Source organism: Dryobates pubescens, chromosome 3 (assembly GCF_014839835.1).
Source record: "Dryobates pubescens isolate bDryPub1 chromosome 3, bDryPub1.pri, whole genome shotgun sequence".
Taxonomy (NCBI): Eukaryota; Metazoa; Chordata; class Aves; order Piciformes; family Picidae; genus Dryobates; species Dryobates pubescens.
In genome coordinates, this window is record NC_071614.1 from 26,657,799 (window position 1) to 26,801,977 (window position 144,179).

Consider the following 144,179-nt stretch of genomic DNA (forward strand, 5'->3'; position numbering starts at 1 on the left):
CGGGGAAATTGTATGCCCTTGGGGGAAAAAATGCTGTGAGGCAGAGTGGGTTTTTATTTTTCTAAATATATTTGATGAAAGTTTGGTAAAAGTAATAAATGCAAAAAGGAAAATGAAAAATATAAAGAGGGAAACTACTAGGGTCACGTAGTGTGGACACGTCGTTCATTTTCCAGTTTTGCCCGCCCGTTTGCTGTAGGTCCAGAAACCGAAAAGCTGCCCTGCAGGAAGCGATGCGCAGCTCTTCGCAGCCCATCCTTTCACTGATGCCGCGGGGCGGGGGGAGTAGGGCTGCGGGTGCATGTGAGCCCGTCCCCGGAGCCCTGCCGCTGATGGGAAAAAGATTAGCGCGGCTTGCAAAGACACGGAGCAACATGATAGGGAAGATAACTCAGCGGAGTGTCTACCCCAGAATGATTTTTTTACTGAACTGCCGGCGTGTTGGCCTGACAGCCCCCCGGTTCTCTGGGATTAACATCAAGGCTCTGGCGCGGGAACGGTTCCAGACTGACCGGCGAGAGAGACAATAGACAAAGCTGGGCTCTTTCATCTCGGGGCTGCTGGGGCAGAGTCCTGACAGGTGATGGATGAGCAGAAACCGACACGACTTCCCTATGTCCTCCCCAGCACTACGCGGTTTATGGCCCGACACACTGCGCCCATTATCCCGCCCCTTGTCCTCAGCACTCCCGGGGCCTTCTCTCACCCGGGTCCGCTGTGCTCTCCGGCCGCCCCACTAGCCCCCACGGGCCCCCACCTGCCCCTCGCCAGTCCCTGGCCTCTGCCGGTGACGGAGCCGGCGGTGGGAGGCGCCGGCGGGGGCCGCTGCTGCGCTGAACCACTGAGTCCGGGGCAGGGGCCCGAGCAGGGCGCCCGCTGCACCGCACGGAGCGGACAGCCAGACGTGTACCCAGTGCCACAGCTTCAGCTGTGACTCGGAGTGGCAGACGCTCTCTGTTAACCTCTCTCCTTCCTAAAGAGATAAAAAAAAGGAATAAGGGAGAGAGACTTGCACTGGAAAAGAAAACAAAACCATCTTTAATGACAATAATGGTAAAATATATGCAAATATATACAAACCCAATATTGAACCTAATTCCCCTGGTGACAATTACATCACTCTCACCACTGATGCTGTGGCACAAGTCCCAGACTGGACTCAGCAGCAGATGGGAACCAGATTCAGGAGCTGGATTTTGGGACTGGATCAGGAACACATGGATTGAGATTGAAGGCAGAATGGTCAGAGCCCTCCATGGATGCAAGCCATTGAAGAAGAGAGCTTGATCCCTCAGATTCCCTGATTTATACCACTTATGATGCATATGGAAGAAATACTTAGTTGCGCAGTTTAGGGTCACCTGAACTGTCCACTTCTCCTTGCAGATGCAGCCTTTTTCTCTGCCCCCCAGTGCTCCATTCTTCACTGAACTGATTAAGTCAGCCTTTCACAAGTCTCAGATCAAGAGGGTTTTAGTCTGTGCTTATGGTGTTTTCCAAAAAGCTAAAAGCTGTCTCACCTGCTTGGCAGTTCTAGACTTTTGGCCTAGTTTCTTCTATATGAGGCAATATCTATTATAATTGCTTGTTTAGCTCTCCAGTGACACAAACATTTAACTCGGTGAGTCAATCATTGCCTCAAAACTGTTTAAAGTTGAAGATGTTCCAAGGTATCCAAAGTGCTCCTGAATATGTGCTTCAAACTCAAAATTACTAAGTAATTAAAACAAAACAAAACAAAGGCACACAAACAAACAAAGAAACAAAAAACCAGCCCACAAATCCAGCTTCAACATTCTGGAAGCACAGCATTAGTGCTACTTTGTGTGCTAAAAAAAGATCTCTGATTAGAAAGTAGGAAATTCCCTGCAGTTTAACTTGGATTTTTTCCACTCACTTTCTATTATATTTCAGATAATGAGACAAGAAGGATCATGAAGTATTAAGTACAAATATTATAAGAGAGATAACAGTGTAATTAATTTGGCTTGGGAGGGCATAATGACTGAATGAAGAATGAGTGATCTTTAAAAAGGGCTGATTTTAACAGAGGGTTATGTGTACAGAATTTGGAATACTGATATTTGTTGGTTTAACACAAGCATAGAAATACCACATCAGTGCCTCTTTTTATGCATCAGCATAAGTTTGTGCTTTCCCTGCAAGCGCAGTTATTGAGCATAGCTAATTTTGGAGGAGGGCCTTTTGTACATGCTTCAGAGAGAAATCATGGAGAGTGGACTAATGTTTGTCTTCATACATACATATGGTGCAGTAGGTACACCTGTGGGTGATGATTCAGAGACCTAAGAAGAGGCTTGGGGAAGCAAAGAGAAACTGTCTGAGCTTGATCTTGATATACCTTGATTGATGTGCCTAGTACTCCCTATGTAACTAGTCAATACGCAACAACTACTGCTTCAGCAAAACACAGCAAAACTGATTAATACAGAGTTTTTTGAGTCCCCACCAGACAATTTGATACATTCAGACTTCAGGTGAGCAATGCAGAATGCATACCATTACACTGAATAATAATGTTATGATGCTGAAGAAGCAAGTGTTAATATAAATGACAACTAGATGGACTGGAAAAGCAACAAGATAGAAGGCTGAGGTTGAAGGGTAAAGAGGTAAACCTGATTATCAGCTTTTGGACTGCTTTGCATCTTAAGACCGGAAATTTCCTGACCTCACAAAACACAGACTTGTTCTTACTAATTTCATTAAGCACTTCATATTGCTGATGAACAGATTTTATTTAGATTTTGTCAGCACATAAAGAGGTAATTTTAAAAGCAGTGAAGTAAAGTCACTTTATGCAGTGATGCTGCTATTTTATATTACAGGCATTTGGATTTGATACAATGCTAGACCTTCAAAAAAGTTCAAGCTCTGGTTGGCATTGCATACCAAATGTGACTCTTCTCATTGAGTAATCCAGCTGCAAGCCATATGGGTTTATCTAAAACAAAGCAAAGCAAAACAAAACAAATCATAACACACCCCCCACCCCAATTCCTTTATTTCTGTAATTTGCAATAGATTACTTCAGACTGATGATAAAGTTTGTGGCCATTCTCAACTAGCTGCTGGCATTTCCACCCCGCTGCTTGATGAATTTGGTTGCTGCAAGCACTCTCTTCTACTCAGTTTAAGGCATGAACTGGTGGTATTTAAGAAGATTTTTTTTTTGTTATACTTTGCAAAAAGTAGGAGTGGTTCTAATCTAATTCATAAATGGTTTAAACATTTTGTGTGTTACTGTGATTAGTGAATAGTTTTGAGACCCAGGTGAAGTTCTCTAATCGTTACTTTACAAGTTCTGTCCTGCATCCCCTTTAACTTGCTCACTTCCTGGGGCTGCGATTTCTGCATTCCTGAGAGCAGCTTTAATAAGGCCGTAGGGGTGGTGGAGCACAATTATTTGCAAGCACATAAGTTTTGCTTTCAAATCACAGGTGATCTTGACATTTCATAGGAGACATAACTTCCACTTGTGTAAAGCTGCTAGATTCGGAACAGAAAATTTGACTTGGATGAGTGAATAACACTGAACAGAAATTAGAGGAATACCTCTCACTGCTGTGACTCAGAGAGGCACTGCTGGGCAAGTTTGAAAACTTAAATTAAAATTAAAAAGCTGCTTGCTTTGTCATACATCTGTTTCTGATTATTTTAATGAGACTATTCACATAGGGGAGCAGTGCAACATTTATCTCATTTTCTGAGGAACACTACTGTATTATATAACATTGTGCCATTAAATGTTCAGCAACCTGCACTGATAACAGTTAGCTGTGTCACAATATTTATTTTAAATTGCCCTGATAGTATGTTTCCATAAAACACAGTGCCTGATCTTTCTACACATGGTCCCTGTCCATGTGTTGAAACTTCAGCTTGTTCTCTACTGTTCTTACTAATGAAAAACATTGCTATGAGCACTTTTCTATACACATATATTGATTTTGGATCACTGAGATTTCCTTATGCAATTGCAATTCTCTGTTAAATATTTACATAGAATAAACCAGGTTGGAAGTGACCTTCAAGATCATCACGTCCAACCCATCAACCAATCCAACCCACCTAAACAACTAAACCACACCTTCAATGATGGCGACTCTACCACCTCCCCAAGCAGCCCATTCCAATGGGCACTCACTCTCTCTGTATAGAACTTCTTCCTAACATCCAGCCTAAACCTCCCCTGGCGCAGCCTGAGACTGTGTCCTCTTCTTCTGGTACTGGCTGCCTGGGAGAACCTCCCTTCAGGTAGTTGTAGAGAGTAATAAGGTCACCCCTGAGTCTCCTCTTCTCCAGGCTAAGCAACCCCAGCTCCCTCAGTCTCTCCTCATAGGGCTTGTGTTCCAAACCCCTCACCAACTTCGTTGCGCTTCTCTGGACTCGTTCCAGCAAGTCAACATCCTTCCTAAACTGAGGGGCCCAGGACTGGACACAGTACTCGAGGTGCAGCCTAACCAGTGCAGTGTACAGGGGCACAATGACCTCCCTGCTCCTCCTGGCCACACTGTTCCTGATGCAGGCCAGGATGCCATTTGCCCTCTTGGCTGCCTGGGCACACCGCAGGCTCATGTTCAGCCTACCATTGACCAGCACCCCCAGGTCCCTCTCTACCAGGGTATACAGTACAAAATATGGAAAACATCTTTATCTCATGATGAAACCAGCTTCCATCAGGTTTTGTCAGAAATATTCCCAAGAAAGCTTTCACAGTTCTGCAAGAAATTATCCTGCATCATGGTAATAAGGCAGAATTAGTTCAGGTTCTTGCTGATAACAGAAACTTTCTCAATTGTTTCACCTATCAGACTCTCACACTTGGAAATTGTTAAAACTGCAAGGAACAAGAAAGTCAACATAGGGAAAAGTGGAGAGAATTTTCCTTCCTCCAATTACTCTTTGCATGTGGGGATGATCATTCTAAACTGGATCCCAGCTCAGTTGAATTGCCTTCAGTGGAGCACCCATCAATGCACAGATTCAGTTTGGTTTTCTGTGAATTCTGATCTTTTACAGGACTTCTGAATTATGGTTTATTACACAACATTGGAACAGCAGGATTTTAAAAAGGAAGATTATTTTATTTTCAAATGACTTTTTAAGTAAGATGCTGCACACCAGTGTGCTTTAGTAACTGATGTTTGCAGGCTGGTGTTCAGCTGCTGGAGGGAAAATGGGCTTTTGGGTTTGTTTGTTTGTTTGCTTAGGGTTTTGTTCGTTCATTTGTAGTTTTTTGGTTTGGTTTGTTTGATTGATATCCCCCCCCCCCCCCCCCCCCCCCCCACTTCCTATTTGACTTGCTACAGCTTTGGTCAGTTTGATACAAATGTTTTCTTAAGGTGAATATGGAGGCAAGTTACATCTTTTTGTGATTGCTGGGAAATCAGGGAAGATCATAGAATCAATAAAGTTGGAAAAGACCTCAGAGATCATCAAGTCCAACCTATCACCTAACACCTCATGACTAACTAAAGCATGGCTTCAAGTGCCATGTCCAATCCTTTTTTGAACACCTCTAGGGATGGTGACTCAACCACCTCCCTGGGCAGCACATTCCAATGACCGGTATCTCTTTCTGTGAAGAACTTTCTCCTCACCTCGAGGAGCCACTTCCCCTGGCGCAGCTTGAGATTGTGTCCTTCTGGTGCTGGTTGCTGAACCTTTTACCACCATATCTTGCTTACTGTGGTAAAGAGCATTGCAACAACAAAAAAAAAAAAGGGTATACTAAAGCTCTGACTAGCATTACATAACAATTAATTTGGCCTTTTCCTAGTCATAGGGTCTGTACTAAATAGAGTCAAAGTCTAAAGTAAAAACATTAACTCATAATCCTTGGATTTAAGAAGTTGTGTGGCCCAAGAGGAAGTGGATCTGTAGAGCAGAACTGTTGGTGATGAGGTTGTGATGCCCCCCGTATATTTATTGTGGAGGTCTTATTTAAAGCCAGATCCATTCTGGTGCCATGGACTAGACACTCATTAGCATCTAGAGCTGTGAAGTGAACTTCTGGAGTATATCTCCTAGTTTAATATCAGGGAAAAGGAGTTGTTTCATGTGCTCCAAGACAGCTTCACCACTTGGACAACAGAATTGCTTCAAAAACTCCATTCCCCTGATCTAAATTAGGAAATTAATGCAGATACTCCAAATTGTATAGTTCAATTCTTACCATGGGGCCTTGTATATATGGATACAAACTCTGCTATGTCACTTACCCTCACCTTAGATCCAGCTGTGGGCTATTTTGTTTGCAAAATAAAACAGCCACAACTGTTCTGCCCCCACCACACACATCTCATTTGCAAGAAAAGAGGTGGCAAATGCAACTCACATTTCCTCAATTTAATCTGCAGATTGGATATGAAAGAAGTGGGAAATGTGTGTCTGATGACCTCAGGCTATATCTATGCTTGAAAATAAAACATGCTGAAGATCACAGCTTGGCTCACATCCATATACATAGGCTGTCTTCCATGCAAAACCAGGGTCTCCTCAGGTAAAAGCCTTGCTTTCAAGTAGGGGAGCTGCATGTCTCCCTTACCCACTTCTTGCCCTTTTTTTCCCCCCCTCTCTTTTTATTTTCTTCTTACTCTAATTTCTAATTTGAGAATTGAGTAATAATAAAAAAGTATATCACAGCCAGATAAAACTTATCCTTTTCTCTTAAGGGAAAAAAAAAAAAGGCTTAAAAAAAAAAAAGGCACTCTAGAGCCAATACAGCTCTTTGCAATCATAATAGCAAAACTTCCAGAAGGAGAAGAGCCTTGTTGTACACCATAGCAAAGAGTGTGGAATAGGACAGGATGATGAAATGGTATTTCTGTTTGCAAACTCAGTGTGGTGTACTCATCCCTTATTTGACTGTTCTTACTCTGAGTGTGCAAGCTCCTCCTTAAGTCTGCAGGACCTAACACTTGACCTCAGAGACCAAAGCATCTGAATCCTCCAGCTTTGCACAAAATTAATACAACTCAAGTCCGTCCTGTACAGTTTGCAAATTGCTCTGATTTCCGTGGATGCTCTAAAATTGCACATCTGATACTTAGCCATTTCCGGAGCATTAATTCCAGAGGCACTCATGAAGATGCTGCTGCTGATGCCCAGGGGTCCTAGTCATCATTGGTTGTAGTATTGGCAGTTCCACAAGTGCTATCATAAAAATTGCCTTTTATCCTCAGCTCACACCAAAATCTTCTCCATCTTCTGCTCCTTTTGACATTTCTAAGATCCTGAATTTCTATATTGACAACATAGTTAAATGGGGTTCAGGTGTAAACTGCCAGTATTTTGCCTCAGAATGCCATGCTTGGTAAGGTCACTTGGATATATAACCAGTGCTATTTATTAGGTAGAGCTATTCTAATTTCTGCCAATTCAGGATGTGGTTGCATATGTCAATGTGATGCCCATCCTCAAGAAGGGCCACATGGAGGAACCAGGAAACTACAGGTCTGTCAGCCTGACCTCAGTGCCAGGGAAAATTACAGAGCAGATGATCTTGGGGGCAATCATTGCGAACCTGAGGGATGGCCAAGGGATCAGGCCCAGCCAACATGGATTTAGGAAGGGCAGGTCCTTCCTGACCAACCTGATCTCCTTCTATGATCAGGTGACCCACCTGGTGGATGTGAGGAAGGCTGTGGATGTAGTCTACCTGGACTTCAGCAAGGCCTTTGACACCGTCCCCCACAGCAAGCTCCTGGCCAAGCTGTCAGCCCATGGCTTGGACAGCAGCACTCTGTGCTGGGTTAGGAACTGGCTGGAGGGGCAAGCCCAGAGAGTGGCGGTGAATGGTGCCACATCCAGCTGGCAGCCAGTCACTAGTGGTGTTTCCCAGGGATCAGTTCTTGGCTCCATCATGTCCAATATCTTTATTGATGATCTGGATGAGGGGATTGAATCCATCATCATTAAATTTGCATATTACACCAAGTTGGGAGCAGGTGTTGATCTGTTAGAGGGTAGAAGGGCTCTCCAGAGGGACCTTGACACCCTGGACAGAGGGGCAGAGTCCAACATGATGGCATTTAACAAGTCCAAGTGCTGGGTGCTGCACTTTGGCCATAACAACCCCATGCAGCACTATAAGCTGGGGTCAGAGTGGCTGGAGAGTAGCCAGGTAGAAAGGGACCTTGGGGTACTGATTGACAGCTAGCTGAAAATGAGCCAGCAGTGTGCCCAGGTGGCCAAGAGGGCCAATGGCATCCTGGCCTGCATCAGGAATAGTGTGGCCAGCAGGAGCAGGGAAGTCATTGTGCCCCTGTACTCTGCATTGGTTAGGCCACATCTTGAGTACTGTGTCCAGTTCTGGGCCTCTGGACCCCTCAATTTAAGAAGGACATTGAGACACTTGAACATGTCCAGAGAAGGCAACAAGGCTGGGGAAAGGCCTCGAGCACAAGCCATATGAGTAGAGGCTAAGGGAGCTGGGGTTGTTTAGCCTGCAGAAGAGGAGGCTCAGGAGAGACCGTATTGCTGTCTGCAGCTATCTGAAGGGAGGTTGTAGCCAGGAGGGGGTTGGTCTCTTCTCCCAGACAACCAGCACCAGAACAAGAGGGGACAGTCTGAAACTGCACCAGGGAAGTTTAGGCTCGAGGTGAGGAGAAAGTTCTCCACAGAGCAAGCTGCTAGCTGTTGGAATGGGCTGCCCAGGGAGATGGTTGAGTCACCATCCTTGGAGGTGTTCTAGAGGCGATTGGACTTGGCACTTGGGGCCATAGTTTAGTACTCATGACATCTTGGATGACAGGTTGGACATGATGATCTTTGAGGTCTTTTCCAACCTGATTGATTCTGTGATTCTATGATTCTATATACTGTCAAGAAAAAGTTCCTAAAAATTAGACATTGTGTCCTTGAAGACTGATGAGAAAAAAATATTCCTTGAATTTGGTATAGACAATTTCTTGATTTAAAATCTTTGCATCTATAGAACTTCTGTCCATGGACACTCTAAAATTGCACATCCAATACTTATCCATATCAGGAGCATTAATTCCAGAGAGGAGTGAAGATTTAAGAACTGCCACTTTAGTCTAACATCTGGATGTTCAGGGGGGAAGTATTTATTTTAAATTTATTTGTCTAGTAGAGGTCTTACAGGGTATCAGTTTTGCATGAATATGGTTGTACAGACAAACCCAAAAGCCCTCCAAACCTAAAAATTCATGTTAAATCAAAAGAATTCACTTAAATTTATCTCATAAAGGAAAACCATACTTAGAGTCATCAGTAGTTCATCGTCAGAAGGAAGGTGTGTATGAAAAGACTGCAAAGGCCTGTCCTAATGCCTTCAATATATTTACAAATGTATTTATAAAAGTCATGGACCACAGGCTACAGAATATTTTCATTTATTTGTAGATAACACTAATGTGGGAAGGACTAAGAATGAAAGAAAAACCAAAACCCAAGACCCAGGTACAGCTCGCTACTGAAAAATGGCCCTCTTTTCTCCAGGCCTGCCTTTCTCACAGACAGTCATTCCTGTAGCAGCTGCAAATAACGTGACCCAAAACTCCTTGAAAGAATTAGTCTTCAACTGCATATTGTAGAGTGCAAAGTGACATGGCACCTACTCAGAATGAGAAATAGGGTGGGAATGCATGAACAGAACTGGGGGCAGGTAGAGGAGATGCCCTTTTCATCTACAGACATTGTAGAGGGACCCTACAATTGCACCCCAATGATACAGTGAATGCCAGAAATAGAGTGCAAATAATCTTGACAAATAGGAGGTTCCCTTAAAATAGGAGCAAGTAATATAAATAGTCATTGTAGGTGGGTTGTAAGATCACTGTTCCCTCTTTGAAGTATATTATACTTCCAATTCTGATCCTGTGCCTCTGTGCTACCTATGTGAATTTTGGGTTGCCTTTCCAGTTTGGTTATGATGAAGTATTATGGCAAACCAGAGAGAAGGCTGTTACACAAGTCAGTGAGCTGATACTCAACCTGCTGCCAATGGTTACTGTAGATAACATCTGTAGTGACCCTTGTGTCTTAGAATTGTTTCACCTACAGCCTCCAGTTTCTGCCTTTTCAAACAAGGCAGGAGGAAAAAACAGCACAACAAAATCTGCTCTCAAAAGCAAAAATCACAACCTAAATAATACATTTAGAAGACTTAATTTCTCTCATGTTGTATATCCACAGTTAAACCCAACAATGAGGCCTTTCTCAGTTTTCAAGTAGTCCTTACTCAGGTGGAAAACTTGTGGAAAGCTTCAGCTCATCAGAGACCTCATCTGTCTTCTCTAGATGTCATTCTCTCTTATAGTTAGGCTTTGTATTAATTTGCTTTTATAGACAGGCATCCTAAAGATGTATCTGTGCCTGTCTGTACTCAACAGAGTACAAGGCCTAAGTGGTTTCCTATATTGCTCTTATTACCTTCCTACTGTGGATGGAGCAATATTATATATAGTTAACATGAGATTTCATGTCTGAGGCTTTTACCATAGGGATAATATTTTTTTCCCCTGTAATATTTATATTAAAGTGCCAGCTTTTGTTTGTTTGGGTTGTGGTTGGTGGGGTTTTTTGTTTTGTTTTTTAAGAATTACCTTCTTATGTAATTGATGGAATGGAATTACACTAGAGTATAAATAATATATAACAGAAGAGACTCAGGCTCCTAAGCCATGTTTACACATGTGCCTGCATGAGCAAACTCTTTTCTGAGCCACACATACATCATGCTCCATGGTGTATGGTTTGAATAAAGCTGTATTGTTGCCTCTTCCAACTCACTTAGAGACTTCTTGTGGTTTTGCTGCTTCCCTTCCCCCCCCCCCCCCCTTATACACAGCCCGTTTTTATCTTTTTATTCTTACAGCTGCTGTGTCCCGCTTCCTTCTCTGGCGTCTTCAGTATGTAGATCAGCAGTCTCTTAAACCAACCTGCAGTCTCCAGGAATGCCCCACTATATAAACCTCAGCCAGGGATCAGGAGCTTCACTAAACACATCCTGAAACTCTTGAGTTTTGGCAACAAAGTGAACTGCAAGGTGGGGAAGTCAATTGCTTAGCATTTAGCTTTTGTCAGCAGCAACTCACACACTCCTGGTTTTACTCTACAGGAGTATAAAAAACACCCAAAGAGAACACAAAAGGTGTAATACTGGATTTAAGTTTGCCTCCAAAACATTGTGCTTATCAGTTTATGCTGAAAAGAGAGAAAAGACTTTTCTTGCCCAGGTAAGATTAAGATGCAATGGAACGGAGAGAAAGAATGGTTCCCAAAATTCAGCTGTTGTCTGACACATATGGCTGTTCAATCCATCATTGTAATGTTTGGGTTTGTTGTTGTTCTTTTCTTGACTATCTGTTTATTGATCTTATTGCTCTCTACAACTACCTGAAGGGAGATTGTAGACAGGCAGGGGCTGGTCTCTTCACCCAGGCAACCAGCACCAGAACAAGTGGACACAGTCTCAAGCTGCACCAGGGGAAGTTTAGACTTGATGTTAGGAAGAAATTCTTCATAGAGTGATTGCCCATTGGAATGTGCTGCCCGGGGGGGTGGTGGAGTCGCCATCATTGGAGGCGTTCAGGAGGAGACTTGATGGGGTGCTTGATTGCGTGGTTTAGTTGATTAGGTGGTGTTGGATGACAGTTTGGATGTGATGATCTTGAAGGTCTCTTCCAACCTCATCTGGTCTATTCTATTCATATAGCAGGAAAGGGAGAGTAACATTTTACCCACATTCAAGTATGCTGTACTTCACCTTTTCTCCAATTCAATTAATTCTAATTCATGGATTTAGCAAACCATTTTTGTAGCTAAAGGGCACTCAAATAAGGAAGAAAACCAAATGCAATCTCTGACTCCAGTGTATTCATACAAGACCTGTTAACCCACTGATAAAATGATCTAGTCTTACATAATTATGCCTGTTATATGAACTGATAAACAAAGGTCAAAAAAAGTGCTTTCCTAGTGAGAGCCAAGACAAGGCTATTTTTATCCATTAATTTCTACTTAAGCTTTAAAAATGTTATTGTCAGAATGTTAGCATTTTGCCTTAATGTTCACGAACTTCAGTCAGGGTAAAATTTTAAGGTGTTTCAGCTGGGGATGAAGTTACTCATATTTTAGACTGCATGGCAGAGTTTGTAATTCGTCAGCTGGCTACAGTTTTATATGACATCAATTAATAAAATTTTTTATTTTCCCTAATACAAATGAGAGTATTTTGGTGTTTGTTTAAAGGAATAACTACAAAAAAAGGTATAATGTAATAATTAAAAAAAAAAAGAACATTTTTGGTTTGGTTTGTTTTATTTTTTCACTCACTCAGTATCTCTGTCTTCTTGAACTGCAGTTATCTGGAGTAAGCTTCAAGGTCAATCTTGAAAAGGTCTACTCTGGCCAGTGGGCTGACTGGCACATTCTGGCTACAACCACACCCTTAATATTTCTCAGCCCCATACAGGTGTACAGCTGGAGTATTTGTCTTCAAGAAAGGGTCTTTATTCATACTGTAACAGATTTAGCTAGACTACTCTTATTTGGCTACTTACAGGTGCTGTGGGCTAGTATCAAAAGCCTCACGGAAGCAAATTACTTCATATTGCTGCCTCTTCTGTGCTGCTTCTTCCTATTAAGGGAACTACACTGATTTGACATGGTCTAAGATGGTCTGTTATCTAACTGGGCTGTTATTTTCATATCCCTTCCTGATTTTTAGTGACAGACACTTGCTGTACCTGCCTTCCAGAAGTAACCACCTAGAATTTAAGGAGCCCCAGCCAGCACTTGTGGAGTGATATTGGAATAGTCATCAATCATTACCCTAACAACCGGGGGGCCACCAGGCCCCCCGGCCTTTGTTGTCACCACCACCATCACCCAGTGCACACCATGAGCACTCACCGGTGATGAGAGGAGGATCCTCCAGCCCAGAAGGGCTCAGCTTAGGGCTTCTGCCTTTCCTGGTGGGGATTAAATAGGGGAGTGGGTGGGGAGGGCAAAGTGGCCACACCTGGGGTAGGAGGAGACTCCAATAGAGCCCAGGTGCTCTGGGTTTGAGGGGAAAAAGGAGTAAAATGGGGCAGGTGGAGTGGCAAAGGGGCAGATATGGGAAAGGAGAGGTGGTGGGGAAAGGATGGGGTTTTCAAATAACTTGATTTTCCATACATCTTTCATAATGTACAACTGCAGTTCCTGGTTTGCTTTGCCTCCATGCAAAAAGAACAAACCCATCAGAATACAGAAGCACAGTGGTGGCTAGTACAATGACATCTTTCCATCATTACCATTTTGCTTGGTGGGAAAATCTGTGCTTTGCAGATCAAGAAAACAAGTTTTAATAAAACAAAAAAGTTCTGCAAGAGTGAATTTTTTTCCCTGGATACCAGCAGACAACACCAGGGTGACTGAGGGACTGGAGCACTGCTCTAAGAGGAGGGGATGAGAGCCCTGGGGCTTTTTAGTTTGGACAGGAAAAGACTGAGAGGGGATTTAATAAATGTTTATAAATATCTGAGGGACGGGGGACAGGCTCTGCTCAGTTACCCCCTGGGATAGGACAAGGGGCAATGGATATCAGCTCCAGCACAGGAGGTTCCACCTCCACATGAGAAGGAACGTCTTGTGAGGGTCACAGAGCAACTGGAGCATAGGTTGTGGAGTCTCGCTTCTCTGGAGACTTTCAGGACCCATTTGGATGTGTTCATGTGTGACCTGTGCTGGATTCTATGGTTCTGCTCTGGCAGGGGGGTTGGACTTGATGATCTTCAAAGGTCCCTTCCAACCCCTAACATCCTGTGATCCTGTGAATTAGAGTTTGTGCAAATACCTGATGATGAAGCTCATCACACCCAGCCTACTGCAAAACAGTGAATTTACCTAAGGCTGGGCACTGAAGCATGAACTCAGTATTTAAGAGTAACTGTAGCAGCTTGTCTCCTACTTGCTATTGGATAACAGTGAAGAAACACTGGTGAATGGACTGATCAGTAGGTAACACTGCAAGCTTTTCTGTTTCTAGGGTGGTTGTTCTCTGTTAGTGCTATGGGCCAGTATTATTCCTTTCTCAGTCCATTTAAATGCTTCTACATCTTTAGTATTTTATGTTGAAAAAGATGCTTTCTCTAAAAACATGCCCACTAATGTCAGTCTAGGGTAACTTTACTAAGTCAGTGCAGCAGTACCTATAGGAGACAATTTATCTTTTAAAGTATTCCCAAGAGCTGAATTACTATGCAATACCTCTTGATTTCAGTGCCTAGTTCTAGAGTCTTTTGTGGATCCTAAACATTTCCAGGTCCTCCTGTCCACAGTTGTTTGTATTCGCCTCTCACATTCTGATTTCACTGTTTAAAGGGCAAGGAAATGGAAAGACCTTGGAGTCTACAATATCAAACAGCAGAGTGACCTCAAAGGAGAACATATTTCATTAAAAAGAAAAAAGTTTCCTTGCAAATCCAGCTTGTTTTACCCACCCAGATCTGTCTTTCTGCTGTCTCTGTGGTAACACATGTTTTATATGAATCTATATTAAGATTAATTTCAACCTACAAATAACTAGATACAGCTATGCAGTAGGAGGGAATTCCTACAAGATGATGTAAAGCTTTTTAAGCAGTAAAATTAAAAATAGCACATAAAACCTGACCAGTAGATTTGGATCTGAACCAAGGCAACACATTTGGGAAACATTATCAAGTTTATCAGGGGTAACATATCACAGACAATCTGCTTCTGTTTATATGCCATTTATTATTAATTTTTGACATTTCCCTTTTTTCTTCAACCTTTTTTTACCCCGAGCAAATATATGTTAGACTGAAGTGAAATATGAGATAACAGACCAGTCTTTTCATTTTCTTTCCCTATAAGACAAAACCAGATCTGAGCAGAAGTAAAAAGATATCCAAAATCTATGCAATATAAGTACATTTAAAAAAATGTTGCCAGGGTAGCACTAGTAATAAAGAAAAAATCTCTCACAATTAAAACCAAGGAAAATTAAAATGCCTAATAAGATTTAACTAAGGGCCAAATTCTGTCCTTTCTTACACTGTCTTGCATTTCATGCATAATTAGCACATTAAAGACTTCTGTCTCTCATGCAAGAAGCCATATCTGTAATAACCCCACTATTTTTTTAATGTCTAGCACACCTATATTAATAGTGTTATGCCAGCACAGACTTTTTTGTCTATGGTTGTCAGAATGTTTGCTGGTCAAAACAGATTGTAGTGACCAAGTCCAACTCAGGAAAAAATACAAACAAGAAAAGTGAATTCAGCGATTCAATGATTCAGTCCCTCAACTTTATTCAGACAAATTCTCACTCATATCAACGCAATAATCTTTAAATGAGAGTGAGCTATGACTTTACTTGCTTTTGTCCCATTTTTGAAAGCAAGGTAACCATAAAAAGTCAGTTTAAACCTGGTCCAAAGTCAGCCAAGATTCATGCAGTCCTTCCACTGAATGCAGGTCAGTTGACACTCAATTTAAATTTAAATTCTTTTATGTTAGTTGTTTGCCCATCACTAGTTTGCAATTTTCTTCAGTGGATCCAAATGCAAAATATCAATGTCTTTGAAAGCTGTTAGTGAACAATGGTTTGATCTGGTGCTGCAATGTCTGAGTCAAATGTTCATTGGTCATTGCTTGGATGAGCAAAACATTTGCAGATCTTTCCTCTATGCACTCTAGAATCTACACTTAGACCCCATCCTATCAGCAAACACTCCTTGTATCTCAAAGACAGCAAACATAATAAGGGGCATGAAATGGTGAAGCTGTTTATTTTAAGATGTCAGCAACCCCTGAGAATAATATATATGTTATTTAATGTTTTATTATTTTTATTAAATAGAATTAACCAGATTGGAAAAGACCTTTGAGATTGAGTCCAACCTATCATCCAATGCTATCTAATCAACTGAACCATGGCACCAAGCGCCCCATCCAGTCTCTTCCTAAACACCTCCAGTGATGGTGACTCCACCACCTCCCTGGACAGCCCATTCCAATGGCCAATCACTCCTTCTGTGAAGAACTTCCTCCTAATGTCCAGCCTAAACCTCCCCTAGCAGTTCCATTTTTGTTAAGTATAGGACTTTTTTAGAACATAGAATAGAATAGAATAGAATAGAATAGAATAGAATAGAATAGAATAGAATAGAATAGAATAGAATAGAATAGACCAGGTTGGAAGAGACCTTCAAGATCATCACGTCCAACCCATCAACCTATCCAACACCACCTAAACAACTAACCCATGGAACCAAGCACCCCATCGAGTCTCCTCCTGAAAACCTTCAATGACAGTGACTCCACCACCTCCCCAGGCAGCCCATTCCAATGGGCAATCACTCTCTCTGTATAGAACTTCCTCCTCACATCCAACCTAAACCTCCCCTGGTGCAGCCTGAGACTGTGTCCTCTTGTTCTGGTACTGGCTGCCTGGGAGAAGAGACCATCATCCGTCTGTCTACAACCTCCCTTCAGGTAGTTGTAGAGAGTGATAAGGTCACCCCTGAGTCTCCTTTTCTCCAAGCTAAGCAATCCCAGCTCCCTCAGCCTCTCCTCATAGGGCTTGTGTTCCAAACATGTGATAGAACAGCTGTTGGTGATGCTTTCTTTGAGTACCTGCTAAATATTTCCAGTTGAGTAATTATGGCAATAAAGATGACTGTTGAAGGTTCTTGTAATTACAATGTACAGAGAGTTTGTAGTTTCACACAGAGATATTACTAAGGAAAATTGGGTAACTCTCCAGTACTGTGGCAGAGCAGAAAACTTTTAAGTTTTGTCAAAGGCAAGGCAACAAGTCATAAAACATGGAATTTAGAAGACATTTATTAGAACTGGATGCAGATAGAAAGACCAGAGAGAGCAAGTCAAAAGGAGTTCCTAGTAACCCAGTAAGGCTGAACTGCTGAACCCTGTTGTGGAAATTAGCGTTGCTGGTGATGCTGTCAGGCAGCTGAGTGCTACTAGGCAGTTGATTTACTAAGAAAAATGTTACAACTTGTAAGAACAAAGAAGTTTTATTTGGTGGTTGTTTTTTTGTTTGGTTTTGTTTGCATTCAGCTTGGCAATTTGAAGGCAAATATAAACTAAATGAGAATGAATAAAAGTCGTGTATTTTCTCTTCCTGCTTGTGTTGCCTCTCTTTTGCAGAAATTCAGCACAGGTTAGCAGTAAACCCTGCTCAAAGCAAAAAACTTTCAGATCCTGGAAACACTCAAACACTTAATTGCCTCTCCTGAGGATCAGTGTAAGAGTTGGCATTTCACCCAAGGTAATCCAGGATCTCCATAGTTCACAGTGGAGAGATAAGAGGCATTCCTAGGGTTGGTTCAGTCCACCCCGACATTTGAGCTGAAGAAAGAATCAGTGTATTTAGGTATCTGTTTCTCCACACTCTTCAGAGGTCCTTATTTGCTACCTCAGGTAAAGCCCACCAGAGTGTTCCAAGTGGTGCCCTTTGCAATGCCAAATGAAAAATAAGGTTGTAACACCTGCCACCTGCATTTTCAGAAAGCCTGCAGCAGGGAAGACCCAAAATCTGTGCTTCAAACAGAATGCCAGGTTAAGATGAACAAAATTGTGAAAGAATTCATCTGCTTCAAATGGAAGCAAAAATTGATTTTCTAATTTTGAAGAGATGACCAAAAAATATTAAATAATGCCATTAAAACAAAGGTGAGAGGATATTCTTTCAGCAGCTTTGAGGCCAGTGTTCTCACCATGAATTATTTCCTGCCTTCAAGATCAGGTATGTAAATGACCCATCACTGCAAAGTCTACAATGCTGTTTTTTATTCTAATGCTTTTTGACCCATGAAATCAATAAAAGATGTCTCAGAGAATTCTTCCAGCAGGATTTTCTAATACACTTGTAATACAATTGAATGAATATCCCCAGAGAGATGAACTTTCCAAAGACACACAAAACCCCAGAGTGACTTTCCACATGTAGCTAACCCCTGCAATTTTGCTGGCCTTTTGTTTTACAACCAAATGGCATCACTACTACCTGGCATGAAAAGATGAAAAGTATCTGAATTAAATTGAAGCCTGTTCTTCTCCAAGCTGAAAACCACAAATGTTTGCTTGTTAGTCTTTACTGGCTGATTTTTGTTAAAGATAGCATTTCAAATTGTTCTTGGGTTCAGCAAGGACAGATTTATTTGTTTTTGGTAATTTCTAAAGAATGAAAGAACTGAGGAATCACAAACTTTCCAACACGAACAGTAATCAGGAGCTTGGACACCTGGCCTGTATCAGGAACAGTGTGGCCAGCAGGAGCAGGGAGGTCATTCTCCCCCTGTACTCAGCACTGGTTAGGCTACACCTTGAGTCCTGTGTCGTTCTGGGCCCCTCAGTTTAGGAAAGATGTGGATTTGCTGTCCAGAGGAGAGCAATAAAGCTAGTGAGGGGTTTGGAGCACAAGCCCTATGAAGAGAGGCTGAGGGAGCTGGGCTTGCTTAGCCTGGAGGAGGCTCAGGGGAGACCTTATTAAGCTCTAGAACTACCTGAAGGGACATTGTAGACAGGTGGGGTCTGGTCTCTTCTCCCAGGCAACCAGCACCAGAACAAGAGGACACAGTCTCAAGCTGCATCAGGAGAAGCTTAGGCTGGATGTTAGGAAGAAATTCTTCATAGAGAGAGTGATTTGCCATTGGAATGGGCTGCCTAGGGAAGCAGCTGAGTCACCATCACTGGAGGTGTTTAGGAGACTTGATGGGGTGCTTGGTGCCATGGTTTAGTTGATTAGATAGTGTTGGATGATAGGTTGGACTTGATGATCTCAAAGGTCTCTTCCAACATGGTTTATTCTATTCCATTCTAACGCTGCCAAAATTGTTCTGTCTTTTCTCAGCTTAGCTACACCATGACTCATGATTCACACTACTTGCACAATCAGGCAATACCTATCATAGTAAAGCCTTAGTTTCTATTTAGATAACACATATAATAAGGAAGACTACTTATACTTGATCGCAAAATAATCTTGTCTCAGAAGTACTAATTTTCAACAAAATAATGTTAACTAATTTTCAGAGAGCGTGCATTTGAGTACTTTTGATGGTTTTATTTAAGCCACACTGAACTGTATTATTTAAAAATCTGGCCAATTACATAATGAAGGACAAGAAAAAATAATAATATTGGTCTTATTTGCATATCTCAATTAAAGTAATTGCAGTTGTACAACATATAATCAGAATAGTGGGTCTCAATGTGAATGTGAAACCACTGAGCAAAAGGAATCCTCATTAGCTTTCTAAGCTTTCAAATTTAATAAAGCAAATATCACTTTGACAGGCTGCGTACAACGAAAGTGGCATTCACCCTGTAGTCTTAAAACACAGCTGCAAAGAATTGGCTAAGCCAATGGTTACAAACATTTTGCTGTATAATGGGTATTACAAATGTGTACCTGAGTATGCATAATCCAAAACTGATCAGAACAAATATGTACATTTGATCTATGACAGAAATCTCCAAGAAGTTCTTTAATCAAGTTGACGAGATAACACAATTTTCTTTCTCCAAATTAAAAAGAATAAAAAAATAAAAAATATATACCAGGTTCAGTTTCATATTGATAAATTCAGTACCTCAGTAACTAGGACCATGAACATCTGTATGGTGCAGTTCACCAAGATACCTAATTCAAGTCCACTGTATGAAATCTTCTTTGGGAAGGTTTCTTTAAGCCTTTGAGGTCTGTGGATGGATGTCATTTAAGTGTAAATTTAATAGCTAAACTGGCAATAATGAATCACAGGCTTCTTTGCAATACAAGAAAAAAAGGAATGAAAAAGGAAGGGAGAAAGAGGGAGGGAGAAAGAAAGAGGGAGGGAGAAAGAAAGCAGGAGAACAAGAAAGGGAAGTGGGAGAACGACAAAGAGAAGAATCACAGAATCAAAGAATGTTAGTGGCTGGAAGGGACCTTGAAAGATCATCTAGTCCAACCCTCCTGCCAGAGTAGGATCACCTATACCAGATCATACAGGAACACATCCAGGCTGGTCTTGCATATCTCCAGAGAGGGAGATTCCACACGCCCCCTCGGCAGCTTGTTCCAGTGTTCTGTCACCCTCAAGAGTGAAATAATTTTTCCTTATCTTTACATTGAACCTCCTATGCCTCAAATTCCAAGAAAATAAGAAGAAAAGAGACAGGAAATGGATTTTAGCATTCTCTTTTTTTCAGCTACCTGAAATTAAATCAAGCACAAAAGATCATGGAACTAACGTATTTCACTGTCAGACATTTCTTTATTAAGAGTTGATGAAGACACAAATAGAAAGTGCATAAATAATTCTAGCAGAAAAAAAATCAAATCATATAAACCCACAGCATTTAGTTTAGAAAAATAACCTGAAATTGTCAAATACTATCAAAACCCCAGTATAAGATCACTTTTTCTAAGATGCTTCTCTGAAACATTAACAAAATGAGCTTTACTCCTCATGTCTCTGAATTCACTAAGACCCTCTTTACCCTCTTTACAAGGGGAGAAGGAAGATGGAGGCTGCATACAGGGGAGCTAAGGTGAGTGACCTCAAGTTTGCTCACACACTGCTTTACATTACTTGGTAAAGCCAAGCATCAAAAAGCAGAGGTTGCAGCCTGAGGTGGGCCCTTAGGTAGGAAATGGAGTGGAAACAGGATCTGCACAATGCTGTGCTGCTGCCACAGAAAGGGAAGTAAGGTTAGTAAGAGCCCTTAAGCTCCCTCATACCATGGCATCCTAAAATTGTCTGTAAAGAGACAAGTTTCTTCATTTTGCCTAGAATCTTTTCCTGGTGAAAGCCCTTCAGAAGCTCCCTATCCAGATTATATCTGATTCTCAGATGCTGGCATGTCACACAGGACAGTTTCTGAACAGCACAGAGATTGCATCCATATCAAGTTTCATGCTTGGTCCTCTCTTCATTAGAGAAGATCTAAATTAGTTGAGGGTGATCATATTTTTTCTTCCAGCTTCTTTTGTGTGTTTATCGAAGACAAACTCTTCCACTATTTTCAAGGCAGTAAAAGCGTAGCTGTTTGACACATCACTAACATCCATGGAAAATTCCATTAAATCCTAGGATTTCACTGAAGTGGGTGCAGAACCAAAATGAGCACGAGGAGTTGCAATATCGAATTTGATCCAAGCCACATACAAATATACTAACCTTTAAGTTCTGTTAACAACGTGAGAACGTCAAGAGGTATGTCAGGCTCATATCCATCTAGTATTTAATTGCCAACAGCCCAAATATCCAGGACAAGAGTTATATTAATTCCAGCTGGACCTCAAAGTAAGATCTGTTGAAAAGTCATGATGTATCTTTCTCTTAACCTAGGGATTAGCATTTGGCTGGTTTACTTTTTAACTATATACTTATTGATTTTCTGTAACACCTACTGCACTGTTCATTTTAGGTTTAATTTCAAAGCAGTCAGGCGCAAGAGATCGCTGCAAGATTATCATGTTATGTCATTGATCTGCACTAGCAGAAGACTCAGTTTGCTCAGTAATGAGCAATGTAGGTCAAAGGCCATGACTGAGAAAAGACAGATGGTATCATTTACACCTGTGTCAGTCAGAAACCGCTCTATTAAAATCAATTGAGTTACATTTGTCTCAAATCAGTGTGAAAGAAAATTCTGTGTTTGCAGAATTTGGATTATGTGGTAGTCAGGAATTCACCTTTATTAGTCTGCATCAGGAAGCATTACAGACTACCAAGTTCAAATACTAGCTCTGATATATTGGCTTTTTAACTACATGGAGTTTTATTCTCTTATTGCTAAATCAAATTTATGTTACTGTTTCAGCTCATTGGCTTCCACTGTAATTCCAGTCTGTAAGTTTGTACTAGAGAATTCATTTGAGGTAAGAGAACAGCAATTAGCATCCTAATTTTTACAGAAGGGAAAAAAACACACCCCCACCTCTTCCAACTATTTGCAAGATTTTATATTTCTTGACTTTCGATATTCACAGAATCATGCACTTCCAATAGTTCTAGAACATGTACTTTTGAAAGCATACTCCTGGCTTAATTGGGATTAATTTGGCTTCATTTGGGATTTTTAATTTGGCTTGCTCAGTGATCTGGTTGCAGTAACTGCATGGGATACAGCCCTGGAGAGAAGAGGAGCCCAGGACAGGTGGCTACTCATGGTTTGTGTGGTTGGATGCTTTGCTGGCTAAAAAACTGGCTGGATGGCTGGGCCCAAGGATCCCTAATGGGATGCACCACAAATGCTGAGAGAGCAGGCCGATGTCACTGAAGGCTTGTTTATCTTCGCATTAGCAAGGCTTTTGCCATGGTCTCCTATTTCATCCTTACAGACAAACTACAGGAGATAAACAGACAATGAGGTATACTGAGAACTGTCTGAACTGCCAGACTCAAAGGGGTTGTAATTAGCAACAAGAAATTTATCTATCAGTCATTCATCACCAGTGGTGTACCCCTGTGGTTGATACTGGGACCAATACCATTTAACCATCTTCATTAGTGACTCAGAGGGTGGGACAGAATGCACCCTCAGGAATTTTGCAGAAGATACAAAACTGGGAGTAGTTGTTGATACACCATATGGCTGTGCTGCTGTTCAGAGGGACCTTGACAGACTGAGAATTAGACAGACAAGAATCTGTACTGCTTTTTGCCAACCCCAGATGTGTTATAAAGGAATGATGCAGTATTTCCCAGAAGTGTATCCACCTAATTGGCACTGTACTTACTTTAGGAATATATTGGTTCTATTAAAGTTCACAAAAGTAAATGGGGGAGGAGGAAGGCAGATCATTTCATATGTCCTACTTTGTTTAATTCATAGTAAATACAAGAATGCAAGTCATTTTACATACTACTTACATGTTACTTCCAGTTAAAAATCAACTGAAATACAACACAGAAAGCAACTTAGAGAAGACTTTTTGTTGCTTTTAAAATATTAGTAGACATGGAAAACAGATTAGTTTGAGTAATGTGGTCTATCACATGACAGTAAATATTATCTTACTAACTATCCTTTGTGACAGCCACTTAGTAGCAGCAGAAAGCTTGTTAGTCATGAATTAAGTTTCAAATACATTCCTTTGCAGCAGCAAATTCTAGTCTTTCAAATTCATACTAGCTTAAAATAATATTTTCTTACAGCAGAAAATAAGCAGATTTTTAGGGCCACTCTGATGAAAAGTAGTCACGCTCATTCACGCACATTCTGAAATGCTGCCATTTGGAGGTTTAAATACTCATCATACTACAAACATGCACTCTCACATACTGATGAGCCCCTGATAAAATGCAGGTCAACAACTTTGACCATCAGTCTGTATAGTTGTTCTTCCAAGTGCAATTCATTTGCACGTATCTTGAAACTAAATCAGTCATCCTCTGGTGACCTTACTGATTATAAGTGCAACCTGAGGTGGCCACCGTAGCCTAGGATGACTAATATGAAGTTATAAAAGTCATAGAAGCGATTCATGCTCTCTACTCTAAAAAGCAGTATTGATAAATTCCCCTGGTCATGATGACAGACAAGTGCCAAGAAACTCGGAAATTGTTTAAGTGATATAAGAAGTTACATTGTCATAAAAGAAAAACATTTGAAATACTTTTTAAACCAACTATAATCTGGATACATAAAAGTAAACCTACTATCTCAGATCCTAAACTTGAAACAAAGCATTTCTCAACCTGTTTATGTTGCCTCTGAAAGCTTGCTGTACCAAACATTTTATTATTTCAAACAAACTTGCATACAAAAACATCAAAGCAGGCAAAGAAATTCAGTGACTTTGGCAAACAGCACATGACAACTCGCAGATGTTTTATGGTTTACATTTTTATTATACAAGTGACAAATAGCTTTCCTCTGGGCTACTTAAAGACTTCACTGTTTGACAGATAATGGCAGGTAAGCATGTCTTAACTTCAGTTCCCAAAGCTCAGCAGAATGACCTGTCATCCACCTGGATTTACCTAACTGCAAGTGACTAAGAACAAAGCAGGATTTTCCCTAATATACATCTTTAAATGTCCCCCCATTAAAAATGGAGCTTGTAAACAGTGGATTTACTGCTGTGAAAAAGCAGTGTCATCACTGCTTCCAGGAAAAAAAAAAAAAGAAAGATTAAAAAACCCCTAGTGTGATTTCTATTTCTGCCCCTGACAACAACAAAGTGATTCACTGCTACAGCTGCGGATGTGCGACATGAATGCTGGAGCTGTGCTGCTGTTCAGTATCACAACACATAGAACACTAGTGCCTCTGGATTCTAAGTAGGCTTGAGAAACTTCATCATCTCTAAGGCAATCCCTACTCCAAAGAAATATATTAATACTGTTTGAGGACTTGAGTTCAGTGACTCAATTTGTCAAGCACAGCCGAGTTTCAGCAAACCAAATGCATCTTAAGGTAAAGTTTTTAGAAGTGATATGCACGAAAATTCCAGTGAGAGCACACAAACCCTGGTTTATATACACAGGAGTAAGCAAATACAAATCTGAATCTGTGCACAAGCACTGGAGTTTTCACACATACATGCAAGCAAATCAAACACATTTTCAGAACGTGACCTCTGCAAGAATATGTACAGCAACTGCAGACCACCCAGAAGACACACTTAACAAAGCATGAGCACTTTGCTGCTTTTGGCAAAGTATTTGTATTCCATTTACTGGAAAAATTTACTGGAAAGAAAGAACAAACAACTCAGTAAGGAACTCAGCTCCTTGAAACATCAATCAAATCTCAAAACCCGAGGAAGAGCAGTCATTTGATATATTTTTCTGTGTTGACTCTGAATCATCTAATGAATAATATTACCAAGGAACTTAATTGAGTGCCTAAGAACAGCTCAGCTCCTAAAATTTATTTTTATCATCCCTAGTTTGATGAATCCAATTTGACACCAGGGAAGTTTGCTGATACAGAATAATGGTCTGCTTTATACCAGTTTATAGCAGAAAAAAAAAATTGCTAAGTGGAGCTGTCTGAGAAAGAACATTCATCGTGATATATTGAGACTTACAAACCCTTTCTAGTTAAGTCAAAGCATTTTGTATTTTCCCTTTCCTTTCTAAACCTAATAAAATTATACAGGATTTTCAAAATCGAGCAATGGTCTTAAAACACATTTCCTTTTTATTTATACTGAATCTGAAAGAGAGTATCAGATTCCCAGTTGTTGAGAAGTACAGGTTATACCTAAATCAAAAAGGTAAAATGACCACTCTGCTATATGCTTTTGGATGTCAGCCAGAATACAATCCTTAATTAGGTGTATCTTTGCTTATTACAGGAAAGACAAAGTATTTTATGACCGTGATGAACATACAGGTACTTTCCTGCTCATACAAGTTTGAGGAGATGCTAAAACTAACTGAAAATTTGAGCACACGCTCTTTAAACATAGCCAATTAATTACACTCTCTCTTATATTAACTTTCTCCTCCTTTAAAGTTCCTTTCCTGTGGTATCTTTGAGTTTTCAGTTTAATGTCCATCTTGTCTTCACCATTGCTTATTTTTCCAACAGAGAAGGCGTTTAAGGTTTAGGATGTACAGATAATCTGTAGTTGTTGAAAGCAAGTAAAAAAGTATTTTAAAAGTCAGAAGATAAAGGCTAGCATCAAAACTTAGGCTGCACTATATAAAGTCAGTCAGGTTATGAAGAGATTCATATATCGTAGCAATATGAAGAAAATGGTTATGTAAATACACACAAGTATTAACATCAAACTGTATTAAATTATGTAAACATACACATCTGTGATCAATACAAACATCTACTCGTCTCAGGATACTACTGCAGCATAGCTCGAATTTGTTTTGAAGTAGATTCATCATTCAGGTGTTTTGTAGTGAACCTAGAAATTACAAGTTAAGACAATATTTTGTTAAACGGACAGGACTTCAACTGTTAATAGTCTGGTGTTCTTTATCTTCTAAATACCTCTTGCAATAAATTGTTCCCTGTTAGTAAGTGGATAATTGTGGCTGAATGCTGGCTAAATCCTGTTTGCCCTCTGACTATGACAGTGTCACAGTTTTGGGTGGAAATGATCTCTTTCTTTCACAGTTAAAAGCCTCAAAAGAAGTAGTATCATGGAAAGACGTATGAAATAAAGTAAATACTAAAAGGACTTAGAAGTCCATACTGAATTTTTTGTAAGTCTAACTTCCAGCAGCTTTCTTAAGGGAGAACTGTGTTTCTTACTACGTTTCTTTCCATTTCAGCCCATTCTCCACTATTTATGTTTGTAGTTAAACGACCACATAAGCTCAAAACACACCTGATACCTGCAGGATCTAACGCCACATAATTTTAATTCAAAAGACATGATAAACAAGTATAGAGGTGGTTATGGCTACAGTTCTCACTCTATCCAAGTGTTCAACAGCTACACAACATAACACAGCTCTGAAAAAAACCTTATGCTTACTCTTACACTTACCTTACACTCCCTTCCCAGCTTCAGAGAAGCATCAGACCATAGTGTCTCGCTTCTCAAGACAGCAACATAAACACTTAGCTACAGGAACACAATTTAGGTTGCTGTTGTCTTGAAGCTATACAGTAAAATACAAAACTCCCAGTCTCATTAAAAGGGAAAGAAAGAAGGAAACTATCAAATATTTAAGAAACAGAAATCTGTCCCTTGCTGAGGTATTTTATGTAACACATCTAAGGTTAGATATATAGATTACCTTTGATGGATGGACCATTCAGTGGATAAAGAACTGGGTCCACGTTCAAGTGGAGGCCAGTGACAAAGTGGAGTTCCTCAGGGATCAGTACTGGGACCAGTCTTGTTCAGCATCTTCACTGGCAACATGAACAGTGGCATTGAGTGCACCCTCAGCAGGTTTGCTGACAACACCAAGCTGTGTGGTACAGCAGACTTGCTGGAGGGAAGGGATGCCATCCAGAGGGACCCTGACAGACTGGAGAGCTGGGCCCATAATAACCTCATGAGGTTCAACAAGACCAAGTGCAAGGTCCTGCATCAGGGGTAATCCCAAGCACCAATATAGACTGGGCAGAGATCGAGAGCAGCCCTGAAGAAAAGGACTTGGGGGTGCTGGTGGATGAGAAGCTCAACATGAGCCACCAGTGTGCACTTGCAGCCCAGAAAGCCAATCACATCCTGGACTGCATCAAGAGAAGTATAGCCAGTAGGTCAAGTGAGGTGATTCTTCCCATCTACTCCACTCTGGTGAGACCCCACCTGGAGTACTGTGTCCAGTTCTGGAGTCCCTATTACAGGAAGGATTTGAAGCGTGCTGGAGCGTGTCCAGAGAAGGGCCACGAGGATGGTCAGAGGGCTAGAGCACCTCTCCTATGAGGACAGACTGAGGGAGTTGGGGCTGTTCAGTCTGGAGAAGAGAAGGCTCAGAGGAGACCTTATTGTGGCCTTTCAGTATCTTAAGGGGGCCTACAAGAAAGCTGGTGAGGGACTTTTTAGGGTGTCAGGTAGTGATAGGACTAGGGGGAATGGAACAAAACTGGAAATGGGTAGATTCAGATTGCATGTTAGGAAGAAGTTGCTCCCCATGAGGGTGGTGAAGACACTAGAACAGGTTGCCCAGGGAGGTGGTAGAAGCCTCATCCCTGGAGGTTTTTAAGGCCAGGCCAGATGTGGCTCTGAGCAGCCTGATCTAGTGTGAGGGGTACTTGCCCGTGGCAGGGTGGTTGAAACTAGATGATCCTTGAGGTCCCTTCCAACCCCAACAATTCTATGATTCTATGATGGCTAAGTTTTGGGTGATCAAATGAACCTTAAGTGTCTCTGAAGAACAACATTAAAACTTCCATTATTTCTAGTCATTGCTTGCCAAAGTGAAATGGAATTTTAAAAAATGTGTATTACTTAAGAAAACCTCAGGTGATAAAGGCAAAGCTGAAGGGACAATCTTCTTAATAAATCCACTTTCTAAGATGATTGGGAGAAAAACAAAGATGAATTTGTTAAGGCTGAATTAAACATTTATTCCACACATACCTGAGAGCATTCAGAAGACCTTCCACAGTGTCAGGCGGTTGCTCCTTTAGAACTTTTATGCATCCTTTCATCTGGGAACAGAAGCATGCCACTATTGAACAATAATATATGAATTGCAGAGAAAGCAGAGGTAGAATTTATCCAACCCACTATACAGACTCCCTGTCTAGGCAATAAATAAGGAATTGCTCTAACCTATTCAGAATAATTTCACATGTAATAAATTGTGCTCCAGAAGGACCTATTTTGTCTCACTGCTATGAAGACATCTAGTAGCTATCCAGAAATTAGTCTAGATTAATTGCATCTTATTTTAAATGGCACATAGAGACATAGTAGTGTCAAGTTCAAGCTTCTAATTTTCCAAGTCACGTTACAGTGCTAAATCTACATGCCTGTATTTTCTTTGCAGCTGAAAGAGCATGTCTGCCTTATCATGGAAGTGGATGATGAAACACTTAACTGAAGCCAAGGTCCATGTATTTGCTAATAAAAATTAATACAAAAATGTAGCTCGGCCTCCTGCACAATCACCAGCCTAACAGTCACTAATCACTGTTCAGCTGGCTCATTTCTACCTGGAAGGTAAAACTAGCTTTGCAAATAGCAGATCAGATGAAATTGCCAGGGTAGCAGCATATGTTTTGAAGTGACACAGCTACTTTTCCTGAACTAGAGAAACTCAAGAGTACATTCGTATCACTCATTACAACTTTACATGCCCCATCAGATCAGAAGAACTCAAACCATTCTTTTCTGTTTTCACTAGAATCAGAATCCCTAAAACAATCAAAATCAGAACAGGTGTCAGCACATCTAAGATACAAAGATACAATCATCAAAGAGGAAGGAAAGTTTAATATGCTCCACTGTCTCTGAAATTCTCTTGAAATGGTGCCCAAGAAGCTTTGGCAAAAAGCAGTTGACTTTCACAGTACCACAAACTCATCATCTGAAATATGAGAAGTTTTTCTTTTATTACAGAGCAGAATCACTTGTTAGGCAAATTAAGATTTGGAATCATGTACTCATTTTTAAAAACTGAGTCAATACATCTACTCCCTCCCATTTACATCTAGCTAAATTTCCTGCAGGGCCTTAGCATAAATGTGAGGAAGAAAGTACACACATTGTATATTTGGTCCTTATCAAAATTTTACTTGTGTTGTCTCTGTATGCAAAAGACTGAATTAGCAGTCAGGAAGTCTGCATTCAGTTCCCAGGGTCTATCTGCTGCATGACCTTGAGCAAATCAATTCACCTCTTTGTGACATATCTTTCCCTTTGTAAAACAGAGTCAAAGAGGAGAGTAAAATACTGCTATCTGCAGATGAAAAATGCTAATGAAAACTCAATGTCATGGAGCCAAGTAATATCTATTTTTTTCTTTCCTTTTGAAGTAGGCTCTCTTGTAAAGGGAATGACTTAGCATCTTTTTTCCTCGATTACAGTTTATTTCTGCTGAAAGATGTGCCTTACAGTATTTAGGTTTATAAAGATGTAGCAAAAATAGGAGTGCTTTTTTGTGCATGCTGGCACTATCTCAGATGAAAATAATAATGTTGATTTCCCTGTGATTACTCATGCCAGTGCTAACAGAGAATGCTCATTACCAACATTACAAAAAACCCACTTCTGTTCAGCTACTTCAGATTTCAAACAAAGCAGAGACAATGTTGAATATCTGCTTATTTACAACTGGTAGGGATAAACATGTTAGCATAAACATGGTTACTAAAACATTATGACCATAGAACTTATCCCAGGGTATATATAATATGAATCTATCTTAGTGTAACCATACAGTTGTCAGGAAAGCAGAGCAAAGACATATCCTTACTTGAATTTTAACAAGCTGATGCATTGAAGTACACAGGTGAAGGCAAGTTCTAAATTTTGTCATTCAAAAATAATTACAATTATTTATACAAAGTCATGAGCTTGTGCTGAAAAAAAAAAGCTGCAGACTAATATTCTAAAACCTACAGAGTATTAAAGTAAAGTCAGCCTTACATCAATCTTTGACGTCTTTGAGAAAGCTCCCACAGGATGAACGTGATCGTACAGAATAATAACTCCCACCATTACTCGCATGCAGAACATAAGTGTCTCCTCACTGGTGAATCTACTTCTATACTCTCTGGAAAACAGAACAAAAAAACCCCAAACTGGTCTTGTTACTGGACAATTTTGCAAACTAGACTCGGAGAGCACAAGAACTGAACTAAAATTGTACTTTAAGGTTGAAGATGCATCTAAGTAAGACTGATCTTTAAAGGTTAATTTAGAAAAACAGTTAGAAAGCACATAGAGATATCTAAACTCTTCTCAATACCCCTTCATAGGTCAAATCCTCACTTCAGCAAAACATCTATGATGATGGCTTCACAGAAGACTTTGACAGTTCATGAATAGACTAGACTAGAATAAACCAGTATGATGGAGGAAAACATACCGGAATTCAACTGGGAAAGAATGTTTACCCCAGGTGGCTACTTAAATTACAATAAAAATTCTTCCATACAAGCGAAAAAAAGACTTAAGGTAAAACTTACGGTGTTTCCAACATGACTTTACATACACTAGCCATAGTACTTAGACAGTCCGTTGTATTTTCAATTGGTAATGTTTTGTTCTAGAAGGGTTAAAAACAGCCAATGTTCAGTAAATTGTCTTGTAAAATTAAAGTCATGAATGTCTGTGTTAGATCTTTTCTCCCCCAATTACCTACTTCTGATACAAAATGTGTAGTTGCATTACTGAGTGTTTTCAGCATTGGTGTAGCTTCTGCATAGAAGAGGGACATCCTATTGGCCATTTCATTGTTTACTTCATTCTCTATGTCTAGCTGAGGAAAACATGAGAAAAAAACCAGTCAAATTCTTTAAAATCTTCCCAGCAACAAGAAAAAGATACAGTGCATGCTCGTGTCAGCAAGTAGATTGCTTCATGAATAGTTCCACTCTAATCAGTTCATCCGGACTGCTAGTTAACTCTCCATGTGAAGGAGAGAAGAGAACATGACAGCTACCAAATCAAAAGAAAAAGCATTACCACAAATGGTATAAATGCACACTGACAAACATCTCAGTGTGAGCAACAGATCACAGTTCATTTACTTACATGCATGTTGTTTATTCTGTTGCGACTTATTGTTCGCCTGTAATAACTGAAGTCATTCTGAATTGCTGGGTTTCTCATCTTTGAGGAAGACAAGTAGGAAATGATCAGTTTGGGTTAAAAATACATGGGCAAAAAAATCAGGTTGTATTAAAAGGCTTTATTAACCTTAAGTTCATCAAAACGAAGAGTAAAATGTAAGATTTCTGCAAACTCTTTTGCTAGAGCCTGTTCCCGTTCCAGGTGCTGAGTTGGAGTATAAGGTGGACACGTCAAGGACTCCAATAAGCTTTGCAGGGCTTTCTCTGAACAAAAATCAGAAGCACAAGTTCTATTCAGTCCATGTTATGATGAAGTTTTAGGTAAGTATCTAAATATACTTTGTTTGAAGCTAAGGAACCCTCCAGAATGGTTTTTCTTACCATTCTAAGTTGAGAAACATAAATCAAAGACAACTGCCTCTTCAGGCTGTCTGCCATTTTCTCTTAATTTTGTATCACTGAGCACTTTCCTCTTTTTATCACACTTTATCTGGGTTCCTTATCAAAAATTCCAGCATTTTTTTTTTGCATTCAGATATTAAATCCTTTCATCTTCCCCAATTAGCCATCAGCTCAGTCTAGTAATTAATCTGGCATCTCTGTTACTAAAAGCGTACTCTTAGGCACTGATAGCAATGTAATTCAGTTCCTGTGGCTACAATTCCTAGCATAACTAACACATTCCCTCCCACTTCATACATGTATTTCTGCACACTGGTTCTCTTCCAGAGTCCAAATTCAAGGAGTAATTACATAATTTTTTAGGGTTTGTAAGGATGACAAATTCCAGTGTAAAGGATGCCCAAGTTTAGATTTTCACCCTGTGAGAGTTTATTGATACCTTTCTCCCCGTTATCTCTGGTTTTAAAAAGTCTCAAAATATTATTGGTCTATCATTCCTTTTAAAACTCTGAAGGACTGAAACTACAAAGAAAATAAACTGCATTAGTACAATATGGACCAGTGAAATGTAGAGGAGTGGAAGGCACATGAGAAAAAAAATTATACAGTTTTACTCTTTGCTGGTACTCTATTTAGATATTTCAGTGCTTTGTTTTTTTAATTACGATTAAAAACATGCCTTGATAAATGCAACTGCAGGTGATTCTGCTGATATCAAATAGAAAGAATAGTAAAGTTTGTAGAAAAAGAAACTTCCTATTTCTTTATATATAAAATAGCCTAATAAACAGAAATACTAGAACAGGGCTCACCTAATCTGAGTGAAAACTCATAAAAGCGTTTCAGTCTTACAACCAGAGGACATACTGAATTCCATGCTTTTTCTTGCAACTGGATATCGTTGGGATTTTGTATTGCCTGAAATGAAAATATTACTGTAAAGAACTGTGATATATGAATAATAAACAAAAGGTAATTTGACACTTTTTCACATTATTTCAGAAAGCACATACTGCAAAACATAGACCAATTATGAGAAATCAGTAAATCCAAAACTACCATATTCTCCACCTCACATAGCACAAATGACTTAAAATTACTCATCGAATGCACCACTAACATAAATGTTTTAATGTGTTCTCCAGGGAGAAAAACTATTGTAGAAGAATCAGATAAGACCTGATGTCACATATCTATGACAAGTAGTCATCCAAAAGGTCTTTTTTTTTTTTAAAGGCTTTGATGCTTTCAAAATCTTTAACGTATTCAGGTTCTTAAGTAACCAACAGGTTACACTAAGAATAACTGTGAAGCTGATACAGGAAAAGGTTTGGTCAGCTGAGAAAAATTTTAAGTTACAATTCAGAATTATACTTTGGGACCAGTTTCATAGAATAAGATGCCTGTAAAGTGGATGTGAGGTTATAATTTATTGAGGTTTATAATTTATTGTGGTTCATTATTTCACTTATACAGAAGAACAAATAATTTCAACTTTTAATTAGTGTATTTCTGGTATGTAAGTGTTGTATTTCTTTCATTCCTCACCTTTGAATTCTACTATGATATATATGAAATGGTGTTTCTTAAAGTGAAAAATAATTACCAATACTAAGAGTAAACCTGAAAGAAGTTCCAACAGCCATCATTTAATGATTTCACATTATGGCTTTATATTCAGCATTGCACATAACCTGCAATATATTTCCTAAATACAATTTTAACAAAGAATTTCAGAGAATGTGCCTAGATACCTAACAGAAGTAAGAACACACTGAGTTTGGTTTGACTTTGCTTCCAAAGAACTGTAAATAACTTTTAACATACATCTCTTATTTCTTGTCCAGCTCCTTTGTAAGCCTGAAGGTCTGTAAGCATACTTTCAGAGTCCTGTAAAACTGCACTGATCTGATTCCATACCTCCCTTTCTCCATCTGTGGGCTGTGCGTCTAAGAAACAGAAAAGCAAAATGCACAAAGTCAAAAAGCAGCTGAAATACAAATGTCAAGATTACTCAAGTTCTACTTAACAACATTATATCCATTTTGACTATGTGCAACTCCATTCTGAAGTGGTTTTTTTTTTTAACAATTATACAATTACACTGCACTGCCATTCTGCTAACATTCAAGTTTCTGCTTTGTATAGCAAGGAAAGAAAAACAGTAGTTTTGTACACTCTTGACTCTTGTCAAAATGCAGCTTTCTGAAGCGAAGCAGTATCATAAAGCAATGGTAATAGAAAATAGGATAAGGCATCAGTTCTTTAATAAAAAAGTCCCTCTCATGAGCTCCACAGCTCAATTACAAAGAATTCACAGATTCATAGATTGCATTGGGTTGGAAAGCTCGCTTTTCTTGCAGCTTGGGGATAAAATCAGGCCTTTCAAAGGATGGAGCAGTGGGAGATTACACCACTCTGGCTTTCCTCCACACCGCCTTAACCAGGGCAATTTATGTCTCATTTTGTAAAACACAGATACAGTACTGTTAAAACCAAAATAAACACTTTTCTTATGTATGCAAAGAGATCATTCCTGCTACTAAAATAAATCCATCTCTGTCAATGATCAGTTTTCAGGGTGGGAGTGGGAGTGACCTTTATTATTTGGAGACATGACATTTGGACGAAGATCAATTTTCCCATTCAAATCCCATCCAATGGGATTTTCACAGTAGCGCGACATAAGGGATTGATTCTATCCCTAGAACACTGACATGTTAGACAAGGTAGAGATCTTCTGCCTTCTTTTTAACGCATAAAGATGACTGCCACTGACAAAAAAATGGATGACCTATACAAAGAATTCTAGTCAGTATTTGTAGAAACAATCCCGGTAGATTTCTACAGGCATGGGGGTTTTTTTGTCCCTCCCCTAAATTTGTATTAGCTTGCAAAGATAGAATTTTAATTTTTGTGGAAGAGAAAAAATACTTTGAAGGTGAATCTTAGGGACTACTTGTTTGAATTAAAAGCAATGAGATACCTCCAGCTCAAAACTTGCTGATTAGGAAAAGCCACTGTACTCATCTCTGTATTAACAGACAAGAAATATTAAAAACAGTTTTTCTATTTAGTCTCCTCACTCACCTTCAGAAATGAAACACAGTTTTCCACCGATACATCAGTGTGAGATTCATTTACCCACCCTCTATTAGAAGGAATGTGGTTGTAGTCTACCTTACCCTAGTAAGGCTTTTGACACTGTCTCCTATAACATTCTTGTGAGTAACCTCAGAAAGTGTGGGATAGAAGAACTGACAGCAAGATGGATTAGGAACTGGTTACACAATAGACCAAAGAGTGGTGATCAATGGTGCCAAGTCCAGATGGAGATCTGTAACTAGTGGGGTCCCCCAGGGACCAGTGCTAGGTCTGGTCCTGTTCAACATCTTCATCAATGACATTGATAAGGGGACAGAGCATCTGCTCAGCAAGTTTGCCAATGATACTAAGCTGGGAGGCTTGGCTGATACAGCTGAAGGCTACTCAGCAAGACTTAAGACTGGAGAGCTGGGCAAAGAGGAATCTGATGAGGTTCAACAGGATAAGTGCAGAGTCCTGCATCTGGGAAGGAAGAATAAACTGCACCAGTAGAGGTTAGGAGGTGATCTGCTTGAGAGAAGTCCCATGGAGAAGGACCTGGGAGTCCTGGTGGATAACAAGCTATCCACCGGTCAGCAATGTGCCCTTGTGGACAAGAAGGCTAATGGAATCCTGGGGTACATTAAGAGCAGTGTGTCCAGCAGATTAAGGGAGGTTCTCCTCCCCCTCTACTCTGCCCTTGTGAGGCCACTTCTTCACTGTCACAGAGCACTGGAATAGGCTCCCCTCTCCTTCTCTGGAGACTTTCAAGACCCATCTGGATGTGTTCCTTTGTGACATGTACTAGACTCTATGGTCCTGATCTGGCAGGCGAGTTGGACTCTATGCTCTTATCATAGAATCATAGAATCAACAAGGTTGAAAAAGACCTCAAAGATCATCAAGTCCCTTCCAAGCCCTAACATCCTGTGTGAGCCTGTGAAATAAACTGTTTCACCTTGAAGAGTATGGAAAGAGCAGGCATACTCTCCACGACATTTCAGATTAGGATAATTTAAGTGTCTCAAGTTACCTACGGACCATGTACAAATGAGATATAAATGGTTGAGCTTTATATGTCTGTTCCTCTGAAGAAATTGATATTAAAATCCTTCTTATATTCCCGTATCACCATGAGTCCCATGAGACATGCAAGTGCAACAAAATGTGGGCCCACTGCTGAATCAGGTGGGTGACAGAGGATGTAGAGAAGGTGGAGTTACAGAATACTTTGCTTCAGTCTTTACTGCTAAGGCTGGACCTCAGTCCCCAGAGGGGACCTTACCATTTTATTATTCTGTAATTCCTTTCATTCTAGAAGTTTTCCCTATCTTGTTTAAAAGACAGAACAAGTGAAAGTAAAAATAAGCTGGGCATTACTGAAAAAACATTACCCTTCAAAAAGTGAGGGAAAGTAGCACCAAAGGGAAGAACTATCCCAAAGAAAATCCCAGCTGGGCCATGGCAGCCACTGAATCAATCCAGTAGTCACATGAAGTTTGCAGTGTTTATTGAATGGTTCTTTCCCCAAGCTGCAAGAAATCTCAGGTATATGACGTTAAGTGGTCTGCCACGCTTCTGAAGGTAGTGGTAATCTTTCTAAACGCTTACACACCATAGAACAGAGTAGGAATAAGATAGAAGTCACCTATAAATCAAAATCTGTATTTTAATAGTTAAAAACAAAGTTAATTGAAGTAAATTTTTCAGTGAATACTACGGCACAAAAGAAAATAATTTATTAATACAATTCATGAATGTAAAATTTGCATGTTTGGGCCACCTGAAGCATGGGTTGGTAATAAGGTGTTTCCACCTTAATTTTTTATAATTTATTTGCTTTAACAAGTATTAGTCACTAATAGAAATGTAAACACTATGAACTGCTCACCACTTTAGACCTTAAAAATGGCCTTTTGTAACACTTGTATTGCTAGTCTCTCAAATATTCCAAATTAATTCTTTTGAAAGATAAGGGGAGGTTGAATAGTTGAAACCCATGAGCTTTCTGTAGAATCCCAGCACTTGGGGAAGTAAGGAATAGGAGGAAGACAGGTGGGTGGAAGAGGGAAAGAAAGGGAACGGAGAGGAAGAGTGCTGCAGAGGCTACAGAGCAACAAGCTTAGCTTGCATGTGCAGAAGCAGTTTAGATTTATGCTGAAAGTGTGTAGCTTAAAAGTAGGGAGGATGATTTCAGGCATTAAAAAAAACCCACATGCATCTTATTTATGAAATATGTTATGCAAAGAGATGTCCTGGTAAGAACATGGCCTTGTTTCAAAAGGAATTTTACATGAAGATCTTGTCAAAGTGGCCATCTCAAATACTACAAACACTTTGGAAAAAACCTTTGCATCTTGCTGTTGACAACAACAATAATAAATAACAACTAAAAAGAAGATTAATTTCTTTCTTTTGGCTTTTAATTTTTGAAATTTTGTTTTTCTATTCCAACAATAACCAAAGCTTGTTTCTCTGTTCTGAGTTAAAAAAAAATTAAAAAAAGAAAAAAAAAAAGAAAAAAAGCCATTCCTGAATCACAGTGTGGAATCACTTTCTCACTCCTTATCCCCACACCACCAGAGAACCAACACAACGTTAAGCAATGAGAGACCATTTATAAACACTGATTAATCCATACTGAATGCAAGCCCTCTCAATAATTAGTTACCATAATCACTGGACTTAACTGCATTTCAAGTGTGAGTTTTTAGAGCACTCATGATGAGCAGAGTAGGAAACACTTTCACCTCTCTTTGCCCAAATGTTTGCAATGTGAACCTTAAACTTGACAACTAATCCTCTACCAAATTAATTTAAGAGTCAGAAGAAGGTTAATACTTCTATGTACAGAGTCTACAAGGGAACCATCTAGAAAGCAAAAAATTTAGCTATGGAGAGAAATGTAATTCCATTGACTCCATCAGAAAAAAACCAACAGGATATGATAAATCATCCATTCCATGAATTAATGCTCTTTCACTAATGCTTTGGATGGGGCTTCAGACTTCCTTAAAAAAATTAAAAGGGGTGTGTGTGGGAAGCTAGACCCACTATAATCCATTTGTGGATATATTAATGTCTCAGGTGCATGGTGGGGTGCTAAGCTGGAATAATTATTTTCTTATAAACATATCTATTGTTAATTTCAAAATACCCCCTAACAGCACAAGGTACCTATCTCATTCTTCACCAAGTAAGCACTAGAAAACCCATAGAAACTGATATGTTGGTTAAGATCTTAGTACTCATAGGACAAGATTAAATATAAAAATACCAATACAAACCAAACTATAACAGTATCTCAGTAATTAATTTTTATGAAGAGTTAAAACAGTACCAAAAGATGCACTTCAAACCCACACACTTTCTTTATCTGAAATACACACCAAAAGGCACAGAATCGTATTCCACCCTCAAACTGATGACAGCTTAAGAGGATTTCCACTAAAGCTGGTCATTTTGCATTTCAGAGAATGTGGAATTCCATCTTTCAAGAAAACCCCCATCTGTACAGAAATTAAAAAAACAAAACAAACAAACAAAAAGCCCCCCAAAAAACCCAAACCCCTCCTGGCTTTGACAGCCTAACAAGCAAAACAGTACGTCTTACAGGCTCTGCTTTCAGCTTTTCTTATTCAGTCTGCTGTGGAAGGTGGCCAATAATTCATAGAATCATAGACTGGCCAAGGCTGGAAGGGACCTCCAAAGGTCATCATCTAGTCCAACTTCCTCAGTCAGCAGGGACATCCCCAACTAGACCAGGATGCCCAGGGCCTTGTCGAGCCTCACCCTGAGTATCTCCAGGGAAGGGGCTTCAACCTCCTCTCTAGGCAACTTGTCCAATGTTTCCACCACTCTCACAGTGAGGAGCTGCTTCCTGATACCCAATCTAAATCTGCCTTTCTCTAGGTTGAAGCCACTGTCCCTCATCCTATCACTGCAGGCCCTTGTAAACAGTCTTGCTCCTTCCTTGCTGTAGGCCCCCTTCAGGTACTGGAAAACTGCTATTAGGTCTTCCTGGAGCCTCCTCTTCTCCAGGCTGAACACCCCCAGCCTGTCCTCATAGCACAGCTGCTCCAACCCCCTGATCATTCTTGTGGCCCTCCTCTACACCCTCTCCATCAGGTCCATGTCCTTCCTATACTGAGGGCTCCAGACCTGTACACAGCACTCCAGGTGAGGTCTCACCAGAGCAAAGTGGTAGAATCACCTCTCTGGAGCTGCTGGCAATGCACCTTTGAATGCAGCCCAGGATGTCATTGGCTTTCTAGGCTGCAAGCACACACTGCCTGTTTGTGTCCAGCTTCTTATCCATCAGCACCCCCAATCCACAGGGCTGCTTTGTAACACCTCATCCTCCAGTCTGTAATAATAGAGAGGACTATTCCAAACCAGGTGCAGAACCTTGCACTTGCTCTTGTTGAACTTAATGAGGTTCACCTGGATCCACCTCTCCATCTTGTCCAGGTCCCTCCGCCATCCTGTCCCTCTGGTGTAGTGACAACACTACACAGCTTGGTGTCATCTGCAAACTTGCTGATGGAGCACTCAATCCCACTGTCTGTGTCATTAATAAAAATGTTAAACAGTACAGGTCCCAGTACAGACCCCTGAGGGACACCACTTGTCACTGCTCTCCATCTGGACTTCAAGCCACTGAGCACCACCCTCTGGACATGACCATTCAGACAACTCCTTATTCACTGAATAATCCACCCATCAAATCCGTATCTCTCCAACTCGGCGAGCACGATGTTGTGGGGGACCATGTCAAAGGCCTTGCAGGAGTCCAGATATATCACATCCATAGGTCACCCTTTATGTACTGACAGAGTCACTTTGTAGTAGAAAGCCAAGAGGTTAGTCAGGCAGGACCTGCCTCTAGTAAAGCCATGCTGGCTGTCTTGAATCACCTGCCTATCCTCTATGTGCCTTAGCATGGCATCTAAGAGGATCTGTTCCATGATCTTCCCAGGCATGGAGGTGAAGCTGACAGGTTGGTAGTTCCTAGGGTCCTACTTTCTACCCTTTCTAAAAATAGACATGATGATTCCTTTCTTCCAGTCCCCAGGGACCTCACCTGACTGTCAGGACTTCTCAAATATCATCAGCCAATTCCTTCAGGACTCTGATAAGCATTTCAAAAGGTCCTATGGACTTGCATATCTTCAGGTTCCTCTGCACCTTATCTTCACTTACAGTGGGAGGGACCATGTCACCCTGGTCTTCAACTTGTGGTCCATCAACAGCAGAGAAATGAGGAGAGGGGCTGCCAGTGAAGACTGAGGCAGAAAAGAATTGCAGGCTTCTGATTGTCTGTTGATACAAGTTTTCCACTGTTGCTCATCAGAAGGGGAATGCTTGCTTTAACCTTCTATTTCTGGTTAATGTACCCATAGAAGCCTTTCTTGGTTTTCTTTACATCCCTTGCCAAAGTTCAGTTCCAGCTGTGCCTTGGCCTTCCTGACCTCATCCCTACACAGTCAGGCAACATCAGCCACTGACAGCAAGTTAGAGAACAATACATATATTTTACTGTAAAAATAATTAAGTCCTATTTCTGGTTTGTCACTATGATGGTTTTTCCCATTCCAATCTGTGACAAAATTAGATTAAAACTAGTTTATGTCCTTAGAAAGGACAAAAGGCATTATAATTACAGTGAATTTTAGAGGGTATCACAGCTTGATTTACTCCATAAAATAAAAGGTATAGTATTAGGTAGAAACAAAACCCTACAAGGGATTTTTTAATTTCATCCTCTCTAAAAGGGCTAGAACAAAGTGAAGCACCCTAAATTGTTAATTCTTGCTACAGGCATGGTGCTGTGCCAGGGATATCAATGCTGGGGTTCATCTCCATGGTGCACATGGGAATGGACAGCCTCTCTCTTACTGAGCTGTAATTTCTTGCTTGGGGCACTCTGCAGTGTTGGAGACAAGAGCTGAAGCTCCTGCAGGCTGGATACAGATTACATCTCCAGTCTTGCCACCCATGAAGCGATGGATTAATTAATATCCCATTACACAAAAAAGTGGGCATTTAGTTGGCTGCCAGACATGTTCTAATAATAGGCACTTTTAATCATACAAGAACAAAGATAATTGAAAAATTCATGAATCATTATGGAGATGAAGCAGAGGAATCCTAGAAAACAAGTGTCCTTCCTTCTTAGGGGAACTGGGATTTTAAATTAGGATCAGGTAACAAGCCCACCTAGCTAAAAGAAGGAACCTGCTCAGGTTAAGCTTGGAGAGTTAGGACTGACAAAAGGTGAGGAGAGGATAGGCCTTATGGTGTCACTTAAGGACACCACTTCAATAACATATAAAATTTAGTGCTTTAGGTTTAAACCATTTTTTTTGTTACCTCAACCTCAAATTATTTCCAAGAATTCACATGAAATGATTTATTTATTTTGCCTGAACAAGGCCTTCTATGCACAACAGTAATTGGACAGTAGATTTTCTGGAAAACAGAGTACTCATAAACTGCTATGGAAACAACCTCAAGTACCCAGAATTCATTTACCTGTAACTACTTGAAATAATGTCAGCATCCACAGAACAAAATAGTTTCTTTGAACTGACAAAATTCATCCTATAGTCATGAAATTCTGATATTCAGACTTCTCATGACTTGGCCCATGCACTTACTCTTCCTAACACTATTTTCTAGTTGGGAGATAAAAAGGGATTAAGGTACTCCAAGTGATACATAATCCAATCCAATGAATAGCAGTTTGATTAAGAATACCCAAATCAAGATACAAGATTGGGGTTAAAAAAAGAAAATAAAAAGAGTAATTTGGCTAAATGTTTGAATTTCATCTCAGAGAAAAGGCTTTTTAACCTGCATAGGAGAACACTTCTCTGTATCACTTGCTGAAGTTACCACAGTTCACATCTGACTCAAAGATGGGTTTAATCAATCTACAAATTGCTGCTTCTGGCACAGATCCAGTATAACTCTAGAATGACTGCTGGAGAGCATACTGAACTGCTTCTGCTATACAATATTAATTGAAATTAATGCTGAATTCAAGCTTTTTCAAGTATGAAGACTCGGCTCCCATTGTGGAATGAGAATAATGTCAGTAAAAGAACTGCAATTGATGATATAAATAGCTACAGGGGACTGAGAAAAAAAGAGAGTTTATCTGAGACAATTTTTATTTTTGTAGCCTAAACGCTATTAAAAACCTCAAACCAACAACTGGAAGGTGACATTTTGAAACTTTTTTCTTTCGTGAGTCTTTCCCATTTTCAAGTATAGCACAAGCCAGAATTTGAAACAAGCAAACCCACAACTAGGCAAGAAAAATTTGTTTCTGTGTTCCTGCTTCTACCTTTCCATTTTTCAAGACCTCAAGTACTGCATAGGAGAGAGGTACTGGAGAGACAGTCTAAATATGAAAAAATCATGCTGGTAAAAAATATGTAAAAGTATTTGATGAAACGTAACTTGTAATTAAGTATATTCTAAAACAACAAAAAAGGGAAAAATCCATAATGGAATTTCTCAAAAGATCCAAGAGAAGACTGTCCTCCTCTTCCCTCCCCCCAGTCAAACCAGAATTCTGCTCTGGAGAACAGTAATTCACAAGAAAATAAATGAAATCTTGTTGCACAGAACAATTCATCCTTACCACACATTGTATTAACTAAGGATAATAAAAGAAAATAGTAAAGTAAGACCCTACTACACTGACCATGCTGTGTAGCTTTACGACTACCCCAAGATATCCAAATCTGTACAACTGCTTGCTATCCTCTTCTGCATTTCTGTTCCCATTCATGTGCCGCTCTTATGGCTCTTCCAACCATACCAGCATACCTATCACCCTGTCTAGAATGAAAGAGTACTTAGTAGGTGGGGCAGTTCTCTGCAAGTTCATTTTCCACATAGCTATCACTCGTGTTTGTACACTTCCATTCTAACGTAAGGGTATGGGACTAATAGATTATGGGACAAAGATTATGTGACTCCTTTGGAGCAGAACAGATTAGATTGACTCTCAAATCAAGCTAACACCTTAACGTTCTTTCCTCACTTTCTTCATATAAGCGCTTGTATTACTTTTGACCAGTATCAGTCCATAAAGCCTCTTGAGTTTTGAGGCACAGAGGGAAATGGTATCTGCTCTTCTCCTGCATAAGAGGAAGAAGGTTGCTTCTGTTTTTTTAAGCAATATTTGTGTAGCGCACTATACCCATAGCAGTAGGAAATATATCACACACCTGCCTTTCAGGTACAATACATACCAAATGAAGAGTGGCAAAAAACCACCCCATGGCATTATTCAAAACTCTGCAAACATTTCAAAAGTAGAGCTGACAGATTGGAGATTTCAGCTTATGGCTAATGGAAAAGTCCACAAAAACTAGAAATGAATTTGCTGATGCAAATAATAGGATAAACCAAACACATCAAGTCAACATAAGCCTTGAGCTGTAGTGATCACTTTCATCTACGAACTCAAACTGAAAACCACCCTGTAGCTAATAAATTGGCTTGATGATCACACTCAAAGTGTAATCGTTAATGGCTTGATGTCTAAAGTGACATGTCACACAAGTGACAAGTCATGCTCCTCAGGGATTGGTACTGGGACTGGTGCTATTTAACATCTGTGTCGGTGATGTGAACAGTGAGTGGGATTGAGTGCGCTCTCAGCAAGTGTGCCAATGACACCAAGCCGTGTGGTGTGGTCAGCATGCTGGAAGGAAGAGATGCCATCCAGAGGAACTTTGCTTGGCTTAAGAAGTGTGCCAGTGCCAACCTCATGAAGTTCAACAAAGCCAAATAGAAGGTCCTGCTCCTGTGTTGGGACAATCTCAAGCACAAATACAGGCTGGGTCTAGAGAATGGATAGAGAGCAGTCCTGAGGACAAAGATTCAGGGGTGATGGAGAAGGTCACATAGGCTTGCAGTCCAGAAAGCAAACCATATACTGGGCTACATCCAAAGAAGTGTGGCCAGCAGGTCAAGAAAGGTGATTCTCCCCCTCTACTCTCTCAGGAGACATTACCTGAAGAATTGTGTCCAGCTCTGAAGCCTCCAAGACAAGACAGGCGTGCAACTGTTAGAGCAGGTGCAAGAGAGCCACAAAGATGATGAGAAGGCTGGAGTAACTCTCCTATGAAGACAGGCTGAGAGAGTTGGTGTTGTTTTGCTTGGAGACAAGAAGGCTCTGGAGAGATCATAGAGCAGCCTTCTGGTATTTGAAGGGGGCCACCAGGATAGCTGGGGAAGGACGTTTATGAAGGCATGTAGTGATTGAATGAGAGGCAACAGCCTCAGCCAGGAAGAAGCTAGACTTAGATTTGACATTAGGAGAAATTCTTCACTATGAAGATGGTGAGGCAGTGGAACAAGTTGCTCAGAGAAGTAGAGGCTCCAACCCTGGAAGTGTTCAAGGCCACGATGGATGGGGCCTTGAGCAACCTAATCTAGTAGGAGGTGCCCTTACCCATGACAGGGAGGTTGGAACTAGATGATCTTTAAGGTCCCTTTCAACCCAAACCATTTCAACCCAAACCATTCTATGGTGATTTTAACCTCCTTCTCAGCAGCATCAAACTCAACTGAAATTTGGAGATGACAGTTTTATTCCTCTATCAGTAGATGTGTCTGTCTAGTGTGCTCATATGCTTGCACTGGTTAGTGCTTGCACTAACCACTGGTGACCTGCTGTGGGAGAAGGTGCTTCAGTTCTTGGCAATACAGTTTTGGAAAACAAAACAAAACAAAACCAAATCCAAACCCAATCTTCATGGTGAAGGCAATAAACCAGGAACTTTCCCCTTTCACCATCATCCTGCTCCACCAAGTCTTCCCACTGCCAGATCAACTGTTTCCTGCCATGTCTGAAGCTTGGGTCAGGAGTACTTTCTTACCATCCTGGACTTGACAGGGCTGATTAAACCTGGAAGCTCAGAGCAGCTGAAAACCTTCATAATAGCCACAAAGCACTACCAAGCTATCAAAATTTGATAGAAAAAAATTACATAGTGGCTTGGATAAAGGTTTGACTTTCAGCATTAAAATTCTGAGATGATATAGACAGAAGAGAAAAAAAGGATACATGATTTGCAGTACCTTCTCTAAACTCAAACTAACCTACCACCACTTTTTTCATCATTTAAAACTGATTCTTCATAAGGAGATTAAAAAAAATCTAGATAAAGAGATTAAGATATGTTCAAAGATAGTCATATATTCTAGCTGCCATCCAAGAAAGCATGTTTGAACAATTTAATGAAATGGAAGTATGTGCTCAAATGACTCACTGGACCAGTGCTTTACAGTGTGTACACAGTTACAGTCTCATATCACGTCATTAACTTTTTTCCCCCCAAAAAACAATTCAGAAATACATAGTTCAAGAGAACTGCTTCAAGGTGATAAAATATGGCTCTGATCACCCTGAAATTCTCTCTTAAACCATGCTTCCAAACAGAGCTATTTTAAAAGACTGACTTCTCTCAGAACTTTTTTGTTGGCTTTTAGGTTTTGTTGTTGTTGTTGTTAGAATAAAGGTATTAAGAGACAAAACATCACACCCTGTTAGCATTTTAAATAAAGAAAAAATCTCACATAAGTAGAGAGGCAAGATAAAACCCATATTTAAGGACCTGATGACCAGTTTTCAAGACAATGATGCCTAGAAGTACATGCAGGAAACCATAACCAGCAAAGTGAAGTAACTTTGAATTGGATATAGAAGTGATAAGGAAATTAGAATGCGAAACACTGCTTTGCAAATTGATAACCACGCAATTAAGAGAGATGCAATCAAGCACATACACTTTGACCACTTCACTACTTTTTAGAAACTATAATCATCCCAGTGAAATCATCACTGAACCAGGCAAAACTAGTGCCACTTGCACTTATATTTTTTCATATATGTGTGTATGTGTGTATATATATATATGCATATTAAATAATTTCCATTCAAGGAAGCAAGATATGTTTTTTAACCTTGATTTGTTAAAGAAAGCTGAGGTCAAGTCCATTCAAAAGTAAATTTAACAATGGCTCACAAATATTTTGAAACTAGTTCAAGGCAAAGTTTTAATTGTGTATCTATCTTTCTGCCCCCTTCTCTACTCAGAATGAAAGTAATTTTGTATGATTTTATAAATATCAAAAAGCTATGTTCAACTGAAGTGTAATTTGATTTGTTTGCAAATCCCTTTTGAATTGCTTTAGAAGCATAAGCGCATGCAGATTATTAGGAAATAATAAGCAAAGAAGGCAAGCCAGGCAAGAAGCTTTGCTCACTTTCAAAGTCAAGGAAAAAATTTGGCCCTTGATCAAGCTCTGTGCAAGTGAGAACTTTTAAAAGATTTCCCATTTGGTTCCTGAAAAATAGAAAAGGAAGAGAAGACAAAGAGTCCTGAGTGAAAAAATTCTTTTAGAGACAAGGACTTGGACAGATTGTTTGTGCTGGAAAATACACACTGCAAGCAATCAGATTTTAGAAGTTTTTTTTCCTCAGTTCACTGTTAAGTCAGGGAAAAGATTCTCTCATTGTTCTGTAATTGTTTGAACTTACTTTCAAAATCCAGGAAAAAATGTGGATAGTTTTCAATTTCCCTGGTAAGGACCTTAAGAAGATTACCCATCCCAGCAAACCTAGTAAATGCAACAAAATCGTAAACAGTTATATACAGAAACTTAAAATACTACAACTAAGGGCTTGACACAGTCTGCATCATTTATCAAACATTTTGGCAAGTTCTGGACAATGAGAAACATTTTGATGGTCAATTCTGTGAAATGTATGCATGGGAACAGTGTAAGACTTCCCATAGATACAGAAACAGTTCTATTCAATAAGTATGAATTTAAACATCAGTATAACATCATGGAGTACAAAGAGATGAGTTTGTTTACTTAGCCATAGAAATAGAGATAGAACTCTGTGTTTCTAAGATTACTGAATACCGTTCCAGAGGAAAAAATGAGGCCTTAATCCTTGTTTTGGATTCTTTAATACAAATCTATGTGATGCAATGAAAATAAGGAAAAAAATAACCTAATTGTTTCTAATCAGTAAGATTTTATAAAATATTACTATAAACATCTATCAGAAAGCAAGTCTAAAAAGCCTGCTCTTTTTAACTTTAAAAAAATGCATGTATATGTGTATACTTTGGGAAAGAAGTTTCAAACTCCAACTTTTTATGTTACTTCTGATCTTGGAAAAGCCTTTACATTTCAAGTTACGAAAGACTCCCAAAAGTGACAAATTTTCAAAATCCCAATTCTCTATTGAAGACAAGAAGAAAGGAGATTTGAAGGAAGGGTTTTTGCCCGTACTGTTCTTAGCAAGTTACATTATTCTAAAACTATGCAAAAGTACAGCTTTCTTGGGCAAACCTAAAACTTTTCCTCAGATGAACATCAGATGCAAGCCCCAAAGGCCATGGTTTAGGGTACTGAGAATATTTATCTCTAAGTCAAAAATCAGCTTTCAATCAGAGTTTTAAATCTAAAATGACATTTTTCTACATCCCTCCAGGCAGACGTATTTATCCTTGGATGTGTTTTTCATGGTTTAGTTTTTCTCTCTTCTGAGAGATTTTTTCAGTTTAACTCTTTTCCCACTCAAAGAAAGCAGACCACAAAAAATTATTCTAAGCATGTACATGGCTGATACTCCGTATGAGGAGAGACAGTTTTTCAAAATTTCTCTCAAGTGTTATTGAGGAAAAAGTATCCTCAATCCTAATTTCCATATGGGTATAAAAGATTTATTTCTATACCAAGAAAAACCAGGTAGGTAACATAAGGCTTGGAGATTTCAAAATAGTCATAGTCAATCCATAAAATGATATACATTTTATCAGCAATCCATTCTGAGCATGCAGTTTTGTACAGATAAGGTTTTTGCTAGCAAATGGTTTTGGTTTTCATTAAATATTTCCTCAAGATTTTCTCTCCAGAACCAATCCAATGAGCCGACTGTCAAGCCCTTTACAGTTAGCAACATCTTGCATACACAATATTGAAACATGAGGAAACATCCTCCATTATTCATCAAGTTACATCCATTCATATGCAGGAAAAAAAATGTTACGGCTTTACTTTCAGAACAAGATCTGCACTGTATGAACTGAGTCCGACTTTCTGATTAGCCTACAAGGGGAAAAAACACATAAACAAAGCAAAATGGATTGTATACAGCATTAAAACTTACATCTTCCAATAATTTAACGCTTTTATCACACTGGTATAACACTTTTTACCAGCATCAGATAAAAGGGATTAGACAATGTGCATACACTCATTTTCATAGCTTGACAAAAATAATGTTTAGTAATACTATCACAATCTAAATTACTGACAGTTTGGATTCTTCACTTTCAACTTTCTGAGACATATCTTACCTCATTGCCTTCAATCTTCACAGAGTATCCAACCATTTCTTCTACTGCCAAAGTTAGCACTGCATCCAGAACTGGTTTAGTTGATAGCATGATTTGCACAGCAAGGAAGCCTTTATGCCAAAAACCTGAGGATATGCTCCTTCATTTGCATTGAGTAGCTTGAGGTCATGTGCCCAAGCTCTGGTTTCTGATCGTTCTTACAGGAGAGCAGTATACAGCAGCTCTGGAGATTTCCATGTGTGAAACAAGAACCCTACCATAAACCTTATACCCATTTTCACAGGCAGCCTGCATTTTCCAATGATCTTGAAGGCAACGGTGTGACACAATCTAGTTCCAATGAAACTCAACTGAAAAATAGCAGTGTTCAACAATATCTAGATACGGTTCAGAAGATGGCTGCTGAAAATGCTTTACCTCTTTATGATTTGAAGTAATTTATGTTTCCATAACCAAACTGAAAGCAAGATCTAGTTCCAAGAAAATGTCACCTTAAACTATAGTTCATCATTTAACACTAAGCTTTTAACTCTGTATTAAAAGGCCACATCTTCTCTTAATGGAAGTGCTAATACACATAATTTCTTTCCCCAGACTGAATATTTTTTTTTTCTATATAGCTTGCTGCTTTACAGTATTTGGATCTTCCAAACGGTCTTTCCCTTAAAACCCTAATAATGTATTCCAAGCCTCAGGAACTGCAAGTGACTTCCAGGATTATTTTTATTGAGATTTCCACGAAACCAATGACATAAATTCTGAGTCGGTCAGTACATATACTCTGGTTGCAACAGAAATACAAACAGCTGATGTACAGAATCAAATCAGAGAGCTTTAATTAAGAGCCTAAAATTCCATTTCATTAAACTGCAAGGCATTTATTTACTGTTAAATCAGTTTAAGAGTTGAGATGAGATTCAAAATATTGCTGTTGCAGCACTCCTAACATGATAGCAGCTTCTCTTTAGTGTTTAAATCCCTTAAAATTCCAACTTTTAGCAGTATGTTTTAAAAATGTTATGTTAACATGACAGTTATGGTTGCATTTAAGTATTTTCTAAATCATTACAGCCTATCACAAGATATTACCTAAGTATAGAGAAGATGCTTTTGAAGCTATTGCTGACAGTTTAAAGCTCATTACTTGATTTTTGATGGTCAACATTTAATGAGTGGCACACAGACATAAATAAACTGTAAAAACAGTAATGAACAAGAAGGCACACTTGGCATTTTGCATTGTATACACCATTAGCCATGAGTATATTTAAAACTGTTGAGCTTTGAACAAAATCATACATAAACACACCACTTTGTCTCTAAAATTTGACATTCTACAGGTATTACCTAAGACAGGAAAATAAATTCCTTCTCCCTCATTAAACAAATCAGTTTATTTTTGAATTAGGTAAAATACTACCCCTCCCAAAATCAATTAAAATACACCCCATCAAACCTGCCATGGATTTTATATACATATCCTGAAAATATCATTTATTACATACTGAAATGGAAGTTTGAAAATGTATTAAATGTTCACAAGCTAAGTATTATCAGCTAAATACTGCATGACCAATGCTAAGTCTCACATTCTGTAACTCTTCCTTAAAATCTTTGTTTAAACACTGTTTTAAGGAATTACATAATTTTAACATGTGGAGTTTTGTATTATTTTTAAATGATAGCTATATTACTATATAAATTGCTAAAGGAGTACATGTTTATGCCTTCATCCTTTACATGACAAATTTAGTTACTATCAACTCAAACCCATCAGCACCACTAAATATTTAAACCTCTGTGAAATGCTATGTTAAATCCTCTGTTAAATGCTGTGTTAGTGAAAAAGCACAAGCTCACCAACTCAACCCTTTGCTGCTCATCAGTGTTCCTTTGCCAGATACTGTTTCCTAAATTGAACAGTTTACATAAACATAGTCTAAAAGGCTTTTGTCAAAATGAGCTGGATCAGCAAATAGCTACTGCTTAAACTCATTTAGATCATTCTAACAAAGCAGGGCTGGGACCTTCTCATAAGCAGCTCCATCTGGAGGTTCAGGAGAAGCAGAGGCTCCCAAGTTCAGAAGTTGCAATAAAAGATCAGGAATGCTAAAATTTAATGGCACATCTACATGAGTAGAGACAGGAATCCAGTTTGCAGTCTATACTATACTAAGCATTAATGCAGTGTAAGTTACCTTACTGCATGAGCAATTAACTATAGTTTCAGAAAAACCCACCAGCATCTGAACTCAAGATCCTGCCATGTTGAAAGCATAATTCCAAATTGTTGTGACATTCACCTAAAGAGTTTGCTGTAGTGCATGAAAGGAAATAGCAGAAGTGAGAGACTCAGAAAACAAGTTTATTCTGCATTTGTAATTCATTCCTTAACAGAAGTTTCTTAAGAACTATAATCCACGTTGCCTTCTGAAGGAAACCCTGTATCACACACTGGGTTGGTTGTTTGGGTTTTGTCGTTGGAAGAAGGAGGAAGATATAAAAAATATTCTAAAATTGCATTTGCCAGCTCTACTAACCCACCCATTCTGTTAAAATATTTGTGTACCAGCTACAAGAAAGCTGGAATGCTGCAGTGCTCGAAGTCTTACACAAAGTTACAGGCAGAGATAGCATCACTTTGATAAGGGTGTCCCATGAATACAGTCCCTACTTCTCCCTTCCACTATCTGCACCCCAAAGGAGTTCTGCAAGGCTCAGGCAACAGAGCAAGCTTAATATAGGCAAGAAAATGGGAATATCATTGCTGTGAAAAGTGCAGTGCTGATGTCAGGAACAGCCAAGGACATTGCAATTTATGTTCACAGGAATGTTGTAAAATCATTGGAGTTAGGGGTGGGGTTCCCTAGATACCAAACCATGAATAGCAGCAGCTCTGTCACTCTGCATAGTCTAATCTATTCCTAAATATCCTCAAAAAGCTCTTTGAGCTTATTAATGGTATCTCATGTTCTATTATACCTGACCAGTCTGACTGCCCTTCTTGGAAATCTCTCCAAGTGGTCCAAATTTCAATGAGTTATGCAACTCTACATACAGCGCTCTGTATGCATCCAAGTACGGTGTCAAATATAATGATGAATTTCATCTTGCAGAAAACTGTTTTACACATCCTTCAAATATTATTTGCATAGTTTTACATTACCCATCGCTTTCCTGTCTGCATTTTGGCAATTCCATAATCCTGCTTCTACATACAGCACATGCTATTTGTCCCCAACAAACTCCACAGTAGGCATTTTTTAAAATCATCTCTCCATTTTTATTATAGTTAAAACTATTTTCATGGATATGGTAGTATGATTATGTTTAGTTGTTTTCTGGGTGTGTGCATTGATGAAATATTAACAACTGATGACTCAGTTATGCACATACATGTTAGTTTGGGAAAGTGTTATTATTCCTCTATGGATTTATTTTCTTTTTCGTTTTTTAGACATAAGCATAAGACTGTTCTATTAAGAAAAAAAAAAATCAAAATAGTCATACATTTGTGTTTGAGATACTAATTGAAAAAAAATCCCAAATATTTCATAGTGAAGTACCTAGACTATTCTCTAGCAAGGCACAGATGAGGGAAAAACACACTTCCTGAGTTCTTTTCAGAGGGCAAGCTGTATTCATTTTCCCAAAACAAAAATTAAAATCTAATTATTCCCAATGCTGGTCTCTATACACTGCATTTATAAGATTTCTCTAACATAAATAACATAGTCACAAGAATCAGCTTACACACACACAACTGGTAAAAAAGCAGTGTCACACATTCCTTAAGCAGGTGAAGCATAAGCAGACAAAACAAATACACAAAAACAAAGCAAGCCCAACAAAAATCAAACCCAAAAAAAACATAAAAAGAAAAGAGGAGTAAAAAGAATAAAGTTGCTCAAGGTTAAACTAACCCAAGATATAATAATTATTCCTGCTTTAAGCAATTCTTTTATTATAGTTGCTAGATAAGCAACAATTCAGTCCAAGAGCTTTTGCTGTTAACTGATACATAGATTGCAGGACACAAAACCCATAAAAAAGGTGAGGCAAGTAAAAGGCAGTTAAATGGTTTGCAATGACAAATATATTTTTCACTAATCATAAAATGTTAAAAGAGCTGGCCAACAAATTAGTGCCTGTAGCCCTAAGGATTATAGAGCTTGGTTCATGGTTTCAGTTAAATCAGAAAGTTAAAAAAAAAATATTAAAAAAATTACCTTAGATGAACTTGCAACTTAAGGGGGGGATTTTTCTGTATGCCAACCCTCACACCTGAAGCTACTTTGAACAGAACTGCTATATATTTTCCAAGTGTATAATGTCAGAAGAGCCATCATGAAAGGATGATAACCAGGCAACCAAAATATCTGGATTCCAATTCATAGGTCCTAATAAAAAACCCAAAATAAATCCAAACCCTAACAAAAAATGCAGAATGGAAGCCAGTTAAGTAATTAGAATAAAATTATATCTGAAATTAAGAAAACACTGGTGCACTTTGATCCTTTTACCTGAGTGTGTAGAAAGTACAGTAACCTAGTTTGAAGATGGCATCACAGGCATAAATGCTTGCACACAAAACAGGGACACAATAAATGAAGCCTCCATCAATTGACAGTGTTAGGTAAGCAAAGAAGAATACTAGTGTTTACCAAACTGATACAAAGGAGAGAGCTGCCTTTAACAAAAGCAGAACAGGTTTGATGACTTCAAGTGTTTCATCCTTCAAAATAAAAAACACTTTTCCTCCCTCCCCTCCCCCCCAGGTGGAGTTTCACTTAGTTCTCCCAAGCCCTTGTAAGAGAAGCATAGCCACATCATCCTCTTCTGCTTAAAATTTCCTTGACCTTGTCTTGTCTCACCAAACTCACAATGAAAAATTAAATAAACCACCTTAGAACACCCTCAGTTTTGGAAATCTAAGGATTTGGGCATCTGAAAAGGTATCTGGTTTCAATGGTTTTGGATGCAAGTGCAATATCTGTCACTGGTTATATATATTCTTAGACACAGAATCAGGAACAGGACTCTTGAGGTGAAAAAACAGAAGCAGAAGAAACATGCTGCTGCTCCTTACTGCCTGTGAAGGACTGCCAATTGTTCAGTCTTCTGACTATGTCATAGAGCATTTTGTACTATGCTCACAGAACATCAACTGCAAGCATTTGAAAAAACAAGATGAAGATCTCATATTCTAGTCCTTCATGCAACTCCGGTAAAACTTTCTTCAGAGAGATTTTATTTTCAAGGTATTGCTTGTGCCAGCTGATGATGAGAATGTCTTTGCTTGTTATCTTTGTTATTCGTCTACTTTACTACTCATTTTAATACATAAATGCCCAAACAGCACTTCTAACCTCAGTCAAACCAGACACAAATCTGCCAGTGACTGGATTTCATATCGCATATTTGCTAGTGATCTACTCTGAATGTGCCAGGATGCAAGACATAATTCATTTTGCCAACTAAATTTGTATTTCTGGTTTGGATGGTAATAATTTAGAAGATAGAAATCTGAAGCAGTCATTACAAGTAGTCTTTTCCAGAAAAGGGAAGTCAAACAGTATCTTAAAATACTGAGCAGATAATTAATTCTGACCAAAGTAAAATAAGGACATTAAGATAGTTATATATAGCAATAGCTCAAGATTACAGGAATTAAAAGATGAAATGTGGAACTTTGTAAGGATTAGTTGCTATTAGTTTAAAATACTTCAATTTGTGTAATAGTGGGCTTATTTAATATCATCTTATGCAAAAGAAGACGACTCGCTGACCAGTCTGTTTGATGCTGCTGTTGACAGAAAGAGAGTTCCACTAAGGGGGGGGGAGAGGGGGGAATATTAAAAAAAAAAATACTGTAAGCAGACTGGGGTACCTTTTTTTTTAATCTGAAATCTGAGAACATAAAAACTTCCTTAGTGTCTCTACATGAGGGTAAAGGAAAAAAAAGCAGGTATCACTGCAAGACAGAAATTAGAGAGATCATCTAGTCCCAAGAAGGTGATAAAGGTTTTGCTGAGCTATATAGGCACCCAAGCAACAGAATTGGGCAAGAAGCTTCAGCTTCTTAATTGATGACAGAGAAAAAGATAATACTCTTTTAAAATATGCAATAAACTAGAAGGGAATTAGCATATTCTGGAAAATAGGACCAGAATTCAAAAGCACTTTGATCAACTGGAGGTACTACCCAAAAGAAATTCAGTAAATATAAAACACTACACTCAAGTCAAAAACCCCCCACAAATCAATGCCACAAATGCAGATGGACTGGTATGCAGAAAGACTGAGGGGAAAAAAATTAGTCATCATACTGGACTATAAATCAAACATGAAGAAGGTAAAGGAATTGCTGAACTTCAGAATTTTTCAAAGATTGCTCTCATAGTCAAGGGTACTGACTACTGAGCAAGAACAGATCTTCAAGACACTAGCCTAACCTGTAAACATGCAGGAGTTAAAGAAAACTATTGATTTCAGTAAAGGCTACTTTTTTTCTTATAGAATACACAGAATAAACCAGGTTGGAAGAGACCTTCAAGATCATCGCATCCAACCCATCAACCAATCCAACACCACCCAAGCAACTAACCCACGGCACCAAGCACCCCATCAAGTCTTCTCCTGAAAACCTCCAGTGATGGTGACTCTACCACCTCCTCAGGCAGCCCATTCCAATGTGCAATCACTCTTTCTGTATAGAACTTTTTCCTAACATCCAGCCTGAACCTCCCCTGGCGCAGCCTGAGACTGTGTCCTCTTGTTCTGGTACTGGCCGCCTGGGAGAAGAGACCAACATCCGTCTGTCTACAACCTCCCTTCAGGTAGTTGTAGAGAGTAATAAGGTCATCCCTGAGTCTCCTCTTCTCCAGGCTAAGCAACCCCAGCTCCCTCAGTCTCTCCTCATAGGGCTTATGTTCCAAACCCCTCACCAACTTTGTTGCTCTTCTCTGGACTCGTTCCAGCAAGTCAACATCCTTCCTAAACTGAGGGGCCCAGAACTGGACACAGTACTCGAGGTGCGGCCTAACCAGTGCAGTGTACAGGGGCAGAATGACCTCCCTGCTCCTGCTGGCCACACTGTTCCTGATGCAGGCCAGGATGCCATTGGCCCTCTTAGCTGCCTGGGCACACTGCAGGCTCATGTTCAGTCTACCGTCGACCAGCACCCCCAGGTCCCTCTCAGCCTGACTGCTCTCCAGCCACTCTGACCCCAGCCTGTAGCTCTGCATGGGGTTGTTGTGGCCAATGTGCAGAACCCGGCACTTGGATGTGTTAAATCTCATGCCGTTGGACTCTGCCCATCTGCCCAGCCTGTCGAGGTCCCTCTGCAGAGCCTCTCTACCCTCCAGCAGATCAACTCCTGACCCCAGCTTGGTGTCGTCAGCAAATTTACTGATGATGGACTCAATGTCCTCGTCCAGATCATCAATGAAGATGTTAAAGAGCATGGGGCCCAGTACTGATCCCTGGGGCACACCACTAGTGACTGGCTGCCAGCTGGATGTGGCACCATTCACTACCACTCTCTGGGCTCGGCCCTCCAGCCAGTTCCTAACCCATCGCAGTGTGCTCCCATCCAAGCCATGGGCTGACGGCTTGGCCAGGAGTTTGCTATGGGGAACGGTGTCAAAGGCCTTGCTGAGGTCCAGGTAGACTACATCCACAGCCTGCCCCACATTCACCAGGCGGGTCACCTGATCATAGATCAGGTTGGTCAGGCAGGACCTGCCCTTCCTAAACCCATGCTGGCTGGGCCTGATCCCTTGGCCATCCTCTTAGTGTTGTGTCATCTTTTAATGCCTTTTGATAGTATTTTATTATTTCCTTTAATGTTATACTCCTTTCATTAAAACACACGGGGTGGATTGGGTCCATGGCACTTTTCAGCAAAACAGCCTATCTTGAAAATTGCATTTAGTTAATAGGCAAGCACATTACCCCTCTGAATGATGTGACTATATTCCTTATTTTGTATTTTGACTAATACTTTAAGAAGCACATCCTTAGTAAATTTATTTTCAAATAATGTGTTTTGCTTACACGGGGGGGGGGGGGGGGGGGGGGGGGTGCGGAAGAGGTTTTGTGCCCTAACAGTGAGCTGGTAAAAATTCTCAACATTTGTTTGGATATATTAACATGTCTGGTATTTGCCTAAGATGACAGATAAGGAAGGAGCACTGTGAATGGTGATGAATTCAAACCATCCTTTTAATTAAAAGCTAGGGTTTGGGTTTTTTTGTAAATGAAAATAACACACTGACCCTGACAGGCTCCAGTGATTAACTCCAATCACTACTGGGAGCTATTCCTAATTCAGCAGTGAAATTTGCACAGTAACTTTTTATGAAGACAATAAATTTGATGACAGTAGTGACTTCACATCCCACTACTACTTTGCTGTAAAATCTATTTTTAGCCAATTGACAAATTTGGATTAATCACAAGCCCAGTTATGACCCAGTTTGCTCCCTTCCCCATTACAAGATGCACAAGCCTACAGAGGCCCATTATACAAAGAAAACAAGAGCATTGTTCGACCATGTGAGCGAAGTTAAACACAGGCACAAAAGCGGACATTATACGGTTGTTTTGACAACCTCACTGTGCTGCGGGGTAGATTTCCTGCGCAGCAGCACCGCGAAGCCCGCGGCGCAGCCCGGAGCTCAGCACACTCCCCGCAAGGCCGCGCCGGGCGCCAGTGCGCGGGCGCCCTCTGCTGCCATGGGGCCGCTCCCGCCGCCTATGGCAGCCCCGTTGAGCCCCGGCCCGGCGCTGAGGCACAGGACACGGCAGAGGTTGAGACAGGGGCACAGGGGCACCAGCCCACGCTCTACGTAAAAACCTGGCTAACTGATCTGAAAAGCCTGTGTGGAATGCTCCTGTTCCAAGGACAAATCGCACCTTTTAGAAATAGAAACTATAGAAAGTCTATGTCTAGGGTTTAGAGGAAAATTCAGGAAGTTTCATTTTGCATAAAAAGGACCTAAGAACCTTGTTTCATTCTAAATTGTAACGGACTCTCCATTCACATGTAAAATACACAATTGTAAAGGCAATATTCACTAGGTTCTAAGAAAATTTCAAACAGTTAATTTACAACTATTTTAGAATCTTGCCGGAAAACTTCAATTGTGTAAAAACTGCAGATGCATGCACACAAATATACTGTATGTATACACATGTGAACACAGACTTGGAAACAAGCAGCTTTAACCAAGACCTGATTCAGTTGCTTGGTAAAGGAAAAATATTAGAATTGCAACAAAACCAAGATTAAAGTAATTTCCTTAACTAGCGCTTTCTATTCACTGACTCAAAGATGCTAGATATCTAGTAACTGTACAACAGCACAGGATACAGAGGTACAGGGAAGATGCACAGCAGGATGATTTCAGCACTAATGGAGTCATAAAGTTTGGGTTCCTCTTAACTCATGGCTTAGATGATGTCAGTTCTTTGGAGGATGGGATGAGGCACAGCAACTTTTCAATTATTCCAAATTTCATTATAAAAAAATGTAATTTAAAGATTTTCTGAGAAACATTGCTACATAAACCAACAAAAGTATTTGTACTGTCTTTCAGTCTTCCAGCACTGAAACATGCCTGGAAATTGAATTATGTTTTCTTCCTTCTCATCTGAGCCAATCATTGCTTTAGTTGCAATTTATTGAACTGACTTACTAATAAAGTAGTGTGATAACTTAGAAAAGCCTGAGAGATTATGGAAAACACTGCAAGATTATCAGCATGTATAGGAAGTCATGGAAATTCCTTGGGGGGGGAGAAGTTCAAAGAACACATTTTAAAGGCTGAAAAGGAAGGGCAAGACCTACATGAAGTTCTACACAGAGAGAGTGATTGCCCGTTGGAATAGGCTGCCTAGAGAGGTGGTGGAGTCACTGTCATTGGAGGTTTTCAGAAGGAGACTTGATGGGGTGCCTGGTGCCATGGGTTAGTTGTTTAGGTGGGTTGGATTGGTTGATGGGTTGGACGCGATGATCTTGAAGGTCTCTTCCAACCTGGTCTATTCTATTCTATTCTATTCTATAAGTGTATGTTTCAAGAGCAGAAAACCCTTTTCCATTAAAAAAAAGACATTAAATTCCCAAGGGTAGTATTGTTTTATTATAGAATGGGAATTCTGTTTTGATACACTGATACTAGACTATACATATATACACAATCTAAACTATACACATGCATATACATATACATTGGTCAAAGATAAAATGTTTGAACTTCTAGATATTTAAATTTTATATCAAATGACACCAAGTTATGAATACTACCATCCAAACTACTTAGCAAAGAATCTTTACAAAAACAATATACTCAAGAAGTAATAATTGCACTGGTAGAATCTATCTCACCTTTCTGATCTTCCAAAATAGAATTATTTAAGTATACAAAAGTTCAACTAAAGCAGAACTCAGCCCAGTCTTACACTCCACTTTTGTGGACTCCTTCCACACTGTCATTCAAAACCAGTCACTAACTACTTTCAACCAGGCCCTCCCCATTGAGTTCTTAAAAGAATTGGCTTGTAGTTCACTGTTTGCCCAGCCACCAATCTTCCAACCACAAGACCAAAACAAAGTATTGCCCAAATCACCAAAATTATCAGCATACATTTCATTAACCTAAATAACCAGTGCGAGAATACCAAGACTGCTGTTTAATCATTCCAATCAAAGTAAATACTCAAATAGAAGAGCCTTATTTTTTCTATAAGAAGTTTGAAATTCTGTAATAAATTATTCTAACAGGAATTAGCTAACATCTTCCTAAAATGGGGTTGATAATGAAGGGTTCTTTGAAAACATGCTATGATCAGCATATTCCAGGCAGGAAGAAAAATTATGTAAATTAAAATAGCTGTCTGCCACTTGACTTGGTTTTGAAAAGAGGCTGCAGTTAAGGCTGTTATCCACTAAGTGGCATTACCAACTCAAACATCAAAATCTGACATAAAGAACCATAGCACAGTTCACTTTACCTCCTACAAATGAACTGATGGAAAACATTTTCTTTGGATGATTAACTTTAATCAAGTCTGTCATAAGTTTAGGTGTAATTCCAAACAGTCAAATGTAGCAGTAAACCAGTATCACCCATTTACTTTTCACCTCAGGACATTTGCAAATAATTAACAGTATGGTCAGATTAAAAAATAAAAATATCATGACATACATATTAAATGAACAACCAAAATATGAGAGTAAATTAGGCAGATAAAGATACAATGAGGCATTTTAAAAGAGCTGGGGTTTCAGAAGTGCTGCAGACCTGCTGTGAAGTGTTAAAAGTACCAAACGTCACACCAGATGCTTACTTTAGATAAAACACTTCCAAAAAAGTAAATATAATAGATTAGATAAACTTATGCTACCTGATATTACAGTGTATTAAAAAACATTCCAACTGGAAAATTACAATGTTTCACTAATTAGTTAAGTATTAGTTTTCAAAATGTTCCTTAAGGATTAATGACTGTAAATATAGTTTATTGATCAATATTTACTGTAAAAAGGCATTTAGAAACAGTATAAATACAGGAAAATGTAAAATCTAAAAATAACACTACCACCCCCATTCCTACTTTTGTCCCTGGTCTTTTATCACTGTCAGTTTGTTCATATATAAACAGCTATTGAAAATTAAGGGGGAGGGTAAAAAATAACAAAAACATCACTCTAAATGTACACAAGAGCATAGGAAAATTAAATGAGCAACTACTTCTGTCTCTCTGCCTCACCAAAGCATGTATTTTAAGCTTGTGAAATGTCCTGTACATGTGCTCAAAATTCTGAGCATACTTCAATGTTACAAGGATCAAGATATTTCTGGAGGTTTTTTTGGTTGGTTGGTTGGGATTTTTAAGTGACTCTTTCATCCTGCTGGCCAGAGAGGAATTGCATTAGGACACAGTCCTTTTCCCCTACATCCGCCTACGACAAGTATTCACTGCAAGCCAATGGATCCAAAACCAAATTGTTTACAATTAATTCAGAAAGCCATTAAAAAAATACTGTTTCTTTATTCCAGTTGGAAAGAGAGACAGTCAGATGTGTGGCTTGTTGATCTTGCTCTTTCCTGACCTCTTGAGTGTAGGAAGCACTGCAGCTGAGGAAGCAGTCAGCAAATTGTGTTAATGAAGGTGAACATTAAGAAAAAAAAAACAGAAGGAATTTTTTTCAGGAAACAAATTTTTTTGAAGGACTTTTGTATTAAAAAAAAAATATACAAAGCATTACTTTTTGCTAAATGTGAAAAAATAATAATACAAAGCATTACCTTTTGCTGCATGTGAAAAATTAAAGCCTTTGATTTAGGGAGAAGCCAATAGAGTATGTGTCTTTCACTACTGTTCAAAAATTCTACCCTTAATTTCAAGAAATTCATGAAATTTTACTGTGGTAAATTAGCAAAACACCATGAACACCTGCTGGGAAACCATCCTCCTTTAAGAATGCAAAATTCAGGAAAAACATTTTAATTTTAGGCTCTGACTGAGTCACAGTCTGTCACTATAGACCAAAATCAGCTGAATTCCAGATTGTCAGTGTGCCTGCTTCCTTGGAAAATACATCTGGCCAACAACACAAGGCAAACAGCTACAGTTACCACAGTACCTTTCTTCACATTTCTCCCTGAAGCACATTCATGCATTGTATCTGTACAACACCTGTCAGTGAATTAACTAGTAATCTGTGTTGAAAACTTCATTACATGGTACTCCTTGTAACAGTACAGAACATGCAAGTTATTCTGTGAGCATAAAATATCCCAGTCTCTCAAATACTGCACAGTAACAGATGTGAGCAGTATCTTGTTTCTGAACTTTGGGTCATTCCCTAACAAAAAAAAAAACAACAACAAAAAAAAGAGTCTAAATTGCATTCTGAAGTTCTATGACTATGCTGCTCCTCATTTTATCAAGGTAGCTAAGAAGATAGTAGAAGTTATCATGGTTTGAAGTGATACCTAAGGACACAGCTGCATGTGAAGCACAAATTCATTCCAGAGCTTTAGATAGTAATTCTGGCATGAAGCATCAGTCCAGACTCCTATGCAGTTAGTGAAGCTTCTAAATTTACCCAGCATAATTGGTCTGAATGAAGTTAAATGTTTGATGCTGCTCCCTCCCTGCGTTGCTAACTTCATCTCAACATCTCACACTCAATTTGGAAGAAAATGCCTACTATTTGAACAATAAACTTACCATTCAAAGACTTGAATAATATCACAGTTTACCTTCCAACTTATGCTTACTATCATGTTACTTAACTAAAATTTGTCCCCATGTATTCTTAGAAAACAGGAAATTGAAAATGGAGATTAGTTTACTCCCCCTTCCATGTTTTCCTGCCCTCTAAGGTCGTTTAAGAAACATTAATATATCACTATACACATGCATATGTACACACAAAAACATTTCTGCAGTTATACAAATAATACTTCATGTCATAATTTTCAAAACAGTTATAGGGGATACCAGTCATTTTAAAAGAGTCTACAAGATTCAATCTTCCTCTTTACAGTAAGAGAAATGAAAAACCCTATTGCCTAAGACTTTCAGCTCAAACAGCTCACAGCTATAACCACAAAGAATTGCTTCTGCTGCATTATTTAGAAATTACTATAGCCATGTCACTGTCATACTAAGAATTGATTTTCAGAATCTTTTCTTTTAGAAAACAATTGTTTAGATGCTTCCACAGCCTGTATTTGATTCTTTCAGAAGACTAGAACTAATCTTTAAGGTCATTAAAGGCATATTTAAGTTTTCATTTTGGAAAAACTATTTTTCTTAGTATCTGCAAAAGGTCACCAAAAGCAAGCAGTTAGGACTTCAAAATAATATAAGTAAAAAATACCCCACACCTACAAACATTTCCTAGCAGTTGTAATTCCTCCTACTTTACCTCCTAGTTTATTCTTCTGTAATGGAATTAAAGCAGTGAACTACACTACATAATTCAGCAAATTTCTATTTCACACAACTTGTTTTTCTGACATGTTAGTGTTTGTCTTCATTCCTACCAGTTTTCCTTTTATTCTTTCTTTCACTCTACTTGTCCTGTCTCTAAGACCTCCCTTTCATCTCACTTCAGTGCCCTGCAACTAGGGTGGATATGCCCATGCAGAGCACTTTTTGATACTCTCCAACTCCGACAGATCATACTTCACTGGGAGTAATATGGGCCTTAAATTTTAGTTTAAATGCTATCTTTGAAAAATCTAATGTTTATCATATACACATTCCCCATTTTAAATTCCATATGATTGTAACAGAACAGAAGGCTTGAAGGCCTTTTACAGGAGAAAATATCGTGTAAAAATAAAATACACAAAGCAGCTTCACTGTTTAAGTATACAGACTTACAAGTATTACATCATTAGTTTGCAAGGTAGGGAAGAATAATTTCCTGCACTGCAGAAACTGTCAAAGCTATGATTATTGCCTTTAATCTTCGTAAGCGTCCTTCCACTCTTCACACCCAGTTCACCCATCCAGTGAAATTAAACAGGAATACTGCTGTCTTTCAACTAAAATCCTTTGTCACCGTTAATGAATCTCTGTACCTTCAAAACTCCACAGCTGCCAGCTGTATTTCTTTTGAACAAACATGCACATAATTAGCAAACACCTCTACTTTGTTAGACTGCCACTGAAATCCTTGGGTTTACTAGAGAACTGCAGATCTGCTTTGATAGAAAACCAGTCATCCTGCTGCCAGGTTGGGCTTGTTTGCACCTGCAACAAACTGGTTTTTGTAGTCATTTACACAAATATTTGTTGGGTGTTTCTCAGGGCAGCTGAATTAAGGACAGCATTCATTGTTACTAAAGTAGGGGTAGCTTAAAGAGTATTCTCCATCCTCTGTGGTTTCCATCTCTCCAAGAAATTAGCCAGTGAACACCAGCATCTCAGATGGCCTTACTTCCCACAATAAACTCAGACACTCTTCCCTTTCAGATTGTTAAGTATTACATGCTACAATGGCCTAGCTCAAATGTCATGTCTGCTTTGTATTTCCCAGCAGTCCAGAGGCTGGCAAACAGCAGCATGTGTGGGTCAGAACCACCTGAAGCATTCTTTGTAACTTGTAGTCCCAGAGCCTTGGCACAATACTGACCACGACTTGGTCACATGTGAAGTGCATCACTGAGATCTCCTGTCTGTTCCCTATAATCTACACAGTAAATACGAGTAGCCAAATACTACCTCTAATATTAAAGAAGGTGGTGGTAATCTTCAGTGACAAATTCTCTTGTAATTACATCTACAGATCAAAACCTTCTAGCTCTTCTCTATTACTCTCTGCTTCCTCCTCAGAAACTGAAGTCTGCAGCTGTTCACAAGTCCTTTGTAGTCTTCCTCATGTATCAAACCTTCTGGAGCAGAGACAAGTGAGAAGCTCGAAGCCAGTAAAACAATCTGTTGCTGCAAGCACTGGCAATGGTTTCCTTGCACAGACACCAGTACTTGTCCATAGTGAGCTGATACAAAGGTCTAAGCTGACAGAAAATTAATCCTCTGAGAAGTCTTTTCAACTCCATAGATTTTTGTCAGCAAATTCTCTAAACCACCAAATCCTGAATGCGTACAGGTGTTGCGAGATGGGGCAGACAGAACTGAACTATGACTCTCAATAGAAACAAGCTAGTAAATGAAATATGCACCTGACTATAAAGTTAATTCTCCTCTGTAGATAGGTCATGCTGCTGTAGGTTCTCTCAGGCAATGTAAAAAATTAGGACAACTGTTATTATATAAAATCTCAAATCATATTGGACTTTTTCAACAAAGGCTCACAATTCATGTATAAAAGAAACAAGGTACTTAATACAAAAGCTTGGATATGTCTTACCTAGAAATAAAGTAGTTCCAATTCACATTCAAAAACCAAAGATGTGATGCTAAACATCCAATGTCTGTCTGTGAGGAAAAAACATTCAGGATTATACTTGAGGATCGCTGTGCTTTTCCCTCTCTCAATCGTCAGATGAAAATTTCTAGCTTTAAAAGGAAATATCTATGGACAATGATGATTATTCTTTTCAAGTGGATTTGTAATATCTAAAAATTTAAGTAATGGCCCTCAAAAATGCTGCTGGGTTGAAATGATCAAGTACTTAAACTGAATTTCATCCTATATAATTCTGCAGAAGAGATTCAATTTAATTTGAATTTTATAATGAGCTGTCGCCAAGGCTCGTACAATGAGAGAAAAGTAATATTCAACAGTACTGGTATGCATTATATTAAGAAATAATAATGAAACAATGAAAATGCAAGTACAGTTCTAAAGCATTTAGCAATTTCTTATAAAAGCTTTATTTATTTCAAGCAATATTTACAACAAAAGGCTAGTTAAAAGCGGTTCTAATGTCAGATATTAATTTTCCAATCTTTTCAAACTACTGGAATAAAGAATGCACTCTCAATGCTTAAGAGTGATAATTTCATTCTGCAGATGTTGGTGGGGGCCATGTGACAGCGGGGACCAGGTCTTTCGTAAGGATCTACAGGGACAGCTATTCTTATGTGACTTTCATAGAAAAAAAAGTTTGTTCCGAGAATAAAGCCAACTTAAGAAAATTAAACGTGCTACGGAAAACCTTGGACATGAACTTCGATTTCATCCATAACCTCAACAAAGCTAATGTAACTCTACACTCTTCCCAAACGTTCTAGTTTACTATCCTCATGGATATGGAAACACAGAGGTCAAGTTGTCAGATCTATAAATCAGTTGAAGTACGTTTTGGCTTTGAAAAACATGTGGCTATGTTTCTGCATCTATATGTATAAAGATATGACTGGTTCTGGTGTGATGATGGACTTCTATTCATTTCATTTCAAAACAGTAATAGTGCTTGATTGCTGCCCTAAAGAGAAATTTCTTTTGAACCTCAGGGATGGTGTAGTGCAACTATTTTTTTTCTCCCTAAAAATACACTCCTTACTGCAAATTATAACAATTCATTATAAAAGCAGATTAAATTAAATCAGAATGTAACACTAATTTCCCAAGTAGAGCACCCACATAGGGAACTAATTAAGAATAGCTCCTCTGTGTAAACAAACCTTTGTACCAATTAGTAGCTGGTCAGGGAACTCCCTTTCTCCAGAGGAAAAGAAGTCTATTTTCATCATTGCTTTATTTTGCTGCTGGCTGCAAATTCCCCCCAGTTCTGTAGTAACAGAAGGGGTTCAGAATCTGGTCAAGATTTATAGAGAAATTTAAAATCATGGTAGAAAACCTCAGGAGAAAAAAAATCACAAAATTACATCTTTGTAAGGGATAAGAACAAATCCCATTCTCTGGCTAAGAGAGTTCTGTCCCAAGGGTTTCCACAGACTAGAACAATAAGAGTGCAATGATTCAAAACAAACAGTAGAGTAAATGAAAATAGTACATGGGAAGAACAATTCTCAGTTAATGTTCTATAATAAGAAAAGCAAACAAATAAAAACCTCGAGGTGAGAATATTATGCCCAGATAGCATTTGAAAGTGTCAGCTAGGTGCAACAGTAAAACTACATAACAGGAAGCCATTCAAGGGAGGCTGAGTATTCATTTATCATTTATGACGTCCAAATCTGCTAGAAAGTTGCTCTGTGCAAGACAGGAAGCACCCGAGTTGACTCTTACCTTGTTAAGGGTGATCCAAAGCCTTCCCAATAATTAGACTGAAGCTTCAATCTGTGGATTTTAAAATTTGTTTTAAAAACATGTTATTAACAAAACTGCTTTAGTTACTATGTAAAAATCAGAAAACTTTCTTAAATGCCTTCAAACTCCCTCCCTTTTTTTTTTTTTTTTTTTTTTTTTTTGGTTTAAAGTAATGCAAGCTGCTGCCAAGCTATCTTCTGTTGTGCATTACACCCAGAGCAACAGGTCAATTAATCTCATAGAACAGTACATCAGGATAGTGGGCTACCATGATCACATTTAGGATGCTTGGTTAACTCCAGAGAGTGATGCAGCCTAGATGGGAAAGAAGCTGGTAAGGAAGCACCAGAAAACAAGCAAAGCAGAACACTTCAGGACTGGAAAGAACTAGAAGCACATAACAAACTGGAAAACTGCTATTTCCAACAGAACAGTGATGCAGGAAGAGACAACTTTTGACCCTCCAGCCCCACCGAGCTGCAAAAATCAGCTCTAGATGCTACAGTTCTCTACAGCACTTACTGGTTAAAGATATACAAAAACATGACCCCTTCCCTCTTGACCCAAGAACAACAAAACTGACAAGTCTGATTAAATAAGCATCCATGAGAAAGTTTCAATGAGGGTATCCCACTTATCTCAAACCATGTTAACTCCCTAGCTAATAAGCATTTAGGTATTTTCCAAGCTTCATGTAATTAAGGTTCAATACAAAGAGTGGTTAAGCAACAACACAGCAAGATTCATATTAAACAGAAACCAAAGTAAATTTACTCCCAGGAACAGGAAAAGTGAAGGTGGTAGAACAGAATGGATGAAAATTATGGGAAAGGACTACAGGTGGAAAGAGCAGGCTGGAAAGAACAGAAATGGGAACACTATAAAGAGGACCATGACATTTAGATGTTCATCAGAAATAAAAAGATGGAATTTAGCTTTGAAAGGGCAAGTCTAGCACAGACTGCTGACATAACATCAGCTAGCTTTGGAGGAATGTCACAACATGAAAAAAAGACCCTGGGTCAGCTTAAGAAAGGGGAGCAAAGTATTTCTTAGCCAAATACCTTAAATACATCAATTCACCAATTAAATGTCTCATACCAAAGCAGACACCTGCAGAACCATATTTATCTGAGCTATGACCTGATCCATTTATTTGATCCATTCCAGAAGTTCATCAAGGTGAAAAGATCCGTTTCAGTCACTCAAGCAACAGAAAACAGTTTAACTGATTACCCATTATCATGTGAAAGGAGACAGAAATAAAAAGAGCTCAGTAAGGGGGAAAAAAAAAAAAAAGGTACTGAATTTCTGCTTCTTTAGGTAAATATTACATAATAAATAAAATATGACTGCAAAGAACATAATATGAGAGTGAATGACTTCATTCCTTTCAAATGCACAGGACATATCGAGTTCTACAGAAGTATTTGAACAGAAATTTTCAGAAAATTACTTATAGAACAAGACTTGCAAGTTTATTTATGGTAAAAAATTACCAGAAAACTAATTTAAATTTATGGCAAGTGGGGCAGAAAAAAATAATTCTGTCTAGAACTCCATGGAATAAAAATTAAAACATTGCTACAAGATAAAAAATAGCATAGAAGTTGTGAATTAGACACAAGAAAAGAAGATAAAATATAGTTGGTGGAAGCTTTAGAATTTTTTTATTGCAAAACAAGACACCTGGATTAATTTAGGAAACTGCATGCTCATCATAGCACCTAATCTAGAGAGCTATTTAAGAATACTGAGCTCTAACATCGAGCAAAAGAAAGGTAAATAAGAACTTTCTTCAATTACATTAGTCATTTTATGTTAGTCTAGTTTGTTCTGTTACATAACTTGGCTTATCTGGAGAACATTAACAGTGCTGGCAACAATAACCTCTCATGTAGCAGATGCAAAATACACTCATAAACATCTTAGAAATGATGGCTGGCAAGTAGACTGTAGTGCAGTTACTTCAACAGCTGAGCCACATTTTTATATAGAAAAAAGTACATTTTGGCAACAAAACCCTACGACTATCAAAGAGCATCTCCTGTTCAACTGAATCATGACATTCCAAAAACTTTGCAACTTATACAGAATAGCTATTGTAAACATAACTTTGGTAGTAGCTAGCCTGGAGTACATGTTTAACAAAGCACACATTACATTGTAGAAGTTTGCTTTTTAACCTTTTCATAAAATTTAACCCAGATAACCAAGCTTTTTTCAGTCTGAACTAAAATCAAACTAAACCCATCTCAAATGGGATATAAAACCAGTATCAGTCCAACCCATATTGTTAGTATGAGCAGGTATAAAATGGATATTTAAAAAAAAAAAAGACTAGGAACAGATGCCAGAAACCACTTCTTGTTTTGCAAGCAGCAACTGTGTGGTTCAGGCCACATGGCAATTTCGTTGAGGTAAGATAGTGAGGTAAGAAGCATTTCTCAGTCCTGAGACTGTTGAGTGGGAAGCAAAGTGCCACAGGAGAGAAAGATAAACTACTCCGACCGAAAGAGCTTAAAATTTACCGTGTTAGACCTTTGAAAAGCCATACTCCTTTAAAAGTGGAGATAAACAGTCCAAAGTTAATATCACAGTCTTCCACAGGAAAGACGGGAGGAATGAAGAGGGACAGGACTTAATAATAATTAAATATCAGAATACTCCTCACAATACTCTGACCTAAACATGAGGTGAAAAAATATGTTTATAAGCAACTCCTCCTGTCATCAGGAGAATTTCAAAGTTGGAAAGAAAGTAAAGGTATGACTTCTTAAACACCAGCATGATTAAGAAGGACAAAAACAGACAGACACTGGCAACCTTAGCAAAATTCTTGATGCTGATTTAAGGGAAGGACATCACCAGGGAGGCAAACCATCACATATTTTTTACTCTTTTAGTAGGATACAGTAAGTCAATTCAACACTAGTTATAATGCATTCATACAATGAAATGCAGAAGCCAGTTCAGTACCTTTAGTACAGCAGTCTGGGGGACTTGCTGGAAGTAAAGCTTATTATCTGCCCAGGGATTTGAGCAGTCATAGTTCACAACCAATTTGACTTAAGGCAAAACACAGCTGCTACTTTGAAAGTTTCCTGCTGTGTAATAAATAATTAAGACTGTATGATCAGTATTCAACAAAGCATAAATAGCAAAGATGCTATATTAATTTTACTTGCAAATAGACAGTTAAGTGAAGTTGCATTACAAAATGGACTACATAATGTTGTCATTCAAAAGTGAAACAGAAAACTTAAATAAGATGAAGTGAGTCAGAGGCCAGACTCTGAATCTTAATTATGCAATCATAATATTATTTCATTGTTTAGAAGACCTTTACTTGAAAAAAACCCGCACACATTCCTAAGTGAAATGACAAATCTCTATTTTGACTTAAGACACAAAAAATAAAAAATGAGCAGCAGCATAACACACATCACTGTATGTACTGTAAAAAACACAGGCTCATTATGTCTTCTGCCTAAGCTGGTGCTATTTAAAATTACACAGAAAGATGCAAGAAATGTTGATGGTAATATATCCTTAGAGCATCCTGACCCAAGCTTTGAATCTCTCTTCATGCAACCCTCAAAGCACACCAGAAATGCCACTTGGCCTGTCACTGTTTGCATGGGGACCAGAAGCTCAGTTTTTGATCAGTTGACCACATGCAGGTGGAGGGGTGTATGGCCAGTTCACCAGGCAGACTACACCATCCCTACAGCAATTCCTTATTTCCTATAGAGGAGAACCGGTAAGACAGATGGAAGCACTCCATGGACTAGAGGCAACCTGTAAGTTGTCTGTTGGAGCAGACTATGTTAAGTCATTAGGAGGCTAATAGTATTAACATTGCTTAGATTTAAAAAAAAAAAAAAAAGAAAGAAACATACCAAACCAGCACCCAAAACTCTCACTCATGTCCTAAATTTTTCACTAAATATAAAATTAGACTTGCACCACCTTGATAGGAACCATTCAAACAATTAGGAAAGGGCTAAAACATTTTCCTAAGACAGGGATTTCCCTGGGGAAATCCCTACAGATTTGTTCTAGCAGGTTGCTACTGCTCCTTTAGGTAACAGAAGGCAAAGCTTAGGACAGGGATCAATTTTACACCACTGCCAGGATATACATCCTCTGGTTGAAGACACTATGAATGTCATCTGCTTACATTTAATTTATTCATTTTTATTCAAAATGCAAAACCGCAATTCTTCATAAATTTTCTCCTACCTTTCTAACCACACCAAAACAATCCTGCCATTCCCTTCCCAAAGAAGCTGCTGAGTCCCAGCTTCCTGGAAAGCAGGATCTGTGGCCACATATATGTCAGTAAACAAAACAGATCAGGGCACAGAGCCATGCACTGGGCTTGGAACCAGCAAGAATGGTACAACTCATGACTGTACAACTAAAATTCTATCCTTCCAAAGTAGCCGGGCCAAATGCAAACAGCCTTTTGGAAATTATCCGTCATGTCTCCTAACCCCAGAACTATTCTTGGGCATTATCTGGAAGACTGTTAGTTGGCACAGGACAAAACTGTGTCACAAACAATACTAAAAATGTAACAGTATATTTGCATTCCACATCCATTTCTTATTTAGTTCCTACTATGAACACACATCATGATTATAGTACCCAGCTGCTTCTGGAGAACATAATTTTCAGAAGTTAATTCCATAAGCAGTCAGAATGAACAGCTCACCTTCTCCAGCCATTATAGCTTCTAGCTTCAATGACACATCCTTACCTAGGCGTCATTTTCAAATCAAGAGAACAGAACTCAATAAACATGTAATAGTTGAGCATTTGTGTTTCCACGTGAACTATGTACAGCACACATGAAAATCTGCACTGTCTCGGTTTTGAACTTTTTCAGTGTGTTCAGACAGACTGAAGATGAGCATCTGACTTCTTAATTTCAGCAAGTCTGGACTTCTGCCAGTAGAACACTGGTCCTGACTGTCAGCTGGTATAAAACAGGCATAGCTCAACCAACAGCATCCCAGTGCACAGCAGCTGAGACTCTGCTTCTCCAAACTTTATCCACAAACTTTATCCACATTGGGGTAGTGGTCAAGAAAGGCATTAATTTTACAAGGCCAGCATTTCAGGAACAATTTCCCCCCCCACCCCTCCCCCCCAATAAGTCACAAAATTAAACCTGTGAAGACAAAAATGCTTCTTCTCAGAACTCTCAATTACTTAAAAAAAAACTCATGCAAACCTGAAACAAAAATATTCACCCTTATTTTGCATATAAAGAAACACAAGCAAGAAATCTTTGTAAACTCAAGCATACAAGAATTTTCAGAGGAAAACACTTGGATGCAAATGACGATGCAAATATCATGCTTAGCAAGAATCACTGTGATTATGTGGTATCACAGGGTACTGAAAAATTACACTAACTGTACAAAAACATACACCCCTGTCACAAATCTTCTCACTCCATGCTTCTCCTTTCCCTATTCTGCTTACACTGAAGTAGTCTTAAAAGTGTAATGGTATTGTGCATTGGGTTTGGAAGTCAAGGTTTTGGTGGCAAGGCTGGTTTCTGTGAGAAGCTGCTAGAAGCTTCCCCCATGTCCAATACAGCCAATGCCAGTCAGCCACAAGATGGACCTGCTGCTGGCCAAGGCTGAGCCTATCAGCAATGGTGGTAGTGCTACCAGGATAACATATTTAAGTGGGGAATTAAAAAACATGCAATTGCAATCAGACAGAGGAGAATATGAGAGAGAAACAATTCTGCTGACACAGAAGTCAGTGAAGGACAAGGAGGAGCAGAGGGAGGGAGTCAGAGCAGTGATGTCCCTGTAGCCCTGTAGTCCCTGATCACACAGAATCACCAAGGTTGGAAGAGACCTCAAAGATCATCTAGTCCAACCTGTCACCACAGACCTCATGACTAAACCATGGCACCAAGTGCCACGTCCAGTCCCCTCTTGAACACTTCCAGGGATGGTGACTCCACCACCTCCCTAGGCAGCCCATTCCAATGGCTAACGACTCTCTCAGTGAAGAGCTTTCGTACCCTTGCTGCCCACAGAGTTAACAGTGGACCAGCTATCCACCCACAGCCTGTGGAGGACCTCATGCCATTGCAGGTGGATACCCAAAGAAGACTGTGACCCTGTGGGAAGCCCATTTAGAGCTGCATCCTGAAAGAACCTGTAGACTCATGGAGACCCATGCTGGAGCAGTCCATTCCTGAAGGTGTAAACACAATGGAAGGGACCCACACTGGAGTAGTTGAGTATGTTTTGCCCCTGATGGTAATTACTGGATGTCTCTGTCCATGGTTCAACCCATAGCCTTTTATCTCCACTGTACTCTCGGGGTGGGGGAATAAGGTGCCTTTGCTGAGCATCTGGTGTCCAGCCAAGGTCACCCTACCACAGTATTGACAAATCTGCATATTATTATGTAAAACCTTGCTGAACCATATATAGCTGTTGAAATACTGGTTGTCAATCTGGTCCAGTGAGTCTACCTAATAGTTCACCTAATAACCATCTGCTCCCACAAGATGAACTCTCACACTTTGATTTGGGAATACTTTAATTGGAATGTCCTGAAGTACAGGCACAGTTTCTGTCTTTCACAAAGATGAAAATATAACACATCTATCCCAACACTGACATCAGCATTCAATTATAGACCATCATTTCAATTAACCAGAAGTCACTATCACATCTTCCAAGGAAAACAAAGAAAAACCTACAAAACAAGAAAAACCCTCCCACATAAGTGAAGTAACAAATTGACTAAATCCCAGTGATGATAGCATTGTTGTCATGAGACAGACATCTGTTTGTCACAGATCTTGGCCTACATCCTAGATCAGATGCAGGAAGGGGAAAAAAATAAAATCTTGAAAGAAAATGTTACTTCAGATCTAGAATTAGTATGGTCCTTTTGCTCTCTTCACAGAACACCAACAGTGACACTAGAGAAGAGTGATGCTGGGAAATAACTGCTCATTACTAAGAACTCCATTTTTTTCAGCTGCCTTTTGACTCTGTGATTTCTAAAACACCTTGTGTTAGACTGAGCAAGAAGAGAGGCAGCTGATTTACATGCCCCCATGTCAAACTGTTTTACAGCATCAGTAGGTAGAGGGAACGTACAAGGCTGACTAAATCCAAGCTGATCAATACTGTGAATCATTGACTCATAGATGGCTTTGAGTGCATATGCAGGACATCAGCAGGCAGCACAGCTGAAGCTGACAGTTTGAGACCATGCTGGTACTGGCTGCACATTCTGATGCCAAATCAGGACCACACTGAATACTGTGGCAGAAGCTGGATGGAACTTATTTAGAGCTGTTAAATGCCTTTGATCTATGAAGAGAAAACATGACCTTCATCAGGTCTGTGATTTTTTGTCACATTATGTCAAAGGAAGTCGAGCAGCTCCTGCTTTACTCTACATTCAAAGTCACTGTCATATTGCAGTAAAAATGAAGACTTCTCCAGTCATGAAAAGGCACCCAAGATGTCCAGATTTGATTTCTGGGCAAGTCTTCAGAGAATCACCTGAATAGCCTGTTTTCTGGAAAAAACAAAGATTAAACTTTTTAACAGTGAAAAATTATGCAATAAACCTAGGCATGCCTACCCAGAGTCACTGGCACAAGATGGGAGAATATCACACACAGTCAGTCTTTAATCACCAGCAGTAAAGTGTCTGCAGGTTTGGAAGAAAGCCTAATCCCTTAGAACTAGGATTTTCATTTCCCTTCCAAATTCATTTATATTCAACTTCCTATCAGAATCTTTCATCCACACAGACACATAAAGGTTATTAAAAGAATTAAATATTTACTTCCAATGTCAGCTGAAGAAAATACAACCACATACTATGTTAGTAATATCACACTAAACACAGAAAGCAGAATGCCTTGTACCACATACAAGGAACAAAGATACCTGAACTACCTCCCCCACTCCCCGATCCTCTGCTTATGATTCTTTCTAAAGCGAGTCATATGGCAGCACTTTTCTCCTTTTATGGGCAAAAAAAGGAGAAAGGAAGTCAGCACCCTGAGAGGGACTGCATTGCCATATGATTCAAGAAGCTGAGAGCTGCACTACTATTCACTCATCCCTACCTCAGCACATTAAGAATATATACCCTGAGAGAGGGACACCACGAATCAACTGCCATTTACTTAATGCATATACAATTACATGTCACCAAGTGTTTCACGCTGAACTCATCACTAGAGAATGTATTAAAAACTGAAGGATAGAGGGCACATAATATATTTGCATTTGCTTATCTACCATCTTTCTTTGTGTGACTGTCGTGTTAATAGCATGCAAACCTCTTCTTTGGGAAACAGCTGTAGTGATACTATGACGCAGAGCAGCAATTAAAATTACAGTACTTTCTGCCACATGAATTTCCGTGTGTCCCACATCACCCCAGTGCTCACCACCCACACCAGCTCAGTCCACATTTCCTTTGTTTAGCAGCTCTACAAGACAGAGTCAGGGAAAATTACTTATGATATGACTTACCAAATTTGGATGGTTTTGTTTGGGCTTTTTGTGTTTTTGTTTTGTTTGGCTGGGCTTTTTCGGTTTTGTTTGTTTGTTTTTAATAGTACTGTGGAAATGTCCTTAGTGCTACATTAGGGAAAGGTAAATAACACACATAATTCCTTATGTATCAGGCACAAATAGGAATAAAAGCCTTGTTTTTCTTGTATCAATAGAAAGAAATAATTGTTTCTGCCCCAATAACTGATAATAAGAGTTAAAATGATAAGGAATCCTACCTTTTAAGAGTTGAAGAATGGAGAAATTGTAAGGGAAAATCTCCTTTCCATGTAAGGTGATGGGCTCAAGAGTTTATAAGAACTCCCATCTCCTGCCCAGGCACAGGTGACAGGGTACATCACGCAGACCATCACAGTGTCCGCACAGTCACCTGCACACATCTGCTGTGGAGTCAGAGAATGTATTTGTCGGCCTTCGAGGTCCCCACTGTTGATTCAGAACCACCTTTCTTTCCTTCAGCTGTGTATTTGCAGTCCTTCTGAGCTTGAGTTGAACATTGCAACTTAGTATTTGACTGCTTTGTTTGGGAGTGATCATGAAAACAACTGGATTTTAATTACATGAGTTATGCTTGATGGGTCACAGCCCACGCACCAAAGTTAAAATACAGATAGGCATTTCCAGGGTCAGAATCTCTGTCTTTAAAACTCTTGGGTTTTTTTAAAGGAAGGAAACAGTCTCCCTGGTTATTAGATCATTATCAGGCCAAATCAGATGGTCAAAACAGCAGAGTTTAGTAAGAAGTTTAAAATAATCCCATTATATTTTGAAGCCAAACATTCTTACACATCAAATGGATTTAAAAAACCATATATATATTTCTTATTGTCAAAGACTACCCTTTGTTCATTGGAAGCGTTGAACCATTACCAAGATGTATTTAATTCTCTTTTGACAAATGTTACTTCAGTATAAACATAGAGTATTTCTTTAAAAAGTAGTATTTTAGCCTGTAGGTGTCCCTTTGCCTTATGAATAAATTAGAAGACACTGAATAACAGCAACCACAAAAGTACAAACACTTTATTACGATTGTGGTGACTCAGACTGCCAGGATTTGGCAGCCCACAGTGTTCCTCAGCAGCAGAACAAAAGGGGATTTTTTTATTTTTTTGGGGCGGACTTACTTTTAGTTCAGTAAAGGACAACATGATACTGTCTGTGCCGTAATGAATCAAAACCTCAGTAAAACAACAGCATCAAGTAGTCAGACCCCAATTATTTTTTGTCTCTCAGTATAAAAATGGACAAGCAGATTATCTACACTTATAAGGCTGCTGATGTGTGTGCTCTCTCCCTGTCTTCTGGGGGTTAAAAAAAAAAAAAAAAAGAAGTAGTCAGTTCTACAGGCAACATATCCTCAGAATACTTCAAGATCAGGACATGTTTTCTATTTTCCTTTTGCATACAAGAGATGTTGATAGAAAATAGCAAGTGGATTTTTTTTTTAACACCTTCTCTAATTAAAAACATAAACCCTGAAGACTTAAGTGTTACACGCTAACAAAATCTCTCAAGTATTCAGAGCATGAAACACATTTTGAGAGAGACTGATTTTCCAGCATTCCCATTATGATCTCATTTGGAACAACAAACCATTCCCACAGTAATTGGTATTACAGAGCCCGGCTGAAGCACAGCCTTGTAAGAGGGTGAGGGAAGTGTTCCAGTCCTACACAGCATTTAGGCTTTAATACTGAAAATACAGGAAAAATGGTTACAGAATATCTACTCCCCTGCCCTCTTCTGCCATCAATTATTAGAAAGAGAATTACAAACTTATTTCCAGAAGCTTCTAGATATGCCAATGTATATCACGAAATCTTTATCTGAAAGAGCCACCAACAGTATATAGACAATCCTTGAAGCAAAACACCATGCAAAGTAACACAGTACAAGGAGTCAGAGCATGTATATGTGGGTGGAGAAAGTATGAAAGATAAAATTAGACTGTTCCTGGAAATGTAACAAACTTAACAATCTACCCTTCTAAAATCTAAACAGGTTTGAACAACTGTATTGAATTATTATTACAAAATTTTCCCCTCAATATTGCCTCCTTTCCCAACCCACTCCAAAAAAATTAGGATCAGCAAATCATCTTTACCAAAAAAGTAACCACTGCACATTTCTCATGGAAGCTATTTAAACATAATTCTGGAATCAATTTGCTAGAGATAGGGTCATATGGATCAGAGAGAATTTTTCCTTCTTCTCCAAAACCATTCAGCTCCCTAAGTGGCACCATCACTTAGCATTTCCATATCATCTAACAACAAACAGTAATGAATTTTTGCCCCACAGCTCCACATTGCTATTAATATGCATGAGAGAAACTAGAAGATGAACTTTCTCCCCCTCTTCCCAGAGAGCCATTAACTCCAGCTAACTTCCAGACTTAATCTAGGGCAGCTGCAAAATGAAAATTGTGATGGTTTAGGTACCAAGTACATTTATAATAAAGAAAATAAAACAGAAAGCAGGTTTTCTTTCTCCCACTTCTCAGTCTAACTATACAACAACAGTCTTAGGACACTTCTGGGCTCAATTCAGGTGCAGAGGCAAATAGTACCAAGCTGTCCTAAAATGTCCCACCTTTGCAGTAGGCACTGTTCCAATCAGGACATGGGTCTTCTGGACATCCTGCATCTGCTAGCCAAGCATACATACAGTGGACATCACAAAGCATCTCAGCAAGGACAAGATGCCCATGCTAGGTGACTGAATCAAACTAGGCTCAAATTGTGTTCCAATTCCAAAATAAAAGCTCTCCTGAAGCAAGACTAAGTCTTGCAAAATTCTCTCTTATCCCCCAAAATCTACACTATCTACATAGGAGACTAGAAACACAAAATGGGCTCACAGAAAGATTTTGAACATGGCTGCAATAAATTTGGGCATATAATGAAAATTAAGACAACTGGGATAGTAAGCAGGAAGCAGGAAACAAATTGGTGAAAGCTGTACCTTGAATGCCACCTACCCTGAAAGCTGCCCATGTTATTAAAAGAGCTATAGAACCCTCAGGTCATCCCAGAAGCAAAATACAAAGTCATCTCTTTCATAAGCTGATGAGAAAAGGAGTCATGCAATTTTAAAGTTTCGAATGAGAAGGCACGAGCATGCCTCCAAGCATCATCGAGCAATTTTAAAGCATCAGGAAAGTAACCACAGAGGAAGTAAAATTGGGTAGTAGGCTTTTTCCAGGTTGAGAGGCTGGCTCATAACCACATCTCTTCATGGCAGAGTAGTACCCCAACCCACAGACTATGGTCTGTCCTAGATTACTCCTGCTGAAGCTATGAGAAGGAAAAATATTTACTGGATGAAAGAATGAAATACACATAGAAATCAGATTCTCTCACCTAAATGCTTTAATCACAAGGCAGGAGTCACTCTCCCTCTGGCCTAATTAATTCTTTTTATCCAAGTAACAGTTGCAGGTGAAATAAAGGACAGTTTATGACTTGCTGCTGGTTGCAGTCTCCTGGGAAGAGAGAGATGTGTGCTCACTACTTCCAAGCTGAAAAGGGGCCATAGAATTAAGCTTCAGAATTCAGGAGTGAGGGATATAACTAATGCACAATCAAATGTAAGGAGAGGGAGAGATAAACATCATCACCTATGCGTCTTCCTCAAGTTTGCATAAATAGCTTATACTTACTTATTTCTTAGCAAAACAAGCTTTTCAAATCGTAAGGGAATACTCCCATCTCAGGATGTCAAAAGCAGTTAGGAGGGAAGAGATGCCACTCTCCAGAACAGTCATGGTGGCAACAGGTCAAGATGGATGCAGAAATGAATTGCTGTGCCTCTGATTCTCTTCACAGTAAAAAATATAAAAAAAAACCAAACAGTGTGCTTTCAGACATGAGTTTTAAGAACATGAACCTTAGCTTTGAGGCATCTAACTGTAAAATAGGCCACTCAAATAATTTATGAATTCAGGCTGTAAAGCAACAGGGAGAAAGATTTTCCCCTTCTTCCCCCTCGATGACATAAATTATATATAAAAAAGCTTCTAACAACTACTCAAATTTTAAGTTAAACCTATGTGTATCAGAGAGCTATAGAAGAGTACAGAATGGCTTTTATCTAAAATCCCAGTCTGGGTCTACACATCTCCTTAAAAACACCAAAACACCTCCACAGTGCTACTAAATGACTCATATATGACTTGGTCACTCAGAGCACATCGCAAACAGAGCACAAAACTCAAAATCCCAGTATTCTCCATGCCATATCCTAGACATGACAACTCACATGCTCTTTTGATGCTCTTCAACAGGTCTAAGAGACATATAGGGTCATAAATCACACTTACGAACTTAAGACTTCAACTAAACCAGACTAGCACTCAGGATAGGCACACATAGCTCCAGCGTGCTATGTGCTACTGGAATCTTTCAAACGGCATTTTCAGATTTTACAAACTTCATAAGTTTCTTACACAGATCATAAAAAAAATAAGTCTTGGACTTAGGCATTAGCTTCACCCTTTGTACTACCAGTCACCCAAACCATGGTTTTAAAAGTCAGCCTGTCAACTGGCAATTTAAACAGCCCTAGAGAAATACTATCATGGACAGGTAAAAAGAAGTATGTAAAGCACTGATTTTGTAGTCTGTTGACAAGTTCCTAAATTTTCAGTCATTAGCATGATGCGAAAGTCACTATTCCTGAATTAGGGCAAGACTGACTGATACGTAATGTCAACACAAAGACACTAACCACGAGATTATTTCTAAGCACTTAAAATTCACAATACTAAATAAAAATGTTTCAGTGCTGCACAGGGTCATATTTGTCCTGGAGAAGCAACTAATGCTACCAGTTTAACTCAGGAATTTGTATCAAAAAGTATATAAAGAGGGAAAATAAAGACACATTTTTCATTTTAGGTGGAAGTGTGAATTGGGATTCTATGAAAGGAGAAGGATGGTAAATTCAGTACTTCACAAGAATTAGAACCTGCACATCTCACATCATTCACGCTGCCTTCATCATCATTCACATGGGTGCATAGCAGCTTCTAATGCAATTTTAATTTAAACAACAAAATTCAAATTTATGACTGCGTTTTTGCAACTCTCAAGTTGCCCCATATATTAAGTATTTTAATTCATGCCTCTCAAACTGTTTTCTCTGATTTAATGTTACTCTTTTGCATTCCTAGATAGTGTGAGTAGAAAGCATTGCTAAAAGAATGACTGATAACACTGAAACAGATCCAAATACATACTGAATTCAGTATGGAAGGAACACTAAGAGCTTTTGGCTGCTTCAAATCAACGTACTTTATTAATACACATATTCCTTTGTCCACTGATGTTACAGGTCACCTTGACATACTGTGTGTTCTCTAGGGATTTAACAGACCTAATGATGCCTGGATTGTATACAAGTTCTGGATACACAATAGTATTTTCCTGTTTTGTGAAAAATGTGAACTAAGTGATTATGTTTCCGTGCTATTGTATGCATTATGCACCTAGTACTAAAGTTTAAAACTTTTACAGTTGCTCTAAAATCTCTTTTAATTAGAGTATTTGCAAATACATTTAAGTATGATAAGTTTAAAAGATCTTACATAATCTGTACACCTATAAAATACTATTTCTGTTAAAGAATAGGAACTGTTATTCATCTAAATTCACTTAGTATTCTTAACATATTTTAAGCTCTCATTTTGTGTAACACATAACATGTAGAAATCTGCAACATACTGCACATGCAAATCCTCAATGTCTTTGTGAGACTACCATACTGCTGTGGAAAAGATATTTCAGCCTGACAAAACAGTGTCAAAAAATGATGTCACGAAGACAAGCTAAGCACGCTAACAATGAATTATCTTCCCAGCACTGTAAAACTCGCCAACAGACTCACTATTAGGGAGAAATGACATCTGCTGACAGTAACTATGTAAGAGTATCCAAAATGATCACCATTTTTCATGTGTGACTTCACTGTTTTTTTATTCTAATTACAGGCATACATTGTCTTTTTAATTACTTGTGGTTTGTTTATTTTGTTTTTTAATAAAGAACAGAAGTTCACAGAAGAAAATGAAGCATCACTGCAAAAACAGCAGGATACAATAAAATACTGAGCAGTCATTAAGAAACTGTATAAATAACTGAGTAAGCCTTGCTTAGACTTGACAATTTACATTTAATTGAAACTTAAAGAGGTGACAAACTATACTACTGAAGTTTTAAAATTTATTTTTTTTTAGATTCATTAAAAGCATAAAGGATCAGCTAAGTCAAACCCTTCCTGCTGTTCCCATAATCTGTAATTTCATTAAAACTTTTACCCTAGGAAAGCTAAATACATGAGTAGTAGGGTATTATCACTGTTTTTAAAATTCATATCCAGTGAGGTGTGGGAGTAGGGGTATTACAGGAGAGTAGAAAGGAGAATCAAAGATAAACTACAAAGCTTATTCCTTAGAAAAACAAATAAATACATGGCTGATAAGTCTTCCTTACATGTTAAAAAAAAAATACAAAGTGTAACAGAGAAGTGGGAAGTATCAGCTTAGTTCTTCCCCATGCAATATGAGTTAGGGAGCTGTGCTGAGCATGTGAAATTCCCTGCCCACAAGGTCACAACAGCATTTCATTCCACAGCTCACCTAAGAATTCACAAAGTTGTCTTCTTTTTTTTTTTTTTTTTTTTTTTTTTTTGGGGGGGGGGGGGTCGCTTGCAGATGGTGAGAATAAGTAAAGCTAAACCAGACCTGTTTCCCTTAACTTACTCTTTTCCCATACCTATAGAAACTGCCTTTAGGAGTTGGTTAACAAAAACAGCACGAAGATGAGTTGTATGGTAATCAAATGCTACCAGGTCCAGGCTGGAAACCAACACGTATTACCACCCTCATCGAGTCATTAGCAAGACCACTGAAAGCGTATGAAGTTAAAAGTCTTGCTGTGTTGCCAGTGAATTCTGGAGCGTGCAATTTTACACAGTGGCATCACGTATTGTCAAAACCTTGTAACAAAACCCAAATAAATAAATTTGAAGTTAAACGGTCTTGAAATTGAATTAGAGAAGAAAATAAGAATAGGAAGAGTAGATGGAAGCGCGGTATCTGTTCACTGTAACACATGTCAACGTGGACAGCGATTCAAACAACGAGGTGAATGCAGTATTACAGATCAGGTTTTTCATCTCATGTCTAGGTACATCCCTCTGGAAATAACGTGTTTAAAGCACGCTGCATCCAACAACCCCCAGCAGCTGGAAGTTTTCGGTATAATCCAAGTTGTTGTCCTAATCCCTTCCTCTGCCCTCACCACAGCACAGGCGTGCTTACTCCAGCAAGGACTACACCGCGTTGTGTGATTGCTGTCCTCGGCCAGTGGTAGAGTGGAGCCAGGCTGCCCTGGGCCCAGCTGCAGTCAAGAGGCAGGTCCTAGTACCGGGTCTGCTCTCCTCTGCAGCCACGGCGGCTCCGGTATTCACCGGCCGGCAATGAAAACCCACATTTATACCCTGGAGGGCGTGTGCCCGAGGGAAGCGTCTCCCCGGCTTGGGGCAGGGCCAACCGGAGAATCTCCACGGTGGGGTCCCACCGCAACCAATGCATCTCCAAACGCAACCGGTAGCCGAAACGGTGTGAAGCCTCTCAGTGCTCACCGCCCCGGTGATACAGGAGCTGGCGACGGTCAGGGGCCGGCGCCTTCCCAGGCAACAGTTGGCTGCATCTCCCGGTGACTCCCCGTCACCGACTGTCCACCCGGCCTCCGTCGCCAGGCCGCCCCCACGTCGGCGACGAGCAGGGCAGGGGGAGCCGCGCCGCCTGCGGCCCGCCAGCCAGCGACGGGGTGACCCTGGACCGAGAAGTCGGCACAAAGCCGGCTGCAAGGGCTCAGGGCGGTGGAGGGCAATGGGGCAAGGAAAGCCCTCTGGTTGAAGAAAGCCCCGCGGCCGCAGAGCCCCATCCCCGCCCTGCTGCCGGCGGGGTCGATGCGGAGGGCACTGCGGGAAGGAGCTACAGAAGCAGCTCAGCCAGCTAGCCACACCACAGTCTCCAAGCAGGCGGTGATTCCCAGCCCCACCGTGCCTCCCCTCCGCTTACCTGAGCCACCCGTTGCCGCTCGCCGCTAAAGGGACCCTCATCCATCCCCTTCGTCTCCCCCGCGCCTCAGAAACACCCCCCGGAGCTGCGCGACGCAGCCGAACCCGGCCCGGCCCAGCCCGACGCTCCCAAGCCCGCCCCGCCGTGGCTGCGTGCGGTTCCCGCCGGCGGCTGCCCCCGGGCGGGCGGGCGCGGCTCCCTCGGATCCGCCTCCCGCCACCGCCTCCGGCTGGCGCGGGGGGCGAGGCGCGGCCCCCTCCGACGTCCATAGGGGTAGGAGAGGAATGGGAGGTTCACTGGACGGTAGCGGATGGGAAGGGGAGGCGGCGGTATGGTTCTGAATAAGGGTAACGAGGAGACGAAGTTCCGGGGGAGGAGGGGTCCCCAGTCCCTCATGTCCGCGAGGACCCTCAGGCTCCCCATCCCGGCAAGAGGGGAGGGGTCCGAGTTATTTGCTTAGAAATAAGGTCAGGGAAACCTGTGGTTGTTACCCGTGCTGCACCCCCACCCCGGAGCATCGGCACTGATACAGATCCACACCGTTTTGCAGAGATCCATCCCTTCTCCTCCCAGCCGCAGGGCTCCTTTTTAGGAGGAGGCGGGACGCGTCTGTATGTGTGTGAATGTTTGAGTTCAGTGGGGCTGCAAACATCATTTTTGGTTTTTTGCATTTCTGCCTTTGCAGAAGGCAGCACTTCCTCAAGACGTCAAAAACAGATCTGAGCCCATTCACAGCTCGTGAAAATACTTCGTACTTCCTCCTTTTTTTTTTCTTTCCCTTTTTTTTTTTTTTTTTAAAGGGGTTAAGTAAGGTTAAAGTTGCAAGAGTGGCTACTCTGCGCTTGATTTTCCCCTTCCCCAAAATCCAATCTACAAAGTCATTTATGGGAAGAAAAGAAAGAAAGGAAAAAAAAGATAAAACAACTACAAATAACAATATTTGAAATACAGCACAGAAATATCTGGTTAATGGTTCATAGCAGGATTTTGCTTGCTGAGCACTTTAAATATGTGAAGCCATGATGCCGACCACAAAAGCCATTACAGCACTGTGCCAGTGAACCCGAGAGTTCAACACAGCTGCATTCTGCCTGGGGCAGATGCATTGAAGGAAAGGCCTGTGCCCACACTGAGAGGTGTGATTCTCATAAATTAAGTCAAGTTTTGAAGTGCTGTGAAGCCAAGTGGTCTGGTAGAGCTGTCAGCACATCGAGCCTGCTGCTGTCTTGTGCCTCTGGCATGTCACTCCCACGGAGCAAGTTTCCCAGATCAGCAATACTTACACACTTTAACTTCTTACCTTTACACAGGCTGTATCCAGATGTCCTTGAATTGTTCTACTTTGGTCTAAAATTTCCGAATTTTCTAGTTAGAAAATAATTCAAGTGACATACATAGTCTATTAAAAGGCTTGGTGCCTGTGACTGTAGCACATACTTAATATAGCTACCCTTACAACACCCAGCTTAATAGAACTCTAAGCTGCTGGCTTGCATATTTTATCCACAAGTCTCAGAGTACCTTTAAAAAAAAAAGTAAATAGCATTGCTCCACTTTCAAGTGGGAAGAACAGTCACATGGAAATCTTGAACCAGCATAGAGAACTGAACCTTAGATTCCTAGCTAGCAGCCTAACGCTCTGTTTACTTTTTTCTTCTGGGGCATGCCTTCTGAATGCTATATAATGGTCATGTCTTTAACTGGATGCTTTGGAAAAGAAGAGACAGCTGTCACCCATCATTTGGAAATATCCCGACCCTGTTAATCCATGTTATGTGTGCTCTCAGATTGTCTGCACTGAATGCATCAAGGATGTAGCCAGAAGAATATTTAATTTCAGGGTATGAATAGTATTTAGGACTTAGAAAAGTCCAACTTTTAAATCTTGCTAAAACAAAGCGACTGTTATACATTGATTAAGTGAACCGTAGAACATCTACATAGCTTTAGCATTATGTACTGCCGCAAGACTGAAGTTGAACAGCCTGTGGAGGGAATGGCAGGTAAGTGATAGGTTTTAAATTCTCAGCTTTGAACAATGAGGCTAGAAACCAGGAAAGAATTGTTTAACTGGCTACTTGCATATTCAGTAACCCTATGTGAAACTGTTACCTCAGTGCTGGTGTGAGAAAAAAGTCATCTTTTATCACTTGGACTCTGAGAGGGATCTCAAATAATGCCCAGTTTTTACTCAAACAGTTCTGTCCTATCTCTACCAGCCTCATCCCAGTATCTCAAACACTCTAAACTTTCTTAGGTGAAAGGATGTGCTTGCATTTACACAGGTGAATTGTGCCTCGAAATTTATGCATATCATACACCTGCATATTCTTAGATGTTAATTAGGTGTCTAGCCTCCCATTACAGTTAGAAGTAGGGTCCCAGTCTGGTGCTTTCATGTGGTTGTCTCACAAGAATCAGGTAGGTTCCTGTGATCAATTAGTTCTCTGGTGAGCAATGCAATGGACCAGCCACCAAGAGGCTGTGTTATTACACCTGAAAGCTACCCAGACTCTATTTACCCAGGACCTGATCCACAGGTGGGATTAGAGGAAACGTTCATGTCTTTTTTAAATGCCCTTGGGTATTTTTCCATGTTTTCTACTGCTCTTCCAGAAGCATCAGATCTTCTGTAGATCCTGTGACCCATAGAGGTAGCCCAGGTAGCTCAGCATTTCCATTGCTACACAAGTGAACCTGTCTTTACTAGAGTAGAAAATTAGTCGTCTACTTGGATACACCTACATACACACATCTAAAATTTAGGAGTCTGAAACTCATGCTGAATTCTATCCAAACTGATTTGCATTTCCAAATTTCAGTGAAATTTAGTATGGTTTATTTCACAGTTATGAAAATGTATGCACAACTGCTTCCTGTGGCTCAACTGGGACATAACAACAGAGCACAAATATCCCACTTTTTTAGAAGCTGGCTTTGTAACATCTGCTGTAATTTGAGTGGTGACATAAAGTTTGTTGGGTTTGGTTGTTTGGGTTTATTTTATTTTATTTTATTTTATTTTATTTTATTTTTTGTTTTGTGTTTGGTTGTTGTTATATTCATACATAAATACTTGGGTTTTTTATCTACCTGAAACAGTTTTGTCTGGTTTTTTTATAGAGTGTGGTGCCTTGCAAGTCTTGAAACTCATGGTTTTATGCAGAATTGCACTCATAATCATCTGGATGCAAGCAGAGGTCTTATAACAGATGAGAGCATGAGTTTTCAGCTTTTGATGTTTAACTTACTAAGCACAATTAATGTATTTATCTAGCAGTTTTCTCAAGTATTGCATGTAGGAGTTGATTTATGGAATAAAAGAACATCTTTCTTAATGCTCATTTTAGCTCTGTGCAGACTGAAATAAAGGTTACCATAGAGAGCATTCTCAGTAAAAGGAAGGTTTAGAGCTCAGTTCATAGACTGACAAATTCAAAGGAAAGTTTCTACAATATCAGTGGCCATTGAATCAGCCCTTTAATCAGGTCCTCAGTCTGGAAGTACTTTATTTTTGTGGTTAATGAAGAAGAAAAGGATAATGCTGACATATTCTATGAAGTAAATTATATGAATATTCAGTATAATCCTGTCATCACTTGCATAATTCACAATACTGCTGATATTGTTTGAAGTCGTAGCTGTTCATCACATGTGGAGATGAACTTCAGCACTCTTTTCAAATTAAGGGAAATAATTTTCTTCTTGGTTATACCACTGAAAATTAAGAATTAATCCAGTAAATTTTGAGATATAACAACCAAAAGAGGAGAGGAGGGAGTTAATCTATCATTTTTACAACTCTGAATTGTGTCAGAAATTGTGCTGCTGTAGTTTATGAGTATTTTTCTCCTTTCAAAGAACCAAGAAGGCAGAGAAAACTGCTTCTTAATTGTTGTAGTTATCTTCAGTTTGAAGAGCATGCATTGAGCCTTTATTGCAGTAAACTCCCAGATTATTTTCTGTATCAACTGATGTGTGACATTGGAAAAAGCATGAAGAGCCAGCAGCTACACCACTCATCAAAAATAAGGAGTCCCAACTGAAGACAGATGGAAATCTGACTTGTGTTTATCTATCAGTTTGGGAGTCAATATATAGGAAATTCATTCCCCTGTACACACCTTGAATGGCACACAATCAAAACATTTATTTTATATATTAATTATCTTTGTTAGACATTCATTTTCATTGTCAGTCTTACACAAATTAACTTTATTCCGGAAAGTGATATGATTAAGCTTCTGGTAGAGGCTTTTAAAGATATGCGTGCATACAGCTTTAAAAAAGTTCAGATTTAGAAAATACATTGCTTATATAAAAAAAAAAATTAAATTGTATTTTTATTGGGTTTTAGCAAGTTAGACCAATATACATTAAATAATGCAACTTAGGCTGTATAATTATACAGTATTATGGTTAGACCCTGGACTTTTTTTGTGTGCATATGGTTCTCAGCTGTAACTACCTTATCCAAATATACATGGGCAAAGCATAATAGTAGTGTTCCTAATTCAAAGGTTTATCAATATTCAAGCTGTTTCTACAGTGAAACTGGAGGTTATTTCAGTGGAATTGCATTGTGCAAAAAAATTCAAATCTGTCTGAAATAATATTCAAATTGCAAAACAAATAGTAATTATTTCAATAGCTCACTGGGTATGTAATGTTTCATTTATCACTACTAATACTAATAAGAAAACATCTAAGTGCCAAACTATTTTAAGCTGGTCGTCACAAACCCATTTTCATTTGCATCTAGCAAGATGTATCCTGGCAACCGTATATTTTTGGATTCGTAACAATTTATTCTATTCATTTTATGCAAATGAGGTAACCAATACTGCAGGAATCATGAGAATTCAAGATGGATAACTTCCATACTTCAAAGCTATAGATAACTCACTAGGAATCTATGTGAGTTGCTGGTTTTTGTTTTGTTTTGTTTCAAAAAAATAATCAGTTAAATATTTCCTTCATTGTATCTACCCAGCTAAAATGTTTATCTGACATGATTCACATACATTTACTCCAAAATGGAGCACAGCAGCAATCCAAGCTGTGTCTTGTGAAGTAATGATTATCCTGCGCCTCTTCTCTGCTTCTGCTTTATTATTTTCCAAGTTAAAAATCTTGCTTTTTACCTGAAACTCACAGAGAACTTATGGCGAGAAGAGGAAGAACAGAAGCTCCAAACATTGATCACATCTATACACACTGACTTGATAAGCTAACAGAGTACCTACAGCAAACACTAAGTTTAAGTGATATATATGGGTTTTTTCCTGTTGTATTGTGTGAGAATGTCATCAAAAGGATATTTTTAAGAGTTGTCTTCTGGTTTTGATGAGTATGCGTGAATTATTTGTTTACATTTGCTGTAGAAGAAAGTTTATAGAATCCTGTGTATCTTCAGTACTCTATTATCAAGCCCATTTTTGTTTGTTTTGAGAAGATCTAAGGAGTTCAGCTGGGACAAAGCTCTGTTTATAGAAACCTACTGTGTATAATAGACTCATAAGTGCAGAATGTTTATAAAAAGAATTCATTACTTTTTTTCACTTATGTTCCTCAAGAGCTTTCAGCTTGGATCAAAGTCCCTGAACCTGAACTTTAGCCGCCAGGACTGTATAGTTCCTTCAAAAGCAACAAATGAAATTTCTGTAGCAGTGTGGTTGGTGGACTGAACCACAACTCTACCAGCTTGTCGTCAGTGAACACGATAGCTATTATTCCACTCTAAGACAACAATCTTCCACTGCTGACCAGCAGGACTCAGTTATACCCAGAATAAATTGAAATTTGACAACTGAAATGTTCCTCAGCTACTTTTCCTGCCCTTGTATCAGGGTTGAGTGTACATATAGCAGGAGTGGTTGAACAATTTCTGAAGCACATTCTGAAAATTTTGGGTGGCCTTTTTTGAGTTTACTTTCATGCATGGTACTGATCAACACAATATTTGGAACATGCTTCATGAGTTAACGCATAGAGCCTGCCTTGAGGCAGGCTCTATCAAAGGAGAGGAAGACAGAGCTGAAGAAACTGGAAATTTCAGCCATCAAATTTTGCCCCATTGCTACATGGTAGCCAGTGAACTTGAGTTTGACTGAAATCTTTGTTAGTGTCAGGACTGCAATTTGATGACATAGGAAGTGATGAGCAGTTGTTACAGGAAATTACACCAGTGTTAAAGTAATAGTTGGGTTGCTAAATTAAATTCTTAGCTTTAGTAATAGGAAAAGCCACAGCTTGGATCATCCATACGGTCTCAGTGAGGATCCCAATACACAGAATCACAAAATCATAGAATCATAGATTGGCTTGAGTTAGAAGAGACCTTAAAGATCATGTAGTTCCAGCCCCCTCTGTCATGGGCAGGGATACCTCCCACTGGACTAAGTTGCTTAAAGCTGTATCCAGCCTGGTCTTAAAGAATTCCAAGGATGAGGTGTCCACAACTTCTCTTAGCAACCCCCCACCCTCATAGTGAAGAACTTTTGCCTAATATCTAATCTTAATCTACCCTGCTCTAGTTTAAAACCATTGCCCTTTGTCCTGTCACCAGATGCTCTTATAAAAAAATCCCCCTCCAGCTTTCCTGTAGTCCCCCTGCAGGTCCTGGAAGGCCACTATGAGGTCTCCCCAGAGCCTTTGCTTCTTCAGGCTGAACAGACACAACTCCTTCAGCCCATCCTCAAAGGAGAGGTGCTCCGACCCTCTGATCATCTTTGTTGAACTTCGCGAGACTGGCATGGGCCCACTTCTCCAGCCTGTCAAAAATCCCTCTGGATGACATCCCTTCCCTCCATTGTGTCAGCAGCACCACACATCTTGGTGTCATCAGCAGACTTGCTGAGGATGCACTCAATCCCACTGTCTGTGTCACCAAAAAAGATGTTAAATAGCACTGGTCCCAGTACCAGTCCCTGAGGGCCTCTGCTTTTGGACGCTGAGTCACTGATAGCAGCTCTTTGATACATAACCAGCATGTTTTTGCACTCTATATGTGTGTTTATAGACCAATACATGTAGCCTCCAACTCAGCCAGAAAGCAGGACAGGCATCCAACTGGACCACAGGAAAAGTATGTTAAAATCTTGATTCTGGTGTTTCCTAAGTCTCAAAATCTTTGCAGGTTTAAGTACTGCTATATTTAACATATTTTATGTATGCAGCACCATTGCTTAAAAAAATACATTATACCAAATAAGATATGTCTTGCATAGGCTATTTGCAAAGGATTTTCATGGTCCAAGCTCTCTTTTGTAGGAGCATTGCAAATGGATGTTGTGTTGTCATTTACATGTGTTGGCAAAGGACTACTTCTCACAGCTGTTTGTCAACTTCTTGTCCAAAGATTTTACTCAGATGATTTGCTAATATAGTCAAAACTAGAAAGGTTGGATTAAACAGTTTAAGTAATAGGTCTTTCCTTGGTCACCTCAATTGGACAGAACCATGTAATGGTAGGGTCACCCTGTCAGCCCTGCAAGAAGACATGTGACAACTTCCAGCACAATAGAGAGAGAGATGGGCAGGTTGTTCCTGAAGTGTGTATCTGCTTAGTGCCCAGCAATCTTAAAGAATTAAAAAATGAGTTCTCCCTTTACAGTTACTTTGCTCTTCTGATATAGCAAAAACCTAAAAACTCGTATTTATTTGTTGTTTGTTTTGTCAAAACAAATCTCAGGATATACAAAAATCACTAGGTGTGAGCCTTATGATTTTTTTCCTGCAGCTTTTTTGTTTGTGTGTTTTTTTCTCTTTGCACATTTCACAAATTTAGAGCACATTTATGACATAAAATTAAAATCTGTTAAAAAAGGGATTCTATCTGTTTTCTTTTCCATTTTTATGTGTTGGATAATTATGTTTTGGTCATCTAAAATTTGGTGACACTTCATTAATTTTTTTTTTACCCAAAGCTTGAAAAATCAAGAATGATACCTCTTTAAAAAAGAGTGATTCTCTCTTGTAGTCAAAAGTTCAAAGAAAATGTAATTGTAACATTAAAGGCTCTATTTGAGATGGTGCCAACAGGAAAACAATTTAAGTCCCCTGCAATCTAGGCATTCCATGCTTAGGCTATTTGTCTAGATTGTAATACAAACAGCACAGCAAGGGAAGTGTTAGGAACATTGACACAATGCTTTCTCTGCTTCCCAAAAGTGCATTATTATTATTTTTTTTTTTCTTAGAGTTAGATTAATTGTAGCCCATATACCATCTTCCTGCTAGATGATGTTAAAACTACTTAAAAAAAAAAAAAAAAAAAAGAAAAAAAAAAGAAAAAAGTAGATCTTAATATTAGTAAACTATCTGGGCCTTTTCTGGCATCTAAACTAAGAAAGGTAAACACGTTCTTCTGAGTTCTCTAAATAATCTTACATCTCTTCCTGCAAGCATTGAATATATATGTAAATGAAATAAAATTATTACAAATCTGAAAGGTAAATACAGGAGTAATTATGAAAAGTCAATAGCAGTCAAGCAGATGTTTACAATGAATAGAAATTACTGCTGAGTCAATGATACTGACAAGTAGAAAGTTCATTTATATGAGTGGAAAAAGATCTGTTTCCACAGTAAATTGAACAAGCATAGGATCACAGGATCAGAAAATAATTCATGTTGGAAGGGACTTCAGGCAGTTTCTAGTCCAACATCCTGCACAAAGCAGTGTCAGCTGTGAGATTAGACCATGTTACTCTGGTGGTTTTTCAGTCAGATCTTGAAAACCCCCCAAAATGGAAACTGCACAACATCTCTGGGCAAGCTATTCTCTGTCTGACTGTCCTTGTGCTGAAAAGCCTTTTCTTTGCATCCAGACTGGATTTCTCTTTTTTTCAGTGTTACATGCATTGTATCTCTTCCTGCCAAACATCACGCCGTGGAGCCCAGCCTGGTCTTCCTGATAACCTTCTCATGTCTCTTAGAAACCTGTCATTAGTTTCCACCTAATAGCAATACACAAAAGATAGCGGACCTTTGCCTCATTTTCTCCATCAGTTGCTATGAACAGGAACCATATAGCTTATTCCGTCTCACTTTCTTCTTTTTACCCAATAATACCACCTCTCTTAATAACCTGTCCCTCTCTCTGTTATGCCTTTTGGGATTCATTCACCCCAAAGCCCTTAAAGTCATCTTCCATTGTGATGTTACCTTGAGCTGTTGTTCTAAGGAGAGGAGCTCCATCAGTGACAAGAAGCTTTTAGGAGGCAGAAAGAGTGTTTCATTGCATTAGCATTGTTCCTTACAACAGTTCTAGTTAGACATCCTGCAGTTTTACCTTGTACAGATATTTCAGCTTTGCCACTGTGATGCAAAACAAGGTACTTCTTTGACAACCTGATATGTAAACAGTCTTGTCTAGCTCATCAGTAAGTGGCAACAGAAAGTATTTCTTCTATGACAGAAGTTAGGTTCAGCTAGAAGAAACAACTGAAATTGAATTCTAGAACAGTTAATTTTGCATAAAACAAATGTCACTCTTAAAAAGCTTTTTGTCAGCTCCTTATAGATCTTTTAACAGGAGTGAAGCTTATTCTCCTCTTTAAGTCTTTCAGTACATTTTGCACATTTGTTTACTAGAGATAGCTTACTGCTGCTGGGATCACTTTTAAAAGGAGCTGTAAGACAAAACTGAGAGCTGTGGCTCAGTGCAGCCTTAACAAGAAAATGTCTAACTGTACCACAGCTCCTGTCAGGATGAAGGTAGAAGCACACCATAGATGAAGACTGAAAAAACATTAAAACATTTCCTGGATAAGACAGCCTCTTTGTTTCAAAGATGGCAGAGGAGGAAACAACTAAAATATCTTTTCTTGCTATCGTTACTAGACCAAATTAGAAACAGATCTGTGTTCATCACGAAGTTTGAAATTCATCTGAAATCTGAAAAAAAGGTATGACTTAGTGGGTACAGATCATCCCAGTACTGCATGCAGAGCAGAAAAAGAGCTCTGCCTTTTGCTGAGCTTCAAAAGGAGAGAGTGGATTTCCTTTCTGTGTGTTTTCTGTGACCTATGATTACAGATATATTTTCTTTATCCTGAAAGTTCAGCAGTAATAGAGAAAGCGATGCAATGAACAGTGCATAATGTGCCGTTAGTTTTTCCTTGCCAAGCATTAGTTTGTATCACCTTCTGTACTGAACTGTACTGACTCCTCCCCACCAAGTGAAGCACAGTATAAAGAGGAGGCTTAGTTCAAAAGAGTCAGTGAAGTAATTAGTGTTTTATTCAAACAAGTAGGTTCAATTCATGCAGTACTAAATAAGCATTTCCAGCTCTGCTTCCCTGACAATCTTTACTATTAATTGAGTACATCTAGCTTGCAGTTTGCTGAATAGGGCAAAAATGATGACATGGGCTGCTGCACATGGCTTACATGCCCATCGATTACCCTACAGCAAATGGAGAAAAAAGGCAGAAGGTTAAAATTTGTAATGCAACCTCTTAACAGCTATGAAACCTAGTGATTTTAGGGTCCTGTTCAGGATTTCAGTGTCTGGCAGTCAGCAACTTTCAGATCTCTAAAGGGTTTCTCTCTCCAAGGGTAACTGCCTTGTGAAGCTTAGTGAAGAGAAGCACAGATATGCATATTCAGTTCTGGGTACAATAGCTCCATTCTCACTGTCAGGTCAGCAGTCAAGTTCAGTGTAACTCCTCCTTCTGTTTCTGAATCAGGACTTTATGGAAATGCTGAAGATTTTTAATAAAGCAGCTCTGCTGTGAAACAAATCTGCCCTTTGCGACAGCTTTTTACTAAGCAGCATCAGTGCAGAGCTTATTAAGTCAAAAATTTAAAGTTCAAAGGCAGCAGCAGGTTTCAGTAGGCGTCTCTCCTCATCTGCTCTTCACAGCAATATAATTTGTTACCACCATATTTTTATTACGCAAGTAACGTCTACATGCTCTTGCTGTTGTAACACTTGGTCTATTTTAGTAACTAGTGAGCCATTCACACTCCCCCCCTCCCCCCCCCCCCCGCCAAAAAAAACCCTATATCTTCAGGTCTTTAAACTGATTCTCAGCCTTTTTGTATGGTCGCACTCTATGATTTCTAATCAGCAGCAAGCTTCTCCATAACCCTGGAAATGGTCATTTTCAGTGATCCATATCACTGTACTAAATTAAATTCATGCATCACAGAGCAGAGAAGAATATTGTTCTATGACTCTCAATTCAGTCATTTATATGAACTGACTTATTGCCAAATCTTTCTTCACGGAATATAATTTCTCATGTGGGCAAATTCTGTCCTTTTAAATTTTAGTGTTATAGCCTTTGCAAAAGAGCTGTTGCATGTGTTTACAATATTCAGTGAAGTCTGCATCCAAAGTATTTATATTTTTAAATAAAAAAATGCAGATTATGCCATTTCCTGCAACATTCAGGTAAGCATTTCCCCCTGTTATTGTCATAGGAACCCTTAAGAACTTAAAAATAAGAAAAATCTTTGCACCAATTTGTGGGAATTTTTATAGTGATTTCAGTGCTTTGAGTTACAATTGTGTGGAGACCAGTTTTTTAAGTGCAGAGTAGTGTTAAGTGCATGGAAAATTATTTCCTTTAAATGACTCATTCTTGTGGTGCCTGTCTATAGACAGAGACTTGGTCAGCCCTGAAGTTCCCTCATCATTGCAAATCCAGCCACTGGCTTGAATGTGATATTTCTGACTCAATGATTAGGTCTCTGGGTCCATTTATTTTGGACTTTATAAATGCAAACATGTTCCTTTCCATGTTTGTTTCATAATAGTCCTATAGACAGCTACTGAGGATGATTGTCCAATCTTCCTGGATGTTTTTCTGCTGACTGGGAATCCTTTCTTAGCTACTGCCAGAAGAATTAAGCCTCACTCATAATAATTAAAAGGTTTTGGAAAACAGTTTGGAAAACAAATGGACCTCTTAGTGACTGGAATGCAATAGGTAAAAACAAACAAACAAACAAACAAACAAAAATTTTAACAATTTTATATTAAACCAAATAATTCAATATCATCTCCCGGGATCAGCTTCATATGCGACTAGTGGACTCAACGAGAGCTGAATGGGTGTGTCTGAGGAAAGAATCTAACTGAGATATTTTTTTCCAGGGTAAACTCAGCCTTTTTTTTGTTGTTGTTGCTTTTTTTTTTTTTTTTTTTTTTTTTTTTTTTTTTTTTGGTTGCTTTTTTTTGGTCAAAGTTTCCATTTTCTGTGCTGGAATTTTTCACTAAAAGAACTTCCATATCTGAAACGGTATGTAGCATACCATGGGAGGTGACAGTAAATAGGATTCCTGTTAACGAAAGTGAATTCCCTTCTACACAGTTATTACTTTTGTCATGCTAACTTTCCATATCCTGTAAATATGAACCTCACCTCAAGCAGGAAACACATTTGTGCACATTCTTGTCATTGAAAAAAAATGATAGAAGGCAAAGGTGTCTGGCACTGAATTTTTAGGCTGCAATGTTTGTGAAAAGTCACAAACATACCAAGAGGCATTTTATATGGGAAACATGAAGCATGAAGTTGTAAAGCAAGCGCTGAAATGAACAATGATATTTATTTGATTTTCTGAAAGACTGTCCTGGTTTGAGGCTGGACAGATCCCCTATTGCCCCGAGAGGGAGAAAAGAATGACACTCACACAAATGGACTGGATAGTGATGGAAAGTTTAAACGGAAGAGCAATTGCTGTTTTACAGAAATTGCAAAGCATAGTGGCAAAGATATCCCAAAGCATACAGAGTCCCTTATACCACACCCAAAGTCCCCCCAGCACTTCCCTTCTTCCCACCTGAGGGTACACTCAAATCCCTCAGGCTCTTTCTTCACCCCCACTGGTAGGCTAGTCTCAGGCTGGCCAGGTCTGAGACTGCTCCCCACCCTGCCCACCCCTTCTCCTCCTGGCATTAGGCCTACACAGGCCTAAGAGGCCTTGAGATACACCCCCACCATCAGGCAATAGGGAGCATCTCCCATGGGAGCAGAGAGGGAAGAAAGAGGAAGAGAAAGACTTTGCAGATGGATTTATAGGGTGCAGGATTTATGGGTAGAAATAGGCTGTTTCCTGGGTCCACCTTACTGGGTTGGACACTCAGGACACCAGAGGGGTAATTTATGGTGCAGTAACAGGAGGCACCCAGCCTAAACTCCCACAAAGATGCATGAGCATTCTGATTGCCTTTTCTTCAGGCTGAACCCTGTTCTTGTGTATATATAAAAGCACCTAAAAAAACCTTCTGACAGTGAGAATTCACCTTTGAAATCTTACGATATGCTATATCTGCATAGTCCTGTGTTAGCCTAAGCTGACAGAGCACAAATTGCTTGTGAAGTACTTGCATGTGTAAAGTGTTTGTGTATATGCAGAAATACTGGGACTATTTTATGGTGCAACAAAACTCCCTCACTTCACAAACCATTTTTCTCAAGAGAGGCTTTATATACCTTGCACAGAAAAACATTGCACAGTTTTAATGAAGTTTGGGAGTGGAACTTCAGGGAGCCAAGAGAGAATCTGATGAAGAAAGTCTCTTATAGCTTTAATTGCAGACCAACTACCTGCATGCAGTAAGGAAAATATATGAATCAGCATCCATGTTTTCTCTTTCACAGCAGGACATACTAAGACTCTGATGTGCTGTGTGCACATCCATAAGGCATAATGGCTGTGGTGGCCTGCACAAATTCCTAAGAACAGCAGTAATGGCATAGCTATGGCAATAATACCTGTAACGAAGGAAAAAGAAAGAAAAAATCTTGCAATATATTTGACAAAAACGTAGCATCATTATAGAAATTTACCTGTCTACAGCAGCTGTCATGTCAAAACATGTAGGTAATGCTTGTAGTCATGAGTGCAAGCTAAATTGGGACTGGCTGAAATCTAATGGGTTAATCTGGAGAAAAGTTCCCAATATCCCAAATTTTTTTCATACATACTTTAACACTTCATCAGTAGTCTTTCCTACAGCCTTTACTTGAGCCTTTGATTAAAATCGATGCCATTTTAGAGCAAGCATCTACACCCTTATTTCACAAATTAAGCCCATTCTAGGAAGCAGAAATAGGCAGTCTGCTTGAACCATGTGAGGAGCACAAACTGCCAGCACTTTCCTGATGCACACTGAGGGCAAAGCACAACAACAGAGCTCTGCCTGCCAGCCTGGCTGCTCCTTGTGATTGAAGCTGCCCTTGGAAATCCCATGCAAATTATATGGAGTACTGGGAATTTCTGCATTTCAAATGATGTGTCAGGGAGAAGCAGGATGCTGGGCAGGGGAAGGAGAGAAAGCTGAGGGTGGGCTCACTCCCCCAGCACAGATTCACAGTGCCACAGCCAAGGGTAGGGGACCAGGGTTGTCAAACCCCCTGCCATAATGCAGGAGGGCCAAGGCCTGCAAAATTCAATCCATGTTATAAGTATTTTACAACTCTACATCTGTAAGAAGTAGGCATTTTAGTGGAAACTAGGATACACTAGATGAGAAAAAAATTTCTGAGAAAAAAATTTCTAAGGAAAGCAAAGCTCCTAATTTCTGTCTTCTCAATGACTATGTTGGAAAATCATAAATTTTTTTCTTAATAGTTATTTAAATACCTAATGACCCTTTACAATACATGTCTGAATCTTCTTTAGAAGCAAGAGTTTCTGGACATCCTGCAATGTCTGGTGGGGCATTTAATCACTTTTTTGCCTCAAAGATCCATATGTGGCACTATAGGCATTCAGATGTTACATGGGATCTATCACAAGCAAAATGTTTGTAGACATTTGTTAACATACAGATCAGTTCTTGATCAAGCCTTGTATGGCTTTTTTTCTTTATAAGTATACACTTTCAGTTAGCATTTGTTTATAAGCACACTAAAAGAAAAGTAACAGAGTGTAGGGCTGGTGTCCTGACTGAGACCAGAGAGGTCATGTGAGAGAAGGCTTAACTGTTCAAAGAACTGGCAAATATGGGTCTTGGCAGCTTCTATGTAACCAGTTCTAAAAAGGCCTTACAAAAGATCTAGTGAAATAGGATCTTCATTAAAAAATAAATAATTACGGCACATATTAAAGTGCTGATTGTAGGAAGTAACACTAGGAACATTAGATGTTTGTGTCATAGTCAATGAGTATAGCCCTTAAGAGTCATTGCACGTCTTTAAAATGTCGCTACTTTTTTTTTCCTTCCTTTTTTTTTCCCCCTTTCCTTTCCCCCTTCCTATTGGAATGCCTTGTAGCAAAGTCAGACCAGTTATGGTAGCAGAGTTAAGCTGCAGGAGGTATTCGTTCCATCCACAACAATATTTGTAAAAGAACATTCCTGGGAGGCCTACTGGCTTATTTCAAGATGATATTTTTTGTAGAGACTGTCTTTCATTTGAATACTTGTGTAATTAAAAAAAAATAAATAAATTATTTGTTCTTTTTGTTTTGTTTGTTTGGGTTTGTTTGTTTTGGGTTTTCTTGTGGGTTTGGTTTGGTTTGGGTTTGGGTTTTTGGTGGAATTCTAGATAGCAAAATTCAAGGTAATAGGAAAATACTCATAACTTTCCCAGTGATACCATAGTTACAGTTTATGCAGAATGCATGGAGGTGCAGCAAAAAAGCCATGTTACAATAATCACTGAAGTGGTTTAAAAGTAGAGCCAAACCAAAGCTACATAAAATCACTTCTAATGAAGATTCATACCTCCCTGACTACTAGAAAACACAGGTTATTTATCTTGTTTCCTTTCCTTTCTATGAAAATTTGTTTTCTGGATCTCTCTCTTTTCAATTAATTTCAACTATCAAGGTGCTAAACATGACTAAATTTTGATCCGTTGCTATGATGTGCAACTATTGCAAGTTCCAAGCTTGGGGGATGGAGAACAGAACCGGGTCAACAACTGGGATCTGCCAAAGAGAGCAATCTTCCCATTATGAAGGATATGAGCAAAGATAAACAATATTGCCATGAGGGCTGATAAAACACAATTGTGATGTACATATAGGAACATATGTATTCATGTAATATTTAAATTCTAACTATTTCTCGTTATTGATCTGAACAACTTATAGATGCATCACAGTTCTTTGGCTAAGGATATGTATGTACCTTCTCCAACATTAAATCTTCAGGCTGCACAGGAGCTGGTACTTCTCAGAACTCTGGTACAGTTCTTCAGAACTGCCCTTCAAGGATATTCATATTTGGTTCTGCATATCTTTTCCTTCCTTCTTTATGGATTTTGTGGTCCTCAATTCCATCAGGAAGGCCCTTTGACTTTCTGTCATTAGCTGGTTGTTCAGCCTCCTGAGTTTTACAAATATGATATGCTTTTGTCATAGCTATATGCAGTTATTATTTGCCCAGTAGTAAAAATGGCATTTTCTTGACACTAAAGCCAGTTTGTTAGTGAAGCCTACTCATTCTCCTCATTCCTGCTTTCTGACACTTACTCTCCTGATTGCTGGGTAATTTTCAGATTACACCAGTTATTTTTAAGTCCCACAGTTTCACTGATCAGGTAACAGCCCCTTTTCACAAGGAATTATATTTGCACAACTGAAGATCTGATGAACTGGGGCAAAAGTGAAGGGGATTCTTCTATGCCAAACCAAGTAGTTCATAAAATATTCATATCAGCAAGGCTTTATTCAACTCTCAGTCTTTGTTCAGAGGATATAGCAAATTCAGCTTTAGGATTCCTAGTGCCAAATCAAAATATAATGAACCCATGGTAAAATAATAATTATTCTAGTATAAGCCAGTTGTGTTAGTTTTAATCTCTTTTAATAATTATATTATGTGAGTCATGGACCTTGCTAGATTTATGTATGATAAGTCTTTATCTGATCCTCTTTATGTTGCACCTAATACTTGCTGTTCTCCCATGTTTGCCATAAAGATGGCAGAAAAACATGAAGCTAACATAAGTTTTGTATCATATACTTAAGACTAATGGTGTGAAACAATGATTATCTGCCTGGTTTTAATCCAAACCAGTGCAAAATTTTTGGGTGGTCAAAAAATTCTCAGTAAGGTACTGATAATTGTATACTTATTTTCTCAGTGTGATATGCTTCTGTTGAGACTTATAAATAATAAGAGTATGTACTTATAAATAATAAGAGTATGTGAAATGGCAATCATACTTTCTACAAACATGTAAGTAGAATTAATCTTTCTGGCTTCTGACAACCCCAGACACTGGTAACAAGTCAATTCAGAAGGACTGTAACTCCTCCCTCCAACTCTGTCCCTGAGGGATACCATATTACGTGATTAATCTGATCAAATTTTTGCTGTCTACACCTGAGCTAGCCATACTTTATATACAGTGAAGAGAAATGGGTGTGCATCTGATCTGTTTTAGCCATGTACTTTAGGATGAATTTAATTACAGTCTTGAAATATGTCATAGTGTCCTTGCCTATAAAACTAATCTATGAGACCTGATCAGATAAAGATGTTTAAAATAGGTCAGATGAATATCATTTAACCTATCTGATAGCAGAGACCAGGATATGTAAAATATTCCACAAGGGAAGTGCCAGGAAAAAATATTGGGTTGTGTGCTTACTGAGCCATTTTTGTGTTGTAAAGGAATTAATAAACACAAATTATCCTCCAATCATTTGCTCATATATAAGCATCTACTGATTTTTGAGATGCCTTGAGTGTCTGAAAGAATTGAAGAAGTTTGTCAGATAAACCATAGATGATTCAGGCCATTTTGAAGTGGCAGCTAGGGACCAGGTCAAACACTAAAATGTATTGAACTATCCTAGATACCAATGTTTGTATATGGGGTGGGATTCAGCTCCAGATGAAAACAGCTATTCTTAGGTTCATACCTGTATATGTGCTTGGTGTCTAAAGATGTTGTTATAGCTAATGAAACTTAAAGCCTGTTTTGCCCCTGTAGGTAATGGTGTGAGATGCCCCAGAGTATCATACCTTGCCCCCCAATAACTACTACAAAAGCACAAGTCTTCTGCATGTCATTTGTAATTTCTCAAATAGCAGCAGATGGAATTGAGCTGAAGTTGTCCAAATCTGGATTGGAACTCTTTCCTATAATGTGCCAGTCAGTAACTGTAAAGGAGAAATAATGTTTTATATCACCTAAGCAATCATTTACAGTAAAAATTATTTTTAGAATTATTCAACAAGATTATCCAGTTTACAGAAGATTATGAGTGAAGGAGACTATCAGTTAGGGTAAACACACTGGACCTTCTCCAGATACCTGTCCAACATAACTTATTTGTATTGTCCCATATATGAATTTATATATCCATTTGCATCAATTACACATTGACCTCAAAAGTTACCAGACCAGGCTGTGTTTGATATATATCTACTTCATCATGTATAATGAACAAATGAATCACCTGTATCTTCGATAGAGCTTTGGCTCATTCTGCTCCTCTTCCTGCTCTTGGGGCCTGTGACTTGCAGTTTTGCTGGGCTGAGTATAGCTTTATATATTTTGTACTGTCATTGGTGCCAGATTCATGATTTCATTAAATCCCTTTTGATTTTGACCTGTGAGTCTTCTCTTCTTTTCCTGATCCATCTTTTTTGCTGAGGAGGAGCCATCAAGTGATAGAGTAATTGTTATAGTATGGCCCCAGAAGCAGGCTAAATGTAGACACTCAGAATACAGCAAACATGCATGTCACAAGTGGCAATTTAGAAGTCTGCTTCTAATGTAATGACAGAAGACTTTTCCCCTCCCATATTTCAACCCAAGTTATTTCTAGATTGAGAGACATACATTTATTGCTACTTCATTTATAACCTTCAGTGTCATACAGATTACAAGCATTGTAAAAGTTGTGTATTTCACATACAATTATAACACAACCGAATAAACTGTAATCCAAAAATTTCTCCATTGTTATCACTAACCTCTGAAAAATATTGAGAGGTAAGTATTACATGTGAAGACCTCACCACCATTAATTTAGAGTATTAGTCTGAGCTTGGAATAAAAATTTTCTGGATATTTTTCTCATATGAATACTTTAAAAATAAATAAGCTTTATGAAGGTCTTAAACCCATGGCAGTATTTCTTCCCTGACTTACTCTGATAATAAAACAATTACTAAGTGAAGGTTTGGATCTGGGTTAAAATTCATGGATGTTTGAGGTAATTTAATCTGTGTTAGTGTGAGTGCATATTATAGATCTTGTTGCTTAGAGACATGACAAGACTGGCCTATATTCAGGATGGGAACTTGCTACAAACATGTGTTTCAGAGTCCTGAGCCAATTTTCCTGACACTGTCTGCTTCTTGTCTCATCTTTCTCTTGTCTCACCTCCATTCTCAGCGAACACAAAAATCTGAGCTGAGAAACCCTTTGTCAAGGTTCACCTTTATTATTTATTTCTGTCTTGAATAGGTGAAAATTCCTCAAGTCATTCATCCTACTCCCCTCTTTTTCTGCTTTCCTATTCCATGAAAGCTGCTAAAATGACTTTTTTTTCTTTCCTTTTTTGTCCTGTAGTAGGGGTGAAGGGACCGTTGACCAATGAAGTCGCAGGTTTTTAAGACTATCTCTATGCACTTCACCATGATAGAATAGAATAGAATAGAATAGAATAGAATAGAATAGAATAGAATAGCATAGAATAGAATAGAATAGAATAGAATAGAATAGAATAGAATAGAATAGAATAGAATAGAATAGGAGTAGAGTAGAGTAGACTAGACTAGACTAGACTAGAATAGAATAGGAGTAGAGTAGAATAGAGTAGAATAGAATAGAATAGAATAGAATAGAATAGAATAGAATAGAATTGAATTGAATTGAATTGAATTGAATTGAATTGAATTGAATTGAATTGAATTGAATAAACCAGGGCTTGTGCTCCAAACCCCTTACCAGATTTATTGCCCTTCTCTGGACATGTTCCAGCAAGTCAACATCTTTCCTAAACTGAGGGGCCCAGAACTGGACTCAATGATGGGTGTGCTGTGGGTGTCAATTTCTTTTCCCATGTAGCAAGCAATAGGATAAGAAGAAAATCCTCAAGTTTTGCCATGTGAGGTTTAGATTGGATTTTAGAAAACATTTTTCCAATTAAAAGATTCTCATTGCCCAGGGAAATGGAGTCACTATCCTTGAAGGCATTTAAAAATGTGGTACATAGGGACTTGTAGTGGTGGAATAGGCAGTACTAGGTTTACAACTGAACTTGATGATCTTAAAGGTCTTTTCCAATATAAGTGATTCTATGAGTCTGAGATTCTATGAGAAGAGGATGGAAAATGTTTTAAATTGCAAAGGTAATACTTTATAGAAAGCCTTCTTACAATGCTTATCAAATTTGTTTCTTTGTTGTGGTAATATTGCTATATATGCATGTGTACATTTTGTATCTAAATATGTGCATATTCTAAATACATAAATAGAAAAAAAAAAGGTGATATTAAATCTGAAAAAGGAAAAAATTAAGAGGTGCCTTGAAATTCATCGGGGACCTTTCTATTACCTTTGGCTTTATATGAAGACACAGATCTACTTGTGGTGAGTGGCAACTCAAAATGCAGAGACAAATGTTCTAGGTGTGGCTTTCAAAGATAATCCTAAAATATACTGAGACATTTTCCCACAAATAAGAAAGCTTCCCCTCATCTGTATTGAGATAAAACCAGGAAGTATATTAATTGTGTAATATGCTCCCCTGCAGTAGTTGTATGTTGGATTTAAGACTGCCAATCAAAAAAAGATTTAATGCCTACATTTTCATAGTGAAGTCACTCACAATGAATGCCTTCCTCCATATGTATCTGAGGACTGCATGTTCTCTGGAGTATTAGAGAAGGTTTAGTACATGACCTCCCAGGTAAGGCTGATCACGGTCATCATGCAGGAATGTGAAGAAGAAAGCTACCTGAGTTATTTTGGAACAACCCACTAATAGAAGAGCCACAACTTTTTAGGTCTAAATATGCAAAAACTGTTTTAAGTTTTAACCAGCAATACCAAAGTGACTATATTGGGTGTGCCTGAGAAGCTCTTTTGATCCTCCTTTTTCCCAACATGAAACAAGTTCCTGCTCCCCAGAATAAAAACATGGTACTTTCTGTTGTTCTGGAAAGCTTGGATAAAAGTTTTCTCAGGACAGTGAATAATGTCAGTACACAGATTCTGCACAAATGTGCAAGTAGCCCTGCTATAGAACTCCTTTATTTTACAAAATATTTTTTTCACTGACCATATAAATCTGTGTAGATGATTATCTTTCTAAGGAAAAGAAAAAGATTGAGAAATACTAAGAGGACAATTAAGTGAGTATTATTTTCTGAACCCGAAGACTAGAAACAGAAGTTTAAATGCTAGGTAGTCGTGTTGACAAGTGCTTCATTCAAACCAGACCAGCTGTCCTTACTTCCAGCCTCTCTCTGCCCCTTGATAGCACTGGAGGACGTGTCATTGCTGAATGAGTTCTACCTTACTTATACTGAAGTCTCTATCTAGCTAACTTTTAAATATTTCCTGTTCATTTATTAGCATTTATTTTATTTTTATGGGACTTCATATGCATCCTTTTATAATCTCTGTTAACCTACTTACTGCTTCAGGGCACAGAATAAATCAGGTGTCATAGAACAGTGCCATCTTGTGGCACTTGTGTAGCCATTACCTCATTTTTTTTTGCAGCTGTACTGCTTCATAAAGTCAACATTTTAAAAGACTGTTAACGTTTGTTGTGATATAATCAGCATCCTTCATTTTAAGGTATTCAATATTATTCTTGAAATGTTGTCCAAGAAAACAATTCAACAAAATTACCCTGTTCATCCAGGGAAAAATGTTTATACTGTTTAAAATAGAAAAAAACCCTACCCATTCTAAAAGACATTTCAGGATTTGAAAAGTAAGCAAATGACTAATTATGCAATTAAATTGTTGTTGAAAGGGTAATTTGAGAGGTTGTCCTGATAAAACTGGGGTTTATGGAGAACAGTTTTTCTGAAATGGAGGTTTCTTGAACACAAACATCCTGTAGACCATTGAATATCTTAGACACCACTGAAATGGTTTCAAGAATCTATCTACTAAAACAATTATCCATTTTTCTCGCTATTTATCCCCCCACAACTGTGTAATTAATCAACTCCCCCTTTTTCTTTTAATTCTGTGTTGCTCCTAATGGGACCGTTAGTACCTGGAGAGGAATGTGTACATATCATATAGATCAAATGAAATAATTAGAGGGCCTTCTCTTGACTTCTGTTCTCTGCTTGACCTTGTGTTAGAAAAGGTAGCATGAAATTTTCAAAAGCACTTGGCCTTGGCCTAGTTCTCCTCTAATTAAATAATTCCTAAAACTCCCACTCAGTAAGAGATCATTTAGGCCATCCCTGCAACTCTGAAATTAGTTCTGTTGCTTATTTATGCTTCAATTCCTCCCTTCTGCATAGTGGATATAATAATTGCCTGCCCTGTAGGAGTTCTACAAAGCTTCATTAGTGTTGGATAAAACTAACAACAGAAGTGCAAAGTGGTGTGTGCTTCTGCTGCAGAAATATTTGCTGCACTCTGCCCATGCAGCTCATAGAACGAATTCTCCAATTTGCATAATTAAGATATTATTTTAAAAATAAATAATATGGCTTACATTATATGATTATTCACTGATAGCTATAGTTACCTAATTTTTCTATGGAAACTTAGTTACAATCCAGCACATCTTTACAATTACATCACAGCAAGAAAGTACTCACTGGTGTTTGGTTTATATGCAACTTATATGTATTGTGATGAAACCTAAGAACATACTGGACTGTATTAGTAAGACCACAGCCAGCAGGAATAGGGTTGTGATTGCTGCTGTCTATTCAGTGTAGTACTTCTATGTCTAAGTCTAAAGGACTTAGTCTGATTTTGTGCTCCCTCATACAAATAAGACAGCAATTAATTGAATCGGGTATGGCAGAGGGCCATCAAGATGATCAGGGGTCTGGAGAACATGATATGAACACAGTTGTAGAGAGATGGGTTTATCCAGCCTGAAGAAGAACAAGCAAATTGCATTTAAAAAACCCCAAACACTATTTAGTGAGTATTTATAGAACAAATGGAGACAGATTCTGTTTGGAGGTGCACAACCTTCAATGCTAGAGGCAATGGGCACAAGATGCAGACAGTTAGAATTCCAATTAAGTAGTACGACAAAGTCAATTACTGTAATAAGAATGATGAAACACTGGAACATGTTGCCCAGAGTGCTGTGAAATGTCCATCCATAGACAGAAAATTTGGCTTGGTGAAGTTCTGAGCAGTCCGCTGGTTTCAAAGGTGAACTGACTTTTGCTATTGTCTCTACTTTGAGTAGAAAGCTGGACTACATGACTTCCAAAGATCCATTTCAACCTAAACTATGCCACAGTTGTGATTCTATCTCAGTAAATGTATTTTAGTGTTGATGGAAATTACAAGGACATTCTCCTCAGGCAGTAGAAATGTTGGCTCCTTCCATCTTGCCATAGATCTTAATACTTTTGTATCCATTTCTGTTGGAGCACAGAGTCAATAGCTCTGTGCCATCTGGAATAAACTAGCAACTCTAATACTGCTGGTTTAATGATTTTTAATATCAATGGCTTGTAACTGCGTCCCACTTCTTTTATTGTGTCTCCCAGCAATACATTCCTTTATTTATCAAAGTCTTAATAATGTACTTTGGAATGCTATAACAGCTGGGACTAAAGGAGTGGGGAGGGGAAAGAATTTTCTTATTCAAGGAAGCAGAGCTCTTAAGGAAATTAAGGACTTTTTAGTACAAAAATACTTTGGCATTCATAATGGTGACTCTTAATAATAATAATAATAATAAATAATAATAATAAACCAGGTTGGAAGAGACCTTCAAGATCATTGCATCCAACCCCTCAACCAATCCAACCCACCTAAACAACTAAACGATGGCACCAGGTAATTGCTTGCTCTACCCTTTGCAGATATTGTTATCTAGAGTCCAAGGTAGAAGGAATTTGTTTACCATAAACATTGTAGACTGAATACTCTGTTAGGTCTACATATCTCATGCTACCAAGGAAAAAATAAATGGAAATTGTCCTAAGGTGAGTTGTTTGGCACCTCATTCATGGAGTAAATGGCTTGAATTTTAAGCTATGTGGATAAAACCACTCTTAAATGTGGTTCTAGACAGGCTGTATTTTTTTCTCCTTCTCTCTCCACAACTTTATCTTGCCTTTGTGTTCAGCAAGACCCCCATTTTGGCTCAATTTGTGGGGAGAAATCACAGGAAATGACCCAAAAAAGGCAATTCTGGAAGTGAGTTTTCCTTCTTCCTCTTATTTCCTCTCTAAGGTATATCTCTGTCAAGACTTGTGCTCAAAAACATTTGGTACAGTTCTCTTCATAACTGTACTGAGCTCCACAAAAATAATAATACATTAATGACTCAGCACAGATAATAAAAACATTGTCCTATCTTCTCAATGTTTTTCATGCAATCCCTATCATGAAGTGAATCTTTACAAAATTAGTGCAACCCCCCAAACCAACAACAAAGACCAAACCCAAACCCCTAGAAACAGCCAATAAAGCCTACTGTTGACACTTCAATGTCACAGTTTACATGCATATAGTTGGTAAGACATCTAAAGTAGGTGTCTTGAGGATTACAAAATGAGATGAAATTGAGCTTTCCTCAAAAGTTTCATAGTCTCTCATGGGAAAGTACAGGAGCCAGTTGTGGTAGGTTGAGAGAGGGCTTAGCTCTCCCTCCTCCACAGAGTAAGAAACAACAACTAGCCCAGTCGAAAGAGCAAGCTATATATTTACAAGCATATATGGAAAGTAGGTTATATATATAACACAATATATACAGGTATTTACAATATATACACAGAAATATACAGCAAAGAGAAATAACACAACAAAAATCCCTCCCCGAGGGAGGGATCCCCTCCTTGGAACCCCCTCTCTCCCCCCCTTACCTCCCTTTTTCCCCAAAAAGGGGTTAGAGAGAGAGAAAGGCAAGTTACTAAGGAAAAGAGTTGTTAGTAAGCTTCAAAAGCCCATGCAGGATTAGTTTTTTGCTTATCTGAAGGCAGGGAGAACAGGCTGAAACTCCCCCCAACTCCCCAATCGAAACTGAACTGAGGAAAAAAAAAAATTCCAACTGCTCTACAATCTAAAGCTGCATTTTTTTTGTCTACCCACCAATGAAATTCGTTTAGAATATCAGAATGTTTTGGTTCTAGTACCGAAAACATTTAGCCAGTGTCTCAGCACTGTTTGTCCTTAAAGGCACAGTGTCAAACGGTCACACCAGTGAAACAAGACCTTTTGAAGAAATTTGGTTGGGGTTTCCTAAGGAGCAAATGTGCCAGAGTTTGGCTGCTACAACACAGGATAGTAAGCCTAGAACAAATGTAAGAGGTTAAACCCCTTTTTTTCACATCTGCATCTCTAACACCAAGCAAACATGAGGCTGATAATTAGCATTAGAGCTTATCCTTCCATGGTCATATCCTGAATGGTGCTTACCCGGTGGTAAGAGTGGATTGGTACCTGATATACAATTATGCAGCTGCATCATTGAATATTAATTTCTTTTAATGCTTTAACCACATTATGCAATCTATTGACATCCTGAGAGTTTCTCATGTGTTTAGAAATAAATGACAAAACACATACCAGTTGCCTACATTTTAAGACGATTGAGAGGATATTTTATATGAAACACATGTTCTCTTTGTGTGGGGGCAAGACCTGCCTCACTAGGCTGGTGTGGCTGTGTGAATAACCTGTTCATCATCCCGGGGATGGGTATTAGTACAAGGTGGCATCCAGCAGATGGTGCTCAGTGCTAACAAAAAGGAGATGAAAAAAATTACAGAAGGAAACAATGCGAAAAAGGGCAGGAAAAGCTTTTTTGTTGCTGCTGTTCAATTTTTCTGTGACTAATAACTATTTTGGTGTAATTTTTTTTTTTTTTTTTAATGGTGATTTATCACCCTGCAGTTACTATTGCAATGTCATTCACAAGTGAACATAACAAGTTTGAAGTGGATAGGTGAGGTGGTGTTGATTAGCGGTTGGCAGATCTGCAAGCTCCTTAATGGCATCCTGTGGGATTCAGACTGCTTTAAGATTCCTATGAACCAGACTCCTTCATAATGTGAGTAGAAATGACAGTTAATTACTGTAGAAAAGCACTATTTTTTAAAAGAGAAATTCTGAACATCCTTTAGAGTTCTAGTCCTAGTACAGAGTATTCATTGTACTACATTAATATTTGGCATGAGTCATGTCTTTTAAAAGCTTGAAGGCAGCATTAAGAAAAATCCTTAGCATATGCTAAAGGATATTGATTAGAAAAAAATATTAAAAATAGGTCAGATATTGTCCATATTTACAAGTGATGTGCTTCCAAGTCTAATTAGATATTAGAAAGCCAATCTATGCAAATCTCAGGTATTTGTTTTGTCTTTGTACAAGTAAAGAGAGCCTTGAGGTCTGTTGCCAGTGGGGTCTGACAACGACTTGGAAACTGCCTGGCAGATTTTTAGGAGGCTGGACCTGTCACATCTCCATGCTTAAGGGACAGTACATAGCCACTGGCAGCCAGACAGTGCTGCAGAGTCTGTGTAGAGGACACAGACTAGCTTCTCATTGTCTCTAAAGACAACATGTTGACAGCTTTGTTTTTTCTGGCAAACTCAGTAAAAACTGCTTGGTGTTGCCAAGACACTTCCTCATAGGTGGTCGTTTGCTTTTTAGTGACCTGCTTCTGTCTCTTGTGAAGGATCTTACCTTATGTTTCATTTTGACCTTTTAAAGATGTTTGCTGCCTTTGCTCTTCTTTTTCTTTTCCTTTTCCATCAATACAGAAAATAAGTTCTAGTCCCAGGCCCAGGGAGAGATCAGAAGCGGATGCCTAAGTTACCAATAATAAAACACCCGCTACTGCATTACTTCCCTTCAGAAATTAGTTTAATCTCAGATCTTACAACATTTTAAAATGTAAGAAATATTTATTCTGGTCTGTGTCCTAATTTACTGATATGTAAACAGCAGAAACAGAATAAAGTGTAGATTTTAAAAGTGATTTATTTTTCTTTCTTTTGAGAAATAAAAGTCTCCTGCTTTATACAGGACTAAAAGTGGGTGCAGAATCCTTATGACAGCTCCTCACTTTAAATAATGTTACTAGCACCTAGGACCTAAGCAACAGGCATAGCAGATATGTTGCTATGTTCCAAAGTAATCATATAATGTCACAAGGTAAATTAACCTGTGTAACCCTCCCCAAATCTGTCACCAAATGAACTGATGGCATATAAAACCTGATAGAAAAATGTACTATCCTAAGTACCTGTGGGAAATTGTGATTTAGACAAGTTGGTCATTGCCAATATGTTTTCATTTGCTAAGTACATATGCATATGTATTTTTCCAAACAGAAAGAATGACGTAAATAATTTATGTAATATTGCACTGAGGTAACTTTCTGTCTCTTAAAGGCCAGTTCTAAGAAATGTTTAACTAGTAGGAATGGCTAATATATATATTTTATTTTTTTTTTCCAGGGTGGTGATAGTGAAAGAGTAAGAATAAAGAGAAAACTAAACTACTTAACAAAACCCCAATGTTCCTCACCCAGTTCCCTCTGTGATAGACTGCACATGACCATGTAGTGCAGTACTAAGCCATATGACCACATTTGGGAGTTCTGTTATTCAGAGACTTTTGTGTTTTAGAGTTTTTTCCCTGGTTCAAGGTGCCTGCAACATGGCCAGGAATAACGTGCCTGCTGCCCCAGCATGAGCAAGAGTAAGAGTTGCTTGTTGATGGGGAAATGGGAGAGGCAGAGGGAACCAAACCTGGGGTAGATTTAATAGTATTCTCTCTTAGAGCTTTAAGTGCCTCTAAGTTTGTCCTCGGATTTGTCTTTGAGAGATGTTTTTGGAGATCACCAGAAAGAGAAAAGAATAGTGCTGCAATGTGGGAAAAGGGTTACTGTCCTCAGTGTCTCTTCCAGAACATGCCTTGTTCTGCAGTGTAGATGTATAAAGGCACTGTGGAGGAGCAGGCAGATGTGGATTCAATGTCTTAATAACCAGGGCAATCCACTGGAGCTGAGAATGTATATGGATACATGGGCCCATATGATGAAGAAAGGCAGAGACTGAGAGACAATTTCACCTGACTCAATCCCTCAAGACTCCATCTGGAATGATGTGGGGACTCCTATATTAGCATCCCAAAGTGACCATAGGCACAAGGAATAGATGAAACAAAAATAATTAAATAGTTCATATTAATGAAAAATATTTACTGTAGAGTTCTGTATTGCAATGCTTGTTCTATTCATGCCCCACATCGGGGCCCATGGATTTGTATGTCTTCAGTTGGTATAAGAGATCTCTAATTCAGTCCTGACTGACCAGTGGAATGTCCACATCTCTCCAGTTCTGCTCCCTTGCTTCTAGAGACTGAGGTTCCTCAGAACTAGTCTTAGGAGTAGAGACTGTGGCAAAGAAGGCATTCAGCAACTCTGCCATCTCTGCATCATCAATTACCATATCTCCCACATCATTCAGTAGTGGGCCTACCTTTTGCCTACTCTTCTTTTTATCATTGATGTATTTGAAAAAAATCTTGTTCTCTTTTACCCCCTCAGTGAGATTCAGTTCCAGGAGGACCTTGGCCTTTCTTGTTGCATCTCTACGTTCTCTGGCTATATCTCTATAATCCTCCTGACTGACTAGTCTTTTTTTCCAGAGACCTCGTTTTTCTTGGTATTGCACAACCCCACCCCTAGAAGCATATTCTGTCTTCAGTAATATGTTCCTTATCTGGGAAAACCAGAGTATCCTTAAGAAATGAAGGATCTTTACTATCTTGCATAGGGAGTTAAAGGAAAATAAGTGAGTGTAATGCCTGAGATGGTGTCGGCAAGAGCATACTTGTTATGCTTTGCACTATTCTAGTGCTGACTCTTGCTGTCCAGTCTTCAAAAAACAGTGCACATTTTCATTAACAAAGATGAGTCTAGTTAATGATCCTGGAGGAATTATGACCTGCAAGTGCAGGCAGAACTTTACAGTTTCTCAGCAGTAGGAAAACAGGTGTTAACATCTGAAATTGTGCAGCCACTTACTAATGGATCAATTAAACCATGTTGATAGGCAAATCTTGTTTGTGTCCTTGCAATATAAAATTAGGCTTTGCATGTTGTGATAAACCATTTAAAAATCAAAAGCTCCCCATGTGAGTCCACCTAGTCTACTATGTTTTTTGTGTCACGTGAAGCATACTGTACTCTGGTGCTCAGTTGTTGCTCTGATCCTCACAATGGTTTTAGATGGGTTAGAGGAAGTAATCCTGTCTTTTCTCTGGCCCTCTTCCCTGATGGCAGTTTCATAGGATTACAGAATGCTTCAGATTGGAAGTGACCTTTAAAGGTAATTTACTCCAGCTCCTCAGCCATGAACAGGGACATCTTTAACTAGATCAGGTTGCTTAGAGCCCTGTCCAACCTGACTTTGCACGTCCCCAGTGATGGAGCATCTGTCAACTCTCTGGGTAATCTGTTCCAATGTTTCATCACCCTCATTGCAAACAATTTCTTTCTTGTATGGAATCTAAATCTCTCTTTTACTTTAAAACCATTACCCTTTGTTCTGCCACAGCAGGCCTTGATAAAAAAGATTGTCTCTGTCTTTGTTGTAGACCCCATAAAAGTACTGAAAGGGCTCAATGAGGTGGCCCTGCAGCTTTCCCTTCTCCAGGCTGAACAACCACAATTCTTGTGATATGTCCTCCCTGGAAAGGTGCTCCAACCTTCATATTATTTTTGTGGTCCTCCTCTGGACCTACTGCTCCAACAGGTTCATGTCTTTAGTGAGCCTGAGGGCTCCAGAGCTGGACACTGTACTCCAGTTAACAGCTCTGTGGCAACCACAGGTGCTTGCTCTGCTTGGACTCTTAATTACAAGGTCAAGCACAGCAGCATGTAAATACATTTATATTGCTGCCAAGGCTAGCAGCATAAGCACTTAGCAAAGCCCATGCAACTGCCTGTTGGTAACAGACCCGTTAGCATAGCAGTAAGCTGTGTTCCTGGAAGATGGAGTTCTCAAAGTTACAGGGAAAAGAGACATGGCTCTGTTCCATGTCAACTTGCATCCAAAAACACTTATTAGTTTTGCCTGAACACAAGCTCTGCAGGAGATGTGCTAAATCCTGCAAATGCTCTTGTGGGAGTTATTTCTAGAAAAAGAAAGAATATTTTACAGAGAATTCATTCTACAATACCATAGAACACATTGAGTTAGAGGTACAGAAGCAAAAAAAAAATCACAATTTGCATTTTCTGGACTGAACAAAACTGTTTCTTAAAGTACTTTGCCTTAAGACAAAAACATTTTCAGTAAACAAGGTTTCATATCTCATATATTCACTTTTTTTGAGCTGTAATCCTGCTTGGGATCATTGTTCTTGGAAACAATGATATGTTCCAGAAAGGGCTATTATTGCCATCATCTCATATCATTATTAAATTGTCGCAGTTTGAGTATTAATGTGTAGATAAATTGAAGTTTTCTAAAAACACCACAACAGGTAGTCTCTGAGGAGACCTTGTTGCTGTCTACAACTACCTGAAAGGTGGTTGTAGCCAGGAGGGGGTTGATGTCCTTGCCCAGGCACCAGAACAAGAGGACACAGTCTCCAGCTGCGCCAGGGAAAGTTTAGACTCAAGGTGAGGAGAAAGTTCTTCACAGAGAGAGCTGTTAGCCATTGGAATGTGCTGCCCAGGGAGGTGATGGAGTCACCATCCCTGGAGGTGTTCAAGAGGGGATTGGATGTGGCACTTGGTGCCATGGTCTAGTAGTCATGAGGTCTTGGGTGACAGGTTGGACTTGATGATCTTTGAGGTATTTTCCAACCTTATTGATTCTCTGATTCTATGATTTTTATTTCAGTACATTTCACAGAATTAGTCCTCTCAAACTGCTCTCTTTCAGCAATTTTCTTTTTTTCTTTTTTCTTTTTTTTTCTTTTTTCTTTCCCCAGCTTACTCCTCATGCTGTGATAATTCTCTTCACAGACCAGTCTCGTGAAGCATGCAAGAAACATGCATATAATAAAGCTGTCTTGAGCAGTTGCTTGGTAACTCTATGTATTAAAATGCTTCTAATATTCAAGAGATACGAGGATCAAAAATAGAGGAATACAGCAGGGAATCACTAACAGCTGTAAGGGATTTAACACCCACATCCAGATGCTTGAAAAAAACCCATGTGCTAATAAGCAATGGATTATTAGCTGTTTGAGTAATGTCTTTGGATTCAGCACAATGATTTTTTAAAACTACTTTTCATTTTTTCAATAATAGTCCTTATTACAAGTATGTAGCAACAGATTATAAAATTTAAGATAACTGGTCTTAAAAGGATTCTCTATAGCAAGATTTAAGAATCTAGATATATCAAAGAAATAACAGGTATTCCTGCAGAATTCACATGTCCTATTCAGGATCTATTTCTTTGTGTTTGATTTTCCATACAAAGATAATAGCAAATGAGAAGGGTCTGGAGGACAAACCTTATGAGGAGTGGTTGAGGTAACCGGTATTTTTTAATGTGGAGAATGAGGTTCAACAAGACCAAATGCAAGGTCCTGGCATCTGGGTCTGAGCAATCTTAAGCACCAATATAAGCTGGGCAGTGGCTGGCTTGAGAACAGCCCTGAAAAAAAGGATTTGGAGGTGCTGGTGGATGAGAAACTCAACCTGAGCCACCAGTGTGCACTTGCAGCTCAGAGAGCCAATCACATCCTGGGCTGCATCAGGAGAAGTATAGCCAGCAGGTCAAGGGAGGTGATTCTCCTCCTCTACTCTGCTCTGGTGAGACCCCACCTGGAGTACTGTGTCCAGTTCTGGAGTCTCTATTACATGAAGGATCCAGATTTCCTGGAGCGTGTCCAGAGGACGGCCACAAGGATGATCAGAGGGCTGGAGCACCTCTCCAGTGAGGACAGACTGAGAGAATTGGGGTTATTTAGTCTGGAGAAGAGAAGGCTCAGAGGATACCTAATTGCAGCCTTCCAGTATCTTAAGAGGGCCTACAAGAAAGCCGAGGAGGGACTTTTTAGGGTGTCAGATAATGATAGGACTAGGGGGGATGGAACAAAACTAGAAATGGGATTATTTCTCTCCTTCATGTTCATATTCTCTTCAATACTCAGCCCAGCTGGCATCTAACTACCTTAAGAAATATTGAACATTGCTTTAAACAGCACAGAGAATCTGCAGCTAATCTATAAGATTAACTTTGGTGTTCTTAATCTTAATTATGTGCATGAATCAGAATATTATCACTATTCATATCAATGCTTTCTCAGAATCATTTATGTCTGAAAGCTGTCAAAACTGTTAATGAAAAACAGAGATAATCATAACATTCTGGAATCTCTGACCCCAATGTTATAGCCCTTTGCTGAGGGAACTGCTGGATAATATACCATAGCTGTACAAGAAACATTTCATCTATGGAAGGAACAGAAATCATAAATCTTTCTTCATACATGCCAAGGAAAAAAATTGCATTTTGTTTCTTGATTTCTTCTACCATGCTCTGTATACCCCTGATATCTGACACTGAAGCTGTAAGTCATTTATCAAAGACAGAGAGAAATTATAGAGAAGGAAGGAGGACAGCATTCTAGTTTTTGATAGCTAATGGATACATGCTTTCTATAGTTTGTGTCAAATTTACGGAATAATAAGAGAAATATCACTTCATGTTTCCTTGGTTACAAATGCCTCTACCTAAGGCATTAGAATTTGAAAGTCAATCGCAGAGTGAAAACATACAGTTTAATATTGTCTAGAATGATTTTCTGAATCTCCTTCTAGAACAGGGTAAAATATGTTGAATCCGAGTCAGTGAGATCCTTACTCTTCACAAATCTGGGGTCTAAGCATTTTCATTAAACTTAAGGTTTGAGTATATAGAAATGGAGCTGCAAAGATTTTCTGCAGTTTTGGATGATCTGTTGGACTCTGGAGAGAGCTACAAAGATGATTGAGGGACTTGAACAAAAAGAGTGAGAGAACTGGGGCCATTTAGTCTTGAGAAAATTGAGAGGGAATCTTGTCAACATCTATAAGTATCTGAGGGGTGGGTGTCAAGATGAAGGTGCCAGTGATAGGACAAAGAATAATGGATACAAGCTAGAACACGGGAGGTTTTACCTAAACATGAGGAGACACTGCTCTACAGTGAGGGTGATGGAGCACTGCAAGAGGCTGCCCAGAGAGGTTGTAGAGTCTCCTTCTCTGGAGACTTTCAAAACCCACCTGGATGCATTCCAGTGTGGCCTTTCCTAGGTGGTAGTCCTTTGGCAGGGGGATGGCCTTGGTGAGATCTTGAGGTCACTTCTGACCCCTAATATTTTTTGATGCTGCATTTTTTGATGCTTGGACTCGATGATCCTTGAGGTCTCTTCCAACCTTGGTGATACTGTGATACTGTGATGTTTTCAGATATTCTTTCCTTGAGATCTAATAGTCACTACTGCTCTCAATGGGACCAATTTGCAATATGGTTGTTCCAATATACCCTTTCATCTACTTTTTGTTGTAGCAGAAGTAGATTACTTTTGGTGTGATAAAGGAAATAACTGAATTAAGAAAACAGCTTGTAGGCTTTCAGGAAGCCCCACCTGAAGTGTCCAGAAGAGTGCAGAACAAGCAGACTATGAGCAACAATGAGAACAAAGCAAATTGAAACCCAACAGCAAATCAAACCCCAAATGACCTAATCACAAGCATGGTGTTCTTTAGCCAGTCGTACAGCTAAAGACATGGAAGAGTACCAGGATAACCAAAAGTAGTTGAAAAACCAGCTCCAGGGAGGGAAGTCCCACAATGGTGCAACAGGATCTGGGACCAGCTCTCCATCCTCCAGAGAACCCACAAAACAGAGAAGAGCCCAGGGAAGCATCACAGCCCTGCACCAGAACTATGCACAGCGCAGCAGGAACCACTTTACTCATTGCCAAGCCTCCTTGCACCTTCTCACATGAATTAGGGAAGTCAGGTGGGAGCCTCTATGTAACTCAGCTAGCTCCTTTCCCTCACTGCACTGTCTTCACCACAGCACACGGGGAGGTAATGTAATAAAACTGTGTAAATCTGTGACAGATGTGCTTTAGTATGCAAATTTATTTGTCCTCCACACTGTCATTTGATTTCATACATGACACATATAGGTTGGACTTCCTAGGGCAAAGGGGAGTCAGGGAACACAGACTTTATACAAACAACAACCTGGAGTGACATAGTAAAAAACATGGATGGTGATGCACTGTGATCCTATTTTGAGCTGAATACTATTGAACAGCACTAAGATCTGAGTTAGGAATCTGCAAGTAAAACATGCTGACATTGTGACTGCTTGCACTCTGAGAGGAAGAAAAGACATTTCAGTGTTGTTACTTGCATTACCATGCTCTGTTCAATTAAATTTTCCACTCTTTTGCGTAGAAATTATTTTAATTCTTTTTTATTTACATGCAAAAAAGTTAATGAAATTTCTCAGCTTTTACTTGGTTTAGATAAAGCATATAATTCAGAAGGAACAAAATGCTGAGTTAAAGGGAAATTATCAGCGTGATGGAAAACAATCTGCCTTTCACTTATCTAGCTGACCCTTACATGTTGGCTGCAGTGTGTTGAGCATTATCTCTGAGCCTCAGTATCTTATTGGCATTTGTAGCCTTGTGCAGAGAGCAGTAATTTGCAGTAAATCTCCTCACACAGGGTTATATTCAAAATGAATTCTTATCTGAATAGTGCAGTGAATACTGATGCTAAAAACCCAAGCTTTCACGTTTGCCAAGAAAAGACCTACTATTTCATAACTTCCTTCCAAAAGATAAAGGCAAAATCAACAGGCAGGAGAAAGAAAAGCATAAGAAATGTAGCTGAAAGATTGATACCTAGGAAGAACTAAAAGGAAAGCAACAGCAAACAAAACAACAACAAAATCCCCTCAAAACACCACCCCCCCAAAAAAACCCCAACAACCCATAAACAACAACCAAAGAGCCCAAGACATAATAAGGTAATCACTCAAAACATAGCAATATCCTTTTGTTCTCTTGCCCTGCTTTTTTTTTCTTATCTGTTTGATGTGAAAAATCAATTCACAAACAGCACACAAACCTTTTGTACCATTCTGGTTTTGGGGCTTCACATACATGCAGAATAACAGATGTTGTCTTCTGATCCCACAAACAAGTAGCACCAATATTTCTCATCTGTTTCAGGCCTCAATGAGGCAATGTGGCATGAGAGCAGAAGTTACTGTAGTGCTATTCAATTTCATCTCATATAAATTTAGACTGCTGGTAATTAATTTTTTTCAAGTCTTGTAATAAGTCCAATTTTCATCTAGTGAACATTTTATTTCCAAGAGTAGGTCTCCCCTCTCTTCTCATATCCGTATACCTGCACAAATAAAACCGATCAGGCATATTCTTGATCATGAAGCAGTCTGTGTCCTTACAGATGGTCTTTCTTATTCCTGTAAGACACAGGGATCAAATCAAAGCTTCCTGTTGCTCAGGCTCCTGGCAAGTACTAACCCTGAATGCTCAGGCACTATCTGAGGGAGCATTAGAAATCTGGAGCCAAAGCTGTGCCATAGACCATAGAAAGTTAGGAATATGGATTATAACAAGGCAGAGCTCAGGCCCATTCCCTCCTCAGTATGCTAGTGTAGATGTGGACATGGAGAAGAGTTAGGATCCCAGGGAATACAAAACAGCCAGTGTACTTTTACAAAGACTATTTCACCTAGGTTTTGGTATTGCTGAACATCAGATCCATAGATTTAAAGAACATTTCAGTGGAATCCTTCTTCTACAGCAAGCACCAGAATTGTAAAGGTTTGTCCTTCAAGGAAAGAAAAATTAAAACAAAGAAACCATCATAGAAAAACATTATTAAGACATTAGAAATGAAAAAAAAAAAAAGTGATGCACATTTATCAAATATTTCATCTAGAAGATATCCAAATTGTCAGAGTGGAAAAGACATGAAGCAGCAACAAGGTTGAATATATTTTGTCAGAAAAAACCTAGAATGATTTGGATTACCTGGTCTCTGTGGAAAATATAATAAAACCAGAAACTTCTTTCAAAAGCTCCCTGTAAATGGTCTAGCTAAATATTTATTAACCCTTTTAAGAACTCTTCATCAACATTTTCCTCTATGGTTCCACTATACCTGTTGTAGAAGGAAAGATACTAAAGATTAGATCAGATGATCCTAGAATAGAATAGAATAGAATAGAATAGAATAGAATAGAATAGAATAGAATAGAATAGAATAGAATAGACCAGGTTGGAAGAGACCTTCAAGATCATCGTGTCCAACCTATCATCCAACACCACCCAACCAACTAAACCATGCAACCAAGCACCCTGTCAAGTCTCCTCCTCAACACCTCAAGTGATGGTGACTCCACCACCTCCTTGGGCAGCCCATTCCAATGGGCAATCACTCTGATCCATTCCAGTCTGGCACTCTGTGGTTCTGTGATTCTGTGATATCCAGCAAATGAGGGTGATGTTGAAACTAATGATTGAACATGTCTAACTGAACACATCCAACTGAATGTACTGTCATTTCTCATTTCAGATTACTTTTGATTTTGAAGGAAATAATGCCAATTAGGTTATTACTGCGCATGAATCCTTTTATAATTATTTGTGTGTGTCTGTGTGTAGGAAATACACAAACACAGTGCCTCATTCAAAACTATTGACATAAATTTATGTAGTAAATTGACATAATCTTAAACTCATTTTACAGGACGTCTTTCCTCATGGTGCACTTGAATAAGGAATACTCACAGAATGTTTTAACTTACTCTTAGATTTTGTCTTAAGATGTGCCAGAACTGACATAGCTTCCAGTTGCTACAAAAGAATAACTTACTGGCATTCAAACACTCATTCATAGTTTCTTTAACATAAAATTAAATCCTGCTCCTAACTATTAGCTGACAAATCTATCCAGTCCCTGGGAACAACATTCATTACACAAAACATTTGAAGCGATGAACAATTCAAAGACTGTTAAACATAGACCAAGTTAACTAATGGATAGAAAAAGAATGTTAAAAAAAAATAATGTAATGCTGCTATGAAATACTTACAAAGCAAAACAAAAAAATAACACAGATATTTGAGGTAATACTCCCCTTCCCCTTTCCCGCACCCCCTCCCCACGCTGGTGTAATATATCATTTATTCATATTTTTCTTTCACTTTATTATTAGCTTTTATGCTGAGAAGCTTAAATTTAATATGACATTTCAATCAGGAACTCTGGTAGTACTGCTACTTTCAGAAACACAACTTTGCCAGGGTAAGCTGTGGGTACATTTCAAGCTGTGAAATGCTTTTAAAGGAAATCTGGTCTAAGGGAAATCAGCTTGCAGACCAACATCCCTGATGTCTTTTTTCTGCAAACATCTAAAAATTCAGGGTATAATCTTGGCTCCTCTAAAAATAACAAGCATTTTGCCCTTCAGCTTCATACAGCCAAAAATCCACCTGCAATCTTGTAAGTGTCATAGTTTGCTGCTGCCACGCAATGAACATGTTCTGCAGTAGACAAAATTATGATTAGTCTTGGTAGAATCATAGACAAATTTATTTGTGCTATGTTTAGGACTATAGAATTTACCAGTTCTCCTCCACTCACAACATGGCAAAACTAAGCTGATTTGAATTGCAACTATCTTTGCTGAATACAGAGATTCTGCCCTTTAGTCTCCTTACTTATGCTGCAAACAAAAGATTCAGTGCATTAAGAATAGCTCTACTTATGCAAGCAGAGCCAAGAAAGAACCTTAATTTAGTGCACATTCACTGTTATTTGCATCAGTAAATCATAGCATTTGTTTGGCCTGACACCATATGTTACATCTATCTCATTAATTACAGATATGATATTAGTGTAACCTGCTGCTACCATGTGAAAATAGAATGAACTGAATTTACTAAGAAAAAGAAAACCAAGCTATATTTTAAACAAATTCACTCCTATAATTTTATATACGGAAGAGAATTACTATATAGGCTTTGAATATATAGTAAAATAAGAAGATAACCGGCCTTTATTTTAGTTTGAAATTCATGTTTGTATCCACCTTTTCCTGCAGTTATACAATGCTACAATTATGTGATTTAATATATAATATAAATTCCCGTGTTTGACAGACTGACTGCTTTCTATGGGCATAGAGCAACAGACAAGAGGCAGATTTGTGTCATAACTGGATTAAAAGGTGAAAAAACCACAGCCAGCTGTGTAATTTGCATTCACTGCTAGACTGGGAAAATGATGAAGAAAATCACATCTGGAAACTCCTTCTCATTGAAAGCATAGCCTTCTGATGTATATGCTGTGGCAGCAAGGGATTTCCAGAATTATGCACTCTTGATAGGAAAATACCTGTCTTAAAAAATAGGTATGTAGTATTTAATAAAAGCAAAAACTGGGGATGCTGTACTGCATTTATATTACATTCAAGAAAGCTTTGCATTAAAGGTTGCATTAGAAACTGCTGAGGCTCCTGTAAGTGAATCCTGAAATGGATTTATCAAACTTAGAGTATAAATGAGCTTTATTGAACTAGAAATGGTTGGGAATTGGGGTGTTAATTTTGAGAGGTTTGTTATTATTAGCTGAGACTATTTTGAATGATAGCAAGTCCTCCTCCAGATTATCACTCTTATGGCTGAGATGATCTTGCAAGACAATTTAGAAATGGTAATGTAGGAGAATCACAAACTCTTTCTAGGAATGATGTTGATGATGAGTTACCTCTTTATAATCTATGATTTCCATTATTATATTTTTTTCAAGTTGTTCAGAATTTAAATATTTTTTTAAATTTCTACTTAATTTCTACTATTCTACTCAATGAGATTCTTAAAAAAATGGTATTAGATGACTATTAAATATTTCTTAGTGTTCCTAATTAAGAGAGAGTTCAAGTTTGAAAGACCTTCAGAGCCCATTTTACCCTACCACTTTTCTTTCCCTCTCCAACCCACAGTGAGAATATTCATGTCGTTGAGACATTGTAAGGTAAACTACATCTGAGAGATATTTAAACTGTATCTCTCTTACTTGCACATAGGAGGATAGTCAAGTTAACATCTGGCAGAAAGAATTACTTGGAAGAATACCATATGCCTTAAACACAGGGTGAGATGAAGATGATGCTAGCTCACAGTAGAGAACATTTTAAGGAATTTGAATAAAGGAAGAAGTCCATCTCTTACTAAAGAGAGATTTTTCAGCAAGAACACCCACTGTAAATCGAGGCAAAGGAGAACAGATGCGACTTCTCCCACCTTTTACTTGCCAGAAGACTCTAGATATATTTTCCCTCCCCCCAAAGATAGAATCTTCTATGTGGTTAATATTGCCTACGCAATTCTAAATTTTAAAAGCTAACAAATTGTGCCAAACTGAGTGATGAACGCTGCCATTTCATTCCAGTAATTTCAGGATTCAGTTACTCTTTTCTGAATGGGAAAACATGGTTAAATCATACTAAAAGTCATACTCTATGCCCTAAAACAGCTGCTAATGCATTTCCAGATGAAGTCCAAAGTGAAGGCTGTTAAAGATATGTTGCATGGCAAGTTGTTATTGGGCAGAAATGTATCGACTGCTTTTCCCTTTCAGGGACGTAATGTGAGTCAAAACCAAGGGAGTGTTAGCAGCGGCCTCTTACACAGATATAACTGCAGTGAGCGTATCATAACTGTGTGGAAATAAAAGTCAGAACATTAAAGTTCTATTACTTATAAGCTCCCAGGTGTTATGCATGGCTAGGCACACCTGTAATTTTAAGGTGTTTAATCTTTTTATAAAAGCAATGTCCTTTGTAGATGTAAATAAAATATGTTCCTAGTTTCAGGACCAGAGCAACTGTTTAATTGATTTCTCCAAGCAAAATGAATTACCTTTTCATAACAGCATACTTCATGTACTTATAATGCATTGCCTTTAAGAGAAAAAAAAATAAAAAATTCACAAAAGGTTACAAATTGAACAACTCCAGTGCTGGCAAGTCCCAGAATAGCAAAATATTTAGTTATTGACAGCAATTCTTGTCCTTGAAATCTCAGCATTTTAGGCTTATTCGCTGTAGGAGCCAGAAGAAATTGACAAGTAGTTATTGCTCTTTGTTCAGTTTCCATAGCAGCAATAATAACAAGTTGGATTTTTTTTTTGTTTGCTTTTTTCTTCTTTATAAGCCTCCCTTTTCCCTTCAAAATACTGGAATTTTCTGAAGATTGTAACCCATCTGCCCCTGAGCATACAATTGCTCTGCTTTTGCCTAGGAGCAGCTATGTTGCAACAAATATTGTTTAAGTATTTATAGGTATGTGTTTGAAATTTTGTAATTGCAGCATAAAGATCTTATGCTGTGACATGATGAAGTGGTGAAGTTTACCACTTATGAAACTATCATGGTGTAAAGTTACGTCTCCCAGGCACTAATGCTTCAATGTTCTTTTCTTCCTCCGGTGAGGAATCAGAATCATAGAATGGTCTGGGTTGGAAGAGACCTGTAAAAATCATCTAGTACCAACCCCTTGCCACAGGCAGGGACACATTCTACTAGAGCACATTGTTGAGGGCTGCATCCAGCCTGGCCGTGAATACTTCCAGGGTTGGAGCCTCCACAACATCACTGGGCAACCTGTTCCTGTACCTTAACACTCTTGTGGATGTCCTGAAGGGTCAAACCCCCAAACACACCCTAGCCCAGACAATGGGCAAAGAACCTGTGAATGTGCTTACCTGGACACTTCCTGCGGTCCAGATAAATGTATACCATATGTAATTAACTTTGTAACACAGCTGTGAACTGTGTGTGCTCCTGGGCATGTTTGGATATGCCCCATCCCAAAGGTCCAGTTATCAGGGTTCTGTGTTACCAAAGGGCATTAATTGTCTTGGGACAGTGTTTAAACCAGCCAAGAAGTCAGGCAACTTGCCCTATTCTCACCCAGACAACAACAGGAGCCATATGCTGCCCAAGTAGCAGCTGAAGATCCTGCTCTAGCAGACTGACAACTTCACCCAGGCTTTGCACCTGGACCAAGGCAGAAAGTGAACAAGCTCCAAGGGAATTGAATCCCAGGAGAGGGTACAGCCCAGCAACTGGGCATGACAATAGAGAGGCTCCCTAGCCCTCTCTGAGCCAAGGACTGCTCAAATTACAACCACAGCATCTGGGAAGACACCAGACAGAGGAGCAAGTTGTGAGTACCTGACTAATCTGCCACGGAATCCCATTTGTGGGAAAACCACAGTTCGCAGCACCTGTATTTCCAATTTGAATTGCTGTATTGGAAATGTTAGATCTGTGCTTAAATCATTTCACTGTCATATGTGGAGTGTAAAACCCACAACCAAATAATTGAACCTGTGAATATATTTTTGTGAATAAGTTACGGTGGTGTTTGAAGATGCCACCACCATGAAATTTTTATTACAATGGGGAAGAATTTCTTCCTAATGCCCAGTCTAAATCTACCTTCTTTCCATTGGAAGCCATTACCCTTCATCCTGTCACTACTTGCCTTTGTAAAAAGTCTCCAGCTGTCATACAGACCCCCTTCAAATACTGAAAGGCTGCAATAGGGCGTCTCCCCAGAGCCTTCTCTTCTCCAGGTGGAACAACCCCAGTGCGAACTGTGATGGAATAGAAAAGTAATCATGTTTTCATCATTGATCTACGTAGTGTTTAATGAATAGACACAATATGGTCCATGGTCAGGTCACAATGTCTTGTGTGGCAGTCAGATCCATTGACACAGCATAGCAATGCAATAGAGGAACAAGATTTGCAATAGACTCTCACATTAAAAACCCACTTAGGGATGATCTGTAAGTTAATATATACATTAAAAAAAAACAGTGGAGATGAAGGAAATAAGATTGACCTCTGGATATAAATCTTTTATTTGCAAGTAAAGCAAGTGAAGATTTTGTCCTCCTCTCCCAAATCATCAGACTTAAATCTGAGAACTTGTCTTATACTGATTAGCACTTGCTTACATTAAGTAAATTAAAGAAATCAATTATGTGTGGACCAAAGACAAGAGATGCTCTGCATAGCATAAGAGACCAGACTGTAATTTAATAAAGGTTTTGTATGATGCCATATCTCTGGTATATATCCAAAACTTGAACCACAATAGTACCTATGGCATAATTTATCAATATGCACTATGTTCTCAAAGTAAACCTTCAGCTTTGAAACACTTCAAAACACAAGTGTAATATGTGCAGCTGAGGGACTGGTGGGTCTCAGGAGCACTCTTCCAATGGAAGACAAACTGCTCATTTCTTCCCATTGAAAACCTCAGTGGAATCCAAAACACGTCCCTCTTCAGTGAGTAATTCCCCTGAAGCTCATGGCTTTATTGACAATTGTAACTCCATCAAATCTGGTTTATTTGAAATGGCTCATGGAAGCCACATGTATTATGTGCACTTAAATTGGAAATGTCCTAGTTATATTTGTGTAACAGCTTAGGCAAATACTCATGCACCCAGCAGTCATGGTTTAAAAGGGGAACAGGGAAGAGGAGAAGGCATTCAGCATTGTTAGTTTCACTCTGAGTGAAATCCAAGTAAGAATTGAATGATTGTAGAAAGAAGGAAAAATGAAGCTCCAGTTGAATCTCAAGCATTGGCAACAAGTAACTCAGGATGTTTCCTGTTCATCTGAATGGGAACTCTCACACAAATAACAAGTCACCAGAGAGTTCAACAAACTGGCTGTTCTCTATTTTCACGTCACTGTTTCAGCCGTGTACTATGGAAAATAACCATTGCTCTCCTATTATTCAGACAGTCAGACCTATGAAGCATCTTAACTCAGAGGTTTGTTAAGTTGCTATTATTCCATTAAATTATTTTTTTCTTTGCTTTCTGACATATTTTTCTATCTGCTAAGAGTAACTTTATTATCATGGGTCATAATATCAATATATAAAAAAACCCAAACTCCATAATAATCCTCTTTTAACTGTCAGAATTCAGCACACATGAAAGTAAATTCACACAATGACTAGTCAGATTTCCCAATCTTCCTCCAGCCATTTGTAATCATCAATCTAAAGAACAAATCCCAGTTTATAATCTCTGATATTCTAGCTCAGGACTGTGAATTGAGAATTAGTCTCAAATCCTTGGTGGTGAAGCTGAACTATTGCGAAGTGCTGCAGATCTGGAAAACATATGACTGTGTTGAATGCTTTTGTGAATCTCTTACTGGGAAAACTGAGAAATGACAAGTGTAAGCTGTTGAATGAGCAGTTCTATCTTCAAGGAAATAGGTGTAATTAAAGCATAAATACCTAATATGCAGTCAGCTGTTCTTAGATCAATTTCAATCTACAACAAGAAGCAAAAAAGCAATGGCTGGCACAGAAATCAAACTTTGCCAATATTTCCTCACAAAGTGCATTTACTAATGTCTACATTTTTTAATTTTGCATGTTTTTTTTTTCCTTTCATTAACTGACTATTTAATCTATTTATTTATTATAAAAGGTGAGGCAAAAAATAGCAGAAACCAAGCAGAATTATTTTCATGCATAAACCAAGGATAATTTTACAAAAAGTATCAACTATGCAGCTTTCTGTAATTAGAAATCACACAATTCTGATAATATTTCTAAGAATACTCTTATTACATGCAGTCAATAGGAAGGGAAGAATGAGGAAGTAATGTGCCGTGCCTAGGGTGACCCAGCAGGTAAGACCAAGTCCATGGGAAGAGATATCATCCCTCGGGCAATCCAATCTGTTCTCCACTTGAGCATGCTTCGTATTTCGTATTTGGGTGTTGCTACTGTAACCACTTTGGCTTGCAGCTGTGCCAAAAGGAATAGCTTCTGCTTTGTCTTCATGTGCTAAAACTTTCCTAGGACCATTCCTGAACTTCCTTGGTGGTTACTGCTCTGCTTCGTTGAATATTTCATGCTTAGATGTGGACAGTTGCAGAAACATAGTAATTTTCTTAACAAAGGACTCCCATTCATTAGCAGCACCTCATTACCAGCAAATTCACTGGAGAAGATAGGATTACATTTTCCTAATTACTTCAGCACTTTCCTCAGCAAAATAAAATCTCTCTACTGCTTTCTACTGTAAAACAAAGCAATAAACCCTCAAACAGTCTACATGTTTCTGTGGCCTCAGTTGTAATATTTGGCAATGAATTTCACTGTGAACCATGACAAAGATGTTGTCCGTACAAAAAAAATCAACAAGAAATAGAAGGAATATCCAAAAGGCTGGAGAAGTATTCTAGATAAATATGTGCTAGGTGCAGGCAGAATTTGAAAAGCAGAGAACCAAAAAAAAGGGAGAGAGAAGGGGAAAAAATGACCAACTGACCCCAAAACAAAAGAAAATATTCCACTTGAGATATATGCTCCCTCTGCTAGTAACACTCATGAGAAATGTCAAGGCATTTAGTAGTATTAATCACAATGTAAAGAAGAAAGCCACAAAATAGCAAAACCAGTTACAAAAAGCTAGGCACTCTTTCCATCACCGTAGTTCATTAACATCATGTTGGCATTCTCTGACTTTTAAGAGAATTTTAACTGTGCATTTAGTCTGCCCAGACCACAGGCCACCATGATTTACCTCACATTTCTGGATGTATTTCATGTCAACACACAGTCATCCAAAGTAAGTAAGCACGCAAAATTTAGTGCCAAGTCCTGGAATTCTTATATATCTAAATGGGCACAATGAAAGCAGCAACAGTGCCACTCACATAAACAAAGATTTCATACATCTTCAAGAAATGCAGCCAGAGAGGCAGTAGGCATGTCACTTTTTTTATTCCAACTTTCACTTTTGAAACAGAGAACATAATGGTAAAACCAAGTGAGCAAATTGTGGCATGAGGAATGCTGTAAGAAAGGAAAAGATAGAAGAATCTTGCTTTACAGAGTGGATATCTGTAAATTAAATACCGCTCTCAGTTCGGATTGCATCCTGGATTTGTTTTTAAACATACTGGAAATCATTGAGTCCATATAGTACCTTGGGCAAATCTTCTTATTGCTCTTCTTTTTTTTGCCTTTTCCTTTACCTAAATACATAATAAATTTGTTTTGGTTTGGGAGTGTGGTGGTTTTGTTTGTATGTTTGTTTTTCAAGGGTGGAATATTTACATTAGAGAAAAAACATTAGAAAAACCACCCCACTAACTCATTACTAACTCATGTGCTACACTACCTAATTTACAGCAATTAAATGAATGTGAAGTTAATTTTGAATTTTTTCTTTAAATCTGAAGTTTCTGTTGAAGTTTATAGTTTGCATTATCTATTCCAAGCCCTGTTCAGCAGAATATTTAAAGCTGGGAGTGTTTATGAAGCTTTGATGGGAAGGCAAGTTAAGTAAGTTTGCATAGCTTTTTGATCTGAAAATATTTGACAACCTTTCATCAAATATCTATAAAATGCTTACAAAGTTCTCACCAGTTTTAGAAGTTAAGAGAAACAAATATTTTGTGACAGATTAAGCCACATTCATAGAGTGAGCCATAGCTAGGATCAGAACTCAGAAAACTTGACTCTCTTGGCCCATTTTTTCATTGCTCTACCATATGTTGCTACAGGACTTTATAATACTTGAAGGTTGGGTTTGGCGAAACATGAAATGATTTCTTGGTCAACATCTATAATTCAAGACAATCTTTATCTCTGAGTGGGTCACAAAGAGAGGGTCTCTTTCCTCTCAGCTACTTAATGTTCTATCAGAATTGCTTTTTCTTCAAGCAAAACTCCTTTTTGGTATGTTGAATGGGTGAAGTGAAATGTCAAGCTCATCTTGTCTTCAATATGTAGTCCTGTGCTACAGCAATATGGGGAAAAAAATGAAGGCTTACTGACAGCAATATAATCTCCCCAATACTGAGATTGATCTCATCTGCAGAGGAAAGGATGACTGTAGTGCATACAAATGAAGCAGCGGAGCATTTGGAAAGATTGCCGTGTGTCTGACCTGTTTGTCAGCAAATGAGTGAGGCTGTTCACTAAATATTATAGCCTTCATCTTAAGAAAGCATATACAGGAAGCAAAAAGACAGTAACATGAAGGATTAGTGAGGAGAAGAAGCAACATGGTGCTATGGTCTAGTCGTGAGGTCTGTGGTGACAGGTTGGACTCAATGATCTTTGAGGTCTCTTCCAACCTTGGTGATACTGTGATACTGTGATAACTGTGTCCTCTGTGCATGCTCTGATTAAAGCACAATAGAGGAAACCAGTCAAATGAACAGACAAGACAGTCAAGTCTGATAGATGAGGGCAGTCAGACACTTTTTTCCTTCAACCTGATGCTACCAGAACTGTATGAAACTATTTCAAATGTGATTCTTTTTCCTCTTCTTGGTGGGAATCATCATTAAGTGCTTCTAGAAAGTATTACAAAGCCTATCCATTTGTCTGTTTGCCTGTTTGGCCAAATGGTAGCAGTCAACAAACTGGTAGCAGATTCTGAGGAATTTCTTAACATATTTAGAAACTGGTAAAAGGCCTAATTGTTTCTGACTTTTATACAAAATATACCCAATAGGGACTACATATATCCTAGCTTACTCTATTTTTTCAGTTACTTAAGTTAAAAAATCTTCACTTCCCCATATATGAATAATGGAGGAAGATATGTGCAAGTGTCTATGATGACTGAAAAATCACCTGATCAAATCTTTATCCTTCAGTATCCCCCAGTTCAACACTAAAAAAAATAATTTGATTCTACATGTAAGTCATGCAGCTGAACATCTGGGGAAACACAAGGAGTCAGAGCCAGAAGAAAGCATAAGAGAAACATTTCCAGTCTGATTTCTGCTCTTCCAGATGTTTGTTTTTTAACTTGGCATCAGGCACATTCCAGGGCACAACAAGAGCAATGGAGGAATTTTACAAAATCCTTCTCTGAGTTACAGCTGTGCTGATACAGTTTGGTCAGCAAGTTGCAACACAAGCCTATTATCTGCACAGGTTTTCCAAAGGTATTTCAATTATATTAGAGAGTGTGATTGCCTATTGGAATGGGCTGCCTGGGGAGGTTGGGGGAGTCGCTATCACTAGAGGTGTTTAGGAAGAGACTTGATGGGGTGCTTGGTGCCATGGTTTAGTTGATTAGATAGTGTTGGATGATGGGTTCGACATGATGATCTTGAAGGTCTCTTCCAACCTGGTCCTATTCTATTCTATTCTATTCTATTCTATTCTATTCTATTCTATTCTATTCTATTCTATTCTATTCTATTCTATTCTATTCTTACACACGCATACTGTGCTTTTATAACTGTATGGTATGGTTTACAGCTTAAAACTTGATTATTAATTCATCAGCAATAAACATCAATATATCTTTACACCTAGCTACATAATCATTACAATATATTTTCATTAATTTCAAATTCTTCAGTTTCTAATTACTTCACAAATGAGTTACAACCAAATGTGAGTGCCAGCTACCCTGTCAAGTAATAGTGAGTCAATACCTAAAAAGAAGGAAAAGAAAATAATATGAGGGGTAAACATACATGTTAAAGCAAATATCCTAAATTCTAACTCAGACAGAACTTTAAAATTCTGAATTATTATTAGGATCTATAAGATTCTGTTTTGAAAAAATACTTCTGGCCTCTGCTGAAATAATTTTTTGTTTTACCATGACAAAGATTCTTGAATTTCATACCGAATCTGGGTCTTGTCCTGAGATCAGGTAAATTACCTTGACTATAGTCACTTCACTATTACAATGCAAATTTACCCTTACAAAATTTGAGTCATCACCTCTGAATCTACTGAACCTTGTACCAAATCTTTGCTCAAATGATAATAATAAAAACATTTGAATTCAAGAGGAAGCATTGATTTTCTGGAATAAAAGGCTGCATTTATGACTACAGTTTTCACAGATACCTTGTTTTCCTCTGTAACTATTCCCACTGTAAATTAGTCTAAATTCAGACACAGGACTCCATGCCAGCATCTCAGTTAACCTGTAATCCACCTTTAATGATAAAAAAAAGAGAAAGTCTATGCTTTCTTTGTTTTTTTTTGTGTGTGTGTGTAGTAAACAATTTAGTAGTGCATTAAATTGGGGTATTAGATGTCATAAATTGTCCTTTTTGCTGTATTTTTTTTCACACTGTTAGAAACTGAGCATCATTTCTGCTTTAAATGCTGCTGTGCTGTATACAGAGCAGAGTGGATTTACAAGGGTGCAACTTTCACTGTTCATATAATGCTAGCCAATTTACACTTCATGACATGGCAGCTGAGCTCTCTACAACAGCTTTATGGTCAACATGAGACACTCAAGGCACCCCAAATATTGCACTATATGTCTAGATTGACAATTACTCATGATCTTTGGAAACAGTGAGCATATAGGCTGAATGTACTTCATCTCAGGCAGAATTCTAATGGGGATTTAGCTACTGTCTTGCATAATCTATGATTGCAGTGGCAATTAACAATACATAGTGACTCAATGTAATACCACACAGATGACTCATCAGATCTACTTAGGTGACTTGCCAGGCCATGGAGGTAATGCACATTATCTCTTTCATCATGCCATCTAATTAAATACAAATCACTTTCATTTTTTTTTAATCCCCTAAATCTGCTTGTATAAGTCCCTTACTCACAAGAACACAGGATACAGTACTTCTCTTTTATTCTGAATTATTTTGTTGCCAAATATATACTTGCTGCTTCAAATCTCAGTACCACTCTCTGTGTGATCACTCACTTCTTTTCATACAGGGGAAATGAATTTTGGAGAAAACAAATGCCACCACTTATCTTCAGAAAAAGATAAACAAAAGCAAGCAGCTACATGGTGTGGATATATTGTATATACCTACATGAATTGCAGATAAATTTGCAGATAAATAAAAGCTCTCCACTAAGTTTAAAACAGACGAAAATTAAATAGCATATTATTTGGTCTCCCCTGGGGGAACATCAGAAAAGTGAACAAGTCCCTCACAGTGTAGTCTTGTCAGACCTAGAGCCTAATGACAACAGCCAGGTATAATCATGGATGATATTGCTTATTTTCAGCTGAAGCTGTCAAGAGAACAAATATTCTGATTTATCACCTTCTGGACAACTATCTGAAGTGGGTGGATTCTCTGGCTTTTGGAATTGATGACAACAAAGTATATTCACAGAGAAAAAGCAAACTTTAAAAATAATGTTTAAGGTGAAAAATAAGGTTCATGTGGTAGCTACCAAAATGTGCTAGCAGAGGAAAGGAAAGGTAGCCACACTTAATTTTCAGAGCTTCTAGGAATATCGGTAGATATTTATTTAGTGCTGAGCAAGAAATCAAAGCTGTCTTAGACATGTACAAGAAGAATCACAGTTCTTAGTCACAAAAACCCCCCAAACCGACACTTATTCACATTACTTCCTGAGACATCTCAAGCTTATCTGACATTTTGCACAGAGAAAAGGAAGTGCCTGAGGGGGTCTTCTTCTGTGGTTTGGTGTGGTGCAGCAAGCCCTGAGACTTCTTATTAAACCCTCCAGCAGGTTACCAACAGCAAACACCTTCGTGGCACATGAGGCTGGGCTGAATTTTGCTTTTGAGTACTGACCCTGATTGTAAGTTAGGCTGTATTCCTTGGAGCACCTAAAACTTTGATAAGATCTAAATTCAAGAAGCAGATGAGAAATTCAGACCATCTGTTACGTGTGGTTGACAGCTCCTGTCCTACCAGCAGGAATAAATCCTGATGTTGAGGAAATAAGTAGCCGTCTCAAAGACAGATACTGAGCTTAGGTTAGTGAAAAAGTGTCTCTTCTTCCTGTTAAGGTAGGTGACTTGTTCTTTGCAAATGTGTACCTCCTTTAATTAATTAGAGGGAAATACTAGATTGAATTAAATCTTCAATTTGTATTTGGCGACATTTCTGTGTGATAATTCCTGTTCTGATTGTATTGTGAAACTTGCACCTTATCTCTTTATTTTCTGTACTTTGGTGAATGATTTGAGTAATATTTTAAAATTGATTTACTAATAGATATTTGCTATAAATAGGGTGAATTCGTGTTCCCTTTAGAAAATGACAGCTTTGCCATTGCTTTCAGTGGGGATAGATTTTTATGTATGTCTTAGACTCACCTTCAATAAAAGAAATAGTACTTTTGTGGTACCAAAGCTAACGTACTTCTTACCTTTTCCCTCATTATCCAATCCATGAATGGCTTCTATCATAACAGTGCTTGTCTTTTACAAAATATTTAAGAAATTACATCTGTTATTCCATTTATGAATAATTTGCAATATTAATAGGTGATGCTGATGGAAAATTTAGATGAAAAACATTATATATTTAGTGCTAGAACAAGTTTGGAGGATATCCGACACAAAAGCATATTTGTATATGTGGCTGCTAGTATAATACATGTTTTTGTCCAGTCTAATTAGGGAACACAAATAGTTATTTTGTTGACAAAATTGCAGGATAACTCAGAGCAGCACAGGTAGATTGAAAACACTGTATAATTAATTACTCTGACTTCAGAAGGGCATCCAGATCAATATGCTACAAACCAACCAACCAACTAATCCGCTGTGTAACTGACATTGATAATTAATATTGAACTTGCTATAAACCAGACTCAGTACTGTATTGCCACTTTATTTCATGGAGAAGCATGCATGTAGAATTTTAATTTGCTAATATAAGAAGACACTGATCTCTGTTAGACGACGTGCTTCTGAGTCTGATTACTGAGAGGAAAGATGAGCATTGATTGGCGCAACAACCTCAGTTCTGCTACCCACCAGTGTGAGACCACTACTGAAGGAAACAGCTCCATTGCCAATGCTCATGGGCATGTTTGCATGAATTAGGATTTATTCACTTAAATGCATGTTGAAGAACTGGGTTATGATAATCTGCAAGATACGTCTTGTTAATGGCTTATTAAAAGAGATAATAAACAAAGTTTCACATCTTATTTTTGCAATTTAGAAACTGGAAGTTTAAGATCATCACCAATGCTGGTTTTACAGCCAGCCGTGGAAAAACATTTACATGCCTGATCTCTAGACTTTGACAAGGAAAAAACCTCTCACTGGAGGCATCTTACCACTGACTATTGAGGGAAGTTGTATGACTTTGACTAGATGCCTCTTTGAGAGCTGATGGTGAGATGAATTCCTCTCTAAATAGATAAGCACTGAGGGCTAAACCAGTCCTTTTTGCAAAATTTATTAAGGCAGATTTTTGTAGATACTAAATAGCAAAACCTTGCAGCTGAGGTTATCTGAAGTTAAGACTTACCAAGATTTTTCCACAATAAGACAGCATGTTCAGCTGTTTCTAACTTTGTCTATGTTAATGATATGTTGAAACTTTCTGTGACTGTTTTTCAAGTGGCATGTCTAAAATGGAATTTTAAAGAAAAAGTGTATTGAGACATTTTTAACAAATCCCTATTGCCTTCTTTAGGACAAGCTATGTAATACTCCACTGTGTTGGTTAGCATTAGGCATGTGTCATTGGCTGCTGACAGTAAAACATGGGTAGATTTGCCTGATTGATAAAGCTCCATATTGACAAACTGCATTTCACAGCTTGGAGTACTTGGATGTTACTTTATTAATAGAGTTTTTGGTGCCACATCAATCAAAATATCAATGGCAGTTTTTATGACTTAAATTATAAAACAATGTAAGTACTAGTCATTGTTTCTTAGATTTCTTAAGGCAAAACAGTGATGAATATCAGTCTCAGGCATGTAATTTCAACAGCATCTACATTACAGACTTCTGAAAGACATTCAGCCTTTATTGAAAACTACAAAAAATGTTGTAGGGGTAGTTTGTGCAATTAATTATCCTTGATTAAACTGTTTTGTTCCAGTATTAATCTGAATTCCTTCAGCTTCATTTTTCCAACATTAGATTTCATCATTGCTTTTTCTATTTTAGTATTAACAGTTACTACAAGTCTCTCCTTGCTGAAGACATAAATTTCCATATGGAAAGGTCCTCTTCATGTTTGCAAACTTTAGAACCTGAAAATGCTATGCAGAAAAAAACACCCATTATTTTGAAGAGGATGAAAATCCTCCATATTATAGACTTGTGTGTCTACTGAGCTTGCTCCATTACACATTTCAAGGTGTCCAGCCCTAACTGAGTTTTATATTCTCTACCTGTTGTACTTTCTCAATGTTGGCCCTTATATGTCTATTTAGAATCACAGAATCAGTAAGGTTGGAAGAGACCTCAAAGATCATCAAGTCCAACCTGTCACCGCAGACCTCATGACTACTAAATCATGGCACCAAGTGCCACGTCCAATCCCCTCTTCAATGCCTCCAGGGATTGTGACTCCACTACCTCCCTGGGCAGCACATTCCAATGGCTAACAACTCTGAAGAACTTTGTCCTCACCTTGAGCCTAAACTTCCCCTGGTGCAGCTTGAGACTGTGCCCTCTTGTTCTGGTGCTGGTTGCCTGGGAGAAGAGACCAACCCCACCTGGCTGCAATCTCCCTTCAGGCAGTTGTAGAGAGCAATAAGGTCTCCCCTGAGCCTCCTCTTCTCCAGGCTAAATAATCCCAGCTCCCTCAGCCTCTCCTCATAGGGCTTGTGCACAAGGCCTTAAACTCTCTTTAATTTAAACTCTCTTCAAAATTTTCAGTGTATATGGGAAATTAGTCACTATGAGAATTATTCATGTTTAAGTCAGTTGTGAAGTCTCATGTCTACATTTTAAACTACTTTCAGTTAATTACTAAATTACACTAACATTTCAAAAATAAAAGCATCTCACAAATCATAAATGATTCTTGATAAAAATATGTAAAGTAGAAAACCATCAAGACCTTACTTGCCAAAGTAGCAGAGCAGATCACTCAAGTAACATAGAGAAAGAGCCTATATGACATAAGAAAATGCATAGGTAAAATTAAAGAAGCCAGTGATTGTTTATTCACATGTGAGTGTCAGACCAAGAACAACATCCAGCAGAGGATGGAGTAGATGTCCATCTACCAGAGATTTAAGTCATCTCTGTCCATTTTAAACTCAGTTTTGTGTATTTTACTACAATATATGTTTGCTCATGGTGACTATTTTTACTTAATTTTGCCTATAAATTTTGTCTTATTCTGTCCCTCTTTTTATTTTCAGAAAAAAATGGAAAGATTAAATGAGACTAGATTTTGAAGTTGCTGATTCCTTAACATACAGATGTTATAAATCATTTTGTAATTCTGGCCTGGGCCTGGTGACTGAGCCTAGAAAATAAATGAATCTCTAGATAATATTATAAAGACATGTTTCAATTAATTTTGTTTTGAAGCAATGCGACACTAAGTCATATCAGCACACTGAATATCTTGATCTAAACCAGGCTAAATTAAGGATAAATAAAGAACTGTTCTTATTCAATTGTCAGCACATCTAGCTGTCCTCCACTCACACTACAGTGAACTCTGACCTAGCAGTTTTCTTTTCTGTATGAATTTATTTGACAGTTATCAATACTGATCCCTGCAGCAGTGAGGTTTCCTCTTTAGTTAGATGGAATTTTATTCTCACCAAAACTTTTAACACTAGGCTTTGACATTTTTCTTTGTCACTTTTAGATTTGATGGGACAATTGCATCATTACTGGTATTTCACTTACTGATGAAGAAGAAAATGGTCTTTAACTACAAGTTCAAAAGCAGCATGCACAGTACACCTTCCAGTTCTTCCTGACTGTGAGGCACATATAGCTTCACAACAACAACAACAACGCAACAAACCACCAAAAAACAAGGAAAGCAGCAAGCAGCAAATGGCTGAAAGCCCAGAAATTCAGAAAAAACTAAATTGTCAGAGACTTTGACATTCACTGCCTATCTATTTTATGACTGTCCATTGGACAGATGATACATTCTCCAGACATTAAACCATCTTCTTTTATCTGGTTTTATTTTTATGCCTAAATGAAACGTAAATCCATTAGAGGTGACAAAAATACCTGAGTGAGAGTGCTATCTCTGTTACTGAAAAGGTTACTGGTTTTTTACCTGTTTTGTTATGTGAAAATACTTGGTCATAGATGGCTAGCAGTAAGGAACTGCTTTCATTAAAATAGGAAGACACTGAAACTGTATCATATTGAAGAAAATAAATTTAAAACAAAAAAAAGTACCAAACAACTTTTTCTCTGCAACCTTGTAATTTCTCCTAATATAAGGACAAAAAAAAAAAAAAAAAAAGGTCAGACTGTTCTTTTGATACTACTGCTCAGTTAGAAGGAAATACTTCTGTATTGCACAATGAAGTATTGCTCCAAGACGATCAAACCAACCATGCTTTGATATCCACACACTGCCACAGTGCTGGAGGTAGTTTTAGCAAATTTTCCTTGGGTGCAGCTCCATGCTCATTCGACTCCTTTGTTTTCATTTCCCAGAACTAACTCTACTGCAACTTTCTTGAAGTCTCTGGACTGCAAACTTTTTTGCAGCTGAGACTACATGACCAAAGGGGGCCTGGCAGTAACTTCTGGCATCTGAAGATAACAGTGAAAGGCTGACACACACCTTTTAGATTAATTGTTTTCTCCTTTAAACTCTGCAAAGTCTTAAATGAAATAAAAATGCTAAATGGATTGAAATTTAAAGCAAGAGTAAGTCCAGAAAAAAAAAAAAAAAAAAAGGAAGAACATTAAATGTGTAATGGTTTTTAATCCTATTTCTTGACAAGCTCTATATATGTACTATAGAGTGCAATTTAATGTTTTAGCAAAATAACCTCAAAGCAAAAAAAATATTCAGTATTCTTCTCCAACAGACCAGTGTTGTCAGCCACAGGTTTATACATACGGTCTTTGCCCTTGGAGGCCATTTGAGCTCAGGCTATTTGCAGAGCCCATCCTTTCTTGATGCAGAAGAGAAAAGGCCATTTGATGCAGGAACCTGTACAGCTTCTCTGGCTGCTTTAGTGGCATGACTGCAAAGGAAAGATTTTTATTTAAATACGTGAGCCAACTACTTCCCAAATATCTGAAAACCCAAACATGTTACATGTAATCATGCCCATGACTATAATCTAAAGCACAGGGCAAATGCTATCAGCCCTGGGAGAGTCCCCATGACTGCTGCAAAGTTGGGTTTGACATACTGCAAAGATGCCAGCAGTATGGACTGTTATCACAATTTGGCTTTGAGTTTTCCTTAAGGATACTTTTCTTTGTGCTTTATGCTAAACAGAGCATTGTATTATAATAACTCATAAATATTTTAAAGCAGATATGATCCAGATTTTTGGTTCCCATTGTTTGTTCAAAAGTACAGTAAGAACTATCACAAGAGATTGAGATGGAGCTGAAAAAGAGCATGGGAACTGAAGGATGATGAATGACATATCTGTTTAGTGTTCCAAGAACAGTTAGTATCAATAACATTTGTTGTTTAAATTCCAGTAAGAGAGTAGTGATGTAGATGTTGTTCAGTATCTGTGGCACAAAGATACTCCACTGCACTCCCCTATATCAAACGAATTAATGGAGAAATACATTGTTCTCCAGATTTTATACAAGGAGAACCAGAAGTGAATGACTTGGGCATTACCATACTTCATTAGGCCAGAGTCAAGATTGCTATCCAAGTTTTCAAGTACATGAGTTATGCAGATGCCAGGGGAATTTTACTCTTTCTCTCAAACCAAATAATGGTGTAATGCTAAAGAACATAGAGGAGATCACATTAACAGTTTTTTCCTATTCATCATTTAGTTTTGTAAAGATAATAACGTTAAAGCCTCATAACCCATCACAATAATAGAATGTTTTCTGAAAAAGCCTAATACATAGAATAGAATACATAGAATAAACCAGGTTGGAAGAGACCTTCAAGATCGTCACGTCCAACCCATCAACCAATCCAACACCACCTAAACAACTATCCCATGGCACCAAGCACCCCATCAAGCCTTCTCCTGAAAACCTCCAATGATGGTGACTCCACCACCTCCCCAGGCAGCCCATTCCAATGGGCAATCACTCTCTCTGTATAGAACTTTTTCCTAACATCCAACCTAAACCTCCCCTGGCACAGCCTGAGACTGTGTCCTCTTGTTCTGGTACTGGCTGCCTGGGAGAAGAGACCAACATCCATCTGTCTACAACCTCCCTTCAGGTAGTTGTAGAGAGTAAGAAGGTCACCCCTGAGTCTCCTCTTCTCCAGGCTAAGCAACCCCAGCTCCCTCAGTCTCTCCTCATAGGGCTCGTGTTTCATGTTCATGTTGTTTAACTGGGATATGTCAGTATCCCTTCAAGTGAATGTAAAATATCTGTAAAGAAAGACAAAGAAATGTGCAGCAGGTGCACAAGAAGAAAAAAATCCCTCTGCCTCAACAGAAATCTCAGAAACACTCCAGATTTGGCACAAAAATCAGGTGATAAGTGATAAGAGTAAAGCTGAGTGAGTAGAGAAGGTGGCAGTGGATTAGTAACACAAGAAGTCCAGCAGGCACAAAAGCAAATGAGAAAGAAATGCTGAGGAATGCACTAGAGCAGTTAGAAGATAAGAAAATCTCTTCACTTTGTCAGGGTGAAAACACGATCACCCTGGACACCTGTACAGGATGCCCTGTATTTGGTGTTTTCAGTGACTTAAACTCTAACACTCTGCATTATGTCTTATACACTTGATCTTTTGGATCTGTTCATTCGTACAATGTCTTGAAATAGATGACAACCTTTCTCTTTAACAGGCAGTGTCATCAGGGTTGAGTCGTTCTGCAAAATGACAGCAATTCAAATAGATAATCTTCTTTCCCAGTGAAATTTATTCCTTTATTCAGAGTACAGCACTGAAGGATTAAGCATGATGCAGAGGTAGAGAAAAAAGATGAGGTCTGTTTCTATCCCTGACTGTGTATTTCTGCACCATACAGGTAAATTACATGTTAAAATTATCAATGAGAACAAATAATGTAATCTTTGCTGATTCTAGAACTGGAGTAGGGTATCTCAAGATCTGAAGTTAATTTTCTACTTTAAAGACATTCAGGAATTCAGTTCTGCATGTCCAATTTCCCCATTTTAAAATAGGTGATGTTTTCCAAAGAAAATAATTGATTAAATGCTTAAACATTAAGGAACAGAAATTTAGAGTAATAAAACACTTTTTTCCCCCCTCTAATATACATTGTTCTATACAATGAATACCTGTAATGTTTTATCTACAATATGCAAATCTAATGGCTATTCCCCTGCAGTCTACTTTCAGAGTAAAGTTAGGCTTTTTTTTTCTAGAAACAGGAGCACATCCTCTACCAAAGAACTGGCTCGTTTTGCATAGGTTCTCTTTAAAGGTCAAAAGACACCAAAAACATGCTAAACACTCAAAATAAAATAAAATAAAATAAAATAAAATAAAATAGTAATCTGATAATTTAGCTTTAATTCAATACTTGTCAACACAGCTATTTCAGTTCTGGGCCCCTCAGTTTAGGAAAGATGTTGACTTGCTGGAATGTGTCCAGACAAGGGCAACAAAGCCAGGGAGGGGTTTGGAGCACAAGCCCTATGAAGAGAGGTTGAGGGAGCTGGGGTTGCTTGGTCTGGAGAAGAGGAGGCTCAGGGGAGACCTTCTTGCTCTCTACAACTATCTGAAGGGAGGTTGTAGTCAGGTGGGGGTTGGTCTCTTCTCCCAGGCAACCAGCACTAGAACAAGAGGACAGTCTCAAGCTGCACCAGGGGAGGCTTAGGCTGGATGTTTATGAAGAAGTTCTTCATAGAATGAGTGATTGGCCATTGGAATGTGCTGACCAGGGAGGTGGTGGAGTCACCATCACTGGAGGTGTTTAGGAAGAGACTTGATGGGGTACTTGGTGCAATGGTTTAGTTGATTAAACAGTATTGGATGATAGGTTGGACTCGATGATCTCAAAGGTCTCTTCCAACCTGGTCTAGTCTAGTCTAGTCTAGTCTAGTCTAGTCTAGTCTATTCTCATCTTTGATTTCACATTCTGCTTCATATGAATTTGTCAGGTGAATATAGTTCTCTTGGTTACCATTTATGCTAGTTATAAAATTGGCTCACACTGCTTCACATGCAGTTTCTCCCAGTGCCAGTATGTTTTCAAATCCAATTTTGTGTTTGAGAGTTTTTAACAATGTTGCCAGATATAAATATAAAATATTTATTCACTGAAATTATGAAAATAAAATTGATTCTCTGTTGGGCTGTTATTAGCATTAGTGCTCCTGAGGTAAAAGGAGATGCTATGGGATATATTTTCACAGTGAGCTAGATGGCATTTTAATCTTGCAGTCACACTGAGCATAATTGGAGACAGGTGGCAAAAGTTCCACATTCTGCTTAAAAAATGTAATGTTCCCTCCATTCAGATGTGCCTAATAAAGTCTTGAGTTCATTGTGTTATATTTTGCCAGCAGAATTTTGCAAAATAAAAGGCAACATACAATGTGAAGCCAGCATATTTATTTACCTGAGCTCACGTGGATTTCAGATAGTTTAGAATCATACAATGCACAGTTACAGTACTATGCATCACAGATTTTAAGCCACAAAACACCACAGTTCTGACCCTGGCTTTTTCCTGTCCACAGCACTTCATTATTTTTTGCAGTGGAGAGATAATTACCTCCCTTTGCAGAAAGAAAACTGCTTCTGGGGAGAAGGGTACTTTGCTCAGAGACTTTGAGTTGATTTTCTATTTTTTTTTTTTTTTAAATAAACCTTATATAAAAAGAACTTCAAACTTCAAATCTCTAGCATTTTAAACACCAAGAAGAATACTGATTTAGACAGACTACTATGTAACCATAATCTGCATAATTTTTCATGGGCAATTATTTTGCATGGATTTGTCCCATGTACCATTGTTCACCTCACACTGCTCCCAGGTAGACAGCATGAATTACTGATCTGATCCAGGAAGGCAATTCTTACATTCTTAATTGAAAAATACCCTAAGATCAGACACCTGGGTGAAGAATCATGTCCTGTGGAACACTGTGAAGATTGAGAGAACATTTTGAAGTAAAATTTGCCAATCTTTTGATTCTGTGACTGGATTTTTTTATTAAAACAAGGAAGACTATGTCCTGTACATTATTGTTAGACCAATGCCATCTGCTTCTCATAGAAAGAATCAGAGGGGTATAAAACTAGACTTGAATAATTTATATCTCAAACATGAAAAATTCTTTGCATTTTGAACTCCAGCATATTTGTTTTCAGACTTCTGATCTTAATAACCCAGTTTCCCAGGCTAGACATGTTTAGTAACTACGTATTCATCCACCCAAGTCTGCTGAGAACTCTTCTAGAAAGAAATACTAGAAAAAGTTAACAAACTCACATACATTTAAGATGGCTGCAAAATGTACTGCAGTTGTCTAATTTTAAAGCAACATAAATGTACTATATGCACCTTTTATATCATAAACTACAATTTAAAGCAGTTATTCTGAAGAAAAAGACACATGTTAGATTCCCTCTTCAGCCTTGGTGGGATGCAAATACAGAATACTTTATTCACTAGTAACAATCCCAACCAAAATACTATTATTTTTACCATTATTTTAAGTGAGAATGGCAGAAGCACTTAGACAGGATTATAACCCAAACCTAAAGAACAATGTCTGCAACAAAGTTCAAGGTGTTCTTCAAGTCTCCCATTCTTTCTTTAGAAGCCCTGAAGGATGAGTAGGAAGTAAGACTGTATTCAAGAACAGTAGAAGCCCTGAAGGATGAGTAGGAAGTAAGACTATTCAAGAACAGTTGGTTAGTTCACATCTGTCCTACTGCAATCATAATACCCCACTGTGCAGAAATGCCTTTTTTTTTTCCCCTTGTAACATATGAGAAATGTTTTTTGCTGTACAATTGATTATTTTTAGTGGGAGAGAGGTAGGATAACCCTTTCTGTTGTTTCATTTCAGAATGATGTGAGGGATGTGCCCTTTACATACATAGAATACATACATAGAATAAACCAGGTTGGAAGAGACCTTCAAGATCACCGCGTCCAACCCATCAACCAATCCAACACCACCCAAACAACTAACCCACAACACCAAGCACCCCATCAAGTCTTCTCCTGAAAACCTCCAGTGATGGCAACTCCACCACCTCCCCAGGCAGCCCTAGGTTTTTCAGTTTTCTCAGGACTAACAAAGGTATTTTGCTCACCATTTTCCTTATCAAGCTTATGCTTTAAGAAAAAATTAGTACATCTTCAAATAAGAGCCAACGAACACTTCTTAAAACAGCAAGGGCTTTCTAGTCTTTATACGTGGGTTGGATGCAATGATCTTGAAGCTCTCTTCCAACCTGGTTTATTCTATGTATTCTATGTATACCTCATTACTACATGACAGTAGAGAACAGATTTCAGTTTCTCACCAGTTCACAGGGTTTTCCAGTGGCTGGAGTGTCTTGGACTGTATTTATGAGACATCTTAGCCTTCATAAAATAGAAGCCTGTGGCCACATCTGTCTTAGAATACAAAACATACTGCTGAACAGACTCTGTGACACAACTATGTCCTGTCTGAACTCATGTGTTTCCAAATAACACTGTCAAAGCTCAGGGATGAGGAGAGTCCAAGAAGCATTCAAAAAGGCAGACTGGATGCATTTATCCTGTTTTGATTAGGAGAGAGTAAGTAAGACTAGCTGCCTGAATGCAAGCCTGAATGCAAGCCATTCTGTGCCACTAGATGAAGGGATAAATATGACCACTTGTCCTACTCTCTTGCTATGGAAATGCAGACAGGTGCTTGCTTCTGGGCATCTGATTTCCTTCAAGATGGCCAAGATTCAGAATTCCAGGTATATAATTTTTATTAGTCTATGTCTGTTGGTACATCTAGCACAATTTCAACCTAGTGAGCAGGTGGGTTCCAGGAATGAGGATGAGTTCTCATTGTGCTTGTAAGACCTTGTGCCTTTGATATTACGCTGTTGAAATAAATATTGCTCAAGTCCTTTTATGCTGAGAAATTATGATTAGCATCAATTATCTGAAATTGTTTGATTCATGTAGTGATTAAAGCACTGCTCAGTATATCTATAATGAAAGCTTGCTTCAGCAAATTGGCTAAAGCAAGCTTTTCAAACTTCCTAAGGATTTACAATGAAAAAAACTAAATAAACAACAATTAGTTGCAAACCTCACTGGAAGGTCTTTTCTCTAAAAACTTGCTCATTAGCAGCAAGTAAGGAAGTAATACAATAACACACAGAGAGATAATTCCTTACTAAATTTATTCCAATGCTGTTTGCATATACTCAATTTATAATTTCCATAGTGACTCAATACTTTCATAAAATATGCACACAAATAATTTCTGAGGAAGATATATGATTTTTGTCTTCAGAGTAGTCATAGCTGAGCCTAAACAGCTGCTAATGTTTTCTTTTATAATGAAAAATACCTAATTTTTTGTTTTAATTTGAAAGTTAAAGAGAGCAATTAAAAACTTACTTTGATGGGGCAAAACTCCCTATACATTTTATCTCCCAGATAAACTAAGCACAATCTTGATAATGTTTGGGGCTGTAGAATAGGTTCAGA

General features: G+C 38.7%; 1 protein-coding gene across 5 annotated transcripts; it reads right to left on the reverse strand.

The window, feature by feature from the left end:
- Window positions 1-25,575: 25,575 nt before the first annotated feature.
- Window positions 25,576-82,606, reverse strand: CYRIA (CYFIP related Rac1 interactor A). 5 transcript variants are annotated; one of them, XM_054179868.1, is made up of 13 exons: window positions 82,459-82,582; window positions 65,761-65,811; window positions 63,973-64,040; window positions 45,967-46,046; window positions 33,418-33,539; window positions 32,403-32,508; window positions 31,316-31,452; window positions 31,151-31,228; window positions 30,759-30,875; window positions 30,583-30,662; window positions 30,041-30,167; window positions 28,028-28,098; window positions 25,576-25,891 (listed from the first exon to the last, which is right to left on the reverse strand). In XM_054179868.1, the coding sequence occupies exons 4-13, from the start codon at window positions 46,037-46,039 to the stop codon at window positions 25,828-25,830; spliced, it is 975 nt and encodes a 324-aa protein (XP_054035843.1). In that variant the 5' UTR covers window positions 46,040-46,046; window positions 63,973-64,040; window positions 65,761-65,811; window positions 82,459-82,582; the 3' UTR covers window positions 25,576-25,827. The 5 variants fall into 5 exon arrangements, with proteins under 5 accessions (XP_054035843.1, XP_054035845.1, XP_054035846.1 ...); XM_054179870.1 differs by lacking the exon at window positions 45,967-46,046 and adding an exon at window positions 46,241-46,320; XM_054179871.1 differs by lacking the exon at window positions 45,967-46,046.
- Window positions 82,607-144,179: the final 61,573 nt, after the last annotated feature.

Excerpts from the sequence above, each read along its gene's own strand:
- CYRIA (XM_054179867.1), bottom strand. The coding sequence starts at position 82,499 with ATGAGGGTCCCTTTAGCGGCGAGCGGCAACGGGTGGCTCAG. Across the intron at positions 32,509-33,417 it reads CTGGACAAGAAATAAGAGAT|GCAATACAAAATCCCAACGA; the intron begins GTATGTTAAAAG and ends TTTTCATTTCAG. Across the intron at positions 30,663-30,758 it reads CTACACATTTTGTATCAGAA|AACAAAACATTACCAATTGA; the intron begins GTAGGTAATTGG and ends TAACCCTTCTAG.